Below are 144179 nucleotides of genomic sequence, written 5' to 3'. Positions count from 1 at the left end.
TAATCATCTTTGCAAAAATTTTTGCACATTTTTTTTGACTATAGGGTGTGATTTCCCCACCTGCTGCAATAAGCAGGCCAGGGTTGGGTCAAGCAGGCAATTTTGAGGGCACCTTTTCTAGCCTCTCCCTTATGTCAGGAGGTGAGCAGCATGGTCCTTAAAAAAGGCTATTCAGACACCCCATGGGCTTCCAAATCCCACTGTTGCTTCACTCCAGTGAGAAGGTGCAGGATTAGGACTACAGCTCCCAATATATCCACACTTGCTGCTTTATCACTTGCCTATTGCCACAGGACTTTGAGATAGGTAAAAATGATAAAATGGGATGGGGTACAGGTAACTTTTTTTGACTCACACAAATTTGGATTTAAGTGAGCCAAAGTTACACCAAGTTGTTGGTCTTATTCTCTCTTACAGATTCATCAAAGTCTTATGGCAAGACAACAGTTAAGATGACTGGTGATGTCTCAGGAAGCAGTGGATGACTGACATCTTAGATGTCTAATCAAGCTCTGAGCTCTCCACAGGGCATGCTTCATCCACTTTCATGGAATTTGGAACAAATTTTTCTCATCTGCCCAAAGTACTGGAAGTAAACATTCCCCCAACTCACCAATGGGTTTGAGACCCCTAGGTTACTCTCAACTTGATTTAGCCCTTCTGCCTAAATAGTTTACATCTATAGCTTCCTGCAGCCACAGGTGAGCATTGGATGTATTAAGGTAGATGAGTAACCCTGAAAAGGGTTCAGCAGCCCTCACACCAGAGGTACTAGTCTTCACTGAACACCCTACACCCCAAAAATACTAAAATACAAAAATACTAAAAAAGAAACATTAAGATAACTAAGAAAAGAGCATTAAAGGAAGTTAAATTTTAAGCATCATAATGAGTGAACTAGATCCTTGAAAACAAAAAATAAAATATACCTCCCTTCTGTTGCTAGAGGGGTATGGAGCAGAGTCCTACAAACATTGCTAGTCAACAAGCACTTATTAGTCACTTTCTGTGTGCCAGGCTCTATGCTAAGTGTGGGAGAGTGAGAGGAGGAACAAAAATATCTTTCAGGATGAGAAGTGAGAAAAGTGTGAGGAGTCAAGAGCAGAGCTAGGAAACCAATTAACTGATTTTCTTTTTTAAAAAGGGAGTATATAAACTTTAGGGGTAGGGAAGTAGAGTCCCATATTCAAAAATTAAAAAACAAAAACAACAACCCTATAGTGATATAAAAACAACAATATCAGTAAAGCATTTCATATTAAAATAAAAATTAAGTGAACAAATTCATGTTCAAGCATAAACCATTAGTGCCAAATAAAACTCTACTATACAGAAGAGGAAATAAGGGGCTGCTTAAGGGGTCCCCAAAACAGATGCTGTAGCCCAAAGAGAAATATGCAAAGGTTATTAAGTGTCTAAAACTGTATATATATAATGTGTGTGTTTGTGTGTGTGTGTGCGTGCGTGTGTGTTTGTATATATGTATGTGTGACATACACATGTCTCCAAAGTATACTTTTGTTTGTTCAGATGACTAGTTCTGGACATGGACATGTAGACTTCTTTAAATTTTCATTTTTAAAGGGAAACATTTAGTCAATTTCTTTTCAAAAAAAATGAAAGAGATTTCCACATTATAAGTTTCTGCCATTTGGATCCCAGGTATCAAATTTTTAAGACTGTAAATTTGTGAGATTTTAATGAAAGCTGCATTTTGACATAACAACCAAGAGATAGTAAAGATTTCCTTTTATTTTTCATGGTGACAGAGATCAGGGAGAGAATTTTCCCTTTGTGAGTGGAGCCCAATGATTCTCCCCCACAGCTGAAGGTGAGTTTCAAGGCAATTTGATATAGAGTACAGCCTCTTCATTTTTAAAATAAGGGAACTGAGACTTGATCCACTGAGGCAAAGTAATTTGCCCAACATCACAAAGGTAGTAAACAGCAAAGATGAGATATGTATCAAAATTTCCACAATCTACAAAGGGTGTGAATTTGCATCCATTTCACCCTAAAGTAAGTGTTTAGCTGTCATTCCCAAGCAACTCACCCTACTCACACCATAATTAGGTGAGAACACTTCTCTGTTGAATCAATCAAAAGACTTGACCCAAGTTTTTAAAAGTCCTTTATCAATTTAAATTTTTTGAAAACCACTTGAATGAACCAGAGTGATTTGGCACAAAAATGTATTCAGACTGACTAAGCAAGTTAGTTATCCTCTGTTGGTCATCTATAAAATATCAAGACAGTTTGAAATTGAGGGAGTTAAGTATCTGGCAGTAGAAAGAGATCAACCAGCTATCCTTCTCTGAGAAGAAATTGCTTGGGGGTGCATAGTAGGAAGAACAGTTGCTTGGGGATGGATAGTAGGGAGAAGAGAGCCTAAATTTGAACCTTGGTCTTAGCTTCTTCTACAACACTACCTTCCTCCTCTCCCCACCCTAAACACACACACACACACACACACACATACACATACATACACACACATACATACACACACACACATATACACATGCACACATCTTAAGGAGAACCCCCTGAATTTCAGAGTACTGGAGGATTTACATCTTTTCATTGACATCTTAGTAGTATCCCCATGACAGCAAGAGTTGACAGTAGTGTTCTGCATTAAGAACTGAGGACAGATGGAATGCAATGACGAAAGTCAGAAGGAAGGCTCTAAAAGGAGCCCAAAAGAAAAACTAAAGAAAACAGACTGAGAACTCTCCAGAAATCCTAAAAGGGATTTTCAAAAGCCACATGCTACCTAACCAAGAGCCCACTTCCTCCTAGACTCTTTATGTCCTAATCAGTCAATAGTCAATATACATTTATTAAGTACCTACTACATGGCTGCTAATTGCTAGAGAGACAAATATGAAAAACAAATACAGGGCTTGCCTTCAAGTGATGATGAGCAAAGAGTAGGAGAGTATGTCAGAGATCTTGAGAGGGATGTTTTGTTACAGCCATACCACCAAAGCAAATATCTGCTTCTGAAAATGAATTTGGTCTGAAGGATTAGTTGATTTCAGTTAATAATCATGGGAGAGATTAGTTGGGGTGCATGAGCTACAGTAGTTGAAAAGACAGTCCCAGCCCCTAAAATTTATCCCCAGAAATGTGAGGGGACATAATAGATGTCCTCTGATGACCCACCTTGCCAATGACCATGGGGGTTGGCAGAGTAGCTCTAAAGCATGTCCTATAAACAGAAAGAGCTGAAAAGTTTAAATCTCAATTTGGGGTCCCACCCATTATGACCTCATTAAAGAGTAATTTCTAGAGCAACAGGTTCCCATGTAGAATATGTTATTTCTTTCCCATTTAATTCAAATCTACCTCCGGGTTTCTGAAGTTTTCTATTAAAAAAATCCAGATAACCCAGCAATCACTTCCAAAAACCACAGTTTTCATTAACACCTAGACAAAGTACAGAAGGCATTATTAAGTGTTTTGAAATACACTGCAATTAAAGCATATTGAATTTATTTACAACACATTTTATCCCCCCCAAAAGAATCTACGGAAAGCTTCCACATTTTTAAAATGCCCAGTACTCTGAAATTTCCTGCTGTAGCCTATGCAGTAAATTTAGAACATGAAGCAAAAAAGTCAGTGAAACTTAGCCATTCTGCCAACTTTAGAAATATATCCCCTATCTATAGGAAGGAAAATGAGGGGAAAGTCATATGGAAACATGAAAAGAGAAACTTGACCTTAAAAATCATAAGAGGGAGAAAAAAACCTGAGTCCCTGTTTTGCTTCCCATTCTCTTCCCTACACCTTGATACTTTCATTTGTTTCTCTTTTGTCCATTAGGTATTGTTGGATTTTATGGTTACCTTGTTGGAGTCCCATGTCTCTCTTAAAATTGGAAAATTGTGATGAATAATTTGAATTTTTATTAATCAACTGCACAGGATTATAATGGAAAAGAAACATTTTATATTATTCACTTTATCACCTATCACCATATAAAAACCCATACAAAATGCATACATGTATAAAAGCTTCTGGAAACAATACCAAAACCATTTCTGCCTCCACAGAAATTTGGTAACTTAAATCACAATAGAGGAACACAAATAGACAAAAAGACCTATAGCCATATAATTTTAGAGGCATGTAATATACCAAAAGGGGGGTAGGGGAGGATGGATAGAAATAGGAACTAGTGGAAACGACTTTAATCCCTTTAAAAATATTTTTCAGGGTAGTTGACAGCTTTCCTTAGCTTAAGGGTCAAATTAACTTCATCCAGCAAGTTTGACAAATTGCTATGATACCAGGCCACAAGGTCAAGCTTCCAAGGAGATTTGGACTTCCTGAGAATGGTGATAAGATGTGAGTTTGGAAGAACCAAGTCTAAGGGTGAGACTGAGATAAAGCCCACCTCAGATGCCGTCTTCCCCTCCCAGAATGTCCAGGCTATGCCACTAGTCCTGAAGCAGATGCTCAAAGTTTGATTCTCCGGTTCCCTGAGGGTCAGGCTGGCAAAGGCAGCGTTTCAGGGATAGAAGAGAGGTAGGTGAGAGCTAATTTGATGGAAAATGATCCAAAGCAGGGAAGAAAGGAAGAATTCCATTTTAATTCTTCTATGCAACATGACTAATGTGAAAATGTGTTTAATAAGAATGTATGTATAGAACCCATATAAGATTGCATGCCATCTTGGGCCAGAGGGGACATTTAAGACTTATGGAAGTGATTGTGGAAAACTAAAAACAAATAAGTTAATTAAAAAAAGAAGGAAGAATTCATTTAATGTACTGCATTGAAGAGGAAGAGAGAATGCACTTAGTGGTTAGATTTAATTAGTTATCATTTGGGGATTTTTTTCCTACAGTTTCTAGGTAAGGACCCAGAAACAGCGTCTCATAGCTCATGACTTCCAATGAATTGTGAGAGGTTTTGTGTAAACTTTTTTTAACTTAATAAGCAGTCGTTTTCTACCTAACCTACCAAAAAAAAATGGGAAAGAAAGAAAACAAAATTATTGTAACAAATATCCATAGTCAAACAAAACAAATTCCCTCATAAATCATGTCCAAAAATGTCATTTGACATCTTAAGTCTGTCAGTTCTCTGTCAGGAAGTGGGTAGCGTACTTCATCATTGTTCCTGGAAGTATAGCTGATCACTACAATGATCAAAGTTCTTAAATGATTCAAAACTCTTATTATTGTATAAATTGTTCTCCCAATTCTCTGCTTCATGTTCCATCAATGCATAGAAGTCCTCCCAGGTTTCTCCGAAACCACTCCTTTCATCAGTTCTTACAGTGTAATAATATTCCATTGTAATCATAAACCATAATTTGTTCAGCCATTCCCCAATTGATGAAACCTTAGTTTATTTGTCATTTCAAAGAGAGTTGCTATAAACTTTAAGTGGTTATTTTCTTCTTTCTTTGCTCTCTTTGGGGTATAGGCCTGATAGTGGTATCCCTTGGTCAAAGTTTAGTGATTTGGGGAACATAGTTCAAAATCATTTTCCAGAATGACTAGACCAATTCAGAGCTGCACCAGCAGTACATTAATGTGCAGGTTTTCCCACTGTCTCTCCAACACTTTTTATTTTCCTTTAGGTTATCTATCTTTGCCATTCTGATGGATGTGAGGTGGAATGTCAGAATTGCTTTAATCTTCATATTCACTCTAATGACTGATTTGGAACAATCTTTTGTATATAGCTATTGATAACTTGAGTTTTTCCTTTGAAAATTGCCTATTAATGTCTTTTGAGCATTTGTCAGTTGGGGTACCTGAATTGAAAGGATTGAAGCTTCTGAAATTTTTTTTTTCTGTTCCAAACCACACATGGTTGAGTCACTGTGATGTAACAGAATTGTTACCCACTTTGATTTTATATAGAATTTAAATTCTATATTTTTTAAAATGTGTTCATCTCTATATTTTAGGTATACATTTTGGTTTAACAAAGCAGACAGTTGGGAAAAGCACCCTCCCACAAATACACGTACATATACAAACATAGAGAGAGAGATATACATAAACACACTATTTCTAAAAAACAATTAAACTGTCTAAATAGTTTAATTACACACTAAGTATATACCATTTCAATTTTTGCAATTTACTAATGATAACAAGAAGGATGCCAACTTTGTTTTGTCTTTAATTTTCTATTTGTTCATTTTTATTTCTGTTTTCTAGAACAGAAAAAAGAATTATATATAAAACTGTGCATCTGTTATAACTTGGTTTTTTAAATATATAAAAAATTCATCAAGTAATTTTCAAAGCTGACCTGTTTGGTGATTTCTTCTGGTCTTCTTTCTATTCTATGCTTTTTAAAAAATACTTTAATGACTCTCTTTTGTTTCTTTTCCTTTCTTTTTTTTTTGTCAACCTTATCACTACAACTCTTTTCCCTCTCAACTTCACCTCGCCCTTGGAAAGAAAAAGAAAAAACAAAACTTTTATGACAAATTTATGCATTCTTAAGCAAAACAAATTAATATGTGTCATTCTTCAACTTTATCTATCACCTCTCTGTCAGGAAGTAGGTAGCATGCTTCATTATTGAACCTCTGGAATTTTGGGTGATTGCTGCATTAATAAGTTCTTAAGTCTTTCAAAGTCATTTGTCTTTATAGAATGTTGTTGTTAGTACAGATCTTTTTCTCTTGGTCCTCCTCACTCCACTCTGAATCAGTTCATATAGGTCATCCTAAGTTTCTCTGAAACCATCTCTTTTATCATTTCTTACAGAGCAATAATATTCCATTACAATTATATATATATATATAATTTATTCAACCATCCCCACTATTTGCTATACCAAAAAGAGTTTTTCTAAATATTTTTGTACATAGAGATCTTTTCTTCTTTCTTTGATCTCTTTGGAGTACAAGCCTTGCAGTAGTATTTCTAGAACAGGGGGTATGCACAGTTTAGTGACTTTGGGAGAAGAATGGTCACTATATCTGATAATATAAGTATCAGCCCTGAAAAAACATAATTATCATCAGTTTTGTTGCTTTTAATTGCTTTATTTATTCAGACTGTTGCAATCCTTGTTTATGTTGTTCTTTTAGCTGTTTTCTTTATGCTACATCACCTCATACACTTCTTACTATGCTTCTATGAATTCTTTAGCTGTCATTCCTTGTAGTATATTAATAAACCAAGACTTGTTCAGCTATTTCCAATTACTGGTTACACAAATTGTTTCCATTATGTTATCATTATAAATAGTGCCACTATATTTTTTGTAAATATAGGTCTCTTTCTTTTCTTTTCCTTTTTTTTTTTTTTTTTTTTTTTTTTTGCTGTCATTCTTGGGTTTGATCCCAGTAGTAGGCTCTTTGGCTGATACACATATGAAAAACTTAGTAAGCACTTACATAATTCCAAATTAACAAACTCTCCATATTTATTCATTTCCTTTTCAATTCTTCATATATGGCCTTCTGTGTTGTTGTTTTTTTCCTGATCAATAATAACACTTGAACAGGATGGGTTCATCCTCAAGAGTCTTTTCAAAAATCAACTAACTAAATCCTATAGAGGTTGGGTATTGTACATTTTCCCAAAAATACACTAGGTCTCATTAGTTAGTGATTAAGAAGAACTTTGAAGTCTTAAAGAGGAAGTATTCAAAAGAGTAGAATACAGGAGAAATGTAGATAGGCCTAAATATATGTATTTCTTTAAATTATATGCTCCCTAAAAGGAGGAAGCACAGGTCCTTGCTTTATAACTCAATGGTAATCGAATGATGGTTACAGAAAATAACTGGCAGTCCATTGGACAGCATCATTGTTATTATTTTAAGTTTAAGGAATACATGAAGCATACAATATGATATGAGGATATAACACAAATATCTGTACTATGTGAGTAAATGAATGAAACATTTAGAAAGTGCTTACTATGTGCAAAGCATTATACTTAAAACTAGAGAAACAAAGAAAAAAGCCAGACAGCCCCAGCTTTCAAGTTCATATTCTAATAGAGAAGACAATACGCATGAGAGGTTTTAGCTTCAAGGGTATTGGAAAGGTCCCATGGTCTTTAGGGGACAACAGCAAAACGGATAGTAATATCTCTCATTTAATGTCATTTTTACTGATAAAATTGTATCAGTTTCTGATGTTGAACCATTTAACAATGTCAAGGACTTTCATTTCTGAAACTTCAGCAAATGTAGCAGTAGAACCTGCATGGGGAAGTTTTCAGAATGTATTTCCATAGTGGTTGCTTCCCAGAATTATGGCTAAGGGAACATACTTAGAAGCATTGCTAGCCCCAAGCCTGTTGGACTCACAGTCCTGGCCTATCTCCACTGGATCCTGAGGGGAGATTCGTAGTCAAGATGGTGGTGGTAATGGTGGTTTAACTCTTCTGGTATGTTATGTCAGATAACATGCTATGTGAGATTTTTTAAAAACGGAGAAGGCTATATGGTACCCTATATGGAATACTGGATTTGGCATCAGAGAACCTGGATTTGTATCCTTGTTTTCTTACTAATGTGGGTGTATGACTTTGGAATAGTCAGTTCCTCACTCTGAGTTTTAGTTGTTTCATTTATAAAAATGAAGAGATTGCCTTTCCAGTTCTATCATGGTTCTAAATTAGTACACTGAAATTTTTCTCAGTAAAAGTCCAAAAGCTAAACTAATAAAGAAGAAATTAAAGATAAATAGCAGCAAATATTACCTTAAAGCAAGGCAACAATTTTTATAATCAACTCTGGGTTTTAATAACTAGCAGACAATGCAATAATTTCTTGTTTGAAATTATTTTAAAAGCCTTCAATGATAAAGCCCATTTCAGGCTCCAGTGGCTTTATATCCAAGGAAAAAAATTTAATTGCAACAAACTGTATATAAAAACATCTCCAGGCTTTAGTGTCAAGTTATATATTTACTTTATTTCAGAAGGCACATGGTAGGCATGAGTAATAATAGCTAACATTTTTTTAATTAATTTATTTAACTTTTAACACTTATTTTCACAAAATTTTGGGTTCCATATTTTCCCTCCATTTGTCCCCTCCCCCACTCCAAAACACCGAGCATTCTAATTGCCCCTATGACCAATTTGCTCTCTCTTCTATCATCCCTCTCTGCCCTTGTCTCCATCTTCTCTTTTGTCCTGTAGGGCCAGATAACTTTCTATACCCCTTTACCTGTATTTCTTATTTCCTAGTGGCAAGAACAGTACTCGACAGTTGATCCTAAAACTTTGAGTTCCAACTTCTCTTCATCCCTCCCTCCCCACCCATTGCCTTTGGAAAGCAAGCAGTTCAATATAGGCCATATCTGTGTAGTTTTGCAAATGACTTCCATAATAGTTATGTTGTGTAAAACTAACTATATTTCCCTCCATCCTATCCTGCCCCCCATTGCTTCTATTCTCTCTTTTGACCCGGTCCCTCCGCAAGAGTGTTGACCTCAAATTGCTCCCTCCTCCCCATGCCCTCCCTTCCATCATCCCCGCCACCCTGCTTATCCCCTTATCCCCCACTTTCCTTTATTGTAAGATAGGTTTTCATACCAAAATGAGTGTGCATTTTATTCCTTCCTTTAGTGGACTGTGATGAGAGTAAACTTCATGATTTTCTCTCACCTCCCTTCTTTTTCCCTCCACTAAAAAATCTTTACCTTGCCTCTTTTATGAGAGATAATTTGCCCCATTCCATTTCTCCCTTTCTCCTCCCAATATATTTCTCTCTCACCACTTAATTTCATTTTTTTAAGATATGATCCCATCCTATTCAATTCACTCTGTGCTCTCTGTCTCTGTGTGTGTGTGTGTGTGTGTGTGTGTGTGTGTGTGTGTGTAATCCTACCCACTACCCAGATACTGAAAAGTTTCAAGAGTTACAAATATTGTCTTTCCATGTAGGAATGTAAACAGTTCAACTTTAGTAAGTCCCTTATGACTTCTCTTTGCTGTCTACCTTTTCATGCTTCTCTTCATTCTTGTGTTTGAAAGTCAAATTTTCTTTTCAGCTCTGGTCTTTTCATCAAGAATGCTTGAAAGTCCCCAATTTCATTGAAAGACCATTTATTCCCCTGAAGTATTATACTCAGTTTTTCTGTGTAGGTGATTCTTGGTTTTAGTCCTAGTTCCTCTGACTTCTGGAATATCCTATTCCATGCCCTTCAATCCCTTAATGTAGAAGTTGCTAGATCTTGTGTTATCCTGATTGTATTTCCACAATACTTGAATTGTTTCTTTCTAGCTGCTTGAAATATTTTCTCCTTGACCTGGGAATTCTGGAATTTGGCCACAATGTTCCTAGGAGTTTCTCTTTTTGGATCTCTTTCAAGCAGTGATCTGTGGATTCCTTGAATACTTATTTTGCCCTCTGGTTCTAGAATTTCAGGGCAATTTTCCTTGATAATTTCATGGAAGATGATGTCTAGGCTCTTTTTTTGATCATGGCTTTCACGTAGGCCCATAATTTTTAAATTGTCTCTCCTGGATCTATTTTCCAGGTCAGTTGTTTTTCCAATGAGATATTTCACATGATCTTCCATTTTTTTCATTCTTTTGTTTTCTTTTGTGATTTCTTGGTTTCTCATAAAGTCATGAGCCTCCATCTGTTCCATTCTAATTTTGAAAGAACTATTTTCTTCAGTGAGCTTTTGAACCTCCTTTTCCATTTGGCTAATTCTGCTTTTGAAAGCATTCTTCTCCTCATTGGCTTTTTGGACCTCTTTTGCCAATTGAGTTAGCCTGTTTTTGAAGGTGTTATTTTCTTCAGCATTTTTTTGGGTCTCCTTTAGCAAGGTGTGGACCTGCTTCTCATGCTTTTCTTTCATCTCTCTCATTTCTCTTCCCAGTTTTTCCTCCACCTCTCTTACTTGATTTTCAAAATCCTTTTTGAGCTCTTCCATGGCCTGAGCCCATGGTATATTTATTTTGGATGTGTGGGATACAGAAGCCTTGACTTCTGTGTCTTTCCCTGATGGTAAGCATTATTCTTTCTCATCAGAAAGGAAGGGAGGAGATATCTGTTCACCAAGAAAGTAACCTTCTATAGTCTTATTTTTTTTCCCTTTCCTGGGCATTTTCCCAGCCAGTGACTTGACTTCTGAGTTTTCTTTCCACCCCCACCTTGCCTCCAGATCTGCCCAGCCAGTGCTTGGGGTCTGAGATTCAAATGCTGCTTCTCAGCCTCAGGGCTTTGGGTGGGGGCGGGACTGCTATTCAGTGTGAGATTAAGTTCAGGTGCTCAGGTTGGGGCAGGGCCTCCACACAGGGCTCAGTTCCCTCAGGGAGTTTATGCAGAGACCTTCAACAATGGATCTGGGCTTCTGCCTGCTTGGGAAGCCCTTGTCCACCGCTGCCCCCCCAACCGCTGCTGCCTCCCGAGGGGCCTGAGTTATGGGGACACCCCACTCCCCTCTCAACCAGCCAAAGAGACCCTCTCACCGACCCTTGTCACCTGTGGGTGGAGGAACCTGCGTGGCAGCTGGAGATTCTGTCCCTGAAGCCTGCTGGGACCTTCTCCTCTTGGTGCTGTGTGGCCAAGGTAGGGCTGAGCTCTGCTCCAGCTCTGGTGTGGGACGGACCTTTCACATCAGGTTTTTAGGTCTCTCTGGAACAGAACTCTTGTCCGCTCTGTTGTTCGGTGGCTTGCTGCTCCAGAATTTGTTGGGAGTTCTTCTTTACAGATATTTTATGGGCTGTGGGTTAGGAGCTAGCATATGTGTGTCTTTCTACTCTGCCATCTTGGCTCCTCCAATAGCTAACATTTATATAGCTCCTTAAGGTTTACAAAGCACCTTACAAATATTATCTCATTTGATCCTCACAAGAACCCTGGGTAGTAGGTGTTATTATTATGCTCATTTTGCAGATAAGGAAACTGAGGCTCACAGAGTTTAAGTGACTTGCCCAGGGTCACATAGCTAATAAGTATCTGAGATTGTATTTGACCTCAGGTCTTCCTGATATCAGGTCCAGAGCTCCAACTGCCCCATACATTGTTAATTAAGAACTGAACTGGAGTAGGGAAGAAAGAATGTTATCAAAGAAATGTATAACTGCAAAATAAAGTCTATATCCCATAGACATGCAAGAAAAGGGGAAAAGGATCTATTTGCACAAAAATATTAATAGCAACTCTTTCTGTGGCGGCTAATTGGATAGGATGCCCATCAATGGGGGAATGGCTAAACAAGCTTTGGTGTATGATTGTGATGGAAACTCATAGTGCTATAAGGAATGATAAGCAGGATGATTTCAGAAAAACCTGGAAAGACTTACATGAACTGATGCATAAAGAAGTGAACAGAACTAGTAGAATGTTCTACACAGAAACAGCAGTATTGTTTGATGAAAAACTGTGAGTAACTTAGCTATTTTTAGCAATATAATAAGCCAGGATAATCCCAAAGGACTGATGAGGAAGCATACTATCTGCTGCCAGAGAAAGTGGTATTTTTAGAATACAGACTAAATAATGCTATTTTTACTTTCTTTCGTTTTTAAGTCTTCCTGTACAAAATGACTAATATGAAATGTTTTACATAATTGCACATGTATAACCTATGTCTGTCTGATTGCTTTCTGTCTCAGGGAGGGGTGAGGGTAAGGAGAAAGGGAGGGAGAGATAGAATTTGGAAGTCAAAATTTTAAATAAAAGTGTTAAAAAAAAAAAAGAAGGTGGCCCAGTTACATAGTGAGAGCAAGAGATAACCAATAGAAAGTCTTTTGGGACCACTGGTAATATGCAATGTCAAAAGACAAAGAACTGGGGTTCCTGCAGTCCCTGAATATGCATATATGCATATGTATTTATATAAATATATATATACACACATATGTATGTACACATGTATGTGTATATATAGTATGCATGCATACATATATAGTTTTATTTCAATATAATTGATTTCCTTTGTAATCCTATGCAATTTTTTTGCATTTAAAAACATTGGTTGGAGAGGGGGTCCATAAGCTTCACCAGACTACCAAAGTTACTCATGACACCAGAAAAATGTTAAGAGACCCCAGTCTAAAGCAAAGTCTCCAGCACAGTTTACAGAGCCTGTAGGTATGACATATGGGAGAGAATAGGCAAGGGAAGATCTGACTACATTGAGAGATCCACTATTGAAAAGGAATAACAATGCCAATGAAATCATAGACCCATTAAAGTATCAAAGTAAATCAACTTAGAAAGAGCAATGGGTAAAAGTTGTAGAGAAAGATTTTCATTGGAGATTTGGAAGAACTTTCTAACTACTCAAGCTATCCAAAATTGAAAATGGGAGAGCTGCAGTAGATTACTAGAGGTAGTCAAGCAAAGGCTGGATGACTACTTGCCAGTATGTTGTACAGTTATCCCTTCCACGTAGAGGGAATTAGGGATGCTCCTGTGATCTAGAAAATCCTCATAAGTTTTTGGTCCTCCCTTACTGCCAGAGAAGAATTCTGAATATTATGGTATTAAAAGATAAAATACGTGAGAGTATAAAATACTACACATACATTTTATGCATTTCTGAATTTCTAAACTTGTCTGCTGGCCTTTGTGTGTTGTCTTCCATAAAACTCTCCCCCAAAAGTCCTATTTAATTTCTTATGCTAACTATATGTTAAAGCCATAATGGGGAAAGTTGTGATATAGAGGGATGACTGTGGATAGAAGTGAATCCTTATTCAGGTATGACTTGAACTAGATAACCTTTGAAGTCCCTTACAACATGAGAATTCTATGACTTTATGACCCTGTGATTCTATGATCTGGGTACTCTTTCAATGGTAAGAGTTTTATTACAGGGATTTCTGAGATCTAAAATGGTGGAGTAAGAAGTAAGTTGCCCCCACCCTCCCTTACTGACCTCTAAAAGCCCAGAAAATTTCACCCAAGAAAAATCCTGGAAGAGCTGAACCAGCAGAAAGATGGAGTGCAGCAGTCTTGTGATTCAGAAAAGTTGGGGGATTAATGAAAAAGGTCCCACTCACTCTGGGGAAGAGAGAGCAGTATAGGACAGGAGGTGTCCCAAGAAGCAAGCAGCAAGCCCCAACTCAGCAAACCAGGGGGAAATCCTGAGTCCCAGGGTGGTGGAGCAAACAAGCACCAACACCAGAACCCCCAAGTGGCTCACCATAGGCAGGGGAACCAATTAACACCAGTTCAGAAAACCATCATGTGCTCTTAGGGGCAGGCATCCTCCAGCAGCCAAACTTCCTTGAGCTTCAGTACAACTCCAAGAGGCATGGCTACAGGTAGGCAGGCATCCTCTGGCAGCAAAGCCTTTTAATGTTTCAAAGCAGCCTTGGTGTGCAGGCATCTTCCAGGGGTCAGACCCCCCAGATCACCCCAAGAACTTCAGTCTTGCTGACCCCACCTCAGAACAAGTTAAGCTATCAGACCCCTACAGTCTCCAGGTGCCAGCACCTGAGGCCCCACCACACAAAGCTAGTGACCAAGTCCCACTACCCCAGTACAAGAAGCTCTGGTCAGTGTCTCCTGTGCTCCAGTAGGAGACCTCAAATTTAAAAGTCAGAAAATAGGCAAATACCATGAACAAAAAGCAGAAACAGACAATGACCATTCCTACTATGGGGAAAGGAAAGCTCAAGTCATAAATTCAGAAGAGAACAACACTGTCACTATTTACACATCCAAAACCTCAAAGGGGAATATGAATTGGTCTCAAGTCCCAGAACTCTTCTTGGAAGAGATCAAGAAGGATATTAAAAGTCAAATAAGAGAGGTAGAAGAAAAACTGGGAAAAGAAATGAGAGGTATGCAAAATAGAGTCAACAGCTTAGAAAAGGAGGGACAAAAATAGACTGTAGAAAACAAGTCCTTAAAAAGTAGAATTGGGCAAATGGAAAAGGAGGCACAAAAACTCACTGAATAGAAGAATTCCTTCAAAAGTAAAATGAGCCAAATGGAAAAGGAGGTTCAAAATCTAGTTGAAGAAAACAACTCGTTCAAAATTGGAACTGAGTGATTGAAAGCTAATGACTATGAGACATGAAGAATCAGTCAAACAAAATCAAAAGACTGAAAAAGTAGAAAAAACAAAACATAAAACACCTCACTGGAAAAGACTTGGAAAATAGGTCTAGGAGAGATAATTTAAAAATTATTACTCTACCTGAAAGGCATGATGAAAAAAAAAGGGCATGGACAGCATCTTTCAAGAAATCATCAAGAAAAACTGCACTGAGGTCCTAGAACCAGAGGGTAAAATAGTCATTGAATGAATCCACTGATCACCTCCTGAAAGAGCTCTCAAATTGAAAATTCCAAGAAATATTGTAGCCAAATTCCAAAATTATCAGGCAAAGAGGAAATAATGCAATCAGCCAGAAAGAAACAATTGAAATATCATGCAATCACAATCAAGATTATACAGAACCTTGCAGCTTCTGCATTAAATGATCAGAGAGTTTGGAATATGATATTACATAAGACAAAGGAGCTTGGATTACAACCAAGGATCACTACCTAATGAAATTGAGCATAATCTTTCAGGGGAAGAGATGGACATTCAATGAAATAAGTGACTTCCAAACCTTCCTGATGAAAAGACCAGAACTCAACAAAATTTGATCTTCAAATATAAGACTCAAGAAAGGCATAAAAAGGTAAACAGGAAAGAAAAAAACATGCTATTCTTAAGGGGAAACTTTATATTCCTACTAGGAAAGATGATACTTCTAACTGTTGAGAGCTATAATTTTATTACAACATTTAGAAGGGGTATACATAGATAGCATAGGTGTGAATTGACTTAATGAGATGTTAAAATAATTAAATTAAGTGGTGAAAAGGGATTGTACTGGGAGAAGAGAAAAGGATGAGGCAGAAAATGGTATCATATCGCATAAAGAGGCACAAAGACCTATTACAACAGAAGGAAAGAAGGAGGAAGATGAGCATTGTTTGAACTTTACTCTCATCAGATTTGGTCAAAGAAGGAATAATATAATCAATTAGGTATAGAAATCTAATTTACCCCATAGGAGTAAGTGAGAAAGGGGAAAGAAAAGGTGAATAGAAGGGAGTGAAGAAGTAGTAAGGGAAAAGGGGAAGAAAAGGGGGGGGGGTTAATAGAAGGATGGGCAAATCGAGGCAGGTAGTGATCAAAAGCAAAACTCTTATGAGGAGGGAAGGGGAGAAAAGAGAGAAAGAAGCATAAACAGAGGGGAAAATAGGACAGAAAGACAAAGACAGTAATTAAAACTGTAATGTGAATGGGATAAACTCTCCCATAAAACAGAAATGGATAGCAGAGTGAATTAAAAAACAGAATTCTACAATATGTTTACAAGAAACACATCTGAAGCAGAAGGATATACACAGAGTAAAGGTAAAAGGCTGGAGCAGAATATATTATGATTCAGCTGAGGTTAAAAAAAAAAAAAAAAGCAGGGTTAGCAATCCTGATCTCAGACAAAGTAAAATAGATCTAATTTAAAAAGATAAGGAAGGAAACTATAGCCTGCTAAATGGTACCATAAATAGTGATGTAATGTCATTACTAAACATATATTTATCAAGTGGTATAGCATCCAAATTCTTAGAGGAGAAGTTAAGGGAGTGACAAGAAGAAATAGACAACAAAATTATACTAGTGAGGGACCTCAACCTCCCTCTCTCAAAACTAGATAAATGTAGCCACAAAATAAACAAGAAAGGAGTTAAGGAGTTCAACAGAATTTTAGAAAAGTTAGATATGGTTGACCTCTGGAGAAAATTGAATGGGGACAGAAAGGAATATATCTTTTTCTTGAAGGTACATGGCACCTCCACAAAAAATGACTACATATTGAGACATAAAATCCTCACAATCCAATGCAGAAAGTCAAAAATATCAAATACATCCTTTTCAGATCATGATACTATAAAAATCACATGTAATAAAGGGCCAGGGAAAGACAGACTAAAAATTAATAGTAAACTAAAAAATCTAATCCTAAAGAATGAGTGGTTCAAACAACAAATCACAGAAACAATAATTTCATCCAAGAGAATGACAATAATGAGACAATATACCAAACTTATGGGATGCAGTGAACATGAATCTTAGGGAAAGTTTTACATCTCTAAATGAATGAATAAATGGAGAGATGAATAAAATGGAGAAAGAAGAGATCAATGAATTGGGCATGCAACTAAAAAATCTAGTAAAAGAATAAATTTAAAATCCCCAATTCAATACCCAATTAAAAATTCTGAACACCAAAATAAAGATTAATAAAATTAAAACTGAAAAAACTATTGAACTCATAAAACTACGATCTGGTTTTATGAAAAAAACAATAAAATAAATAAACCTTCAGTTAATTTGATTTTTTAAAAAAAGAAATCAAATTACCAACATCAAAAGTGAAAAGGGTGAATTCACCACCAATTCACCACCAATTATACTCAACTGTATGCAAATAAATTTGATAATCCTAGTGAAATAGATGAATATTTGCAAAAATATAAATTGCCCAGATTAACAAAAGAGGTTAACAAATGGGGTTATTTAACCCCATTTCATAAAAAGAAATTGAACAGTCCATCAATGGACTCCCTAAGAAAAAATCTCCAGGGCAAGATAGATTTACAAGTGATTCTATCAAGCATTTAAAGAACAATTAATTCTAATACTATATAAAATATTTGGGAAAATAGGTGAAAGAGTCCTACTAAATTCTTTTTATGATATGGTGTTGACACATAAACTGGGAAGAGCCAAAACAGAAAGAAAATTATAGAACAATTCCCCTAATGAATGTAGATGCAAAAATTATAAATAAAATATTAGTAAAGAGATTACAACATCTTATCACTATGACCAGGTAGGATTTATGCCAGAAATGCAGGGCTGTTCAGTGTTGGGAAAACTATCAGTTTAATTGGCCATGTCAACAACAAAACTAACAGAAATCACATGATTATCTCAATAGATGCAGAAAAAGCATTTGACAAAATACAACACCCATTTCTGTTAAAAGCACTGGAGAGTATAGGAATAAATGGAGTATTCCTTAAAATGATAACTAGCATATACCTAAAACCTTCAGCAAGCATTCTATGTAATGGGGATAAGCTAGAAGCATTTCCAATAAGATCAGGAGTGAAACAAGGATGTCCATTACCACTACTGTTATTCAGTATGGTACTCAAAATGTTAGCTTTAGCAATAAGAAAAAGCAATAAAATAATTGGAATAGCAAAGAAGAAACAAAGTCATCACCCTTTGCAGATGATATGATGGTATACTTAGAGAATCCTAGAGAATCAAGTGAAAAAGTACTTGAAATAATAAACAACTTTAGCAAAGTTGCAGGATAAAAAATAAACCCATATAAATCACTGGCATTCTGATATATTACTAAGAAAGCCCAACAGCAAGAGATAGAAAGAGAAATTCCATTTAAAATTATAGACATTATAAAACATTTAGGAGTCTACCTGCCAAAAAGACCCTATAAATATATGAAGACAATTACAAAATACTTTTCACACAAATAAAGTCAAATCTAAATAATTAGAAAAATATCAGTTGCTCATAGGCAGACTGAGATAATATAATAAAAATGACAATTCTACTTAAATTAAATTACTTATTAAGTGCCATATCAATTAAACTATCAAAAAGTATTTTATAGACTTACAAAAAAAAACAATAGCAAAATTCATCTAGAAGAAGAAAAGTTCCAGAATATCAAGGGAATTAATGAAAAGAAATGCAAGGGAAGATGCCCTAACTGTACCAGATCTTAAATTGTATTATAAGGCAGTAATCATCAAAACTACTTGGTACTGGCTAAGAAATAGAGTCAATAGATCAATGGAGTATGCAGGACACAATAGTCAATGACTATAGTAATCCACTATTTGATAAATCCAAAGACTCCAGATTCTGGGATAAGAACTCATTATTAAACAAAAACTGCAGGGAAAACTGGAAAATAGTAAAAGCAAAAACTAGGCATAGACCAACATCTTACACTGTCTACCAAGATAAAGTCAAAACAGGTACATGATTTAGATATAAAGGCTGACTCTATAAGCAAACCAGGAGAAAGGAAGGGAAGAATTTATGACTGAACAAGAGATAAAGAACATTACGAAATGCAAAACGGATAATTTTGATTACATTAAATTAAAAAGCTTTTGCACAAAACCAATGCAACCAAGATTAAAAGGAAAGCAGAAAGCTGGAAAACAATTTTTACAGTCAGTGTCTCTGATAAAGTCCTCATTTCTAAAATATAGACAGAACTGAGTTGAATTTACAAGAATACAAGTCATTTCCCAACTGATAGTCAAAGGATATGAACAAGCAGTTTTCAGAGGAAGAAATTAAAGCTATCCATAGTCATATGAAAAAAAATGCTCTAAATCACTATTGATTAGAGACGTGCAAATCAAAACAACTCTGAGGAACCACATCACACCTATCAGATTGACTAACATAACAAAACAGAAAAATGATAAATGTTGGAGAAGATGTAGGAAAATTAAAACATTAATGTATTGTTGGTAGAGTTGTGTAGTGATCCAGCTATTCTGGAGAGCAATTTGGAATTAATCCCAAAGGGCTATAAAAAAGTGCATACCCTTTAACTTAGCAATACCACTTTTAGGTCTGTATCCCAAAGAGATCATAAAAACAGGAAAAGAACCCACATATACAAAAAATATTTATATCAGCTCTTTTTGTGGTGGCTAAGAAATGGAAATTGAGGGGATACCTATCAATTGGAGAATGGCTGAGCAAGTTGTGGTATATGAATTTAATGGAATACTATTGTGCTGAAAGAAAAGATGAGCAGGGGGATTCCAGAAAAACCTGGAAAGACTGATGCTAAGTGAAATGAATAGAACCAGGAGGACATCGTACACAGTAACAGCCACATTGTGCAATGTGGCTCTCAGCAATACAATAATCAAAGACAACTCCAAAATACACATGATGGAAAATGCTGTCCACATTCAGAGAAAGAGCTCTGGAGTCTGAATGCAGATGGATGCATACTATTTGCTTTCTTTCTCTTTTGTTTTGTTTTGTTTCTTCTTTCTTGCAGTTCCTCCCATTAGTTCTAATTCTTCTTTACATCATGACTAATGTGAAAATATGTTTAATATGAATGTAAAAGCAGAGCCTATATCAGATTGCATGCCGTCTTGGAGAGGGAGGAAGGAAGAAAGGAAGAGAAAATTTAAAACTCAAAATCTTATGGAAGTGAATTTTGAAAACTAAAAATAAATTAATTAGTTATAGTAAAAAGAAAAAGAAAAAAGAGTTTTATTACAGCTTTATTACCCTATGTGATTCTTTCCTATATCCTCCCATCCTCCCATAAGTCATCTATAGATGACAGGTTGCCTTACACTAAGTCTTTTTAATAATTTACTGCAGCTTTGGGGCTTATCTTTTTTTTCTCTTGCTCTTCCTATAAGACCAGCTCACCAACTTTTGATATAGTTTGTTTCCTGCACAATATCCTTTGTTTCACATCTCATGTGCAACTCATCCTTGGAAACAGACCATGGCTGACTTACACTCAACATATTGCTCTTTGAACCACCTGTAATCTCTCTTTAAATAGAGCATAGCTCCTTGAAGGCAAGGATTATTTCATTTTCATCTTTGAATCTCCAGTGCCCAGATCAGTGTCAAGTACATGATAAATGCTTAATAACTTATGATTGATTGGCATATGATCCTTTAAAGAGTCTCAGTCAAGAAGCATTTACTTAGTGTCTACTCTGTGCCAAAGTACTGTACTAAGTGCTGAGGATATATAAAGAAAGGCAGAAGACAGTCCCTGATCTCAAAGAGCTCTCGGTCTAATGGGGAAAAGATTATAGGAAAAGATTACACATTGTTCTCACCCAGCTAGCATTATTTCTACCTATATAGCATTACTAGAAGAACATGGATATTTTTGAAAGCCCAGTTTTTACATCACGAATCAATCTAGGATTGTCAAAAGTACTGAGCGATTTCCCAAATGTAGTTATAACCTGCCCTCTTCCTCCAATTAATTCTGTGCCCTGCTCACTGTCCTCTCCTGTGCCTGACCTAGGTATATATACTGAGGAACTAACTCAGTGGGATGCCCATAGTCTAGACACCAGGCATTCTTCAATGATTTTGTTTTTTCCTGGGTGCTGTATTAGGCTCATTTCTTTGAATGCTCATGGATCTCACTGAGCAAGCTCTGTGATGTGTGTTCAGCACTAGGTCATTGGCAAATGGGAGCATCTAGAGGCTCTCATCATGCATCTATCTTCCATTTCTATCCTGTCCAAGATATTCTTAATGACACTGGGGAACTTCCTATTTTATGTCTTACTTGGCATTGATAATTAGAAGTCCTTTGATCAAAGTTATCTTAGTTGTTATATCTAATCAGGGATTCTAGCATGTCTTAACATATTCATAGAACTGGCCTTGTTGGAGGAGAATCTTTAAGGAAAAGGTGCATAACTTGAGTTACATGAATATGTTTTTTAAAAATATTTCAATGACTGCATTTCAATATAATTGGTTTCCTTTGTAATGTGATGTCTTTTATTTTATTGATTTTAAAATGTTATTCTAAAAAAGGGTCCAAAGGGTTCACCAGACTGTCCAAGGGGTCTAGAACACAAAACAGGGTTAGGAGCACCTGATTTAAGAGCATATTTTTGCCACTAAATCAAATTTGTTTAATTAACCAAGAATCACCATGGTAGGAGTTTGTATTCCCTATAACTTTCAGTCCATTTTGTTAAAAGATGCTGACTGTACAAACAGGGCTGGGAAGGGGTAAAGGTGGGAAGAGAGAAGCATCAAAAAATAATGCTAAGGCTTTTATAGTTAATTGTTTTAGTCATTCCACTGTAGAGATAGGAATGAAGGTAAAAGACATTGCCTAGCTATCTTTTATTGATAGAAGCAGTCATAAGGATTATATCTCTCCTACAAACCAGAGAGAGTGAAAAATTAGCCTTAGTGACAGGCAGTTAAGCTTAGAGCTGCTGTAACAGCTGCCATCACTGCCCAACTGCAGCCTTTGCTGAGTGTCCTAACTTGCAGTTGTCACTACTTTTCTCCCTCAACCCCTGGGCCTGTGAGGTCTGAGTGTAAATGAACAATATGCTCTTAATAGCTTTCCTTGTCATATCCTTGTATATAGCTTTGCAAACATTTGTTTGCATGTTATCTCCCCCATTACTGTGGGCTCCTTGAGCGCGGGGACCATCTTTTGCCTCTTTTTGTATCCACAGTGGTTACTACAGTGCTTGATGAATGGTTATTGATTGATTGGCTGATTGATTGATTAGGTACCAAGAAGTGCCAATGCATGGCAGCTCAGGATGCTTTGGGGCTAAACGAGAGGATAAGTGTAAGAGGGTATGTGATTTGGGAGGGGGTGTGTTTGAGAGGAGAATGAATTTGATAGGATAAACTATGCTTTGGTGTAAATCTCTGACAGAAAATCAAATGAGATAAATATGTAAACTACTTTGTTATTCGGTCATGTCTGATTCTACATGATCCCATGAACTTTATCTATGGGGTTTTCTTGGCAAAAATACTAGAATGGTTTGTGTCTCCATTTCACAGATGAGACACTGAGGAAAACAGGGATTAAGTTATCCACGGGCACACAATTAGTAAGTACCTGAGACCATATTTGAACTCAGAAGTTTCTGACTCCAAGCCCAGCACTCTGTGCACTGCACCATCAAACTGGTCTTATGTCATTTAGTCATGTCTAATTCTTTGTGACCCTGTGGACCTCTCTCCATGGGGTTTTCTTAGTAAAGATACTAGAGTGATTTACCACTCCTTCTCTAGTAGTAGAGGTTAAATTTCTTGGCCAAGGTCACACAGCTAGGAAGTTTCTGAGACTGGATGTGAACCTAGATCTTCCTGACTCTAAACCCAATGCTCTATCCACTGGGTCATCTAAATGACTCTAAACCCAAAGCTCTATCCAGTGGGTCATCTAGCTGCCTCTGTGTAAAACACTAGGCAAACCTTAAAGCATTACACAAATGCCAGTTATTGTTATTATTAGCATGTGAATAGAAGTGGGTAGAATTGTCTCAGAAGAGGAAAGAAGCAAGGATTAGGTGGAAGATATGACTCATAAGGACTTTGTTGTAATTTAAATACTGGCAGAGAGAGAGGAGCAAGTCAAGGGACACAGCCATCCAGGCTATTGGTAAAACCTCAGATTGAGTTCCCAGAAGACTTAAGTGTTATTGATATTAACTGATGTGAATTAGGAAGCAGAATCTTCCCAGAGACTCAAGAAAAAATCTGGGTATAGTTCTGCCTGGCGGCTTTAAAAATGTAAAAATGTGCCTGTTGGGATCCCTACCCTAACTTGCTGAGTAAAATGAAAGCAGGTTTAAAAGACTCCAGATCTTTCCATGAGCTGGGGAACATCTAACCATAGATTTAATCTGAACTCATATTAAGTGGAGTACAGTGGGAGAAGTGTTAAGGTTAGAAAAGAAACTGGTTGAAAAGGGACAGGAACTAGACACTGCACTGTGATTTCATTGATATAGCGCAAGTGGTGCCAAATTTATATAGAAAGAGGGGCCACTAAGCCATACATAAGGATCCCTGCAGGGGCACATTGACTTAGACAACTACATATCAGCATTATCCACAACATACTGTATTTTTAATCTATTTTGTAAAATATCTCCCAGTTACATTTTAATCTGGGCACACTCAGAAGTGTTACAGGCCACCCACAGGCTGCCAGTTCAACACCTCTACATAGGGAATTCCTAGGTGAGGAATTTTTCTTTACTAATATAAGTAGGCACCTTCTGTGCAACTTAAATGATTAGGGAGTCCCACAGGGTACTGAGAGATGGGAATATGACTTGATAATTTATAGGTGAATTTAAAAACATGGCCCAAGAAAAATGTGTCAAAAATATATCGGCATACATACAAAAATATATGTGTAATATTGTTTCTAAATGTATTAAATAACTGATTTTAAAAAAAAAAAGAAATTTTGGCTTAGCTTTGTGATTTCATTGGCCTAAAAAATTCCACATGAAGAAACTCCCTCTATTCATATAGATAAGCACCTGCTCTCCAATCTAACGTTGGCACAGAGACAGAAGGGACTTGCTCAGAGACACACAGCCAGAGGAGGAAGTGGAATCCAGACTTTCAGACTCTGAGGCACACTCTATGAACCACTGCAAGGCTGTCTCTTCAATCGCTGAAGCCTGGGTTCAAATCTCAGGTCTGATGCTCAGTACTGATAGGTTTGTACTTAACCTCTCCAGGTTTTCTCATCTATAAATGATCTTGGATTAGATGATCTCCCTCAACTCTAAGGATATAACCCTATGATTCTAAAATCTTTGCTGAAGGCCTGTCAAAGAAAAGACAAAGGCTATAAAATGAAAAGATGAGAGATGGAATGATGAACCTCACCAGTAGGTAACTGAGTTCCTTTGGGACAAAAAATAAATAAATTCCAGTTAATTCAGATTTCCTGAAACAAGCTTCAAAGACAGAAATAATATGACAGTAAATGTTCCAGTCAGAGTGAAATCATCAAGAAAGCCAAATATAGTCCACATTTAGGAGAAATGATGGGGGGCAGGGGGGGAACCAATGCTTAACCTTGTGGCATGGACCTGTATTTTATAACAGAAATTGAGCAAATCCAATCACTATAATCTGGTGATTCATTTAAGTCAAAGAATGCAGAATTATTATCCACAGGTATCTACAGAAGGCATTGTTGTTGTCAAGAATAATAAAGTGATTGAGTATCTCCTGTGGATGAGGCATCCAATTTGCCTTTAGAATTGGCCCCACCTTCCTTGAATTTCCTCATGCTATTATATTTGACCTTTCATCTACATTTACCATATTCTAGATGTAGTTTTTTGTCTTATCCCCTTATGACATTACAAGCTAAGGTTGAGATTGTCATTTTTTTTTCCATCTTTTTACCCCACCCCAGAGATAGTTTAGTGTCCTTCTTAAAGGGGGCACACAATTTAATTTCTGTGCATCATAGACATAAAAACACAATCCTTGAAAGCAAGTTCCTGTGTTGTACTACAGTTTTCCAGTCTGGTACAATGTTCTTATCATGGAAGGCATAAGGTATATTTGAAAGTGTCCAGGCTTGGAAGGAAGGTGGAAAAATAACCACAAGCATTTATCAAGTACCTACTATGTACCAGGCACTGTGCTTAGAACTCCACAAATATTATCTCATTTAACAACCCTTGGAGGTAGGTGCTAACGATAATCTCCATTTTACACTTGAGGAAACTGAGGCCCAGAGAAAGTAAATAATCTGCCCAATGTCACAAAGCTATCTGAAGCAACAAGGTACTTGTATTGAAATACAAATGTCTGATTCCAAATCCATTACTCCATCATGCCTGGGTTTGAACCCTGCCTGATCTACATAAGGCAAGTCACTTTTATGGGTCTCAGTTGTTTCATTTGCAAAATGATGAGTACTAGATATTATCTAAGATGCCTTCCAACTTAAAATCCTACATGAGATTTACTTTACTCTTCTAAGCTGGTTCTGATAAATTGATTAAAATGTATTACTTTCACTAAAAATAATAAATAGATACTTATAGGTTAAAATGTACACTCTGAATTATACCTCTTTTAAATTTTTTATTGAAATCTTTTCTTTATGTCACTTGTGTCTCTATAATAATATTTACAACAATAAATAGCTAACATTTATAAAGCACTTTACACAGGCAACTTCATTTAAAATTCTTACAACTTGTAAAACAGGTGCTATTTTTGTCTCCATTTTATAGGTGAGGAAACAGGCTTCTAAATAGCCTTAGAAGAGGCTAAGTAACTTGCCCAGAACCACACAAATATTAAAGGCCTGAAGCAGGATTTGAGCTCAGGTCTTCCTAAGTCCAAGTCCCAAACTCTTTCTACTGAGTCACTTACCTGACTCAAAAAACAAAAAACCCAAAAAGTTGAGCAAAACTAGCCTCCAATAAAGGCAAGGAAGTATATTCTTCTATTTGAGGGGGTTGAAGTGAGGGAGGAATAAGGTTGTTCATTATCATTTCAAAGCATTCATGTTCAATGTCTTTGGTGTTCTTGTTTGCTCTGATTGCATTGTTTGTAGTCATATATGTTGCTTTCCTTTTATTTCTGTTTACTTCATTTTGTACCATATTAGTTCCAATAAGTCATCTTATGGTTCTCTGTAGACTTCATATTCATTATTTCTTAGAGCACATAAGTATGCCACAACTCATTTAACCATTCCCTCAATCAATGAGCCATTGATTTAAATCAATTTAACCATTCCCAAATCAATGGAAACTTTGTTTCTAGTGCTTTGCTACTACAAAAAAATATTAGAAATATTTTGACATATATAGGGCCTCTCTTTTTGTCATTGACTTCATAGGAATATATGCCCAGCAATGGGACTTGTTGATCAAAAAAATGGACGTTTTTGTCCATTTCTTTGTATAACTCCAAACTGCTTCCCAGAGTGGTTGAATCATTTCACAGATCCAACAGCAACTCAGTGTGCCTGTCTTTCCACAACTCCTCTATGCATTAGGAAGGCTCGGTTCTATTATGTGACCTGAATGACTTTGAGGGAAGAGTCACTTTCCTATTCAGTTTCCTTCTCCTTAAAAGGAGGAAGTTGGGCAAAAAAGGGGGGAGGCTCCCATTTATCAAAGAGATATGGGAAATATTTAGTGAATAACTACATCATCCTATGGAAATAGTTTAGAAACTTTGAATTGACTTCCAATCAATGAAGTTAAAAATATTGGCTATATCCTTAGAGAAGAAAAAATCTATTTTATTTATGTGCACTTTCATGGTAAACTGTGGACTTTATTTCCTTTCATGTTGAATGGGGGTAGAGGAATATTTACCAAAAAGCCAAAGAAAGCTTGACTTCAAGGTAGGGACCTATCTAAGTTTTACACTTTAAAATACAATTTTATGTAAACAGAGCTTTATTTACAACTGCACAACTTTCTTTAAAAATGTAAAAATCATTCTTACCTCTCAGGCCATATAAAAACAAGCAGCACACAATATTTGCCAACTCTTCACCTAGACTAGATGACCTACAAAGTCTCTTTAAGCCCTAACATTCTATTATTAGAAATAGAATAGGATATCCAAGAGAGGAGAAATCACAAGAATAGTAGGAATATTTAGGAAGGATTGAGAAAATAAGCAGCACTTGTATTGAGTCTTAAAGATTTGGGCAAATGAATAAGATTGCAAAGGTATTACAGGTTTAGGCAGACTATGCTACCATAGTCTTTTCAATAGCATAGTCTTTTCAATTTCTCATTTTAAAAATTGTTTTTTTCAGTGGGCTCACAACTGTCCCATACCTTGCTAATCATACACATATCCATTAATCACATGATCTCTCCTTGCCAACGTATATTGGGTATGATAAGCAGTTAAAGAAGAAGGAAAAGTAAACAAACACTTGACATCCTGTAATCATTCATTCTCCACCTGGATCCAGTATACAGCAACAAGCATTATTTTATTCAGGTAGACTGCATTCCAAAACATCATTGGTTATTCTCTTTTGCCATTTAATATTAAGTGTGGCTCATGAGTGAAGCTATTGAAATTGCCCAAGAAGCTTCCCAGGGTAACATATTTAGGTTTTGCAGCCACAAAAAAGGTTGGTTATACACTAAAATTTCTCTGTAAATCGTTACATAGTCCTGGAGTTTAATTCACACTTCTTTGACAGCCAGTTTCCCAAAGATATACATGGGCCTTTTCAATTCACTTTTCATCTTTCTGAGGCACACAAACTATGTGTTAGGTAACAAATTTCAGCGATGCCCTGAAGTATTCCCATGAAAAATCTAGTTAATGGGGTTGGTTTCTCTGGTAGAGCAGAGAACCATAAGATGATTTGTATTGGAACTAATGTGGTACAAAATGAAGTAAACAGAAATAAAAGGAAAGCAATATATATGATGACTACAACAATGCAACATTAAAGAAACTGATAGAAGAATACACCTCCTCACCTTTATTGAAGGTTAGTTTTGCTCAATTTTGGGGTTTTTTTCTTTTTTGAGTCAGCTAAGTGACTCAGTAGAAAAAGTTGGGGACTTGAACTTCTTCTGTAGTGTCTATCTTTAAAACAACTCTGTGTGCTTAGAAATCACAAACTGTGTTTCATCTCCCCTGGGTAGCTCTCCTACTTTGCAGCAGGATAATCAGAAATGAATATAATAGATAGGTTCTTTCCTTGTGACCAGTCAAATAAACAGAGCAAACAAAAACACTGGAAGGTTCTTGTTTCCAGCCCCCTGTTCTTCTGACCATGTTTCATTAAGATATCCTCAGTCATACAATTCAGTCTTATACAGAAAAAAACAGAATTTTAAGAAAAATACCCCCAGTAGATGGTTTCTTGTTGTGTCCTCCTACCCTGTCCTTTGTACAATCTCTGGAAACATTGGTACTTCACTGGAAATAAAAAGGAGCATTTTCAGAGTACAGAGCATACTGTGAAAAACAGAAAGGAAAGATAAAGAAGCAAAGAGGAATAAAAATTGAATAATGCCAAGTGTATCCATATTAGTTTGCTTTTCTTTAGGGAGATAAACAACTCAACTCTGAAGAATGGTTCTGCCATATAAGAAACCTCTGTGATGGAGGTTAGAGGAGAAGGAGGGGGAAAATGGGAATGCAAGGGAGCACAGAAGAGAAAAGCATAAATAAAGGAAGAATCAAATCAAATTTGCCCAAGGGAGGAAGAAAGGCTGTTACCCAACATTCCCTTTTCATGAGGCAGCTATGTAAAGGAACCAGGGCTCTTATTTCATAGAAGACAGTAGCTTCTCTGTGAGAGATTTCCTGAATTTAACCCATGTTGTGAAACTTCAACAAATCTCTCTAAAAGAAATATGATTTGTTATATTTTATAAGATTATATTTGAGCAGCAATTCTACATGTACTGCTTAATATCTATAGGGATGTAAACAACAAAAATACATCCTATACTAAAGAGCGGGCCTTCACTTTAAAAAACAAACAAAATAGGTTGGTCCTTTATCTTATTTCATCAATTCAGTGCTAATGTTAGCCCTTTCATAAATCTTCATTCCTCACAGAAGATGACAGTGAATATACAAGAAGATATAGGAGACAGGTGAAAGATGAATTGTGAAGGATGATGCTGAATGGATGAAGGACGGTTCTGGAGTGATATTTTATGCCAGCAAGCCCAAATTTTGATCTTTTACCTCTCCCTCTTGATATTGTAATAATATCTACAATAGGGATTATCACAAACATATATGCATATGTGCACACATGCACACGCACACACACATACACACACATATACACATAGCAGTCATATCAGAGAGTAGTATACCAACATGTGGCTTCTTTTGAATGGCAGTCCTGATCAGACTGATGCAGAGACCATCACATTTGTGATCATACTTTGTCCCTCCCTCTATCTCATTTTAGTTGTTCCCAATTATCTCTAAGAATTAAGGTCTCTCTCACAGAGTCTCAGTCCCTTGCCATCATCTAGGGCTTCCTCCAGGCCTTTCTGCACACAATCGAGAATGCTTTAAACTAAGACTTCTTGCCCTTTTCTGTATGATAGACCCTGTTGGCAGTCCGGTAAAACCTATGGAACCTTTCTCAGAAAACTGTTTTTAAATGCATAAAACAAAATATGTAGGATTATAAAGCAAGCCAATTATATTGAAATAAAGAAGTAACATTTTTTTCCCATCCGAGTGGACAGATATCTACACTAAGAACCCCAGGATTCAGATGCTGATTCCAGCAGCAGGTTTTCACATACCCTTTCATCTTCTGGACTTTCCTCCAATGAGCATAGCAACCACAGTGTGCAATACATGATTCAGCCCCATGCATCAGAATTAAGTTTAAGCCCTCATTGATCAAACCTTTGGGATGCCCATGGGTACCCAATTAAAAGTTTATTCTGTTGTAATGAAAACCAAGCTTTTGATGCAAGTCAGAAATGATCATTTTGTGGTATGGACCCAGAAGAAAAGAGTTAGTCTCTGTCAGTTTCTTACCTCTTGCCACACCTCCTTAGTTTTCCCCTCTCTTCTCACCTTGACTTTAATTAGAAATTCTTTATTTTTAAAAGCTCCAAATATGGTCACTGTCCTAATTTTTTGTCCAATTCAACAAGCATTTCTTGACTAGCTACAGCCCATAGCCTAGCTCCATCTTCCCACACACAAACAAATGCCTTTGGGCTCACCAAGATTCAGTTCATACCTGAGAACTGATCCCCCCAGAAGGGTCTTATCTCTCTTTGGCTTTTTGCCTTCATGTAGAGTTTCTCTAGGAAAATCTCTAAATATACTTAGTTTTGCCTCATATCTAAGGTTTCCCAAATGTCAATAACAGGGCCTAAGCTCACAGGTACTCAAGGTAGTAATGTAGAGGGGTAGGACAGACTTTCACCCCATAGAAAAAACAGAAAGTGTGAAGGACTCAAATGAGTCTCCACATTCAGAGAAACATATAAAGCACTCAATAGTCCACTGACTCCCCTCATCATTTTGACATTATGATGACCCTTTAGCCCTCTTATGGGATCCTACACACTCTTTGCCCCAATTGCACTGTCACTCTATGGTTTAGATTCCCCAGAAGGCAAACACACTTTAGGATTACTGAATAAGCAATTGCTTTCCTAGAGGAAATTGTTCAGTGCCCTAGCTGCTACCCTCTCATGTGCTGGAAAAGTCCTCTTAAGATCTCTTTTCTCTCAGACCACTTGAAAGCATATCCATCACCCACAGACCCTCTGCAAATAGACAACCATTTCTAGTTCCAGGGGAAAGAAAATGTGTACATTTATGGGCATAAGATCTTACCTTCCCAAACACAGATCAGTTCTGTTGCATGCTAATCTGTCTCCTGAACAGATGAAGGCAAAAAGGAAGTCTAAAAGAGAGAATGAGCTGGTCTATCAGTTCACTTTTATAGATCATATTGAGGGATGACTCCTCAGACAAGGGTCCATTTCTTTGAAGCCTAGGGTATCAATCATCTAAAAGACAGCCCTAGTCACTGGGAACCAAATAGGAATTCTGGGTCTTCTTGACAAAGTGCCACTCCAATCCATCTTCCATTCAGTCACTTAAATGATTGTCCTAAAGTGTAGGCCCAATCATCTCTCTCTCTGTCTCTCTGTCTCTGTCTCTCTCTTTCTGTCTGTCTGTCTGTCTGTCTGTCTGTCTATCTCTCTCTCTCTCTCTCTCTCTCTCACACACACACACACACACACACACACACACACACACACACACCCCACCTCTCCCCACTCAATAAACTCCAGTGCTTTCCTATTGCCTCAAGGAGCAAATACAAAATCCTCTGTTTCCTATTCAAAGTTTTTCATAACCTAGAGCCCTCCTAAATGACACTCCATCTCATGGCTCCAGGCATTTCCTCTGGCTGTCCTCTAAGTCTGGAACACTCTCCCTCCCTTACTCCAAATACTGACCTCTCTGGTTCCCTTTGAGTTCTAATTAAAATCACACCTTCTACAGTAAACTTTCCCCAAACTCCTCTTAATTCCAGTGCCTTCTCTCTTTTATTTCTTAGTTATCCTGCATGTGGCTTGCTTTATATGTATTTATTTGCCTGACATCTCCCCCATTAGATTAGAAGCTCCTTGAGTGTAGGAATTTTCTTTTGTTCTTTTTGTCTGCCTAGTGCTTACCAAAGTGCCTTGCATATAGTTGTTGTTGTTTAGTCATTTCAGTTATATCTGATTCTTCTCAAACCCGTTGCTTTTTGTTTTCTTTGCAAAAATACTGGAGTGGTTTGACATTTTCTTCTCCAACTCATTTAATAGAAGAGAAAACCAGTGTAAACAAGGTTAAGTGACTTGCCCAGTGTTGCCCATCTAAAAGCATTTAAGGCTAGATTTGAACCCAGAACTTTCTGACTCCAGACCCAGCACTCTATCCACTGTGCCACCTAAATATTGACTGATAGTCTTATCAAATGGCTATGGGACTCTCTCATATCTACTATATTTAAGGCACTGTGCTAGGCTCTGGAGATATGGATGAAAAGCCAAAAGAAGAAAAAGTATCCAAAAGAAAGTAGTCAGTAGTGACAAAAAGAAAGGTCAATAAGGGTGCTAACTAAGGAAAGACCTTCAGACTTATCAAATAAGAGGTTTCTGGTGACCTTTCAGAGAGTGATTTCAGAAGAGGGATAGGGTCATCAATCAGACTAAAAGAGGCTGAGGAGGGAAAAAGTGGTAAAAAAAAAAAAAAAGTAGAATAGGTGAATATAGACTGTTCTTTCCAGAAATTTAGCCAGGAAGGGGAGGAAAATTATAGGATTAAAGAGTAACAAACATGGGCAAAGTGACTCAAGGAGAAAGATGCCACGGTTGAGGTAAGGGGTTTTTTTTTAAGAACAGGTGAGACCCGAACACACTTATGAAAACTGAAAAAGAAGCCAGTTGATAAGAATGATGTTGAGTCAAACATTTTTATTATTATTTAACTTTTGATAAAGTCCAAGATGTCATCCTTATCCAACTTGCAGCTGCCACAAAGCTAGAAGGGATTGTTAACATCCTGGATGAAGGAGTCTGGAGCAGGCTAGGGAGACCTCAGCTTGATTACAAGGACATGAAGTGCTATCTTTCAAATCTCAATAGGTAAATTCTGTTCCTATCCTGCCACTACCTGGGGCTAGCACTTACATGCACAATAGAGACCTGTTGGGGGTAAAGTGGTTAATTGTATAACTTCACTGCCAGCTAGCAAGATATAGTCTTATCTTTCCACTTAATTCAAGTGATAAAGTACACTAAAATTAACAGGACTAATGCCACTGTTTTTTCTCCAAAATAATATGGCAACCAATCAATCAATGAGCATTTATTAAGTGTCTACTATATATCAGACATTATGCTAGGTGCTATAAGTACAAATACAAGGAATTAAACCATCCCTAATCTCAAGGAGCTTGTAGACTAATGGAGGAAACAAGTTCCTAAATAAGTATTTAGTGTGCAGAATAAATATAAAAAGAATAAATACAAGGTGGTCAAATACAAGGTAGTTTGGGAAGGAGGCACTAGTAGTGGTGAGGATCAGGAAATGCTCTGTATAGATAGTGGTGCTTGAGCTAAGATTCAGAGAGTTAAAGGCAGAGTAAGAAGAAAGTGCTTTCAAGGAATGAGGAAGGGCCAAGGCAAAGGTATGGAGACTGTGGATTATTGTGAATAAAAAACAGAGACTAGATCACAGAATGTGAGAGGACAAGCAATGGACATTGAGGTAAAATATAGGTGTGACCATACTGTGAAGGGCTTTAAAAGCTATCCTAGTAGCAATAGAAAGACCTAGATGTGATCAAGTTGGGGAATGACATGGTCAGATCTATGTTTATCAGATCATTTAGGCAACTACATGGCAGATGGACTAGAGTTGAGAGAGGCTTGAGATACAGAGAACAATTGAGGGGCTGTTACAATAATCGAGGTAAGAGGTATTGAGTGCCTAAACTAAGGTGGCATTCATGTCAAGAAGATATGGTGTCTATGGCAAGAAGAGGTCCAATGCAAGAGATGTTGTAGAGGTATAAACAGCAACTGATTACATATGCTGTGGAGTGAGGTAGCAAATTACAGAGTCCATAAGACATCAAGTTTCTGGAGTTCTTCCCAGGATCATCTGGAACGCACTTGGGTTCAGTCATCATATAGATCTTGCTTTCAGTGACTTGGATATTTAGGGCTCAAGTAAAAGTTAGCAAAATTGGTATCAAAACTCAGGTTGCTATTTGAAAGTATGTCTCAAAGAGATCACTGAGGTTCTGTGGAGATTAAATAAAAGTTCCAGGACCTATATCAAACACTGAAAGTGGTGACGATTTCCTGGAAGGAAGAATACAAGAACACACTTTGATAGAGAAACCATCATTTTTATTTCAGAACATTATGTTGTTCTTCATATACAAAGAAGAAGCAACTTACTGACCATCAGCTTGACATACACATCTTCTTTTCTAATCATATGTTTGTATGGTAGGGGCAGAATGGTATGAAGTGTTAGGCTTAGAGTCTTGAGTTCAAATCCTGCATTGGACACTTTCAGACACTGGGGAACTTCATACAAGTCACAGAAATTATAGGTCCTAGGTAGGGTTTGAATGCTTGACAGTTCAGCTTGAGAAAGGACCTCATTTTTCTGGTATCTTATCTTTCCAAGTGATCTTCAGAATCTTCCTAAGACAATTCAAATGAAAGTGATTCAATTTCCTGGCATGGTACTGGTATACTGTCTAGGGTTCATGGGGATAGAACAATGAGGTCAGCCCCATTGGCTCTGTAGACCTTCAGTCTGGTAGGCAGCCTAATACTTCTCTCCCACACTTTGCCTTGGAGCCTCCCAAACACTAAGCTAGCTCTGGCAATGTGTACATCAACTTCATCATCTATGTATACAACACTGGAAAGTATACTGCCAACGCAAGTGAATTTATCCACAACATTCAAAATTTTCCATTTGCTGTAACTGATGGTTACAACTATGTGTGGATGGTGTGGTGCTGACTGGTGAAAAATCTGTGTTTTCTTGGTGTTATAAAGCCCAAATTAGCACAAGCAGCAGAGAACTGATCTACACTTTGTTGCCTTAAGCACCGCACTGAATGCACAATCATTTGTGAACAAAATGCACATACCAACTCTCCCTCCACTTTAATCTTGGTGTGTAGCCTTTTCAAGCTAAATAACTTACAATCAGTATGGCAGCTGATCTTGATGTCATTTTCATCCCCATTGAAGATATCTGATAACATCACTGAAAACATCACACTAAAAAACATGAGAGCAAGAAGACAGCGCTGCTTCACTCCACTGATGACTGGGAAAACTTTAGAGCATTTGTTCGTTATCTGAAACATGTTTAAGCATATCATCATGAAACTGGCATACAATACTAATGAACATTTCCAGGAACCAAATTTTGCTATGATTTTTCACAAGCCTTCATGACTGACAATATCAAAGGCCTTAGTCAGACTGACAAACATGTACAGACCTCTGTTCTGCCCCTGGCATTTCTCCTGGGGTTGTCAAGAAGCAAATACCATGTCAACTGTTCCTTGGCCCTTTCTAAAATCACACTGGTTCTTGTGTGGATAAAAATCTTCCAGGTGAAGGATCAGCCTATTAAAGAGGACTCTAGCAAGAATCTTACCAGCAGTAACTAAGATTTCCCCCATGATTGTTACAGGACAATCTATTTCCTTTTTCTTAATAGAGCTGGACAACAGAGACATTCTTGAATTCTTCAGGGATAACCTCCTCTCACCATATAACCTGAAAGACTTCAGTCAACTTTTGTATGCACAGTAGACCCCCTGCCTTATAAATCTCAGCTGGAATAGGATCAGCACCAGGCACTTTGCCACACAAGAGGAGCCAAGTGGCATTCAAAACCTTTTCTTCAGCTGCAAGTTCAGCTAGAGAGGTATACGGTTAATGGCTTCAGCACTGCTTGATGAAGATGAAGAACACTATGGATGTGTCTCAAGAATCATATCCTTATCACTGAGTTTGTGTCTTGGTCTTCCCTGCCATCATAGTAGTTTTTATGATCAAGTTCTTTTTTATTGGTTTTTTTTTTCATTTTTTTCCAGCCTATTCCTCAACTTTGAATGTTATATTAAAGTTGGGCTCTGCTCATCTTAAGAGAGGGAGGCCCTACCGCAAGCTTCAGGTTTTTTTGTAGTACTGTTTTCAGACCTAGTTCTGGGGATCTTTAAGTTTTCTGTATTTCCTAGGTGGTATGATCAGGGGAGAGGTATGGTCACTGTTCTCCTAGTCTATGCTCTGGTCTACCAAGGAAGGGCCCCAGCACCCCTATATACACAAATACTACCACTCCTCCTGGTCCTAAAACTATTATGGACAATAGAGTTGCCAATCAGCACCAGCTGTACTCAGTGCCAACAAAAGGTCCCCTGCAATCTCTTACCGCGCAGTTGCCCAATCCTCTTACTGCCTCTGGAATGAGAGCTCTGGGAGCTGCTATTGTATTTCCCTCCAAGGTCCACTAGTGCTGGTACCGTATGCACTATAATCTGGACCAGCCTCCACCCCAGTGTCACAGACCTCTCCTGTCAACCTCTTAAGTTTTTCTTCCTTTACAGGACAAATTTTTCAGCTTGACATTTTCTTGGCTTTATCACTTCAAAATTTGATTTGAGGCATTATTTTCACGTTGCTTGGAGGAGAATGTTGGGAGAGTTCTGCTGAATTGCTGCTTCTAATTCACCATCTTGCCTCCACCCTATCATGTTTCTTTGAAGTTATATATGGACTCTACTCATAAGACTTGTCATTTTCATGGTCTCAAATTGATGAGATAATAGATAACTTTTGAGTGTATGAGAAAATCTTAAAAGGGAAGACACTAGCAAACTGCGTATGTATTCAAGAGATCTTACAGAATAGAAATGACAAAATTTTACAAACTGGATATGTGGAACAAGTAGAAAAACTTCAGAATGGCATCAAGGTTGTCTTAAATCTAAGTGCTTGGAAGAATGGTGGTACCTCTGGACAGTAACAGAAAAATTGAAAAGAGAGATGAGTTAGAAAGAAAAAAAATGAGTTGTTTTGGACATGTTAAGTTTGAGATGCCGGTGAGACATCTAACTGGAACTGTCCACTAAGATATCAAATTGCTGACCTTGTCCACTAGGATATAAAATTGCTTGCCTTCTCAAGGAGGGGGGAGGGGAGGGAAGAAGAAAATTTGGAACTCAATTTTTTTTTTAACTGTTAAATTTTTTTATAAGTAATTTAACATCAATTTGATATTCATAGCAGCCACAACGAATATGCATGCATATTTCCAGGGTAAATTCACAAAATATAATAAACTCTCTTCCTCAAAGGCAAAACCAAAATATTTAGAATACCATTAGAATACCAGGAGGTAAGATTTAACAGAGTACTTATTACTAATCCAGGTAGTGCCCACATCTTAAACCATCTTTATGTCAGGCCTCCCCACAAAAACAAGTTCCCCTAGACAAATTCCTCCCTCTGACCACTCAGTTTGCTTTTCTTTCTCCCACTCACAGATCACTTCTCTCTGCTCTGCCAGTTCTCACTTTCTACTCCTGTACTCTCTCTCTCACTCTCTCTCTTCTCTCTCTCTCTCTCTCTCTCTCTCTCTCTCTCTCTCTCTCTCTCTCTCTCTCTCTCTCTCTCTCTCTCTCTCTCTCTCTCTCTCTCTTTCTCCTCCTTGGGCAAATTCCTCCCAGTCTGAGCTCCATGTGACCCAGGCTCCATGTGACCACAGGCTTCATGTGTTAGGCCTATTAATGGGCAGGGAAGATCTTCCTATTCTATTAACATTACAGTAACTGAGAAAAAATAAAATAAAAATTAAATAGGAAGGAAGGAAGGAAGGAAGGAAGGAAGGAAGGAAGGAAGGAAGGAAGGAAGGAAGGAAGGAAGGAAGGAAGGAAGGAATCTAGTCAGCAAACCCCAAGTTAACTGGGCAACTTTTAGCCATCAAAATTTACCTTCCTTTGGAAAGTAGGAGAGGGAGATAGAAAAGTTACGGAACTGACTGGGTCCCCTTTCAGGCAGCTCAGACTACTCACAAGTTGTGTTTGTCTTTAATTCTTGAACAATAGTATCCACTAGACACTAACCTCCTGAACCCACAGTCTCTGCTTCTCAACATGGCACTACTGGCCTCACAGTCTCTTCAGTGGGTGCCTTCCCACTTGTCCCCCACCCCAAGAGAATCCTGAGAAATAAGAAATAAAAATGAAATAAGCAGAACCAGGAGAATGATATCCATGCTAACAGCACTGCCAAGACAAACAACCCCAAAAGACTCTGATAAGTTCAATGACCAAGCATGCCCCAAGGGGACCCATGATGAAACATCCTACCTACCTCCTGACAGAGAAGGGACAGACCCAAGACACAGTAAAAGATACACATTTTTTGTCATGACCACTGTGACTGTTTTCTTGAATATACTTATGTAGCCCATGTAAGTTCTGAGGAGCCTTATCCAAACCTCCACTCTCACGGATGAGTCAGGTCTCCCAGATGAAGAGCAAGGCTACAAATGATGAACTTTTGAAACCATTCTGAACACAGGCCACCAAAAAATAATAACAACTTACCTTTGTACAGAACTTCAAGGTTTTCAGACTGCTTCCCTCCTGACAATTTAAGAAAGCAGGCAGACATTGCAGAGGTTGTTATCCCATTTTGCTGATGAAGGAACTGAGGCTCTTAAAGATTAAGTGGCTGTTTGGAAGGTCCCCAAACCAATCAGTGTCAGAACTGGGATTTGATCTTCTATCACCAAACCCAGCACTCTCTTTCTATGCCATAAAAACTATATATAAACTTCTTCAGTTTATAAGTCAGTGAACTTCTTGAGGTGGGATCAAGGATGTAAAATAACATATGTTTCATTTTAATTGTCACAGATGGGTTTGGATTTTTTTTGCGGTAACTTAAAAATTCACACATCATGTTTAATTTTTTAAAATTCTCACTGTAAATAAGACATAGAAGAAGAGTCACTGACTAATTTGTTTTCCTGTAGAAACTCAGCATTCTAGTCTTTTCATAAATAAACTGTCATGACAAATTATAGGATGTTTCTAAAATTGTATGGCAGATCTGGCACATTTATTTTATAATAAATTAACTGTATTTATTAGTCTTGATTCAATACAGGAGCTTCACTAGTCCAAGCTAATGCATCTAATCCATCCTTGCTCGAATTATTTGGCCAATTTCTGCCGATGACATCAAAACCAAATTGCACTGAAGGTCATGTACCATGCCTGGTTTGCCATTCATTTGCATGCACAGGAGTGATTTATTGTGTCTAAGATTTGTTTCTGTGGTGCCACCGCTTGATCCTTACATAATGCAACCTCCTTATCTAAAGACCCCATCAATATTCATTCATTTAATTAAGATGTCCATTTCATAGGGGAAAAAAGGTATCTTTTCTCAAAATTCCATCACCTAATACTCTTCTAACAAGCATGCTGCTGTCCCTCCTAGAGTGATGAGGGTTGCACTTTAAAGGGGAGAAGTATTGATCTTATAGGAAAGGAATGCCATGCAGGGAAAAGAAGTCTGAATATGGAATCAGAGGACATGTATTTGACTCCTGGCTTTGCCACATGTACGACACAAGAAAAGTCATTTCATCTCTACTGGTCGTCAGTATCATCTGTAAAATGGGGGATTAGATGACCTCTGTAATCCTTTCTAATTCTAAAATCCATGATCTAATGATTCAACAGATCTAAAATTTCACCCCTAAAATCGATCATCTCATGGGATTCTGGATGAGGGCAATATAGCCATCTAGGAGGCACCTACAGGAATTCTAACTACCCACAGCAGAGCCAAAACAAGTATCTTGAGGCACAGCACCAATTTGGGTGATTAAAGTAAATGTTAAGGTCATTCTCCATTCCTCTAGCTGCCAATCAGTCACATCTTTTCATAACTCCTAACTAAGACAATCACCATTTTCCTACCTGTTGCTTAAATATAATATATGTGTATGGGAGGATGTGGACAATCAGTCAGTCAGTCACCAAGCATTTAGACAGGATGTTGCAAAGGACAGGCAAACAAGGATGGGTTGCAATCTGCATCGTTGAATGGAACTCTTGAATCCATGAGCAGATTCATGGTATGAGTATCTGAATTGAGTATTTGAATGACTAGAATTGAGTATCTGAATATACAGAATTGAGTCTTTCAATATAAAAGGTAAACTCAGAGGAAAAAGCACAAGAATTAGGGGTAAACAGAAAATGCCTCCTGTAGTAAGTCGCATCTGAACTATGTAGAAGGAAACTTACAGATTCCAAGGGACAGAGATAAGGAAGGAAAGCCATACAAGCATGAGGACATCCAGTACAATGGCTTTAGGGTGACCATGCTCTTTGTTCTAAAGTGATGATAGGCCTTAGTAGGCAAGACTCAGAAGAAACAGGACAGGGAAGCTTTCTACTGGTCCTAGGGGAAAACCTTCTGCCTTTTCTAAAGGAGCTGGGGGGAAAAATCTATATATGTTTTAAGCTAAGAAAGCATGACAACACCCCCTCTTCCTTAAGGAAAACAACCAAGAATTTTAGTTTTAGTTTCATTATAAGCTGGAGAAAATGGAGACTACAGTAGAGCAGTGACTGGCAAAGGCCATACAGCTGGTTGAGCAGCATTCAACACACTGTGAGGTCAGTGGTGCCATGTTGAAAATTAGTGACTATGAGTTCAGTAGAGTAGTGTGTAGGGAAAAACACAGCAGCACAGTGATATGAAAGACATCCGCTGCCCTCAAAAACTGAAAGCATGAAGTGCTACTCTACATATGTGCTATGCCCATATATGACACATGTGCCACTCCATGTATATTCCCTATATGTGTCCACTTTTCTAAATGATGCTGTTTGTAGACATGTATACCCAGTTTTATAGGGCAAATGTTGCTATTTTTCTTATTATGTCATTTAATTAAATGCCTATGCCTGAACTAGTTGTTTCAATTACTAAAGGTGAACACAGTGGTAGAACTTTGAGTTTATGTAGACTTACAGAGTAACTTGAATCTGCAAGTTGGTGGGTTACCACCTCCTACCCCACCCTGTGTGTGTGTGTGTGTCTCTCTCTGTCTCTCTCTCCCTCCCTCCCTCTCAACAGCTATACATATACACATATATTGATTCTAACTCATCTTCATAAAAATACTTTAAAGTAGATAGTACGAGAATTAGCATCATCAATTTAAAAAATAAGACCAGAGGCTCAGAGACCAAAGTTGAGTGACTTTCCCAGTCACACAAATACTAAGTGCTGAAGGCTAGAGTTCAAACTTAGATCTTCAGACTTCATGTTAAGTACTCTTTTCATGACCGCACATGCCTGTTCAAATAAAATAAAATCTCTGCTCATTAATCCAAATAATTAGACAGTATTTTCTTAAATATCACTTTGTAGTAATGTTATATATGTCATACATATATAACTGGCCTGGGTCTATACTTTCAGATCTTTTAGTATGAATTGTCTTTGTTTCTAATTTCTTTCCTCCTTACCCTTCTCATCAGTGAAAATTAAACCATTATTAAAGGTTACTAGAGTATTATCAGAAAAATAAATCTGCTTAATGTTAAATATTATGGTCAAAAATTATAATGTGATAATAATCACCTTATATATGCATATATATGTACATATGCATATACATATATCCACACACACATACAAGTGCTTTGGCTTAAAGTGAATTTGTTATTCAACCATTTCCCTCATGAATAATATTCAACAACTGATTTTTAACATAATTAAATGTAATATTCATGAGAGATAGTCGAGGGTTCTTGAAGACTACCAAGGCCCCTGCCCTGACAAGCTCTGTCCATTTTCAGGAATTACTACTCCAGGCTGTAAGCCACACACAAGCCCATAATATTAGAAAGGACTCCATCAGTCATGTTATCCCTAAGCAGTCACTTTATACTTTTACTCTGTTTTCTTCTTAATTGATTTATTCCTTTATTACTTCTTTCCTTCAAAAAGCACCTACAACAAGGCCTTGTACACAGCAGAAACTAAATAAACAGTTGATAATTGGATGAATGAAGCACCTACTACATGCAAGACACCATGATTCTTACTAGAGTTATGTCATTCTCAATTGTTTATTAGCAGCTATTGAGTTCTACCTCTCCTTTATTCCAAGAAACATGAGTCATTGTCATTAAAATACTTTAAGGAAGCTGTCCAATGTGTTCATAAGTATAATCATATTGACATTCATCCTGTTATATGAATATTAAACTTAGAGAAACTGAATTTGTTCCTATTAAAGCACAGTAGCCTTGTGGAATTTAATGGGAAAGGTGGCAACAAATTATAATAAGCAGATGAGCCACAAGAAAATGTACTTAAATACTGTATTGCTTCCTTGTTACCATATTAGTTTATTCATCCACACAAAAGCATTGATTAAACCTCTTTAGGCTTCTTCTGCCTTTTGGTGGATGCCAAAAGGGGGAAAGAAAATTTTTACACAAGAGCTGTAACATTTCAACAAATATAAATATAGAATTAATAGCCAATCAGAATGAAGTCTAATTCTAAATAGAGTTCTAGATCCAGAGGGAAGGCAACATCTACCTTTTAAAATGTCTACATCAAGAGCTGTATGTAAGGCCAGACAAGTGGGGGCTCAGTTCAGGGTCCTGAAATCTGGAGGGAATGAATAGCCCTTCTGCTTCTTTAGCAGTAGAAGCAAATGAGTTTAGCACTTAGCAAGTTAGTTAAAATAGGAAGCTATGAAATGGACAGTTTCCCCTACCAATCTACTCCGGTAGACAGACATATCCTAAGTGAATTCTTCCCCAGTCTAAGTCTACTCGATTCCCTCCTTCCACAAAAGTTTCCCTAGGAGTAATCTAGTGTCCTAAGGTCTCTACATCCTTCCCTGCAATTGAATTTTTCTTAAAAAGTTGAATTAAGAGCTTGTCTAGTTGGAACTCTGCTTACACCTAAAGATTCCTTATTTTCATCCTGCCAGCACATTCTGGCAGTACCATATAAAATTTAGGTGGAGGCCGCAAAGATTATGTGAGCCCAACTGTCAGAACAAACAAGAACCAAAGATGATAACATGTTTGGACAGCAGGATAAGTGCAAGCCTGTTGAGAATGATAGACCTCACCATTGTAAGGTTGAGGGGGCTGAGTCTCAGAGTTATTGGTTCATCATGCCTCATCATTACGGACCGTTACGTACCTGAAGGCTGATGCTCAATCACCAGGGAGGTCCAAAATGTAAGCCAGGGGATGAGAAACAGAGATAACACATTTAGTTTTCCTGGCTACCTGCATAAGCACCAGGTTAGCAGAAGAAACTGATCCTAGGACAACGGTCTATTACTGGGATTGTACTCAATATTGTTTTAATTTGGCAAGAACTACTAGAATTTGGGATCAGCTGGTACAGCCTTCCAAAATCCAAGGTGATCTGCTCATCATGAGGCATCAAGATAGTACTTAAAAGGAAAATAGTTTTGTTATAATATGGGGTCAAATGAGATTTTGTGGTCTGGCTTGGAAACCTAACCACTCTTTACAACATTATTTCTGTGAGAAAAATTCATAAATTCCAAACAATTAAAGGTTTCAACTTAGTTATAAATTAGGGGTTGCCTGTGGGACCAACTCTCAATAATGCCCTTGGGAAGCAAGATTAAGTTCTTCCACATAATCTCACACTCCTAGCGTGTTCTAAACTCCTTAGCCCCATATCTACCCATTGCTCTACAAGTTGCAGCAAGGAAGAGACAGAGAGATTTAACACTCACAAAATACTTTATGTATACAAAGACCCTATAAGGGAGAAGCTATTATTATTCCCATTTTACAGATAAAGAAATTGAGGTTAAGTGACTTGCTCAGAGTCACACAGATAGTGAGTCTATTTTAGAAAGATTGTATTTAAGAAAGTTTTCCAATTCAAGTTTTCCTCTCCAAGTCCAAGTTCAGAGCCACCTAGCTGCCTTAAGGCACCCTCATTTATCACTGCCACCTTCCCTCAACTCCCAGTCACATTCAAATTCAAGCATCCTAGGTGCTTGATAAGCACCTTTTCATTGCTTTTGGATCACTCCTCACCTCCACCCCAGGCTACCCCATGTGGTACAATACCATGAATGTCATCCTCAGAACAAACTAGGAAATCATGCTTCTCTACGAGAAGTATGTAAACTGACTGTGATAACAAATTAAGTCATTTTTTGCATAAAAAACATTTTGTTATTACTAATCAGTGACAATGATGAAATTTTAAGTTTATTTTCATCTGAAATAATTAAGTCCCATTGAAATATTGTCATGATATCAAGTCTGGAAATCTTGTTACAATGGTTAGACATAGAATAACGTATCTTTGTTAGATGTGAGTTCATTTCTACCCCTAAAGATGTGATCTGAACTAAGGATATACATCCAATAGCAATTTCACAAAATAAAGTTTGGCCCCAGGTCATCAGTGGCCTCAAAACTACAAGAGGGGGTTCAAGGTATCCTCAGAGTAGGCCTGGGTCCCACATTCAATTCCATTCCCTAAGCTGCTTGCCCCTTTGCTTTCCCACACACACAAATACACACATCACTTGTGGGGGAAGGCTTAGGGCCAGAGACATTGGAGGTTTAAATCTAATTCTGAGTGGAAGCTCATCTAACATCTGGTTGGTATGAAGGAACTGTGGATCTTTTTCTTTTTTAAAACATAATGGTATCATTCTCCATGGCAGGTAAAAGCTGATAAACCAAATAGTAAATGCAACAAAATTAACCAACCATAATGGAAACTGAGACTTTTTTTTTTTAAACAGAGTGCTTTTTTCCCAGTAAGCCCTGTAAGATAGGTAGTGCAAATATTCTTATTCCCTCCCCTCCCCCCCCCTTTTTTTTTTTACAGAATTGCAAACTGAGGCCTAAAAAGAACAAATGGGCTCACTCATGATTGCAAAGCTAGAAATAGAAGAAAGAGATCTTCAGTCCAGGATTCTTTGTATTTCTTGAGAGACTTCTTCCAGTTCATTTCCCCCTCATCTCTTTAACTTGCCCTTCCATAAAATGTGGATTAAAAATACCTGTCCCATACATATCCAAGTTAATTTGCAGCATCTATATTAGATTATTAATGCCTCCATTTGACTGTGAGTTCTCTGAGGGGCAAAGACAGTTTCTTGCCTTTCCCTACAACCCCAATTCTTAGCTTAGCGCCTTACAGAGTAGGCGATCAATAAATGCTAGTTGACAAGAGTCACTGATCGCTTGATAGCTCACCTCCAGGGTCTGTGTTTGATAAGTGGAGAATGAGGAGAGAGGGGAGTGATCCAAGGCTGCCTAGGAAAAAGGGATAGAATACAGTACTGCATTCAAGGGGTAAAGCAGCAAATGTCATCAACATGGTCTCTTTAGGACGGAGATATGACAGCATAGCTTAAAATATCAGGTAAGTATTAAAATATCCCGTCCCCCAGGGGACTGTGGTTAACTCCCTGAGGACAAGCACTGTTTAATGTTTTTGGTTTCTGCATCATCTGCACAGTGCCTGTCAAAGAGTAAGCACTCAACAAACGTTCGTCGAATTGATCTGCTCTTAAAAAGGTAATCGAACGCCCTCGAAAAAGGTCTCGATTTCTCGGGGCTGAAAAAGGAGAAGGCTCCGAAGTTCTCGGGGAGAAAACTTGCGTTCCAGTTCCAAGGACGCAGCAAGAAAAAAAAAAGGAAGAAAACAACGTCGTCCGGCTGTGGTCTGGCACAGCGGTGGGCTGGGGTCCTGGGGGTCCTTCACCAGCCTCCCGAGTCCCGTAGGTGCACGCGCGCGGCCCCGCTCGGCAACTCCCCTCCCACCTGCCCACGGCCGGATCGCGATCCCGCCCTTGACCTTCACCGCAGCGATTAGCCGAGCTAGGCTGCGGAGCCTGGCCCCGCCGCGAGCATGCTCAGTGGAGCCCTGACCTACTTCTGCGCCTCTCGGCGTGAGAGACCAAGGCTGCCTCAGGCCACCTGTATTCGTGCGGGTACTCAGAGAGGTGGAGGGGAAAAGTAATCCGCCGTGGAGACGCAGAGCCGCCAGAGAAGCTTCCTGCGTGTCAGCAAACCCTGACCCAGCGACGGAACATGCCCAGTGCGTCCTGGAGGCTCCCAGGAGGAGGAGCGATGGGCAGGGTCTGCTTCTCCGGGTCTTAGCAAAGGCTGAAGGAAATAGAAAAGCGATGAAACCTTTAGTAGGAGTGGGCGGAGAAAGAGGAGGGAATAGGGGGATGGGCTAGCGGGCAGGAGTAGGAGCTTGGGATACAACACCACCCCGCTCATCTTGGCAAGGGCATCCTGTGGGTGTTATTCTGGAGGACTGGTGCACGTGCACATATACGAACCATTCTCACAGCAGAATTTAGGAATGTTTGACTTTTAGAAATGGCAGCAAACCTGGGAACATAGTGAGAAATAAGGTTGCATCTCGTGGGCTGCTGGCACTCAGTGGATGGAGCACTGGAGTCTGGAAGAGCCAAGTTCAAATTCAGACTCAGACTCTATGACCCTAGGCAAGTCATTTAACCAGTTATGCATAAAACAGGAATAAGAATAGTACTTACAGTCTCAGATTTGTTGTAAAGATAAAATGCGATATTAAAGTGCCATATAAATGGTAGCCATTATTATTCTCTGGGAAACACAGTGGAGCAAGCAGGAAGTGCTTTTTGAGAGCCTTATCTTCTGTCTTCCTTAAACCTAGCTCAAATGCATTGTTCATGGAAGGAAAAAAAAGTTGACCTGCTTAAATATTCTCCCAGAATCCATCTGATTTTCCACCCACCCACCACCAAAGCCACCCACCACTTTCCCTTTCTTGGAGTTCTCATTCACCCTAGCAATCAGTCACAAGCCCCTAAAGCCATGTGAAATTGTTTGATTCCCAGCCTGCAGCCTGGAGTCCCCCTCCTCTTGCTTCTGGGTCTGAAGACAAATTCCGTCTGCTTGCAGCTACGGAACCCTTGGGCAAAGGCAATCCTCTAATATCTCCTGTCACCTACCCCAGTGAACTGTTGTGAAGAGATCACAAGAACATAGTTATGGAACTGGAAGAGATCTTGGAGGCCATCTCATTAACCTCCATGTTGTATAAATGGGGAAACTGAGACCCAGAGATGTTAAATGGCTTTTCCACAAGCTATGTAATAGGACTGACATTCGAACCAAAGACGTCTGACTTCAAATGCAGCATTCTTTTCACTGAATTATGCTAATTCAATCCTCTGTTGTTGTGTGTGTCCTTCGTTCTCCAAAAGGACCACGACATCAAGATGATGACATGACTTTTGAGTGAGGGGGGGGGGGGGGGGGGCTGTGCAAGGTCACCAACCTCACTTTCTTCTCCTGAGCCATCTAGGTCCAGTGGCCTGATATTCATCAGGCTGATTCAATCCAGACCACGTATGGGGTACTAGAGCCGGGATGTGACCTGAGGTGCTAGATGCTGTGCTTGAGAACATTCTGAACAACCATAAAACTATGCTATTGTTGATATTAATCAAGACTTAAAATAAGCTAGGCATAAACTCTTTTAAGAGGTTAGAGCCCTACTTTCTAGAACCCTGGAACCTGTTCGGGAACAACTGGTGGCTGCAGATATTTTTCTCCTTGCGCATCCACAGCTCTCCCTCCCCCTCTGCCTTTACTCGCCCCCTCTCCCTTTACTCCTCCTCCTTCCCTTCGCCCCACCCCCTTGGCAGGTTTCGTCTCCTGGGAACTGGGTGGATCCCTCTCTCCTCTTGACCCCACCCCCGGCTACTCTTCCCGTGGCTGCTGCTAAAATCCGGAAGAGTGGAGTTGCCTCTCTGCAACTCCTCCGTGGCTCTGGCAAGCCAGACTGGGCATGCTCAGCAGTCAGGCAGGTTTGGGTTTTTTTTGGGGGGGGGGGGCCGTTTTGACTGCCCGTGGGTAGGCGGCTCTCGCTCTCCCGCAGCCTGCGGCATGCAGCCGGTGCATCCCTGAGGAGGAGGCAGCGGCGCACCGGGGAGGCGATCTGGACGCTGGCCGCTCGCAGTAAGCACTGCTCTGGGGCTCGGGCGCGCTGGCGAGGGAGCCAGCGGGGATGGAGGCGCTCACCCCGGTGTCGCCGGGCTGGTGATGGCGCGTGGCACACGCTGGCTACCTGAGTGGCAACGTTCAGGTTAGCGAGGGCGCCCGCCGAGGGGACGAAGGAGAGGGGTGGGGAGCGAGAGCCGGCGGCGGCAGCGAGTGCCCCAGGCGTGGGGACCTGGAGACGCCGGTCGGGCTGCGGACTAGCAGGGTAGCTAGCGGGTGAGAGTGGGGGGCTGCGCCTGGCGTTGTGCGCCGGCTAACTTTGGGCTGAGCAGCCGGGCGGATGGGGAGGCTGCGCGCTAGAGCGAATACCGGGCAGGGTGACGAGCGAGCGAGCTTCTCCGAGGAGCGCAGAATGCCGCAGAAGCCAATGGAGGGATGACTGGGGAGAGGACCCGGGACCCAGAAGAGGCCGGGCGCCGGGATAGGACAGCCTCGGTCCCACCGTGGGATGGACCATGATTAACCTTCAGTGAGAAGGGGGGGCTCCAGGACCCCGCTTTGCAGTGGGCAGAAGGCGGAGGGAATTTGGATTTCTTGCGACTCCTTGGGTGTGTTGGTTGGCCTCCAGTGCCTCAGTTTCCCACTCCGAAACAGGTGTGTTAGGGGTTTGATGCCTCATTGTGAAGCCCTGGCGCCCGGTGAGGCATGAGTGTGTGGGAGCTGGCCGAGGGCGGGGGGAGGAAAATCTCTGGATCCAGGATGCCGCAGAAGCAGTCGGAGCTGAGCCGTCAGTGACAAGTGGGGAATGACATTACCGAGGGTGGGCTCAAGTTTCTACTAGAAGGTGAAGCTTGGGCAAGTTGGCATCGGATTGTTTCATAGGGTGAAATATGGAAATGTACTTCAACTGCTTTTAAAATAGACCTTTCTCTGATTTAAACAACACAGAGGGTGCTTGTAGAGGAACCTATTTTTTTTTAAAGCTCTTACCCCAAGAAAAGACTATATTGAGTTTACAATTTTTGAAAACAAGCCAACAAGAAAAAAGTTGAAATTTTTCGGTGGCATTATCTGCCCACACTGCAGAATTTAAACTGCTATTAGAGCTAAGTTGTCGATGTATTTAAAGGTGCCTGGAGTGAAGTTATACCATACTTTTGAGGTTTTCTTTTTTCTTAGGTTTGAATTCAAAACTTGCAAATCTAGCTCACTTGTAATGTTTAATGCATAATGAAATGGCAAAGGCAGCTTGCTAGAGTGGAAACAAAAGTGGTCTTGGGGTCCAAAGCCTGCCTTTCCCCCTTGCTTTAAATATGTGACCTGGGCCTACCATTTAAACCTCTGCCCTCATCAGTTTTCCCATCTTCAGAATGAAGGTCATAATGACACTTGTTTTCACTAACCTGCCTGGGTTGTTTTCAGAAAAACACTCTGCTTTAAAGCCAGTAATACATAAATGTGCATTTTTATATAGGGATAGGGACTGGATCTGTGATTTAATTAGTTTTGGAAATTCTACCTAGACAGTAGTACCTTCTCTTCAAACTGTAGTCTTTGAGTGGCCTGGAGCCCCAAGGAGTTAAATGACTTGCCCAGTGCCTCACAGCCAGGTTGTGTCAGAGGTGGGACTCCAATTTAGGTCTTCCTGGCTGCAGGGCCAGCTCTCCATTATACCAATCTACAGTTCACATTATTTTATTATACTATGACATTTTCCAGCTTTTGTCTGTCCATGAAACACAGGGGCATTGTTAAGCAAAGTGGTGTAAGCTAACAAGTAGGTGTTTTATCTTAAACTACTACAGTAGTCTATAATCATCTTGCTTTCTTAATTGTCACCCATTCAGTGGTTGACCCATTGGAAGGTTTCTCCTCTAGTGGCCGCTTTAGTCCTACTCCAAATCAGAATAAATACTTAGGGTCCAAAAAAAAAAAGAAAATACTTAAGGTCATTTAAAACCACTGGAATTATAGACTAAGACTTCAGATAAGCAAGATAAGCAAACCCTTGCCCCAGTAGGAACTAATTAGGCATTCTTTGTGATTTTCAGATTCCTAAAATCTAAATGCTCAAAGTACCAGTAGCACCTTTACAACCATTCTTTCATGCCTGCTGTGTACAGAAGGCCTGTGCCTCTAGATGGGTTTGCCAATTTTACTGCTGTGTTTATGAGAATTGGATTCTTGATTTCTCTGCCCTTCATAAACCATTGCTTTCGAGTAGGCTTACAATTCCATATTTCTGTGGGTCTGATCATCCTTTTTGCTAATAGGGATAAGACAAATCTATATGTCCATGTGTTTTCTGTCCTTCTGCTTGGCAAATAACTTATCCAGAGAAAAGACCCTAGTAACTGAGCAACTAGTTACTTTGCTTCAGGTGGCTTTGGATTTTTTTGAGGATCAATTTGGTAATTGCAAAAAACTTACCATAGCACAGAGAGTTAAACTAAGTTTTATGAAACTGAGAAATAGCTTCTGTGCCATTAACGGACCAACACAAAGGCCTAACTATTCCTTCCAGAGCAGAATTTGGTAAAAAGCAACAGCATCCAGTTGCTAAGAGCGTAAATGGACCTTGTGGCAGTTTCCTTGATTGCTTAAGATCCAACTCCTGTATAAGTATATTTAGTGTTCTTTAAGGCATGTGATTTTTGAAATTCAAAGATTATGCAAATAACACCAGTTTCCAACTCATTTAGTTCTCTCTAGATTGGAAGGGTCAGTGAATGGGATTGTATGGTGAATGACTACACATTTTTCAGAAGGAAATAAACAATCTCTTTAACAGAGGATAGGCCAAGGGAAAATTCAAAATAATTCAGTTTTAGGAATTCTGATAACAGCCCCCTAAAGTTGTCAGAAATTCTCCCTGGCACAGATGGTTGTTAGTTTTTACTAGTTTAATAAGCCCTCAAGTTAAAAATAAGAGAAATTGAGTTGTGAACTAGAAAAAAAAATTCATAATTTAAAACTAATAAACTGCACCAGTCCCCAAGGACACTCCAAAAAAGTTGTCCTCTGAGGTGTTGTCTGATAACTGCCGCTATCTGAAAGATTAAATGGACATCTCCTCTTTAGACTTTGCCTTTAGAGAGATATAGCCTGTGCCTCAATTCCTTCATAGTTTTCAGAAACATCCCATGCAACCAAACCATTCAGAGTTCAAGAAATCACTTCGCTACAATATGAAGAATCTTAGGTTCCAAAGTACATTAAGATTGGCAAGTATATGCCATATTTTATAGATGTCACCTTTTAAAAAGTGAACCCTTTTAAAGACATGTTCTTTGTTCTGGACTCTTTGGATTCCAGAACTAGGGCCTTACTCCAACTGAAGGGGCCATCTGAAAAGTCTGATGTCTCTTAGCTCTTTCTTGCCTATTTATATTAACAGCCCAAGCCAGAGCTATAATTATTAAATTTTTATAATTTTTGCTACCATCAAACCCTGAGGAAGGAAGATGCTTTTGTCTGAATTCTGAATTCTTAAGGTACTAGGTCTATATCTCCATTCTCAAGTGTCAAAGTTAACTTGTTGATCAAGTCAGTCTCTCAGGGATTTAATTCCTCCTCTGCCATGGAGCATGCTGGGCTAGAGGACCTCTCCTACATCCCTTTTAACTGTTAATCTATGATTCAAATGGATTTTCCACTTAATTCTTCTCTTTTTAATATCATTTTCCTCCACTTGTTTCCTGCATTTCCCCTCTGAGAGAACTTTTCTCCCTACGCTTATCTCCTACAAATCCTTCTAGGCCCAATTTGAACACCACACTACTTATTATCAATATTATTCATAAACCACTTACCACAGACTGGTTTGTATCTCACATGTCTAAATTTCTTATCATTGGGTAGAGACCTTGTCTCAGTATCACAGTATTTTTGCACATAGTAAGTTGGTACTTGGCTAAACATTTGTTGAATGAATGAACAAGCAATTGAATAGGATTCTTTTGTCTTTAATATATTCTTTCCTGTTATTCTGAGGCATCAGTATTTGCTCCCCTATTTTCAATTTCCTGCCAATCAGTTACAGCTTTAGTGATCAAAAGTACATACTTCTGCAAAAGCAGAAATACTGCTTTAATAGAAGTTTAAGCCACACTATGCAGGTCATATGATGATTCAGTTTATATGTTAAATAATCAACCTGTTTATATTTATATGGTACTGAAACTGCTCTCTCAAAAGTCTATTTGTAGCATTCTTACTCATGAAATTCTTTGGCCTTTTCACAGGATCATATGTTTAGAGCTTTAAGGGCCCTTAGGGGGCCATTGAGTTCAACCCCTTCATTCTATAGTTGAGGAAACTGAGGTCTAAGAAAGTTAAGGATTAACTTAATGAAGTGAGGTTTGAACTGAGATCCTCCTTACTTCAAGCCCAGTACTCCAACCACTGGTCACACTCCCTTACTCTGCATAAAATTCCATGTCTCTCCTCCTTTAAACCTGTTGCTTCTTTCCTTCTAGAAACTTTACACTCTTGGGTTCTAGGACAATTACCTTTCTAACAGTTCCTTCTTGGGCTAATCAATAATATTTCCTTCTCTTCTTCCCTAGATGCAATCATTTCATCAGAGTTGCACTTAGCCCTCATTTCTCAAGAAAGGTAGTGTAACATAATGGAAATAACTCTGAATTTGAGATCAAAGAACCTGTATTTGAATACTGACTCTGACATTTCTAGGTCTGTGGTCTTAGTCCACACCTAACTCTCTTTGGATTTCAGATTCTTCATCCATGAAATGTAGAGACTGGGATAGATGATCTTGGAGGTTCTTTCCACCTCTAACTCCTATAACTATATTTGTCCTTTGTCCATGAAGATGACTCTCAAATTTATATCTTAAGTTTTTACCTACCTCTGCCCCAAATTCTATATCCATATTTCTGCCTGCTTGCTTTGACATATCCCGTCATTACTTCACTCATTCTGAACAAAATTGATCTCAACATACCTTCCTCATGTAAAAAAACAAACAAAAAAATTAAAATAAGCATAAAACCCCCTCTTCCTCCTGACTTTCCTGTTTCTGTTAATGGCACCCCTATCTCCTAGGTTTAAAATGTCAACATCCATTTTAATTCCTTTCCATTTTTGTGCCTCACTTCCCCTTGTCCCCATACACATATCCAGTTATTACAGCCTACCAATACCATTATATCAGTGTCTTTCCCATCCATCTCATCCTCTCCATCTACTCTACTACCATTTTAGTACAGGTCCTCATTACTTCTTGCCAGGTCATTTACAATAGTTTTTAGTCCATCTCTTAGAGTCTTTTCTCCCTTTCAATCCATCCTACACATGAATAACCAATTGGTCTTCCAATGCATAGCTCTGACTACAGACACCACATAAAAACCTTCAGTGGTTCCCCATCATCAACAGAATAAAGTTCACATTTAGTAGATGTGGTGGCATTCAGGATCCTCCAAAAGTTACCTTTAGCTTATCTGGCAATCTCACCTCTCACTCCATGAATTCACAGCTCCTCTGCCCCAGCCAAACTGGATTTACTTGTTCCCCAAACACTTCCTGCCCTTCTCCATCTTCATATCTTTGTTCTTGCAGCTCATGGTTTAAAATTACTTCTCCTTTTCTTCTGTTCCAAAATACCCTGGCCAGTTTCTCCCCTTATTGTTATATCCTCCCTGAAGCCTTCCTTGGCTACTCAAGTGGGAATTACTTCTTTCTCTTCTCTTTCCTTAGGACTTTTTCCTCACCTTTCTGATTTGACTGTTCCATTATACTTTGTGTGTATAGGTATGTACCTGTTCTTTCCCCACTATCCCACTGTACCCTGCATACATTTTGGGTGATCCTGATGAACATCTGGTCACTGGATCCAGATGGCTCAGGAGGAGAAAGTGAGGCTGGTGACCTTACACAGCCCTCCTCACTCAAACCAAAGTCATGTCATCATTTCTCTGATATCACGGTCTTCTTCAAAAACAAAAGATGAACACAACAACAACAACAACATTTTAGGTAGCATTAAATATTGGTCAAATTGATCAACAAGCATTTCCTTTTTAAAAAAAGATATTTATTTTTAATCTTCAACATTCACTTCCGTAAGATTTTGAAGTTTTAAATTTCCTCCCCTTCTTTTTTGTCCTCCCTCCCCAAGACAACATGGAATCTGATATAGTATCTACATATATATTCATATTAAACATATTTTCACATTAGTCATGATGTAAAGAATAATTAGATCAAGTCAGAGGGACCACCAGAAAAAAGAAACAAAACAATGAAAGAAAAAGAAAGCAAATAGTATGCTTCCATTTTTATTCAGACTCCAAAGTCCTTTTTCTGGATGTGGATAGCATTTTCCATCCTGAGTCTTTTGGAGTTATCTTACCTCCTTGCATTTCTGAGAAGAGCTAAGTTTTTCAAAGTCAGTTATTGCACAAAGTGACTATTACTGTGTATAATGTTCTCCTAGTTCTGCTCACTTCACTCAGCATCAGTTCATATAAGTCTTTTAGGATTTTCTGAAGTCCTCCAGCCCATCGTTTCTTATAGTACAATAATATTCGATTACATCTATATACTACAACTTGTTCAGCCATTCCCCAATTGATGGGTGTCCCCTCAATTTCCAATTCTTTGCCACCACGAAAAGAGCTGCTATAAATATTTTTTTGTATATGTGGGTCCTTTTCCAGTTTTTATGATCTCTTTAGGATACAGACCTAGGAGTGGTATTGCTGGGTCAAAGGTAGGCACAGTTTTGAGCTTAGTTCCAAATTGCTCTCCAGAATGGTTGAATCAGTTCACAACTCCACCAGCAATGCATTAGTGTTCCAATTTTCCCACATATTCTCTAACATTTATCATTTTCCTACAACAAGCATTTCTTAAGCATCTACTATGTATCAAGCACTGGGAACACAAATACAGAGAGTCCCTGCCTTCAAGGCATGTGCATTCTACTCTGGAGAATAACACATGTTCACAGATAAGTAAATACAGGATATATAGAAATGAATTTCAGAGGGAGTAAAGAGGACACTCACAATTGATAGAATTAAGAAAGTCTGTGTATATTGTAGCAGGTGGCATTTGAGCAGAGTCCTTAAGGGATGTGGAAAGGAGAAAGAAGAATATTCCTACCATGGGGGACAGAACCTTGAATTACTTATAGAGAACCGCAGTCAATCTAGTTTGACCAGATGATAGAATGTGTGAGTAGTGATGTAGAACTCACTTAGAATTTGTCTTTTATTTCTAAACAGAAGAATTTATCCTAGAGGCTTTTTTGTAGAGTGGTTACAGTGTGAGCTGAGAGAAGAGAATGATTGGAGGAGATACTATGGAGGTAGATTTGACAAGGTTTGGCAAATGATGGGATATATGGGATGGTGAGTGAGGGGAAAGTGTTAAGGATGACTCCTAATTTACAAATTTGGGGAAATGGAAGAATGTTGGTACCCTTCAACAGGCATAGCAAAGTTATGAAGGTGAAGGAGGAGGGGAGGGGGTAAAGAGAATGAGTTCTGTTGTTGACAGAGTTTGAGATGCCTATGAGACTTCCAGGGGAAATGTCCAACAGGCAGTCATAGATTTAGGACTGGAATGGAAAAGTGAGTACAGCAATCTGCTTTGCATGCTATACTGATATCCACAACAACAGATCACCAGAGATAGAAGTGCAGTACACTTGATCCCCAAGGCCCTCCATAAAATAACAAAGTGAACAGAATTTGTCTCTGACCTTCAACATTCCACAGTTGCATCCTCACTTTCCTTTGTGTCCTTCTCTCCTGCCTCGTGGTGCTTTCTCTTTGATTTGTAAGTAAAAGTTTTCATAATGATTATTAATTTCATTAAAGTATCTTGTGTTTAAAACAGTCATCAAATTTATTGTGAAATAAGGTTATCAAATCATGATCCCAAACACCTTTTGTTCAGTTTTCCATAGATTGCCTCCAGTTACCCTTTTTAGTTATGAATTGTTCTTTAGAACTCCATCTGATATAAATCTGAAACTCTGTGCATTGAGCACAAATTTACAAATTTATATGTGAAAGCATCTTCTTATATAACAAATATCTTTCTCTTTAATAAAAGGTAGTGCTTGTACAGACATGAGGGAAGGGAACTGGACTTGTGATTTCCTTAGTATTAGGAAACTCATAAAAGGAAACTCCTTCTGCCAACGCACTTTGGCACCTTCTCTATAACTTATACTCTGAGAGTACTAATAGATTAAGTGACTTGCTCTGGGTTATAAATCCAGTATTTGTCAAAATCAGAACTTTTAGGGGCAGCTAGATGGTGTAATGGACAGAGCATCAGTCAGCCCTCAAGTCAGGAGAACCTGTTATCAAATCCAGCCTCACATTTACTAGCAGAGTGACCTTAGGCAAGTCCCTTCACCCTGATTGCCTCCAAAAAAAAACCAGAACTTGAATCCAGAACTTCTTGGTCCTGCTTACTATCCTCTAATACACATGAGATATGTCTAAAATTGAGGGGATTGAAAAAACATGATATAGATATATACAAAGGAATAGTGAGGCAGGGGGGAGCAGAGAGCATTTTGTGTAATGGTTTAGAGCCATGTGACCCAGGTTGAAATGCCAGCTCTGCAGCTCCACACCACCCCTCCCCCCCATCTATAACGTGAGGGAGTTGGACTAAATGACCTCTAAGGTCCTTTCCAGGTCTATATCCATGATCCTGCCAATGAGAGACTGAAAGTCATAAGACCTAGGTCTGAGTTCTGCCTTTAACTCATTATGTGACTAGGGGCAAATAAATCACCTCACTGTCCTGGGCCTGTTTCTTCATCCATTAAGTCTTAGAACAATTCAATGGTTCTTAATATTTTCTGTAACAGATCCCTCTGGCAGACCAGTGAAGCCCATGAACCAGTTCTCAAAATAATATTTTTAAACACATAAAATAAAATGCATAGGATTATAAAATGAGCCAATCATATTAAAATATAACTACCAAAGTATCTTTAAAAACAAGTTCACAAGGGACAACTAGGTGGTGAAGTAGATAGAGCACCAACCCTGGAGTTAGGAGGATCTGAGTCCAAATCTAGCCTTAGACATTTGAAAACTGTGTGACCTTGGCAAGTCATGTAACCCTGATAGCCTCAAAAAAACAAACAAACAAAATTTGAGTTCACAGACTTCAGGTTAATATGGAGATCATCTCTTTTATCCCTGTTAGCTATAAGCCTGTGAAACAAGGCATCTTTTAGGTAAAAGTAGGACATGCAATTTTATAATTGATGTTAATTGTACATTTGATCCCCAAGTATTATAGCTTCATAGGTTTAGAGTTAGAAGAGAACCTTAGAAATCATCCAGTCCAAATGACACCCTTGTTTTGTAGCCTTGGAAACTGGGGCCCAGAAAGGTTAAGTGAGTTTTAAGAATCCTAGGATCCCACAGGAATTTAAGAGGTCATTTAACATAAAGCCCTTCATTTTATAGGATGGGGATTTTATAGGTTAAGTGAGCTGGCCAAACTCACAATGGTAGTCACAAGTCTTTGACCTCAGTCTGTGCTGCCTCCTAATGTATCATGCCACCTTTATACAAGGTCAATTAGGTAGTAAGAGATTAATCTAGATTCTAGAATATAAACCCCAGGCCCTCTTACTTTCAACCAACACTCTCTTTATACTCAACCACACACATTTTATAATAGGATCTCTAGGGCTATGTCTCTAGATATCTATCTCTATAGGATCTAGAACATAAGCTTCCCCCCAGCACTTAGCACAAAGCCTGAAAAGGGGTAAGCACTTGAGAAGTGCTTCTTGACTTGACTTGCATCAGTCATTAAGAACAAGAATTCACAGTAACCAGGAATTACTATTGAACAATCTTTGACCAGAATGGAAGATCAAGAGTCATGCATACATACATACATACATACATACATACATATATGTACATCTACACACATCTATCTATACACAGATATAGATATGTATGCAGAGAGAAAGAAAGAAGACCAGAGATGGAAAGGAAAGGATAGAGAAAGAGTTACCTTATCATAGAGGGACACGTGAAGATTGTGAGGAAATAATAAAGGAAAGAGGAACTACAGTGGACTGCTAGCTGCCCAGCTATTTCAGGAGTGAGGAACTTGTGGCTTCAAGGCCACATGTGACCCTCTAGGTCCTCAAGTGAGGCCCTTTGATGGTTAGATTCAGTCAGAGTTCCCCACCCCTGGGGTTTCCACCTTGATTGGGAGAACTTGTTAGAACCTTCTCATTTAAAGCTTATGATCACTAGGACTGAGGGTGGGCTAAAGTATATCTTTGTAGAAAAGAAATGTTTGTTAAACTTGCTGAATAATGCAAACAAGATGGAAATGAAAGTGTACTTAAGCCACTAAAACAGGAGACACCAGGACTCAAAGCTGGCACTGGCTTTGTGATGATGAGCATTTTCTGGACCTCAGTTTCCTCCCCTGTAAAAGGGGATGGTCATTCTTGCACTACTTATCTCAGAGCATTTTTGTGAGAAAAGCATTCAGTACCAGAGTCACGTTTACCCAGACTAATACTTTGATATGCTAATTAAAAGCATTACTTTCTATGACTTCAAGCTGACCTCTAGGTATTTATTCAACTGAGTTGAAATACTTAACAGAAACTGTAAGTACATCAGATAAACTTTCTTCTCTTTTTAGATTCTAGCAGAAAAGTTTTCTTGCCTCCCCTTTATCTTCTCAGAGTACTTTTACATTTGAGACAAAAATGAGTCTTTGAGATTTTTTAAAAAATTATTACAACTGTCAGTTTAGAGCTAACAAAAGAGCATTCTTGGAAATCTGTATTATGAAATATATTTAAATAATTCAGTTGTGTCTGGATTCCCAACCCTGAACTTGGCTTATGCGGTACCTGTAATGTTTTGTAGGGCTTGAAACTGGGTCCCAGAGAAATTAAAAAATTTGCCCCAGGTCCTGCTGGGAATAAGTGACTTAATGTACCTAGCTATAGTTGACTAAGTCCTCAAGTCATGTTCTTCCTCCTCCCAGAACCTATTTCTAAGTCTTCCTGACCATATAGTACAGATTTATCTCTCAGCTTTCCTACTCCCATAGCACCGATTGTGTATTACCCTGCCTTGGATACTTTCTTCATACTATCCCAGCTTGTCTTTGTTATATGTTCTCAAATTGGAAATTCCTTAAAGACAGGGAATGGGCCTTATATTTCTGCATTCTCAAGGCACCTAGCAAAAAGTTCATATTGAGAGGGGCTCAGTATATACCCTTTCAAGTGTAATTGAATTGATATTGAAGCAAGTTCCAACTTCACACAAATAAGCATTTTATTAATAACCATTTACTGCTAAGAAGGTAAGAATAGATTAATCCCTGATATGAATCGAATAGCTTATTCTCGTAGGCATAAATAAACAAAAACAAATATATGCAAAGTAATTTTGTGGGTGGGGAGGTAGCAGGAAATACTAACAGCTGAGATAAAGGCCTCTAAGATTCCTTTGTAAGAAAGGAGAGCATTCCAGACTTGGTGGACAAACCATATCAGCTCATGGAGGCAGAATGTCATGTAGGAGGAATAGAAAGTAGGGTCAGCCCGTTTGTCTGGATTGCATGAATGGGAATAATGTAGACTCAGTTTGGAAAGATAGGTTGGTGGAGACAGAGGATGAAAGTTTTCAAAGCCAAGCAATAGTTTGTATATTATCCTCAAGGCCATAGGGAGAGCCCAGAGTTTCTTGAGCCAGGGGAGTGTCATAGTTAGATTCATGATTTAGGAAAATCTACTTTAGTAGCTGTCTGAAGGATGGATTGGAAAAGGAGGCAGAGAGATCAATGAGGATGCTAATAGGAATAGGCCTGCCAATGAGGGCCTGAGTGTGGTGTGAATAGACATTTGTGAGAGATGCTTTGAAGGTAAAGTTGATGACATGTAGTCTCATTGAATATGGAAAATGATGGAGAGGGGGGAGTTAAAGAGGATTCCTAAGTTATGAATCTAGCTAACTGGAAACATTGTGCTGCCTTTTTCTATAAATAGAGAAATTGCACCAGCCCTGAAGTCAGGAGAACCTGAGTTCAAATCCAGCCTCAGATACTTACTAGCTGTGTGACCCTGGGCAAGTCATTTAAGCCGAATTACCTCCAAAAAACCCCAGAGAAATTAGGAAGATTCTTACAAAATTAAGAAGATTCTTAACAAAATTTAGGGGGTAAAAGATATTGAGTTAAGGTTTGCATGAGTTAAGTTTGAGATGTATATGGGACATCCAAATTGATATGTCTAGGAGGCAGTTATAGAGGTGGAACTGGAACTCAGGGGAGAGGGGTGCTGGATTTCTTAGCTTTTAAAATGCTAAGTGCTTAGGGAAAATACAAAGTTTAGACTAGACATAGTTCCTTCTCGGAAGTGCTAACTGGCTAGTAGGGGGATAATATTTATTAAGCACCTACTATATGCCAGGTACTGTGCTAAGAGCTAGGGAATATAAAAAAAAAAAAGGGAAAAAACAGTTCCTGCACTCCAGGAGTACACAATCTAATGGGGGAGATAATAAGCAAACAAATATGTACAAACAAGCAATTTACAGGAAAGATAGGAAATTTTTTTTTTTAAGGCACTAGAATTAAGAGGGGTTGGGAAAGGCTTCCTGTACAAGGTGAGATTTTAGTTGTGACATGAAGGAAACCAGGGAAGCCAAGACGTAGAGATGAGGAGGGAGACCATTCCAGGCATGGTGGACAGCCAGGGAAAGTGCCAGAAGTATTTTGTTCAAGGAATAGCAAGAACGTTTATGTCACTGGTTCAAAGACAGAGCAAGATGTAAGAGGACTGGAAAAGTAGGGGGAAACTAGGTTATGAAGGCCTCTCGATGCTAAACAGAATTTTTGTATTAGATCCTAGAGCAATAGGGAGCCATTGAAATTTGTTGAGTAGAGGTGACACAGTTGGACTTCTAGGTTGAACCTGAGGGACTGGGAGAAAGGTGTTACTCTTGACACTAATGGGAAAGATTGGAGTGGTAGAATTTAAGAGGAAAGATCATGGATTCAGTTTTGGACATGTTGAGTTTAAGATGTCTACTAGACATTCAGTTTGAGGTGTCTGAAAAGGCAGTTGGGGATTCAAGATTAGACTTCAACAGAGAGCTTGGGACAGAACAGATAGATGTGATTGTCATTAGCATAGAGATTATAATTAAATTCATGGCAGCTGATGAGGTCACCAAGTGAAATCATATAGAGGACCTATATCAGAACCCTGAGGGACAGTTACAGCTACAGCAGCCCTGTATAACCTGCCACAAGAGACCCATGGGCCACTTGGCCTGCAGCTACAGCTTGTGCCGACCTGGGAATTGATGTGTTACCCTAACCTGGGATAGAGGAATGAGGATCTAAGGAGATTGAGAAGGAGAGGTCTGATAGGTAGAAAGAGAACCAGGAGAGGGTAGTGTCCTGAAAACCTAGAGAGAAGAAAGTATCAAGGAGGAGAGAGTGATCAAAAGTGTCACAGGCTAGTATTCTTATTTGAATGTAAATAAGACATCAACATCAATAGTTATAATACAATACATAACATTTCATGATGACTCTAATGGATAAAAGATCTCCTCATCAATGATCTCCCTCCAGTGATACATATCACAACCTATCTATGCTTTTGGAAGATTTTTCAGGTGAGGGGCAGAGGAATCTTTTGGAAGAAGGTGATATTGTATTTGGTAAGTATTGTATTTGGTAAGTAAGATAGTAAGTAGTTGAGCAGATTTTAATAGAAAGAGAAACTATCCCAGGCACAGGCAGAGAGAACTTCAAGTGAGAAGAGCATCGACTCTGAAGTCAGAAAACCTGAATTCAGATCCTCTCAGACACATTGCCTTATGACCTTGGGCAAGTCTCTTCATTTCCCTGGGCTTTAGTTTCCTTATCTGTAAAATAAGGGTATTGGGCTAGATGACTCTGGAGTCCCTTCTAGTTCTAGATCTGGGCTCCTTTAATCAATCTGAGCAAAGGCACCATATCATGTTTATGTTCAAAGGGGCGGCAAGTTGTGTATTTTGACTGGACCATGAAGTGTGAAGGGGAGAAATCTGGAAATGTAAAATGGCAGCTGTTTAGAAAGGGCCTTGGTTGCAAGGCAGCAGAATTTGAACTTTGCTCAGAACGGAATAGGGCTGGATGACCCAAAGGATAATATAAAGATGACCAAAACTTACAAATTATTGACAGCTTGCTCTTGAAGGGTGCTGTAAAATGCATCACTGGAAACATGAGCTGAAAAGGCTATGGGCTGGTTATGTATTTCTAGGGAGGGATAAGAGATGGTAGGCTAGGATCTGAATTAGTCTCTTTGAAATGTTAAAACACAAAAAGATCTCCTGATCAGAGGGTAGGTATTATGGAGGACTTACAGAAAGACATGGACAAGGATAGCTAAAAATAAAGACTGTTTGCAGTTTTCATGGACTTCAGTATTGGTTGGTTGGTTGGATGGTTGTTGTCCTTTGTTCTCAAAGAGGACCACAATGACATCACTATAAGTTTCAGTGTGTGCAACTGTGGTTCATCAGACTAATAGAATCTCGGAATGCTGTACCACAGGTCAGGCACAAATAGTCCATATGAACATTTGGACTGTATTCTCTAAATTTGCGCATCCTTCATTTCCTTTGAGCTGTTTCAATTCTGCTTTGCTCATAGAACACAGCACCTTCTCTGAAATGGGCACACTATGATGAGGGGCCCTGTGTTAGTATTTCCCATGTCACACAATCAATTCCAAAGTTCTTAAGAGAGACTTTGAGAGTGTCCTTGTATCGTTTCTTCTGACCACCATGTGAAAACTTGTTCTCCATAACAGTCTTTTTGGCAAGCTCACTTTTTGCATTCAAACAATGTGGCCAACCCATTGGAGCTGCACTCCCTGAAGCAGAGTTTGAATGGTTGACAGTTTAGTTCAAGAAAGCATCCTGCCAGGTGATCTTCAGAGTCTCCCTAAGACAATTCAAAATGGAAGCAATTCAGTTTCCTGGCATGCCGCTGTTATACTGTCCAGGTTTCACAGGCATACAACAATGAGGTTAGCACAATGACTCTGTAGACCCTTCAGTTTGGTAGTCAGCCTAATATCTCTTCTCTCCCATACTTTCCTTCCGACCCTCCCAAACACTGAGCTAGCTCTGGCAATGCATATGTCAACCTTGTTATCAATGTGTACACCCTGGAAAGTACACTGTATCAATATCATGGATCCATTGGAAGAAGTCTAATAGAATCAACTAAAAATGTATCATTAGAATCCCAAAAATTAAACAACTAGAGATGGATGAATGTCCATGCTTTTCCCACCCCAGAAAACAAATGCAGTCATTTTTTTTCTAAGTTGTCAATTTAGAAAATGGTTAATCACAGTGGTCTCTACCTTTCTCCTAATAAAATACAAAAATTAAGTTAACTTTTAATCTCCTATCATTTTTTAAAATGTGTTTATTTATTTTTAGTTTTCAACATTCACTTCCATAAGATTTTGAGTTTTAAATTTTCTCCCTCTTTCTTCTCTCCTCCCTCCTCAAGACAGCATGCAATCTGATATATATATATATATATATATATATATATATATATATATATATATATATATATATATATATATATATATATATATATATACACACACACATATACATTCATATTAAACATATTTTCACCTTAGTCACATTATAGAGAAGAATTAGAACCAATGGGAGGAACTACAAGAAAGAAAGAACAAAACAAAACAACAAAAACAAAAAAAAACAGAGCAAATAGTATGCTTCCATCTTCATTCACACTCCATAGTTCTTTCTCTGAATGTGGATAGCATTTTCCATTCTGAATCTTTTGGAGTCATCTTAGATCCTTGCATTGCTGAGAAGAGCTAAGTCTGTTGAAGTCAGTCATTGCACAATATGTATATTACTGTGTACAGTGTCCTCCTGGTTCTGCTCATTTCACTCAAGCAGCAGTTCAATATGTCTTTCCAGGTTTTTCTGAAGTCCATCTGCTCATCATTTCTTATTCCATTACATTCATAGACCATAACTTGTTCAGCCATTCCCCAATTGATGGACGTCCCTTCAATTTCCAGTTCTTTGGTACCATAAAAAAAACTGCTATAAATATTTGTTGTACATGTGGGTTCTTTTCCTATTTTTATGATCTCTTTAGGATACAGAACTAGAACTGATATTGCTGAGTCAAAGGTTAACACAGTTTTACAGTCTTTTGTGCATAGTTTCAAATTACTCTCCAGAATGGTTGAATCAATTCAGAATTCCACCAACAATGAATTAGTGTTCCAATTTTCCCACATCTCCAACATTTATCATTTTCCCATTTTGTCATGTTAGCCAATCTGATAGATGTGATGTGGTACCTCAGAGCTGTTTTGATTTGCATTTTTCTATATCAAATGTATAATCAATCAAATATAATCAAGTGATACATTTTTTCAGATGACTATAGATAGCTTTAATTTCTTGCTGTCATTTTTGAAAAACTTTAGCTTTAGTTTATCTTAAGTAGATATTAGATTAACTGAAATATAGAGGAAGAAGTCATCTACCTTTCTTGAAATTAATGCTTTTGTTTTAAAGTGACAGTCACCCAAATATTAAAATAAATTGATCATGTAAATGTAGCCAACTTATCCACAAAGGCTCAGTCATTCATCATCATAATAGAGATGGTGGAAAGGATGTGGGTACCAAAACTAATATGGACTATTTGTACCTGAACTGTGATAGAGCCTGACTAGTTCATAGTGATCTGATTAGTTACACACACTGTACCTTGATCCCAGGATGGTGATGTCATTTTGGTTTTCTTCCAGAACAAAAGACAACAACCATACAACCATCCAAAGAGTTAATGTGACTACACTTTGAATTTTTTAACTTTCCTTCTGCCTTTTTGTTTTTTACTATTTGGAGAAGATCAAATATTTATCATTTTCCTGTGACAAAAAGTCCCTACAAGTTTTCACTTAAGGCTCAGAAAAATGTTCGTGATACAGTATTTACTTATGGTAATGGCCTTGTAAAGACGAAGAAAAGAAAAGAAGTAGTTCAGATATTAGACATATTTTTTACAAATACTGAGATATTTCTCAGATGAAGGGTGAAGCAGTTCCTATTCAGTGTGTCTGAATGGCCTTAATCAAATTCTCACGGTAAAATTCTTCTTACAATGGTTTGGGTTTTTTGGGGGGTGGGGCCGGTCTAAGGATAGAGGTATGGGCTGAAATTTTTATAAATCTTAGAAAAGGGTAAGCTGAAGGAAAACAAAAGATTTGGGCAATTGCTTTTTGTTAAGATCAATGTTAAAAACAAAGCAATTGTTGAAGTTGAATTAGGTACCAAGTGAAGTGGTCATTATAGACATCATCATTGCCAAGCAACCATTCCTCTGGAGAGGCAATTTTCCTACTGTTCAATGTTAACCTAAGCATCAGCCCAGGAGTTATAGAGTCATAGAATGTAAATACTTAAGAGATACTCTAATTCAACTCCTTCATTTTTATAGAAGGGGAAACTGAGGCCCAGAGTTGAAGAAACTTTCCCAGTGTCACTTACTTAGTGCCAGAGGGCTCTCTAAAGATGTTAAGCATTTAGTAACATTTCATTAGAGGGTCTCCATGTTTGGCATGATTGTGGGAAAACTGAAAAAGTGGTTCATGAACCTCCATGTAGCCCCAATAGGGCTAATTCCATGGAAGCCATCTCTGTGAATTCATCAAATATTTCTGAAAAGTGGGTAGAAGTTACAGAAAATGTTAGAAAAATGTGCTAGAATTCAACTTATTAAAACTGTCTGATATTTAAAAAAAAGGAGTATGATGCAAATGGCAGAAATTTAAGGGATCTTAACTGTTGTATTTAATTGCTCTTAGAGGTACATCAGTAGTTCTGTAATCTCATATATGTGGGTATTGTAGTTGCAATTTGACCATAGATTGTCATCCCATAGGATGATTATCCATGTTTCCCCATATATTTTCCACCCTACATTCTAGGAGCCTTCCTCTATGTCTCTTAACATTAGATAATTAGCAATTAAGTACACAGATTATCTATCCATTATCCTTCACTCTAACTATTTAGTTGGCCCATGTCCTTTGCCAGTCACACATGGCATTCTTTAAGACTTTCTTGCACTGGTGACATATTATAAGAGTGCTTCTACCCTCCACATACCTCTCTTGGGTAACTTATAATTTTCTTTGGTAACTATGTAGTCAAGTCAAGTTCAACAAGTTTTTCTTAAGCACTTACAAAGTGTTAGGTAGGCTAGACACTTACTATGTTCTAAGCACAGAGTATACAAAGAAAGCATCCTTCAAGGAGCTCACAGTCTGACAGGGGAAACAAACATGCCAACCATGTACAAACAAGATATATGCAGGATAATTTGGATAATTGTTGTTGATCTTGTTCATCCCATGGCATTACAAGGGTGATGTCTTAAGACCTGAGTGTGAATTTGAAGGTAATATCAGTCAGAAAGCAACAGTATTAAGAGGGACAGGGAAAGGCTTCTTGCAGATGGTGGGATCTAGTTCTGACTCAAGCCAGGAAAGCCAGTGGGCAGAGATGACGAAAAACATTCCTGGCATGGAAATAGCCAATAAAAATGTCCAAAGTTGGGAGATGGAATGTGAGGAACATCAAGGAAGCCAGTGTCATTGAATCATGGGTTGTGGAGACAGGAACAAAAATTATAAGAGTCTGGAAAGTGACTGTTGTGACCTCTCACAAGCTACTTAATTTCTTTGGCTTCCTCACCCATAAAGTGAAGGGTTGAACTTAACGATCTCTAAGGTCCCTTCAAGGTGGACCAACCATCTATCAAGGAATCTTCACAGGTCTAAAGATAGAAGGGATCACAAGTCCATCTAGTCCAATACCCTTATTTTACAAATAAGAAAGTTGAGGCCAAAAGGCACTGGTCCAAATTCATACATCTACTACATGGCTAAATCAGAATTTGAATTCAGTTGCTCTGGCTCCCAAGGGTTGCCTGCCCTCTTCTGTATATATTTGATGTGGGATTAAATAGATTCTGTGACATGTGGTTTAACTCTAGACCCCAAGGAGAAAAATCTGCTTATCCTTTATTAAGTACTGAATATAAAGAAACCACTACCCCCAAATTCTGGAGATGTTCCTGTTGCCTCTTCTCTGATAGCCATCTCTTCTGGCTAATAGAAGACCATCAAATTGAAACAATCAGAAATTCAGAAAGATGCCTAACTACTTTTTTCAAAAAATAATGGTAATGATTTTATCCAAATGACAAACTTCAATATAAACTCACTTTTCTCTCCGGCAGGGATGGAGAAGAAGGAGGAAGGATGAGAGGGAAGGAATGTCACGTCATTTTCTTTAATGAAATATAGCAACAGTAACTCATCTAAATAAGTCTCTCCTAATTCTCAAGGTTACCTGGCCCTTATACTTAGTAACAGATAAACAGTGTGAAGCCTTTGTCTGGGGTGATTGCCAATTAAAATCGTCTTTTGGGTCTGTCCTTGATGGAAGGGCAAAAAACTGCTTCTTTGAGCACCATCTCTTAATAGAATGTATATATAAAATGAACATTGAAATCTGGGAAACTGACCAGACAGAAGAACAAGATGAATAACTTAAGGACAGCTAGGTGACACCACAATGCACGGAGTGCTGGACCTATATTTGAACCTGAGTTCAAATTCAGCCTCCACTACCTGCTGGTTGTGTGAACCTGGGCAAGTAGCTTAACTTCTGTTTGCCTCAGTTCCCTCATCTGTAAAATAGGGATAATAATAGCACCTGCCTCCCAGGGTAACTTGTTGTGAGGATCAAATTTGTAAAGTCCTTAGTAGAGGCCCTGGCACATAATAAGTACTATATAAGGTTTAGCTATTATTATAATTAACAACTGAGAAATTGTCCCAGCTGTGTTTCACTGGGTAAAAATTAATTTCAGTCTTTTAAGGTGAGGCTGTTGAACCCTAACTTTGACTGGTTCTTCATTTCAGAGATAGCTAGGTAGTACAGTGGATAGAGTGCTAGAGCTGAGTTCAAATTCTGCCTTGGATACTAACTAGCTGTATGGCCCTGGACAAGTAGATTAACTTCAGCTTCAGTTTGCTCAGTTTACTCATAAAATGGGAATAAAAATAGCACCTACCTGATAGGCTTGTTGTGAGGATCAAATGAAATATGTAAGATGCTTTGCAAACCTTAAAATAGATGTTAGTCATAGTATGTTTGAAAAACAAAACAGCTTATTTTAAGAAAATGTATTTTTCCTCCTGATACACCCACTGTTGCTAGGCCTTGTCTCTCTGTCTCACCCATTAATGCTGAATGAGGGCCACTCATGGTTACAGCAAGAATGGAAAGGGCTGGATCAGTGACTACCAGTAGCTCCTATGGGCCACTATGAGCTAGAAGTAGAAAGCACAGTCTGCCTGGTCAGTAATGAATAAATAGGTCAAATTGTTGCATGAGTGAATTATTAACTGACATGGGTATCTTAGCCTCCATTAATTCCAATGCTTCATTGAGGCATGGAGGTGACTCTTGACTCCCAAAAGGTTATGCCAATAAAGAATAAACTCTTGGTAGAGCCTATCAAGAGTGAAAGTGTTGATAGAGACCTAGCAACACATTGTGTATCTGTCAGAGAAGCTTATCACCAGAAGCCCAGCTGATGGTTAGATGATGATAATTTTTTTTTTCCATCATGACAACTCACAGAGACCATCTATCTAAAAAGAGTAGAGAGATCTCTCAGTGAAAAAAAAAAATCATAGTTCCTTGAAGTAGTGAAATTAGTGACATATGGGAGAGGGCATAGCAAAGTAGAAAGAACTCTAACTCTAGAATCAGACAATCAGACGATTTGGGTTAAAATCCCACTCTTGGTTATTCCTAGGCATACATCCTTATGCAAGTCATTTAACACCTCCCTGGGCTTCAGTTTTCTCACCTCTGAAAGTATCAGCCTATTAGAAGGCCTCTTGGGTGCTTTCAGCTCTAAATCTATAATCTCATGATCTTAACTCTTTTGGAGGGATACAGAGATTACTTTAACCCACTGCCTACCATGAGCAGAAGCCATTAAATCACTCTAATCCCTTCACACAGCACCCCAAAAGAAACCTGTGTACACAGACAAGCTCTTCAGAACCTGAAAAAAAGATGAGTGGAAAAGACCATGTGTGCCAAACCTCTTGGATACTGAGTTATAAGCCTATCTAATTTGGAAGCAAATGGTTGGATGACTTTGTTTCTGGAGGCTAGAGTAACGTCTGTGGGAACATGCTTGTTCTGCAAATTACCCTGGCCAGTGGATTTGCGTTTCATTGTCCTTGCTCAGAACTGACTATAAGTATTTAAAACTGAGCATACATGTATGGAAAAGAGAGCAGGAGGGAGAAGACTAAACCCATGGGATTGATTCTATTTGTGTCTCTGGCAAAGAGTTATAGACTGTAAATGTTCCCTTAACTCGGATCAATCTGTGATTTTATAGTTTGCATAATTCTCTCCACTTTTGTAGTTTACAATCCCCTCTGGGTCTTACCCCATGCAGTTCTTATTCATGTTTAAACCCATGCCTCTTATCAATGGGGTGTGGGGATGGAGTAGGAATTTGCCCATTTAAAAATTATTTGATATTTTCCTGATTTTTTTCTGTTACTAATCAACTAATCCATCAATAGGCATTTAAGTATTTAAGCATCTACCAGATGCTAGTATGTATTTAAGACAAAATAACACAAATAGGGATACAAAATCAAAATAATAATAGCTAGATACAGTGGGGGTTTTTTTAAGTTTATAGGTTGTTTTGCATGTTATCTCATTTGGTTCTCACAAGTCTGTGAGGTAGATACTATTATTATCACCACTTTACAGATGAGGAAACTGAAACTAAAAGAGATTAAGTGATTGGCCCAGGACCATATAGCTAGTAAGTATTGGAGCAGAATTTGAACTCAGGTCTTCTTGAACCTGAAGTCCAATGCTTTATCCACTCTGCCTTTTAACTGCCAAAAAAATGAAACCATCCCTACTCTGATAGAACTTGGAGTCAAACTGAAATGAGAGGTAACATGAGAGCTGGTCTTAGAGTCAGAAAGAACTGGATTCAGAGCTGCCCTCTGACACTGTGTGACAGTGGACAAGTAGACTAATCCACTTGGAGGCAGATTTGAGACAGGGTGACTAACTTGCAGGCTATTGTAGTAGTCCAGGAGAGAAGCAATGAGAACCAATACTAGGGTATTGGTAGTATTAGAGGTGGGGGAAGGGGCACATATGCAAGAGCTATTAGGAAGATGAAATCCACAGGATTTGACAATAGATTAGCTGGGGGCAGACTAAGGAGTTGAGGATGACACCTAGGTCATGATCCTGTGTGACTGGGAAGATGGTGGTGCCCTCTACTGTAAAAGCAAAGATAGGAGGAAGAGAAGATTAGAGGGGAGGATAATGACTTCAGTTTTAGAGGTGTTGAGTTTAAGATGTCTCATACATTCATCCAATAGGCAGTTAGAGATTTGAATCTGGAGATCAGGAGAGACATTAGGGCTGGATAAGAAAATCTGAGAATCATCATCATAAAGATGATAATTGAATTCAAGGTGGGAGATGAGATCACCATGCAAAATGGTATAGAGAGAGAAGAGGACCCAGAACAGTCATAGGGGACATGCATGGTTCATGGGCATGATGTGAATGAAAATTTGTATTTAATCATAGAAGTATTACTGGGAGCACCAGGCTTGCATATAGTAGCTATAGCCACCATGTAAGTCAAAGCATTTTCCTTTTAGTCGTGCTCATGCATACACAAAGGTAGCAGCAGTCATTCTGAGTATAAAGAATAAAACAGAAGAGAACACACAATTTTAGGTAACTTCTAGAATTAGTATTGTGGACAGAGGAAAAACTCAAGAGTCAGTGTGGCCAAAAAAGAAAAAGACGGTAATGTATATTCATACAGTTCTAAACATTCTAAAAGAGGCTTCCTGCCCCCCTCCCACTGCCTCATTCCTCTTCCCTCCTGAGCTCGAGACAATATAGGTCAGACAACTGTTATGTTTACTCATAGGTGCAGGAAAAGAATATTCATTGAACCCTATCTCTTAATGAAATTTTTATATAAAATCATACCACTGAAATGTGCAGGGCCATGTGATAGAAGGAACACCAGGTGCTTGCTAAATCTTTTCATTTCAGTACTTCTTGTAGAAATAAACTAATCTCAAGAAGTTTTCCCAGAGGCTACAAGCAGTCATATGAAGTTTAACAATTTACTTATTGTACTTCCTGATAAACCCTGGTTTTGGCAGGGTTTGGCATCCATGTTCTTTGTTTTTATGCTTTGTTGAGCTTTATTTTAAGCAGCTAGATCATTTGTACTCGTGGTATATTTTCTTAAGTCTTGAAACTTTATCCACAGTGGCATGGTACAATTCCCTGAACTGGCCATGTGGCTTTCTCTAAGGTAATAGATCATGAACTGACATACAAAACAACTTTTATTTCATTTGTGTAGTATTTTTTCTACTGTCTGAATGCATTCTGGGGAGGTGGTGCTTCCTGGAGGGTGAAAAGTCAACTCTCTATGAACCCTAAATGTTTTCCTCTTTGGGGGAAGCTGCTGTTGCTGAGTAGCACTGAGACCATGTACCTTTCTGGATAGAAGTGGGGCTCATTGAAGAGGGAAGGACATTTGTCTAAACTGTTTTAGATTTAGGCTTAAGTCCTGTGTGTATTGCCTTTTCTGTAGGCTTTTGTATATGTAGTCACTGGATTGTCAGCTTGAATGTTTGCATGGGAACTGAGGACTCCTTTCACTTTTTCTCTAGAGACAATACGAGCTATATTCTTATATGACTGTGTATGTGTGTGTGTGTGTGTGTGTGTGTGTGTGTGTATGTGTGTGTGTGTGAATATGAAAACAAACCTAGTTTCCTGTAAAACCAGGGCTTGGAGTTTCAAGCCTTAGGACTCATACCTTGCTTCTCCAAAGCCTTTCATCCCTTGTTTGGTCACTTTGATCTAGCTCAGCCTAAAACAATTTTCATTAATTGATGGTTTCTGTATCATTGCAGTTCCTTCAATTTAAGTACAATCATTGAAATTCATTGAATTAAAAAAAAACCTTAGAGATCACTTAATCCTTGGAGTAATTTTAGAAGGGAATGCAATGGAAAAATGAAAACTTTTTTTTTTTTTTAAACTTCACTTCACAGGTATGTCCTACGGCAATTCCTGAAGTCTGGGACTAGGCAATCTTAAAACTTGATATTCCTAGAGTCTAGCCCTACAGTACTTTGCACATATTAAGCACTTAGTAAAGTTTGATAATTGAATTGTACTTAATGACTGTCAATCTATTTTGGAACTTGAATAGAATATTTCTTTAATTGTTTCATAACAACAATAACAGTAATAATAGCTAGAATGTATTTAATTTTGAGGCTTGTAAAGTACTTTATAATATTATCTCAGAACAGCCCTGGAAGCTAGGTGCTGTTACATTGTACAAAGGAAAAAAATGAGACTGAGAGAGGTTAAGAGACCAGGGTCACATAACTGGTGAGTATCTGGGGTCACATTTGATCTCAGGTCTATCCTGACTCTAAGTCCACTACTTTATCCACTATGCCACCTACACCTGCCTTTCTGTTTCATGTGTAAATCTATTCTTTGCAGATGGATTTCCTTGAGGGTCTCTATCATGTACTTCTGTATCACCAGAGTGTTATCACAGAGTTAGGCACACATTTGTCCAGACTGTCACTAGTTTAGTAACATACTCTCCATATTTAGTAATATGCTCTTTCAGCCATAGTTTCTTTCTGTGTCAAATGAGGAATTTAGACTGTGTTCACCGCAGTTGACACCATAAAATCAGCAGGACTTCACAGTTGACTAGATATGGGAAAAGTTGAGTGTGAAGAATTGATGATTAACTCCAAGGTTGTGAACCTAGCTGGCTGACAGGGTTGGGGTACCCTCAACAGAACTAAGGAACCTGGGATGAGAGAAGGGGTTAAAAGGAAATATAATAAGTTCTGTTTAGGTCATGTTGAGTTCAAGGTGTCCATAGGACATTCAGTACCAAATGTCCAAAGGCAATTGATGATACCACTTTGATTCAGGCCCTCATCACCTCATGGTTGGACCTCAAGCCTGCTGGTTGGTCTCTCTGCCTCAAGTGTTTCTACACTCCAATCCATCCTTCACTCATCTATCAAATTGATCTTTACAGGTCTGACCCCACCACCCCTCTATTCAGTAAACTCCAGTGACTTCCCATTATTTCCAGGATCAAATATAAAATCATCTGTCTGGTTTTTAAAGCCCTTCCTAAATAGGTCCCTGCCCAGCTTCCCAGTCTTCTTATACCTAGCTCCCCATCATCTATGATCAGTGATACTGACCTTCTTTCTGTTCACATCTAACATTCTGTTTCTCAGCTGTGCATTTTCACTGGCTGTTCTCCATAACTGGAACTCTCTCCTTCCTCAGCTCTAGCTCCTGGATTCCCCAGCTTCCTATAAATCTCAGCTAAAGTTCTACATTCTACAAGAAGTGGGGACAACACGTGTAGACAGCTTTTTCTAGATGTTTGGCTGTGAAAGAGGAGACAGAGATATAGTGTGATAGCTTAAAGGGATATAAGTAGGATCAAGTAAAAGTTTATTATAGATGTTAGGATGGATATGTAGGCAACAAGGAAAGAGCCAGTAGAGAGAAAGATTAAAGATACAGAGGGGATGAGAGGAGCATGATTGCAAGTGTAAGCTGTTAGAAGCGAGGGAAGGGGACAGGAATGAATGCCTAAGCAGGGGATTAGTCAGGCTTGATGAAGAGAGTACCTACCTCTTAGTCAGAGACTACAGGGAAGGTGGAGAAAATTGAGGATGATGTCAGGGGATCTTGAGATATAGAATTAGGGAGATGTTTCTTAGTAAAGTAGGTCCTTTACTGAGTGGGAAGAGAGAGGAATGATGTGTGAGATTTGAGGAGGAAGAAGAGATTTGGAAAAAAACACTGTATGATAGAGAATAAATTAGGGAAGAATAAAGGGGTCACCTCATTAGGGCCCTACTTTTTAGTGACACTAGACGGCATTCTAGTGTTGAATGCCTTCTGCATTGGTTAGCAGCACATGAATAAGACCAGAGAAGGCAGATGATAGGGATAATCCATATTTGGGGTTTGGCAAGGTACAAATGGATAAGACAAGGGACTTGGGGAATTGATAACAAATACTTAAATGGGTGAGCTCTAGGGTCAAAATTGGGAAGTGAGGACAATGAATCTAGAGCAAAGTGACTGCCTAGGAACCAATTAGGGTCAAGGTGAGAATGAAGGACAGATTTAGGAAGAATGAGGAACAGTGTGAGATGGAAAGAGCAGATTATGGTCAGATACAGGGGTGGTTCTGTAGAAAGAGTGATGAATTTAGGGCTAAAGAGCATGGATTAAAATCCTGCCTCTCTTACTTACTCCCTAGAACCCTGGGCAAATTACTCAACCTCTCTGAGCCTCAATTTCCTCTTCCGCAAAATGAAGAGAATTACTAGATGACCTCTGAGGTTCCTTCAAACTTTAAAACTATGATCCTGTGCTTCTGTCTTCCCATGTTCATCACTAGATAGAAAATTTCAGAGTTCTTGATCATGGAAATAGAACATGTATGGGTAATGGTGAGATTAAGGGTATGAACATCCATACAACAGTCTGAGTTGGAGTGAAGGTGTAAATCATGGAGGTTTAGGAGATTGATGAATTGGGAGGCCAGGCTCCTTAAGAAGGTGGTAGTGGCAGATATTCTGTAGTCCTCAAATATAAAGGGCAGGAGTTGGAATAGACAGAGACTTCAAAACACATTCTGAACTCTTTGGCAAAGGAGAAGGAATAACCCGAGATGTTGGGGTGGTGTATTAGGTAACTGCTGGATGGTTAGATATCCAGTTGGTGTGACATACAGAGGAGGAAAAGTTGCTGAGTTGGTGGAGACAGAAAGAACATCAGTAAGTGGGAAGGACCTACCTACCTGCTAGTGTATCAGAGGGCCTGAAAGATAGCGGGGCTAGTCCTAAGTGGGGTATCTGGGTATGGACAGCATATATTGTCCCTCGTGGAACAGGTGCAGATGTCCCCCTGAGGGTATGTGACCAGATACAAAGCATATTAAAACTTGAAATGTGCAATAAGTACATTTCTGGTATATTAAACTCTGGACCATCTTATTGATCCAGAACCAGCATCCTTCAATATCTTTCCTTAATGATCATTGGGCTTACCCTGGCTTAGTTTCTGGCACCACCCTTCTAACATTCCTTATACTCTGGTTTATCTGGTTGGCACCTTCTTAAGAATGACTTGGTTGCTTAATTCCTGCGGGCTTTGGTGTGTAACCGAAAAGTAATGGACTGATCATAAGCAATTCAAGAGACAAGAAAATGTGGCACTTAAGAAACTTCCCATGTGTATGTGCAAATATAAACAGTACTTATATACATCTAAATCATGATTTTATTTTTTCATATTCCAGCCATTTGGTGACAAATCTACTGCAGCATAAAGCAACAATAGCAATAAAGTTGTTATGTAGAGCATAACAGTACATTCGCAACTCACTAAATCTACAAGCTGCTTTATTTTTAATCAGTTCAATACTTAGTTTGAATCATAAATTAGCACCGGCAGAGTATTCACAGTCAAGGCATTCTTTGTTGCAAATAACCTGTGAATTAAACAATCTGTTTCACGTGTGCCATTTGAAAACCAAAGCTCTTTTTCTCCTTATGACGGGAACAATCAGCTTACCCAAGGAAATCATGGCATTGAGATGAAAATCACATCATAAAGTCTCTGAAGAGATGGCAAGTTGCTGCAGAGCAATAACTGTGTTCTTGGCTCAAAGCAACTGCAGACATTACTAGAACATAATAGGAGAATTGTACCCTTCCCATGATTTTGTTATTGTTTAGTTGGATTTTTTGCAAGTATAAAGAATTTTCTTTTTTTTATTTATTTTGTTAAATATTTCCCAAAAATATCTTACCATTCATTTTTCAAAATTCTGAGTTCCAAATTCTCTCCTTTTCACCCCGCCCCTTGAGAAGGCAAACAATAAAGCATAAAAAAATTAATCATGAAAAATACATTCAGCTTTTAGTAGCTACATACTCTTGAAATATTTCTCTTCTTCCACTGAATAACTTCCTCAGTTAGTTAGACCCTCATCATCACTCATTTCCTATTTTTGATGTCCATGTTTGTCAGAGAAACATGATAGTGTAGTGTAGCGAATGGAGAACTGGGCTTGGTGTCAGAAAAAAACCTGGGTTCAGGTTTTATCTCAGACATCCTTAATGAATGCTTATGGATTGATTTCATGGAGACTTTCAGACTTTGCCTTCTCCCTCCACCCTTCCAGCCCCCTTCTCCCACTTGAGGATTCCTCCCAGAACGTCTATTTGGAGGAAAGACCTAGAGAAGACTTTATGTGTTGTCTTTCCCCATTAGAGGGAGGAAGCTCCCTTTTGCTTGTACGTGTATCCCCAGATCTTAGCATGGAGTTTGGTACACAGTAAGTGCTTATTAAATGCTTACTGACTAACAAACTGCTTGTCAGTGCCTTAGGAAACTGTCAAGACCATTAAGAGTAGTTGCAAACTTCATGGCTAGAGAGATTTCTCTCCCACCCCCTCCCCCATAGAAGTTCACCACACTAATGAAATAAGAAGTGTGGTACACACACACACACACACACACACACACACACACACACACATATACACACGCACACACACACACACATTATCCGGAAGAAAATCTTCACAGAATATCACAGTTGACAGGAATTTCAGAAGCCGTCTACTCCACACTTCTATACCTGCCCTTTATAATGTAGCCAGTAGTTATCAAACACAGGTCACCTGGTTGTTGTTGTGTTTGTCCTTCATTCTTGAAGAGGACCATGACATCAAAATGATGACATGACTTGCAGTTGACTTTGATTTGGGTGAGGGAGGGCTGTGCAAGGTCACCAGCCTCACTTCTCCTCCAGAGCCATCTGGGTCCAGTGGCCTGATTCATCAGGACGATTGGAGATGGCCCAGGATGCAATGTGAGACTCTGGCCCTTTTAGGCTAAGGTCTTACAGCATTCTCACTTTAAGTGAGATAAACCCATTCAATGAATAGTCCTCTTTAGGTAGTTGCTCAAGGGATGGCTCTTTAATAAAAATAAAAAAATAAAAAAAAAATCAGACTGGGAGGAGGAGACCCTCAAGGTTCCTGGGTAAAAGAGAAACTCTAATAACACAGAAATGACTACTCTTTGAGACAGTTCATTCCATTGTAGAACAGCTGTAATTGTTAGGACGTTTCCTTACACTGACCTGAAATCTGCCTCTCTGAACCTCCTCCCTGCCATCACTACCTCCCTCTCCTCATGTCCCTAGTTCACCCTAGTTTATTAGATTTTTGTTCTTCTCAGATTAGGTGCTCTGACCATGGCGTGTATTTTAGCTTTAGGGTCACTGAAGGAGGACCAAATTCTTAAATTTCCTCTTGTATCTCTCCTTTTCCCCCTCCCAGAAGACCATCTCAAAGCATATTTTTTAAAAAAGAGAAAAGAAACAAAAAAAGCTTTGTTTGATCTAATTTTACTCATTTCAAGTGTACATGTTAATAAGGATATTTTGAGCAAAAATGGGGAAGAAAGCACTCATTTAGCAGTTTCATGACTTCTAAATGAAAAACTGATAGGGAAGCATATCTAATTTAGTAAACTATTTTGAGGTTGGAAAGCTGTTTTATGCTTTTTACTGCGGGAAAGGCACAATTCAGTGCCAAGTGAGGGAGGGTAGAAAAGCCTGCAAGGTCATCGTAAATAATCAAGCCTTTTTAAGCCTTTCCTATCACCCTTAGACACACAACAGTAGTGCATTGGGATTAGCCTCACTAGAGACAGGAATGCCCAAGTGGATAGAACATGGAAGTCTGAAAGTCATGAGATGGTGAGCCTGATGTTTTCTTCCCTACTGAGTGAATTAGGAATCTGAAACTAACATTATCCCTTTGGGGTTCCTCATGTATAACAGTGGAGAAATAGTGATGATGCCCACCTGTGTTGGGAGATCTTGTGATTCTAAATGAGACTCAAAAGTCTAAATCTATTTGGAAGCCAGGGAGACACTATCAAAACATAATATAAGAACTGGAAAGGGAGGGAGAATACATTTTAAAGTATCATCCAGTCAAGAAACATTTGTTAAGCATCTGCCAGGTACTGTGCACATTCTGGGGGTGCAAACACCAAAATTTTTAAGTGTTCTTGGCCTCAAGGATCTTATAATCTAGCTTCGTGGATTTGTGATTTCACCAGCAAGGGTATTCCCTCCACCAAAGCAGAGAGCAATTTATCCACTTATCAAGAGCCTTGGAGAGTTGCTGTTTGTAGAGCTAAAAAATTTATTACCCTGTACAGACAAGCTGGTGACAAGTATTTCATTTAACTAGGCTTATCCTTAAACAGCAGTCATATAAGGTATCACTAGTCCCTTCCTCACAGTCTTTCTGAGACCCCTTAAAAAGTCTAGATTCCTATAAAGTTCAACTCAAGAATCAATGAGACCTTCCCCTATTCTCTAGCTTCTAATAATACTTTCCCCTAGACATTATATAACATATGTATATGTGCATATGCCCACATGTGCCTGTGTGCACATGTCTCTGTGTGTGTGTAGGAAGGTATTTCTCATGTTTTATGTACACATATGTACACATGGGTTTGTGTAAATGCAGCTGTAGTGGAAACTTGAGTCTTGTCTAAAAGGGAGCAAAGAGAAGGGACCATGAGGCTGGCCTCTCTGCTTTTCCTCAGAGAGGGAATGCTAGACTAGAATGATCTCTGTCTGTGCATACACACACACACACAAACACACACACACACACACAAATATATCTGTCATAGAATATAAACTCCTTGAAGACAAGTGATGTTTCAAGTTTTGTCTATGAATGCTCATTGCCTAGAACATTTGGTTTTTGGTAAACACATGATTTCATCATTGTATAGATCTACAAGGAAGAAGTTCCCTTTACCAATATTAATCAGAACCTGCTCTTCAGCTACCTTGAGAGGTACCTGGGTAAACTGAGAGTTAATGACTTGCCCAATGTCACTCTGCTAATATGTGTTGGATACAGGCCTTGAACTTTGATCTTCCTGATGCTGAGGCTAACTGTCTATTCATTATGCCACATTGCCTCTACCTGGCATACAGTAGATGCTTAATGGAGGCTTACTAATTGTGAACTAGAACCCGCTGGAACTTGCTATATTTTGACCTAGTTTTTGAAAGCCTAGTGTCAACAGCACACCAAGATGTGGCCTTGTAGTAGGACCTTTGGTGAAGTTTTAAAGAATGTTGTCTGAAAAACTGGGCTGCTATTTTTAAAACAAAAACCAATGCCCCATATCTTTAAAAATAAAAAAAGTGAAAGGACTTTGCATGTCATCAGAGCTCTTGTTTGAAGTTTAACTTACAATCCATGGAATTTGGATTTGTAGGTAAGCTCTATATGGTCAGAAGTGTGAAGAGTTATCTTTTAGCAATACATAATATAATATTATTGTATGTAAGTATATAAAATATTATATAATAGTACTTTTACAATAATAAAGTATTTTTTTGTTCCATAATCTTTTATAGACTTGTTTAATCAAGGAGCAGCTCCATGGATCAGGGGTAAGTGTTTCCTGTGGTCTGCTCTGGACAGTGTCCAGCCAAATAGAAGATTCCACCAGCCAACCATCTCTCTGTGGCCTTACAGAGCAAAGAAAGAAAAATGAATCGACTAGAGAGCAGCATGAGAGCGTGCTTCTTGCCTCCTGCGCCCTTCCTACTAAGCCTCTTGGCGACTTTTGCTGCAGCTAAGAGTATAACTAACAGCACTTTAAACAGCACAGATGTGACCTTGGGATCCATGCCTGCCATTATTGCCAGAGTGGACCATGTGATTGTCAAAGAAGGGAAAAGTGCCTTGATCAACTGTAACATTCACGGCATCCCTGACCCCCATTTCAAGTGGTATAATTCCAATGGCCACTTACTGAAGGAAGAGGAAGACCAGGAGGGCACAGGAGGAGGTAGGACCAAATGTTGTGTTAAATTTGATGCAGCCCAAATGAGGCCTTGGGAGCCAAAACATTGCGTGAAAGCTGTATTTATACTGTCTTCTTGTTTTATGTTTTCTTATGAGCCAGAAAATAAGTGGGGAGAGGGAGAAACAGCACTGACCATACATAATGGTGAGAGGGGCAGAGGCACTTTTTGTACAGAGGTTTGTCAGATGATCCCTAAAATTGCTCTCAGCTCCATAAAACTATGACTAGCCTGTGTTTGAAAGCAGCAATCACTTTATCATTCATTTCTCATTTAAAATGACAGTGTGGATTGCATGCACATGAACGCGCCCCCCCCCCTTTTCATCCCCAATTTCCTTATCTGTAAAATGGGGAAAATAATAACACCTACCACACAGGATCAGAAGAGCCCACTGCAAACAGAAAAGCCCTGTGCAAACTTTAGAGCACCATATGAATTTGAGCTGCTTCTGTTTTTTATCACAGCACATCCGTAGATGCTATCCTTAGCTATCACATAGGATCCTTTCCATTCTGTGCTATTTGAGAACTGGCTTAAGTTTCCAGACAGCTTCTTCTAGATGAAGGGAAGATGTAATAGCCAGAAAGACAGCAGAGGAAAGAATGTTTCTTAATGAGATAGATTTATTTAGAGCATTTTGTGGCAGAGTTAATACAAGTCCCTTAGCACCCAGGTTGCTTCAAGAGTGTGACTAAGGCACTCCAGAGAATTTAGCTCATCAAGCAGGGTTCTTCTGCTTTTGTGTGGCTAAATCTTGCTTAGGGTGTAAGAGGTAAGTGATCAATAATAATAGCCAGCATTTAGATAGCTCTTTCAGATTTACAAAGTGCTTTGTATCTATTGCCTCAATTTATCCATACAACCTGTGAGGGAAGTGCTATTATTCTCCCCATTTTACAGATGAGTTAATTGAGGCCCGAAGTAGTTAAGTAACTTTTCCAAGACCACACAGGTCCATTAGTTAAGTGACAAAGGCAAGATTATTCCAGAGAAAGACAGTATAAAGGAAATAGACCATTGTAGTGGAAAGGACACTGGACTACTAGACTGAAGAACTGGGGTAAGCCTGTTAGACACTTTGAACCTTTTTTCTTCATCTGTAAAATGGGGAAAATAATATTTGTACTGTCACCTCACAAGACTTTTGTAAGGGTCAAAGGAGTTGATTACACATGAAAGAGTTTCACAGGGCTATACATTGTTCTTATACTATCTCCACCTCCTTTTTATTCATGTACACACACCCCTTAGGCATCCTTTCAATGTAAAGGTGGGAGATAATGAACTTCTCAAGTCTGCCAATTATCAGCTCTCTTTCCAATGACCAAGGGCAATATTAATGCCCAGAGGCACCAAGATGGCACCATAATGCATAAGTTAAACACTGAGTTCAAATTCAGCCTCAGACACTTACTAGTTGTGTGACTTTGAGCAAGTCACTTAACCTTTGCCTCAATTTCCTCAACTTAAAAATGAGAATAATAAAAGTATGCTTCTCAGGGTTGTTAGGATAAAATGAGATGATGTTTGTAAAGTGCTTAGCACAGTGCCTGGAACATCATAGTTGCTAGTTATCATCATCATATCACAGTGAAGCTGAAAATATTGACAATGAACATCACTACATATCTTTAACTTTTTTTCCTCTACTTTAGATAGATAACAATTTCACGCTTGAACTCTGATGGAAAGGGCTTTTGGAAACAAATAAGAAAATTTCAGCCAGCTAGCATTTATTAGGCACCTGTTGCATGCCAGATACTGTGCTAAGAGTTGGGGTTACAAAGAAACCATAAATCAGTCTGCTCTCAAGGAGCTTACAATCTAAATGGGAGAAGTAACACGTGAACAATGATGTACAAATGAGCTGTACACAGCAGCTAGGGTTTTGACCTAGTAAGACCTTGAGCAAGTCAGTCATCATTTGTAAAAAGAGATTTTTGGTCTTTAAGTTTGTCTCCCAAGGTTCTCTTCCTGTTCCCTAGTATAATGAATTGCAATTTTTGTTTGTTTGGGTTTTTTTTTTTATTTTTCTGGGGTGAATTCAGCGGTGTTGTCAGGGGGATGTTGAGATTTGTATGATATGTAGGATTGTTTGACCCAGCAATAAATAGCCTCTCTTTACTTTGCTTCTCTAGTTGATAATTTTTCTGCCTTCTCTCTTGTAATTATTGCTTATCACACCTAATAAATTTCTCTTCCCTACTACCTACAACCAGCTTGTAAACTTGTGTGGGAGACAGCATAGTATGGTAGAAAGATTACTGGTTTTGGAATCACAGGGCCTGGTTTCAAATCCTGACTCTATCACTTATTTCCCCTTATTCGTCTTGACCTCAGCTTCCTTATCTGCAAAATGAAGGCATTGAAATCAATGACCACTAAGGTCCTTTCTAGTTGTAAGTCTAGGGAGTACAATGATTATAGCACTGGGCCTGGAGTCAGGAACACCTGAGTTCAAATTTGGCCTCAGACACTTACTAACAAGCCATTTAACCCTGTTTGTCTCAGTTTTGTCATCTGTAAAATGAGCTGGAGAAGAAAATGGCAAATCACTCCAGTATCTTTGTAAGAAAACCCCAAAAAGGGTCACAAAAAGTCAGCCATGACTGAAAAATAGCAGCAGTACCTGGCATAGGGCCTTGCACACAGCAATTAATAATATTTGTTGTTAAAATGAATTCCCTACTTAAAGATTTTACCTTAAATATGGACACACCCTGTACTGATATAGATTGTAATTCTTATGAAACTTAATAAAAAGTCTTTTAATAGGAAGTATTTTCTGTGGCCAAAAAATCCATCACAGCCAACCTGGTGATGAGTATCTCTGTTAGTTTGATCCATCCTCTGTGGGCGGACACAGTCTACTACTCAACCTGCTACCAGCTTTTCCAACTTGGTAGAACCCTTCCAGAGTTCACGATTGGTCAGCCTCACCTTTAAAAACCCAAGGTCATCTCCTCTGTAGGGTGAGTTATCAGAGACTTTGAATGATATATACAAACAGTTCTGTAGTGGGGCTTTGGGCCAGGTCCAGGCTAAGTTCCTGTTGTACTTCTGGGTGATCTAGTAAGCCTGGTTGCTCTCACTCTGGGTTACCTTCACCTCCACTGACCTCCACCAGAACACTGGTTCTTTAGGGGCCTTATATGGTGTCTCAGGACAATGGTAGAGCTGGAAAGTACCTTAGGCATCATCTGGCTCATCCCCCTCATGTTATAAAAATAGAGTCTTGCTTAATGTCAGTCAGAAACAGAGAAAGAACTGTAGTATCCTTGGAGAAGATTGAAGTTAAAGCTTTTCTAGCTCCCAACAAATTTATCCCCTTAACCTAACCTTCACAGCCCTCCCCCTAAGTAAGAGCCAGCAGGAAATGACATCACACATGTCTAGTGACCATAGTGACTGGGAGTTCTTCCCAGACACCCACAGCCTCTTACACACTCTGGCCCCTGTTCTTCTCCAGGTCTGCTTTGGGGCTGGGTCACTGCTGGGGCCACTGCCCTCATTGGAATCATGGGAATGGAATTCCAACCTGGATTTACCACCCACATGGATCCTACAGTCAAGGTTATCCCTGGGCACTGGGAATTGTGGGGACAGTGGGGTCCAACACCTCTGTCTAAGGAAGGAAAACGGTATCAGCTACCAGAGCTTTCCTCAGACTAATGAGTCTACCACAAAATTATAAATTTGCCCCAGATTACTTTTCTGTATCATTTCTTTTTTTTTAAATTAAATTTATTTATTTAACTTTTAACATTCATTTTCACAAAATTTTGGGTTACAAATTTTCTCCCCTTTTATCCCCTCCCCCCCCCAAACACCAAGCATTCTAATTGCCCCTATCACCAATCTGCTCTCTCTTCTATCATCCCTCTCTGCCCTTGTCTCCGTCTTCTCTTTTGTCCTGTAGGGCCAGATAGCTTTCTATACCCCTTTACCTGTATTTCTTATTTCCTGGTGGCAAGAACATTACTCGACAGTTGATCCTAACACTTTGAGTTCCAACTTCTTTACCTCCCTCCCTCTCCACCCCTTCCCTTTGGAAGGCAAGCAATTCAATATAGGCCAAATCTGTGTAGTTTTGCAAATGACTTCCATAATAGTTGTGTTGTATAGGACTAACTATATTTCCCTCCATCCTATCCTGTCCCCCATTACTTCTATTCTCTTTTGATCCTATCCCTCCCCATGAGTGTCGACCTCAAATTGCACTCTCCTCCCCATGCCCTCCCTTCTATCATCCCCCCTACCCTGCTTATTCCCTTATCCCCCACTTTCCTGTATTGTAAGATAGGTTTTCATACCAAAATGAGTGTGCATTTTATTCTTTCCTTTAGTGGAATGTGATGAGAGTAGACTTCATGTTTTTCTCTCACCTCCCCTCTTTATCCCTCCACTAATGAGTCTTTTGCTTGCCTCTTTTATGAGAGATAATTTGCCCCATTCAGTTTCTCCCTTTCTCCTCCCAATATCTTTCTCTCTCGCTGCTTGATTTCATTTTTTTTTAAGATATGGTCCCATCCTCTTCAATTCACTCTGTGCACTCTGTCTCTATGTATGTGTGCGTGTGTGCATGTGTGTGTGTAATCCCACCCAGTACCCAGATACTGAAATGTTTCAAGAGTTACAAATATTGTCTTTCCATGTAGGAATGTAAACAGTTCAACTTTAGTAAGTCCCTTATGACTTCTCTTTGCTGTCTACCTTTTCATGGTTCTCTTCATTCTTGTGTTTGAAAGTCAAATTTTCTTTTCAGCTCTGGTCTTTTCATCAAGAATGCTTGAAAGTCCCCAATTTCATTGAAAGACCATTTATTCCCCTGAAGTATTATACTCAGTTTTGCTGGGTAGGTGATTCTTGATTTTAGTCCTAGTTCCTCTGACTTCTGGAATATCCTATTCCAGGCCCTTCAATCCCTTAATGTAGAAGCTGTTAGATCTTGTGTTATCCTGATTGTATTTCCACAATACTTGAATTGTTTCTTTTTAGCTGCTTGCAATATTTTCTCCTTGACCTGGGAACTCTGGAATTTGGCCACAATGTTCCTAGGAGTTTCTCTTTTTGGATCTCTTTCAGGCGGTGTTCTGTGGATTCCTTGAATATTTATTTTGCCCTCTGGTTCTAGAATCTCAGGGCAGTTTTCCTTGATAATTTCATGAAAGATGATGTCTAGGCTCTTCTTTTGATCATGGCTTTAAGGTAGTCCCATAATTTTTAAATTGTCTCTCCTGGATCTATTTTCCAGGTCGGTTGTTTTTCCAATGAGATATTTCACATTATCTTCCATTTTTCCATTCTTCTGGCTTTGTTCTGTGATTTCTTGGTTTCTCATAAAGTCCTTAGCCTCCATCTGTGCCATTCTAATTTTGAAAGAACTATTTTCTTCAGTGAGCTTTTGAATCTCCTTTTCCATTTGGCTAATTCTGCTTTTGAAAGCATTCTTCTCCTCCTTGGCTTTTTGAACCTCTTTTGCCAATTGAGTTAGGCTAGTTTTCAAGGTGTTATTTTCTTCAACATTTTTTTGGGTCTCCTTTAGCAGGGAGCTGATCTGCTGTTCATGCTTTGACTTCATGTCTCTCATTTCTCTTCCCAGCTTTTCCTCCACCTCTCTAACTTGATTTTCAAAATTCTTTTTGAGCTCTTCCATGGCCTGAGCCCATTGGGTGGGCTGGGACACAGAAGCCTTGATTTCTGTGTCTTTGCCTGATGGTAAGCATTGTTCTTCCTCATCAGAAAGGAAGGGAGGAAATGCCTGTTCACCAAGAAAGTAACCTTCTATAGTCTTATTTCTTTTCCGTTTTCTGGGCATTTTCCCAGCCAGTGACTTGACCTCTGAATATTTTCCTCACACCCACCTCGCCTCCTGATCCTCCCAGCCAGCGTTTGGGGTCTGAGATTCAAATGCTGCTTCCAGCCTCAGGGCTTTGGGTGGGGGCGGGGCTGCTAGTCAGTGTGAGATTAAGTTCAGGTGGTCAGGTCGGGGTAGGGCCGCCTCTCAGGCTCAGTTCCCTCAGGGAGTTTATGCACAGACCTTCAACAATGGATCCAGGCTCCTGCCTGCTTGGGGAGCCCCGGTCTGCCGCCGCCCCTCAGCTTCTACCTCCCGGGGGGGGCCTGAGTTATGGGGGCACCCCACTCCGCCCTCGACCCACCAAAGAGACTCTCTCACCAACCCCCGTCACCTGTGGGTGGAGGGACTTGTACGGCCACTGCAGATCCCGTCCCTGAAGCCTGCTTGGATCTATTCCTCTCGGTGCTGCGGCTGCGGCAGGTCTGGGCTGGGCTCCGCGTCTGCAGCGCGACGGACCTTTTGCGAGAGGTTTGCAGGTCCCTCTGTGGGTGGAGGGACCCGCGTGGCCGCTGGAGATCCCATCCCTGAAGCCCGCTCGGATCTTTTCCTCTCGGTGCCGCGGCCGCAGCAGGGCTGTACTCAGCTCCCAGTCCCGGCACCCAGTCCGCAGCACGAAGGACCTTTTGCGAGAGGTTTGCAGGTCTCTCCGGAACAGAAATCTCCCTCGCTCCAATGTTCTGTGGCCTCTGGGTGCAGAATTCGCTGTGAGTTACTTCTTTGTAGTTGTTCTATGGGTTGTGGGTTCGGAGCTATGTGTATGTGCGTCTTTCTACTCCGCCGTCTTGGCTCCGCCCCCTGTATCATTTCATATATATGTGAAGTGGTAAAAGAGCAGGAGACTTAGAATAGAAAGACCACCTTGGTTTCCTCACCTGTACAGTGTAAACTAGCCTTCCAAAAGCCTTCATTGCTCTGGAATTCCATGATCCTATGTATAGGAAGGTTCCCTCTATATGAGGAATGCATTTTTGTAGCAATGACATTTAAGTACAGTAACCTTCCCCTGGCTAGTTTTAATTTGTAAACCAATCAGGTAGTTAATCAATGGTGGTCTTGTTTCAGGGTTGGCAAGCTATCTGTCTGACTGTTCATGGGTGAAAACAGACCGCCTATATGTGGTCATTCTTTACCTTGCTTATCACAACAAAGGTAGACCCAACAAGAATTAACTTCACTTTGCCTTCGTGAACTTCTAAGTCTATGCTGACCTGCTTTGGGCACAAAGTTATTCTGTCAGAACTCACTGTTATTATGACTTGTGTACCCACTTCTCATACCACTGAGTCAAACAACTATCACATCCCTAGGGGCATGCCAGGAATGCCTGAGGTGGCAAAGTAGGAAAGGCAGTGTCTCTGGATTTGAAGTCACAGGACCTGGGTTAAAATTCTGGATCTGCTCTCTGAGTTCTGTGTAACTTTGGGTTAATCATTTGAACTTTCTGGGTGGAGGCCAGAGAAATAAGTTTTACTTATTTCCTCATAAGTAAAAATGGAAGAGATTAGATTAGATGACCTGCCTGAAGCCCCTTCCAGCTCTAAATCTATTGCCCTGTGGGTATGATCATGTATCTGATGCCTTAGTTAGCTTTTGTAATTGCATGTGATTATGTAAGTAATATGAAAAAGTAAAACGTGTGTGTGTGTGTGTGTGTGTGTATATATAGATATATACACATATATGTATAGATACATACATATATAGGTAAACATAGATATTTTACAGGGGCAGTACAAAAGGTAGTTCATGTGTATATGTGTGTATGTGTGTGTGTCTAAATATATGCATATATCAAAAATATATATATTAAAATCTATAACATATACACACACATATATTAATCCAGCTTTCCCCTCCCTCAGGGGCAGCACAAAAGGTTCTGCATGTATATATGTGTGTATTTAAAGAATATTGTTATTGTCCATAGAAATTCAGCTAAATTTGGGACCGAGCCCTGAATTTATAGTTGCTTTGAACAAAAGACAAATGGAAGAACAGAGCAGAAAAATCAGACTAGCATCACAGACCACAGCATGTCTTTCACAGTGCTGCTGTAAGGCTCCACTGAGAGCACGTGGGAAAGAGAGTGGTCATAGGGCTTGTTATGGCTGTGTGCCTGCAGTCCTCTCATTTTCTAAGTGAGCAAACGGAGGTTCCCAGGGGTAAGTGATGATGAGTGGATGCAGGTTTCAATTTTAAGGCAAAATGGGAGACAGAAAATTAATATTTGGCAGCATTCAGATGCAAGTCATGTCATCATTTCTCTGATGTCATGGTCCTCTTCATAAATGAAGAATGAACATAAACTGTGAGCAGACCGAGCTGCCTGAATACTGAGGTCATCCTCTCTCACTGTCTCTCTGTCTCTGTCTCTCTCTGTCTCTATCTCTTTGTCTCTCTCTCTATCTCTCTCTTTATCTCTCTCTGTCTTTCCCTCTGTCTCTCTCTCTCTCTGTCTCTCTCTCTCTCTCTTTCCCTAAAACCTTAGTTCCAGTGAGCCCTGAAGCCCATGGATTCAGCAACAATGTGTCCCTTTTGGACCCTCCTGGTTTACAGTCAGTGACAGTACTAACAGTTTTATCTTCAAAACAACAACCCTGAGGCTCCTGCCCCTCTCAGAGTGATTTATCTATTTAACTACTTTTTTTTTCTCTTAAAAGGGCCATTCATTCCTGACTACTTTTTAAAGAGACCTATTCACAGAATGGGTACTGCCTCACTTTAAGTGAGTATCTGAAAAGGCCTTAGCCTAAAAGACCAACGTTTCCCATTGCATCCTGGGCTGTCTTCAGTCATCCTGATGAATATCTGGTCACTGGATCCAGATGGCTCAGGAGGAGAAATTGAGGCTGGTGACCTTGCACAGCCCTCCCTCACTCAAAACAAAGTCAAGTGCAAGTCATGTCATCATTTCTCTGATGTCATGGTCCTCTTCAGAAACAAAGGATGAACTCAATTTGGCAGCATTCTACAGAGGTATACCTAAGGTGAGGGAAGCAAGGATCCAGGACTTTGTCTGTGATCTAGTCTGGAAGCTGCTTATTCCTATGTCCTAATACTTCTGAGTTTTTTGTTAACCCACACTTAAGTTATTGTTATAATTTGAGATTGTTATAAAATTATTCATATAATAATATTGATCTAAATTATTGATGTAATTTAAGTATTTAGCTGATGTGATTTTATTTGGGACATATACATGACAGACACATAAGCACACAGACTAAAAGCCTTCTGATACTTCCTGGTGGTAGGGGAGTGACCCCTGGGTTGACAGTTGCTGTGTCAGCAGAGTCTGGCAGATTGGAACAAGCTGGAAAAGTCTTCAGATATGGCCTCATTGAAAGACAGCCTGTTACCTGAGAGCTGGGCTAGCCAAGTTCCAAGAGGGCTCTTCACCCAGAAAGTTGACCACTGGGTGAGCAATGTTTTTGGCCTCATCAAATCATGAAACCATCTGTGAAGTCATGGAGAGGTTTATATTCTTCATGAGTAGAAATGGCACAGCCCCCATGCTAATGAAATCCTGCATCTTTGGGGAATACTATGGGGAACTATGATACAGGATAGGAATAGCCTCACATAGTTGTTATTCAGTTTAGCTCTTTAATACATAGAATATAAACTCTTTGAGGGCAAGCATACTTTCATTCTTTGATACCCCCGTTTCCAGCTAGTACCTGGTACATAGGAACTGGTGCTTTACAAATGTTTGTTTGATTTATTGATTAATCTGATAAGCATTTTTGTGAGTGATCTTTTTTTCCTTCTAAGTTCTCTCAAAGGCTATGTCCATAGTTAACTACAAAATATATTGCCAAAAACCACCAAACTTTAATGATGTTCTTCAGTGCTCTTTTTCACAGAGGGTAAAATAAAAGAGAAGTTTCAGGGTCTTAGGGTGTTTCATGGAACCTAGCACACAGTAGGCATGTAATACTTATTATGTCATAAGAACGGCTCCCAGCTATTTCAGGGACTGTTTGTCCATCGTATTCCTGCTTCCCCACCTTCATCCTCCTGCCTGACTTTCTTTTTTTTCATTATTTAAGTTTTACTTTTTTTTGTTTATAATTTACGAAATAAAACAAGCATTTCTGTAACACAGTAGAAGAAAAAAAAGATGACTCTTGCCTGCCTTTCACCCATTTTGCTTAATGCTAGCACTCCCTTCAGATGGCAAGCAAAGGGAGAAGTCAAGGAAATATAATTAAAGTGGCACTATAGAGAGGAAAGAACATTTGTTTTGGAACAGAGACATGGTGCCTGGGGCAAACAGCAATAAAGCATTCAGGGCTAGCAGCATGAATTGTACCTTCAGGTCAACTTTATAATTTATAATAGGAAAGTAATAACAGATGTAGTTAAAGACAGTGTGTTGGTTGGGAAGTAGGAATTAGTTACTAACATAACATGTCTTCTACATTGAAGAGGAAAAGGGAGGGAGGAAAGAAGAAAGAAGGGGAAAGGAAGGAAGGAAGGAAAAAAGAGAAAAACAAGGAACAAAAAACAAGAGAAAGAAAAATGGAAGGGAGGCAGGGGGGAAGAAAAGAAGGAGGGACAGAGGGAAGGAGAGAGGCAGAAAGAATGAATATATTAGGTGCTTACTATGTGCACAGTACTGTGCTAATGTTGGAGATACAAGCAGAACAGTTCCTGCTCTCCAGAAGCTCACATTCTGTTGGGGGGAGAAATAACACATAGAGGTTTCTTCTGTAAGTCTGATGGAAAGGTCCCATAGTCCTTAGTGTGCAGCTGCAAAACAGATGCTGAGCCATCTTCTTTAACATTATTTCTACAGATAAAAATATATCACTTTCTGATGTTGAACCTTTTGGTGGTGTGAAGGACTTTGTTGGTAAGAATGTCCTTTCCCAGGTGTCCAGTAGTCTATTTAGTTGTTGTAGAAACAATGGAACAGGTTGTATCTCCACAGGCTTTGAGGCAGGACCCACAATGGTTTAGGGTGTGCTGACACTTTTGGGGCTGTCATTGGCCACAGTTCATCAGAGTTGTTGATTTGTAATGATAAAGTAGTGAACTCTTTGTCTATAAATTGCTGCCTTCAATGAAAGATGGAAGCAGGGCCAGTGGCAGGAGGGTTAGAGTTATAGTTGGAGGAAGGGGAGGAAACATTGCTATTTCCAAGGCTTTGGGGTTCAGGGGTCTGGGTTGTCTTCATCAGGGTATAAGAGAGGGTAGTGTTGGTGATGTGACGCATGTCACATTCTGTCTCCCTCTGGCTACCTTGCAATGCTTCAGCTAAAATAGTTTGTCTGCCTTGTAGGTAACAGTCAGAATGCAAAAAGTATGTGTGTGCCCTCTAAATTTTGTCATTACTCATAACACTGCTCAAGTTAGAAACTTGATTTGGAGTCAGGAGCCTTGACTTTGAGTCCTGGCTGTGCCATTTTCATAATTTTGTGACTTTTTGCTCTCTGTAAAATGGTGATAATAAATACTTGCACAATCTATCTCAAACTCAAATAGTTATTTAGAGGAGTAAAAGAGATCAAGTCCATTTAACAAGCATTTACTAAGTGTCTTTTACATGCCAGGCACTAAGCTAGGTGAAAGGAACACGTTGGCAAAAAATGAAACCATCCCTATTCTCAAGCTCACATTATGTAATTATTTATTTACTTTATATTTCTGTTTATTCTGTGTGTGTGTATTTGTGTGTATGTCTCCCTATATGGAATGTGACTGAAAGGAGAAAAGAAATTTTCTCATGAAGTGGAGGGGAGCAAGGAGAACCATGGGGGACAACTGGTACAAAGGCAGTAAGATTATGGATAAGAAGGGCTTTGTAACTAAAAAGTTAAATGTAAATGTGAGTTGTTAAAGGATATTGGCACTCAGTAGGGAGAAGGAAAGGGAATAAGCATTGCTATATCATGCCTACTATGTGCCAGGCACTGAGCTAAGTTCTTTACATCTACTATCTCACTTGATCTCATGAGATCCTCTGATTAAAGTAGGCATTCTTAACCTTTTTTGGTATCATAGATCCCCTCTTAGAATGTTTTAAAATGCATGAAATAAAATAATTGGGTTTACAAAAGAAACCAATGACATTGAAATGCAGTTATCATTACCAAAATATTTTTTTAAATTCACAGACTTCAAAATAAGAACCTCTAGTTTAAAGACTGCTGAATGAAATGATGAAATGATTATTTTAAAGGGTAGTTTGGGGATTACTTATACAGTTCCATTACCCAGGCATAGACCTCACTACTGTCACTGATTATGAATAATTAAGAATTGGCTTCCATAGTAAGCATGCCAATGGACAAATAAAATTACAGCTACTTAAAGAGAGTAAAATAACTGCTACATATGCCACTTTGATGAGGCTGTGATCTCAGTGATATGAGTATTTCCTTCTCCGATATAGATTGCAGCATATCTGGGCAATTCCCTAAATTCTCTGTAGGAGATTACAGAAGTATTATAGCAGTATTTCTGGGATTTCATTAGCATAGCTCTTCCTTCTCTTCCTCTTACTGATCCATCCCTGCCATGCTTGATTCCAGTGGTTCTCAAACTTTTTGATCTTGACACCTTTCCACTCTTAAAAAATTAAGTTTTGTTATTGTTCATTATATCTATTGATTCTGTACTAAAAATTAAGATGTCTTGGTTTTATTTTGAAAAGAGTTTTGACCTCATAGACCCCCTGAAAGGTCTCAAGGGCCTCCATGGATCCCTGGACCACATTTTGAGAACCATTGCCTTAGTGAATTGTTGTGATTGTTGAGTCATTTCAGTCGTGTTCGATTCTCCGTGACCCCATATGAGATTTTTTTGGCAAAGACATTGGAGTGGTTTGCCACTTCATTTTTCATCTTATTTTACAGATGAGGAAACTGAGGCAAAGAAGGTTAAATGATTTTCCCAGGGTCACACAGTAAGTATCTGAGGTCAGATTTGAACTCCGGTCCTCCTGACTCCAGAGCTCTATATCCACTGGGGCTCTATATCCACAGGCTGTCTATCCCCTAAGCCAACCTAACTGCCTTAGTGAATGAATGGTCTTTGTTAACTGCTATTATCAAAAATTTGATTGCCGTGCAGCCAACCTGGTGATGAAGCCCTGAATTTCAGACACACAAGTTGTGGCTGGCTTCACACTAGAAGCTGCCATCTGAGTCAGACTTTCATGAGTTTGCATTCTAGCCTAGCATCCATACCATAATTAGGTATCAGATATGGTAGCTCTTCATAATGAATAATTATGAATTTACTTGACATTCCTACCTTATTTTTCACATTTCTATTTCTTCATTTACTTGGGTCTGAAAAGTTATACCTGTGTAGCTATTAAATTAATTGCTTCAGGAAAATAATACTTTATGCCAGGGAAGTATTAAGATTACTAGCAACAGTTATCTTTTAAGGAGATTAGCAAGGGGGGCAAGAAGAAGGGGTCCATCTTCACTGATAAGACTAATATTCACAAAGTTAATTGTTTTTGGAAAAATGTATTCCATCAGGCAAAGCCAGATGCAAAAACAATCTATATATACTAGCATTAAAAACTGATTGTCCTTTACTTCTAATCATCAGCATGAAACCAGACCAAATCTAAGAGAAGTAACATACATTTCCTCTTCTAAGATATTATTTCCTAAAGTGATTCATATAGGCACTGAGCAAATTTCAAGGAATTATTGATGCATCATGGAGAATTCAACAGGATCTCACCACATAAAAGATAAAGTAAAATATTCTGGGTGATTCTCTAACCCCAAATGGGATAGCTAGGTGGGTCAATGGATAGAGTTCAGATTTTACCTCAGACACTTATTAGCTGTGTGATCCTGGGCAAGTCACTTAACCCTGTTTGCCTCAGTTCCTGAAAAATGGGTTAGAGAAATGAATGGTCAACCACTCCAGTATTTTTGCTAAGAAAACCCCAAATGGGATCAGGAAGAGTCAGACATGACTGAAACAACTTAACAACAACAAGAAGTAACCTAAAATATTTTATGAAAAAAGCTTCCTCTTCACTTCTGATGGAATATCACTTTCACTTAATTCAGTAAACTTTTATTAAACACTGACCTGCAAGGCCTGGGGATACAAACAAAATGAAAAACAGTTACCTACCCTTACTGCTGGGAGTGGAGAGGACACAATGTTTTAATGGAAACACATTTTTTTAATGACATTGAAAAATCCTAGAGGCTTTAATCTAATGGGGAGATGTTCATGATGTTTGGCTTAAGTGTAGCAGTGTTTCAATTCTGAATCTTCTGACTATGGGATTTACATACTGTTGCTTTTGACGGATAGGCAAATCAGCAGTTTAGTTTTGAAAGAAAGAAAAACTCTCTCCCCTTACCCTTTCTTTAAAAAATAAAGAGAAAATTGAACCATTTACACTCTCTCTCTCTCTCTCTCTCTCTCTCTTTCTGTCTCTCTCTCTCTCTCTCTCTCTTTCTCTCTCCCCCTTTCTCTCCCCCTCTCTCTCTCCCCGTCTCTCTCTCCCTCCCTCCCTCCCTGTCTCTCTCTCTGTCTTTCTCCCCATTTAAGAACAAAACACTTTGCCCTACAAAAGGGTAATAATCCTCCTTTGAATATTTAAAATTTAATTTAATTTACACAGATTTGTTATACTTGACTTCTCAGGAATAAATCTGTTAGGTAGTATAAGGGTAGTCACCCAACATTTTCTTTTTTTTTGCAAGACACTGTCTTGAACCTATGGGATACAAATGTGGTTCCCTGACCACCAGAGAGACTTTCAGGCCCAGTGGAAAGACAAGATATAAACACATGAAAAAGGTTAAATAATATGAGGTAACAATAATAAAACAATGCAAGGAATTGCCATAGAAAATAAGTGCTTTGAGTTCTCAGAGACAGACATTGAGGCCACATTTCAAGTGGAAAAAGGGAAAAGAAAATATCATTTTACATATACATGGGTGTATATATATATACATATATATATTATATATACATATATGTGTGTATGTATATATACATATATTTGTGTATGTATATATTTGTATGTGCATATATACATAAACATAAAACATATACATGTGTGTGTATATTATGTGTAGTTTACTTAGATTCAGTCTGAGGACCTGGTTGTGAAACTCTTTTGCTTAGTACAATAATTGTGATCTTAGGCAAGTCACTTAGACCTCCCTGTACCTCAGTTTCCTCAACTGAAAATTGAGAGAATTAGACTAAATGATATGTAAGCCCTTTACAACTTTAAATCTATAATCTCTGTTGCTTACTTTTAGATAAGTAAATACAATATAATTGACAAAGGGAGGAAGCGTTAAGAACTAGGGGAAATCAAGAAAGCCTTCCTGTAGGAAGTGGCAGTTTTGAAATAGAGTCCTGAAGAAAGCCAAGGAAACTTTTCATGAGCAAAGGACCTGTTGATTTCCAGTGAAATCAAACAAGGCCATGGAGTGAAATGAAAGTATCAGACTCATAAGATGGAGCCTCCATGGTTGACTCTCTCCACACAATAATTCTATGTGAAGACAGTGTGATTTTTTTTTTTAGTATTGCTACCTACCCATCAGCCACAGAATATAGCATCCCTGCCCTTAAGGATCTTAACAATATGTAGTAGAGTCCTCAGCTAACACTTTTACTTATGATATAATGTAATATATACCATATACTAATATGCTGAGGATGCAACTATTATTTTCAACTAAATTATGGGAGGCACCATAGTAAGATGTAAATAATGTTGTATTTGAGGTCAAAGAACATGGGTTCAAAACCTGACTGTGACACTTAGGGACTAAGCACGACCTCAAACAAGTCACTGACCATGTTTCTTCAACTGTAAAATTTAGCTTGGGCTAAATGACCTCAAAAGACCTTTTAATCGTTAAATCTTTACTGTGGAAGTAAAGACTTTGTAAGCTATTCTAGGAAACTCACCATAATTTATGATTTATTGCTCATTTGACAGGAATTAGCATCTGGGAAAGGTATTGGCAGGAATTGTGGAAAGAAAATGGTACCAGAACTTTTGTGCTCTTTTAACTTGAGATGCAAACAAATGCCATGGTCGATAGTTCCAAATTGCCTTCTTGCTTATCAATAGCTTAAATGTGTTCCTAGTTCTAACTTGCTACTTGAACTATGCCAGAAATGTTTCTCTCTTCTCCCCTGGCTGCTCCTCTAGAGATGTAAAAAGGGATTCTTTTACCTTCTCTGGTGGAACCAGGGAATTCCCATCCGATATTTGCAAGTTGGTGGTTTGTATCTCAGGGATGATTTTGGACCTACTTGCCAAAAGGACTATGACAAAACAAAGGTCAATTTAGCTAGCCAACAAGGCATTTCATATAGACCTCACCCTTTGCAAGAAAGCTTACTACCAAGTTGAAATGAATATTAGGCAAGTGGGGGGAGGAAATGATATCAGGAAATAGAATACTAGTGTAGACATCTTCCTCAAATCTATATTGTACCCTTGAAAAGAGATGTAAGGAACTTCAAAGTTGGAAGGGAAAACAGAGACCATCTATATTTACTCCTATGTATATCTGTTTTATCACCCTCTTAGAATATAAGCTCACAGAGGTCAGGGACCCTTCATTTTTAGTCTTTGCATACCCAGTGCCTTGCCCAAGTATATTATGTACATAGTATCAATATATGTGTAACTGAATGAATGAGTGAATTTAATTGAATTACCCAAAAACTCTTTGTATCACATCTGCAGCCAGTGGTCATCCTGCCCTTGCTTGAAGATCTTGGGGATGGGGAACTTACTTACTTTGTTCCTCTGTCTGTGTTCATCCTTCATTTTCAAAGAAGACCATGACATCAGAGAAATGGTGACATGACTTGCCCTTGACTTTGAGTGAGGAAGGGCTGTGCAAGGTCACCAGCCTCACTTTTTCCTCCTGAGCCATCTGGGTCCAGTGACCAGAGTGACCAGACCAGATATTCATCAGAATGACTGGAGATGGCCCAGGATACAATGGGAGACCTTGGCCTTTTTAGGGCAAAAGGTCAATTATGAAGGGGCTGAAATGCCCAGGAGTAACTCAGCTTGGACTGTTGAGGCCCTGTGCTGGGGAAAGGACCCTAAAGTCACAGCATCATAGGGACATAGAACCCATCAAGCCCAACAGCTTAATTGCACAGATGAAGCAATATAGGCAGAGGTTAAATGACTTGCCTAGGGTCACACAGCTAGAAAATATCTGAGGCGGGATTGGAACTCAGGGACTGGGGTCAGAAATATTTTGAGGGAAGAATTGGCAGAACTTGGTCAGTCAGTTCCGTGAAAAGGAAGAAAGTCAAATCATTTTTTTCACCTGAGTAAGAGGAGCAAATGATGAAACAGGAGATTTCAATTTGTTAGATAACTATAGAAAAATTCACTTGAAGATTTATTCTTAAGTAGGAAACTTTCCACTTGTCTGCCCTGCCCTTCACCCACTCTCCTCCTTCCATTTGTTTGTCTGATCTGGTGACCTTGGCTATTTCTTTGTTCTCCCTTTCATGCCTCAAATACAGGTTATTGGAGGATTAGGAGTAGGTAATAGATAGGAAAAGAAATCCATAAAAGATTATGTGAAATGTAGTCAATTTAATTCTAAATTTGTAAACATTTACAATTTGTGATATGATTTTTTCAAATTATACAAACACAAGTGTGTGTGTGTTTGCATGCATGTGCATGCGTGTTCCTGTGAACCTGTCACTTTCTATAGTTTACCCATAGACCCATTCAACAAACTTCATGAGTTTTTATTAATACACTCATCCAACAAACATTAAGCAATGCGGAAGTAAACAAACATTCCTTGCCCTCAATGAGTTTATAATCTATTGGGAGTGTGTATATACATGCATATACACATATCTGTTAAATACAAAGTAGTGTATAGTAAATGAGAAGAGCATGGCTCACTGAGGAAGGGGGCAGTTGAGCTGAACTTTGAAGGTGCTGAGTATGTATTTGTGTAGGGATTTCTTTGAGGCAAAACAGAAGGGGCAGTACATGCTGAGCAGAGTGAACATTTGCCGCAGAAGCATAGAAAGAGAAGATGGCATGATGAGGAACAGAAAGGATGGCTGAGACTTGGACATGTTTGCAAGGATGCAGCCAATAGGCAGGGAGAGGTTGAAGGTAAATGTGATAGTAGCTGGTGGAGGGAGGCATATGTTGGAGAAGATGGAAGGGAATTTGGAAGTTCTTAAATTTTTTTCTGACAAGCCTGAATTTGCTTCTTTGCAACCTCTACTCTTTGCCCTTGGTTCTTTCATCAGGATCCAGAGATCAAGTGGGGGATGATAGAGGGACAATCTACTGGAAAATATGGGATGAAATGGGATCAATTCTGCATTTAGAGGGTTAGAAGGGCCTCTTCTCCTTGTGAGACAGACAGAGATGAAGGCATCTGGGAGATAGAAGATGAAGACTAGGGATAAAAAGCCATTGTGTTAGCGGGGGGATGGTAAGTATTGCCCTACATGTATCTGACTGAACTCAGTGGCACAATAGATGGAGTGCTGAACTTCAAGTAAAGCAAAGGCGTTTGAACATTTACTCAGACCCTCACTAGCCATGTGATCTTGGGCAAGTCACTAAAATGTTAATTGACCGACTGACTCCCTTGGCTTCAGTTTCCTCATCTGTAAAATGAAGAAAATATGTGAGTCTCTATCTCATAGCATTGTCATAAAGATCAAATGTGATACAGTGCTTTGTGCTTTATATAAATGATATAAAATGGCACATAAACTATTTAAAATGTTACCCATTCATTCTCAAGTAGCTCTACTTATTAGGAAGTTTTTTTTTCATATCAAGTCCAAGTTTGCCCCTCTGTGTCTCCTACCTATTACCGCTGCTTCTATCTTATAGAACCACACCTAATTTAAACAATTCCTTTTTCCCCTGGCCAGCCTTCAATCCTTGAAGATGATTATCTTGTCACTCCTGTCTCCTCTTCTCCAGGATAAACAATTCTCATTTCTTCCAGTTGATCCTCTTATAGTGTGATCTAGAAACCCTCCACTCTCCTTTTTCCTAGACTCTTCACCTCATCGATGTCAATCTTCAAAATGTGGCTTCTAGAACTGACCACTATCCTCCATATGTGGTCGCATTCTGGATGCTTTCCTTTTCTTAGTGCTGTCTCAGATTATATCAGCTTTCTTCTTTTTTGACAGGTACAGTGGGATGAATACAGGTTTTAGACTCAGAAGACTTGATTTCAAATCCTGGCTCTGGGAAGCTGCTTAGCCTCACGGGGACTCAGTTTCCTCAACTCCAAAAAAAGCCCCTGCAGTTAGATTAAATGACCTCAGAGGTTGCTTCCAGCTGCAAATCTGTGATCTCATGACCTGATGCTATTGGTTCACATTTAATTTATAGGCCACTAAAGTCCCTAGATCTCTGAGATTAGTTACAAACTACTCAGTGAACATCCCCCATTTTGTACTTATGAAAAATTTAAACTGCTTGACTTGAACACTCAAATCTGGGACATTTATCTCTATCAAACTCCATCTTCTCAGACTCATAGGATCATAGATTTAAAGCTGGATGGGACTGAGATATTCAGCCCAGTATTCTGCCCTGCAAAGATCATTTTGGATCATGATTCCATCACTCAGATATCATCAATCCTGCTTTGTGCCATCTGGAAATTTGATAAGCATGTGAACTATACTTTTATCCAAATCATTTATTAAAATGTTAAACAGCTCCCTGGAACATTCATCTATCTGACTACACTTTGGATCTGGTCATCCAGCTAATCTTGAATCCACCATTTTCTAGCCTACATATCTCTTTATCTTGGCCACAACAATAGTATTTAGAGATTATGCCAATTGTTTTGCTAAAAATCTACATAAACTTTACTGGCAGCTCTCCTCTAATCTATCAGTCCTTTAATGTTGCCAGAAGAGGAAATGTGGTTATTTTGGAATGACCAAATGAACTTAAACTTCTTGATGCACTTAAAATTTGGCCTAGCACATTTTTTTGTTGTTCAGTCATTTTAAGTTGTGTCCAGGTCTTTATGACCCCATTTGGGGTTTTCATGGTAGAGATACTGGAGTATTTTGCCATTTCCTTCTCTACCTCATTTTACAGCTGAGGAAATTGAAGCAGAGTTAAGTGACTTGCCCAGGGTCACACAGCTAATAAGTGTCTAAGGACAGATTTAAACTCAGGTATTCCTGACTCCAGGGCTAGTACTCAATCCATGTGCCACCTAACTGCTTAGCACATAGTAGGTGCTTAATTAAGTGCTTAGTGATTTGACTTGGGACTGTGTTAACTCTGTGATCATTGCTTCCTTTTGTAGATGTTCACAAACCATCCTTTTAATAAGTCCTAGCATTTTTCACAGAATAAAAGCCAGACCCACTAGTTTGAAGACTCCACTCAAAATTTACTCCCCTTTAAAAGAAAAAATCAGAATATTCATCCTTTATTCCTACAGTACTTTTTCTTTTTCATAATCTTTTAGTTTCATAATCTTTTAAAGTTCTTCAAAATTTTTCAAACATGACTATGACCAGGGTTTAGCAGTCATATTCACCAACTGGTAGATTTTAGTACTGGAGGGGACTTTAAGGTCATCTAGCTGAACACCTTCATTTTACAGATGAGGAAACTGAATCCCAGAGAAGCTGATTGCCTAAGATCACATCGATTGTAAATGGCAGATATAGGATTCAAACCCAGGTCCAAAATAACAGTTTCTCTTCTCTCTTTACCTTTTGAAGGATGAAATCATTCAATTATTAAGCTAAAAGTATCATCTCCTTGAAAGGAAAAATATATAGAAACATCCTGAAAAAGTGACTCAAAAATATTGGATTAAAATTACACATTTACTATGAATAATTTTTCATATTTGAATTAAAATGTTTTATTCATTTTTGTTGTCAGTGTTCTCTGTCTTCATCACTTTCCTCTTTACCCCCCTGCTAAAAAGTATAATTATAGGCTGCAGTTAGGTTTTGAACAAGCCAGATTTGAAGAATAAATGAAGCCTATATTTTTTACCAATATTATATTATTATGAAAGAACCCACCTTCTGCCACCAGCTCCTCTTTTTGGGAAACCTTATGAGAATGAAGAACAACTGCATTTCACAGAAAATTCTGCTGACCACACACATACACACACACACACCTTTCTGTATTATTATCTAAATGTTATGCTAAACCATTTTTGCTGGTTATGATATGAGAAATAGCTACCCTGATATTCTCAAGAGACTTTGTAGGAAGCTTAGGGGAGAGGTGGCTAGAGATACGTGGCACCAGTCACACAGCAGGTGGTTTTTATGTCTAGATTCCTATAGAATGTGTCATCAACCATGAAGGCTCCTTAGCAGGTGCAGTCATGAAATTATAGATTTGTTTTTAATTCTTTTTCTTTTTCACCAAGGAGTGCATGCTTTGCTCAGTAACCAACAAAAGTTCTTTAAATATATTATATGCAAATACCAGAAGGATTTATGATTTCCTCAGTATCTGAGACTCCCAGGGTGGAAACTCTCTCTACTAATACATTTCAACCAGTTTGAAATTTAGATAATTTCTCAGAATTTTGGTAAAGGTCTAGTTCTGTCTAGAACTTTAGATAAATTCTTCCTGAAATTTAGATTATTTCAGTTGCCTGAAATACATAAAGCTTAAATAACTTGCCCACATAGCAAGTGTCAAAAGCAAAATTTGAATGTGGATCTCCTTCGCTATAAGTCTGTCATTCTATTATTCTGCTCTGCCTCTGTATATTTTTGTGTGTGTATGTAAAAAGTATCCTAAGGGCACACAATATGTATGTCTGTAATTCAGTATTTCCTGAATGAGGACCATTGCATATATAAATGTGTGTGAACATCTATGTGTGTATACTCTGAAAGCACAGTATTAATTAATTAGGATTTATTAACCTCCTATTATGTGTCAGGCACTGTGCTAAACACTGAAGATACAAAGAAAGGCAAAAGACTATACCTGTCCTCAAGAAGCTCACAATGTAATGGGAGAAACATGTAAACAACATATAAACAAGTTATATACAGGATAAACTGGAGCTAGTTCTAATATTATGTGTGTACATATATATGTATGCATGCATATATGTATATATATTCTATAAGCAGGAATGTAATAATATATAGATGCATATAATTTTGTTACACATGTTTACAGAAGGTTGTAGAATTCAAATTCTGAAGAATCATCACAATGTCACTTCAATGAAACCACTTCTTACTTGGGTGGACCAAGCTCTCCTCTTGCAACAATATACACATATGACTGAGAAGCCTAAATCCAGACTTAGGAATCATGAATTGAGGTATGGACTTCATTTGGCCCCCTAATATTCTGTACTTGCTGCCTCTCAGTTTCATCCTGTTGGAGAGGCTGAAAGGGAAGCACCAAGCACCAAGGGAGACTGCCTCTTAAGGAAACTCCTAGTTGGCCTATAGTAATTTGAGAGGCATTCTTTACAGCTCAGTAGTGTTTGTACCCTTATGTTTAGGTCCTTAAATAGAGTAGGCCCTTCTGCTCTGTTCTCATGGTTTCAGCTCTGCCTCCAAGCATCAGTCAGTACAGTGATGATTCTCTCTCTAATAGCTAGATGGTCCAACTGAAAACATCCATGTTGACATCAAATTATGCTTCAGCATATCTTGGGTGTGTGGTTTCCATCCTGTGTGCATTAGTCAATCTTTAATTTATGCAATGGGGATAACTTTGCCAGTGTAGTATAATAATCATCTGTGATGTGATATTAGTAACAAAGTCAATAAACATTTATTAAGTACCAAGTATGTGCCCAGCAAGGAGCTTGTTATCTAATGGGGGAAACAACACATAAAAAGAAGCTAAAAGGGTGGGGGAAGAAAAGAAACTGAGAAGGAGAAAGTTCCCCTTTTGGGGTATGAAATGATGAATTACAAAGCCAGGGTTGGGAGGGGAACTGAGGAAGTAGAGTATCAGAGTTGATTTCATCTCAAAGAATGATGAATTTCTGGAGGTGATAAAGTCCAGAAAAGTAGCCAGGTGAGAAATAATACAGAGAATTCCCTGGGTGCTCTCCTTAAATGGCAGAGGATCAGGGATGAGCTCCCAGATGATTTCCCCTCCACCCTCTCCTATAAGATTGAGGAAGGGGCCCTAAAGGGGGAGGAGTGATGAAAAGGAAGAAGTTTCAGAGTTGATTTTATCTTCCAGAATGTTGAGTTTCTGGAGATGATAGAGTCCAGAAAAGCAGCTCCTTGGAAAATAAGGAGAATTCCTCCAGGATTATGTAATAGGTATAGGAACTAGACCTTTAATTTTATTAATAGAAGGAACTCTCAGCTAAGGGAACCAGCAACTTCTCTACAACTAAGTCTTAGAGAATTGCCTAGGGCAGTAAGAGGTTAAATGGGATCAGAGCTGAGATTTATAATCAGGTCTTTCTAGCTCCAAGACAAGCTATTTCTCCACTGTACCAAACTGCCTTGATATATTATAACTCAGAGGCAGAACATGCATGCTATAATATAACAACAGCAATAAGTAGTAGTATTAATAATAACAGTAGACCTTACATTTAGATAACATTTTAAGGCTTCGCAAACATTATCTCATTGAGTCTCATATAACCCTGGCAAGCAGGTACTATAGTTTCTCTCCCCCTTTTACGGATGAGAAAACTGCCTTGGTGATTTGCCCAGGGCCACACAGCTAATAAATGCCTTACATGGGATTGAACCCAGGTCTATTTTAATTCAAGTCTATCACTTAAACACTATGCCATGTAAGCTCCTCTTGACGTTTTAAAAATAAAAACCTGTAAGTTAGAATAGAAAAACTCTGGGCCAGGAACAACCAGTTCTTCTCACCTATAGCTTCCTGTGCTATAATCTTAAACTGGTCTTAATATTATTCTCGATCACCTTTGTTTTATATGGTGTAACAAATAGCTGGCCAGAAACAACCAATTCGTCTTACTTCTATCTTCTCCTGTGCTATAATTGTAAACTGGGCTTATATTATCCTCTATCACCTTTGTTTCATATGATATAGCAAAAATCTTGTTAGAGATGCCCTAAGATTATTTGGCTGGCTAGTTTAATAATGTTTGCATTGACAGTAGCTTTTTTGAAATGTAGTAGAGAGTCCCTGAGTTTATAAATATATAATACTCTCATGCAGCTGCAGCTATGGGGAACTCTCTGCTCTTACTATATGGAAAGGCTGGAGGAGCTCCTTCTTGGTGCCAGCCCTCTGTGAGTCTGAGGAAGAAAGCAAAGTATCCAAAACTCAAAAGGTCCAACTCTCAATCATACAAATATGATGAATGAGGAAAGAGGTACGGAGAAGGTAAAGTCACTATAGGGGAAAACCTTTTCTGAACTTGAATTTAAAAAAAAAAATAAAACATACCTTGATTCTCCCATACAGGTGGTAACTTATTTTTATATAGACATTTAAAAAGTATTTTACAAAACGCTTTTCTCAACAACTATATTAGTTGTCAGTATTCTCATTTTACACATGAGGAAATTGATATTCAAAGAGATGGTAACTTGGCTGTGGCATTCATGACTTCATAAGTGTCAGAGCCAACCCCTGTCTTCTTAACTCTGAAGTACCTTGCTGTTTCCACCACATCATTTCAACTGTCATGCTTTTGATGGTCCTTTGGTACACTCAGTCCCTGAAAATTCAACTTGTCTAGCTTGAAGAGATAATTTATCCTCCCAAAACTTCTAAGATGAGCAGTTTCTTACTCCTGCATCTTTCTGTTAATCTTTAAAAAGCCAGATACATGAAGCAATTATTGTCTTTTAATTTCAACTCTTCAGGCTTATATTAACATGTAGGAATGTGACTCATTCAGCCTTTGGGCCCATTAAGAAGTTGGCCGCAGCTGCTGGGTGACTAGGAGAAGGCTCGACGTAACCAGTTGTTATCCATGTGGCCATGCAGAGGACCAGAGGCCCTCCGAGAAGTCTTGGTCTGGTTGGGCATTCCAGAGAGGGCAGGAGTAAATCTTTCTTGAGAAACCATCTGAACAATGTTCCATTTGGAATGCAGGGTTCACTTGAACAACCAAATCAAAGAAAAAGAGTCCTGCCAAAATCATCAAAAGCACTGCTTCTGTTAATATTTAATCTGCAGTACCTGTGAGAAGGGTAACATATTAAGGATATTAACATGTTATGTATGTGTATTTATTACTCATTAACAAGTTAATATGAATGTCTTATAGGATCCTAACTGACCATCCACTTGATCCTGTCCTGTGTCAGAGACACAAGTTAGAGAAGTTTTGAAAGGGGGGGGGGGGGGGAGGTAGCATGTAAGAACAGAGTCCAGAGCCCAGTGTACCACTTTAAGAAGTTAGATCTGCTTGGGTGCCATGGTAACAGGGGGTCTTTGGTCAACCAGGAGACTTAACCTGAAGCCATGAATACATGGCCTTTCCATTGTTTCTGCCTATTGTGTGCATGCTCTGAGTAATGAGCCAAACTGCCTATCATCAGGCGCTTGGAGAAGTAGGCTAACCCAATGCACATGGCACCCAAGACTCCATGTGAGAGGCTTGCTCCATCATATCTTCTAGGAGGCACTGGTGTGAGATTGACAGAAGGACCCAAAATACCCCTCATAGCTCTAAATACTGGGCATCATGTAAGAAAGATCTGAGTTCAAATTCCTCTTCTTACACTTATTAGATGTATAACCCTAGATTATACTCAACCTCCATGCCACAGGGGCAGCTAGGTGGCATGATAGATAAAGCATGGGGCCTGGAGTCAGCAAAACCTGAATTCAAATGTAGCCTCAGACATTTTACTAGCTATGAAACCCTGGGCAAGTCACTTAACTTCTGCTTGTCTCAGTTTCCTCAACTGTAAAACAGAGATTAAAATACCTCTCAGGGTTGTTGTGAGAATCAAAAGAGATAATGTTTGTACAGTCCTAAACACTGTGTCTGCAATATAATATGTGCTTCATAAATACTCATTTTCTTCCTTCCTAAATGATAATATTACTATAACTGAATAATAACAATCTATCACTATAGGATAATATAGGAATAGTGGCATATTACTATACTATCGCAATTGTACTATAGTATTTATAGTAGTTATACTATAATAATTATATTACACTGTAATAACAGTAGACAGTATAATATAGTAATTATAGTACAATATAGTAACATATAGTAATATTGTACTATAGTATAATAATAGTATGGTAGTATAATACCAGTAATAGAAATATAATTTGTAATAGTAATATTAATATCACAGTAGTAATATATAATAGTATAATATTGTAGTAGAAATATATTTTATAGTATAGTTACAAAATATAGTATTATCATATATTATAGTATAAAAACAATAATATCCATTTTAAAAAGTTTTATTGATAAAATATGTACTTGTATCATGGTCATAATTGAGGATATTACCTGGGCTGGCCAAACACCTACCCAGAACCCCTCCAAAAATCTGTCCTTTCTTATAATAATGAAGGGAAGCTATGTAGTGCAGTAGATAGAATGCCAGGCTAGAATCAGGAAAAGTCACCTTCCTGAGTTCAACTCTGGCTTCAGACACTAACTCTGTGATCCCGGGCAAGTCACTTGGCTCTGTTTGCCTCAGTTTTCTCATTTGTAAAATGAACTGAAGAAGGAAATGGAAAACCAATCCAGTATCTTTGCCAAGAAAACTCCAAATGGGGTCACAGAAAAATGAAAGAAGAAAAGAAAAACAATGAAGCAAAATTTATTGATAGAATAATGTTTTGGGGATGTATATTTGGTTTCTCCTTTCTTCTTCAGGGCCAATATTGGTCATTACAATTGCTCAGTGTCTGGCCTCACTTTAGTATTCTTTTCATAATTCATATTCTTAATAGCTCACTGTTTTTCCCTTGATGTCTGCAGATGTCATTTAATTAGACATTACTTATTTGATTTGCAATTTGTGCACTCCTTTCACTATACATAAGGGGCATTGTGGAAGCCTACCAAGAAGTTATCCCTGATTAAAGGTCATCATCATTCTAGGAAGGGTTAAGTGTAATCTCTTCCTGCTGGGCGATAACTCCAACTGTGCATTTCTGTCTTTCAAAAGGGCATTTGTTCCAGTGAAACATTGGTATGTTGTAATTAGGATACATTTCAGGATTACCAATTCCACAACAGTGGCATGAGTACAATTATCACTATTGAAACTGTAACTTTTGATAGGACAATTGCTCTGTGCCCTTGGCACCATCTTCCTCTGCAGCCTTTCCTGTCCCACCCTCTTAATGCTCTCATTGCTCCCTATCTTCATCCACACAGACTGTTCCTCAAGAACAGAGGAAACAAACTTGACAAGCAGACCCATTTTTCCAGGGTCCTAGCAGAGGTATGAGTGGTATGCAATCTATACCCAGAGAAGCTAATCCAATGCTCTCCTTCTGGAGGGAAAGGAAGAGGGAGGGGAGAAAAGCATATAGGGCAAAATCTGAGTTGTCAGTGAGCTAAAATGAGATCTTTCCTAGGCATCCTGGAGAAGATCAAGGACCAGACCACAATCCAGTATCAGGGGCAGCAGAGTACGGAACAGCACCTGAGTTCAAATCCTACTTTTGATACTTATACTTTGGTCAAGTCACTTAACCCTCTTGGGCCTCAGTTTCCTTAGCTGTAGAGTGAGGGGCTTGGACTAGATGGCCTCTGATGTCTCTCCTGGCTCTCAATCTATAATCTCACAGTTTATTCAAATGAGCAATATCTGTCTCATTGAAGTTAGTACATATTCAAACAAATGCACTTTTGCTCTGATTATTCCATGATCATTTATGTCCTGAGAAGGATGAGGATGGACCAGCCAGATGGCCCTTTGAGCAGAACAGACTTGCCCAGACTCTCTCTGGCAGATTATTTCATTCATTAGTATTTATGAATTTATTAGTATTTATTACAGTTTTTTTATTAATACTTATTAGTAGCATTTAAAGGATTATAGGACTGTAGATTTAGAACGGAGAGGGACCTAAGAAATCATCTAATTCAGCCTCTTTATTTTCCAGGAAACTGAGGCCAAGAGAATTTAAGTGACTTTTTCAAGACTCAGGTCGTGTGACTCCCATTTAGGCCTCCTTACACTGCACCAGGTTGTACCCAATCTCATCTCACCCATATTAGCTACCCATGCAGCTTACCTCCCATATCTTCCACAAACCTCATACTCATTTCTAGGCCCACCTCCTGAGAGGTATCATAGTAGACAGCCCAACCTCCTACAATTTTGAAACTTGTCAAACCTCAGTGACCTAGAGGTATCCTCTCTCAAAAAGTAAAGGTCACTGAAAAATGCCTCCCAGGTCTCAAAGATATCCCCTTAAAAGGAGAAGCCAGGAAGAAAGGCAGGATAGAGAGAAGTCTTGCTGAGATATGATTATCAGGCCAGCCCCCATAGTTGTGATTACAGGATTCCATGACTCAACTAACCATTGACTTCCATCCACGACCACTGCCACCAACATCATTAATACATTGCAACTGAATGCCATGTTAGTGTAAACCCAAAAGAAATATGATTCACTGCCTGGCCCATTTTAATACTGTATTTATGAAATTTACCAACAAAAGGGGTACAAAGACCTTTTCCCATAGTTCCATGTAACCTGTCAGTCCCCTGTGCCACTGAAAAGGAAAAGGGACCTCCCAAAATGTGAAACTTCCTTGAATTCCACAATTGGGACACAAAAGAGCATAATCAAGGAAAGAATGGTTAGAAATTACAAAACAGCAGAGGAAATAGTTAAAGTGGCCTGTATAGTAGAGAACCACACTGTTAAATGAGCTTACTCCTAGCTTCCCCCTAAGTGGAAGTTAATGTTTACCAACTCTGCCCCAAGGTGACCAGCACATACTCAGAATATTCCTGATTTCTGAAGTATCCCAAAGAAGTTCATCTGCATCCCTTTATGGGCCTTCTGGCTGAGAATGCTTCAGATATCAAAGTTTTTCTGGGTCTCACCTGGATTCCCTGTTAAGATCCTCTACAAATGGGATTCGTAACCTTTATCGTGTGATGGATGTCCTTAGCAGTCTGCTGAAACCCACAAATCTTTTCTCACAATAATGTTTTTAAAAGCATAAAATATGTAAAATTACAAAGGAAACCAAAGGTTAGTGAAAATAAAGATGTAATTTTTTTCTCATCCAAGTTAATGGACCCCTTCAAAATTAGAATCTCTGAACCTTAGGTTATGAATCCCTACTCTACAAGGTAGATAGAGGAAGGTGGTAGCACAGTGGATAGAGAGTTGACCTCGGCAGAAAGATCTGAATTCCCAACCAGCTCAGACACTCAACTATCTGTATGACACTGGGCAAGTCACTTAATCTCTGTCAGCTTCAATTTCCTTAACTGTAAAATGAACATAATAATACCACCTATCTCACCAGGTTGTTGTGAGAATCAAATGAGATATTTGTTACTTTAAAAAAAAAAGGCATGTAACAGTGCCTGAAATAAATTCTTGTTCTCTTTTCTTCTCCCTTCCCAAATAAGGACTCAGAATCAGACCAAACTTCCAAGTTCAGATTCAGAACCATGGAATCACTTATCAAGCCTCTGCCCTTGAGAGAGGCACAAACCTAGCCATGACCTATTCTAAATCCAAGAAGATCCCCAACATACAGCCTGGACCAACCAACATAATCGTAGAGTTAGACTGGGACCAAACTGCTCCATTTGGGGAGAGGAGGAAAGGGGGGGAAGGGAAGGGATGGAGAGAGAAAAGAAGAGAGGAGAAAAAGAGTTCATTCAGTGGGGTGTTGTAGGGTAGGGAAAGGAAAGGAAAAATATTCTTTTCAGATTTAGTAAAGACTTTCTGAGATCCTAATGTATTTGCACAGCTAGATTCAATAGAAAAAAATTAATACCAGTCTTCAAACTCCTACATTGGTAACAGCTTACATAAAAGCAACCAAGGAATTTCAGGTTGTTTCAAATAATGTAGAGATTTGTGTGATATAAGTTATATAAGTGGAACCTACAAGATAAATAAAAATTCTGGATTGTAAGAAATTGAAAAATCAGCTCTGGTTCTAAGGAACAGATAAGGAAATGTGTTTCCTTCCCAGGGCTGTGCTTGAGCCAGCTCTTAAAAGTTCTCAAGAGATAATTGTTAAATTTTCAGTGGGAACATTTACCCCTGAAAAATCAACAAGGACTACAAACTGGGGTTTGACTTGTTTTGTTGAATGGATAGACTTAAATAAGTGATAGAGAAAATACTAATAAGAGCAAATTAAGCTCAAAAGTGTGTTGTGTACATTTTTTTCCCCAGAGAACTAATTGCTAAACTCCCTCAACTCTCCTCTCAACAGAACATTGTCAGATGCTGTCAGTGTTTTGGGTAGTTTTGCTTAGCTTCCCTTTCTGATAAAGGAGAGTTCAGCTCTGAGTAGGGGAAGGGGAAGGACAAATAATAGAGGAGGAACAGCTTTGCTGAAATGACTGATGCAAAACCAAAATCAGTAAAAGTTTTTCTTTCTTTTAAAATGTTTCTGTTATTTTATACTTGACAAAAAAACTTTAAAAATTCCATTTTACATTACATTACATTTACATTACAAGTTACTGTATTTTAATTAATTTTCTGGACTCTCTCAAAACAAGGGTCTATGAACCCCAGGGTTAAAGTCCCTGTACTATTAAGACAGTCATATGGGAAATCTAAATTTAAAAAAAATTCTGAATCATTCTAGATTTTAAATTGACCCTCCAACACACATCTCTCAGATCCTCTAAATCAGGGATCCTAACCTGTTTTGTGTCATTGGAAAAGTCTAGTTAAGCCTGTGAACCCCTTTTTAGAGGAGTGTCTTTAAAACAAAATTCATGGAATTACAAAGGAAATCAAAGGTTACCTCTGACAAATTTTAAACTTCCTCAAACCTGAGAAAAAAATTCTTTGACATCTCCAGTTAAACATGTATGAGGAACAGAATTACTTTCCTAAGTGCTTATTTCTGGCCTAAACATTCTGTCTTTGACTTGAGAATGTCTTTTCAGGAATATATTAGCTAGTCTTGCTCAGAAAGTGCTAAAACATACTAATTGTGCATCCTTGACTGAATTTTTTTTCTTCCTTCTCAATAGGAAAATGGTGGATTCAAGACAGTGGACTACTGAACATTACCCAGGTGTCATTTTCAGACCGAGGTAAATACACATGTGTCGCTTCTAATATCTATGGCACTGTGAACAATACAGTGACATTGAGAGTCATCTTTACCTCTGGGGACATGGGCATCTACTACATGATTGTCTGCCTGGTGGCTTTTACCATCGTCATGGTCTTGAACATCACCAGACTCTGCATGATGAGCAGCCACCTGAAGAAAACAGAGAAAGCAATTAATGAATTCTTTAGGACAGAAGGAGCAGAGAAATTGCAAAAGGCCTTTGAGATTGCTAAGCGTATCCCAATCATCACCTCAGCCAAAACCCTCGAGCTTGCCAAAGTCACCCAGTTCAAAACCATGGAGTTTGCCCGCTATATTGAGGAACTGGCCAGGAGTGTCCCTCTGCCTCCCCTCATTATGAACTGTAGAACAATAATGGAAGAAATCATGGAAGTGGTGGGGCTGGAAGAGCAGGGCCAGAACTTTGTAAGGCACACTCCTGAGGGTCAGGAGGCCACCGATGGGGAGGAGGTCTATACTATCCCCAATGCTCTCAAGCGGAGTGACTCACCCACTGGCGACTCAGATGCCTCATCCCTTCATGAGCAGCCTCAGCAGATTGCCATCAAAGTATCTGTTCACCCGCTGTCCAAAAAGGACCACATGGAAGACCACGAAGGAGTACAGGTGGAGATCAAGGATGAGGAGGTGCTAGAGGCAACTGTAGTACCAGAGAGGCCAGAATCACCCATTGAGCCTTCGGCAGAAACTGACACTTCTGGGGAGGTAGCGCCTTCAGAGTCAATACCCCCTTCGGAACCTGTGCCGTCTGTAGGACAGCTGGCACCTGCTTATCTGAAGCCTACTGAGCCAGCTATGACAAATGTAACGAATACTTGTATTATTTATGAAAGCCATGTATAATACTTAACTCTGAAAAAACTATGCATATCGAGAATATCAGGGGCTGCTCCTTGTAACACAGATATAGTATGTACTTGCCGCTAAAGCCTTACCAGTAGACTTCTCATAACATACATAGGAGTGATGCTCTTTTAAAAGAGAAAAGATATCAATGCAGTGTGTGTGTGTGTGTGTGTGTGTGTGTGTGTGTGTGTGTGTGTGTGACTGGAACTCCAACCTCCTGCCTTTGTCTACTAGCAAAGTGCACCACAGATGTCAATGTGTGGAACAGATGGTATTGGATGGACTCTGGCCTATCAAGTGGTGGGCACAGATGATTTAGGCCACGTTCTCTTCTGGGCTGCTTAACCTGGTGGCAGAAGGCACCCCTATGGTATGTCATTCTGAGTTTGAGAGCTCCTCCTGCTCTCTACTGCCAGAAAGCCCCTTCCCCTCCCCTAGTAATTTGTACACTGCATTTCTTTTCCCTTCTAAAAAGCTTATCCATGGATTATTTGGCACTTTCTCCCCCATTTCAATGCTGTTTGGTTATGATGGAGTAATTGTTATTATATTAATACTAATTGCTCTTTCTGGTTTAGTTGTCTTTGCCCTTTTTGTCTCTCTATATACATATATTATTTTTTCCCCTTGAAACATTTACCTCAGAGACTTTTTGTATCAGCCCCTTGTTCCAGGGCTGACATCTAGTAGCCGTTTGTAGTGCTGCAAAGAGTGACCAGACTTCCCAGAGAAGTCGTTTCTCTTTCTTTCCCTACCCCTTCCCTACTTTGCCCTGTTGAATTTTGTACAATGAAGTTGCTGTTGTGAACATGAGGCTCCTGCCCAGGAAGCAGCACTTTAAGAGCCAAATAAAAACCTGTTTACCAATTGGATTCTGAGGACCTTTGGCGAGTCACCCTGACATGTGGACGGAAATTTTTGAAGGTTAAATGTATCCATTCCCTGACACCCCACACCCTAATCCAGTTTTGTTCACAATTAAACGATTTCATCCCCATAAACTAAGATCCTAGGAACAGACATGTCTTCAGAAGAGAAAAGTGTCAGGCATAATTTCTGAGTCATTTTGGAGAAACTCACTGGAAATTGCCAGTAGGTGACTCAGACAGAAGATGAGATTGAGTAGCATGAGACTGTGAGGGTGTAGGACTAGGTGTGTTGAAAGGAACATGTAGCCAACTCCTGATCCAAGAGATGAGATAGGAGCCTTCTATTCAACAGAACACTCATGCCAGATCTCCTACCAAAACTGTTGTTAGAGTCTGTAGGAGGAAAACAGGCACTTGAGGGGCAGAGTAGTTTAGTGTCCAAAACGAAAAGCTAGAGGCCTTGTCTCTGGTCCTGCTTCTGCCACTACCAGCTTAAAGTAAGTGACCCTGAGTAAGGCACTTAACTTCTTAGCCTTGGTTTTCTTATCTGTAAAATGAGGGGGTTAAACAAAGTCTCTTAAGGTACTTTCTAGCTCTAAATCTGTGATCATATGATGCTCTCTTGGTGAAAAAGTTGAATTAATTCATCTCTAAAGGTACTTTCAGTTCTAAAAAAAAATTCTGTGATGGGATTACTAGCAAAAAAAAAAAATGCGTAGTGGAAGGAAGGAAATAAGCATTCAGCACCTATCATATGCCAAGCACTACAATAATCAAGGGTTTCTTTGAGTTTCCTCCTTGGAATCCTAACATTTAAAACCAAAAACACTAAAATCAAAACCAACAACAAGAAGGAAATCAGCCTTTTTCTCATACTTTGGAAAGTTCTTTGAAAAGGAACTCATTGTTTTAACGTGACCTGTGTTGTTTTGCTTTAAGAATGAGTAATGCTATTGACTTTCCCCTTTCTGAGCAGTAGATTACCACCTTCTCCAAAATGCTCAGTGTCCAAATTTCACCAAATAATGAGTTGGGTGTGACTAGAAAACTAAAAATGGGTGGATTTCAGTAGTCTAATCTCCAGAATAGAGTATTTCACCATACAGCCCTACAGCCACATTGGGGCAAAAACAGAACACACACACAACAACAATAGCCCACCTCTGTGATTCCTAGATATTTCTTGTTACTTGGTATGTCAGTGTGTCACTGTAGAAAGTGACTGATTCTGATTCTGGTATCCAATGACCTGAGTTCAAATCTGTTTACTAACCGAGTGACAATTAGAAATTATTCAACCTCCATCTTCATTTTCTTCATCTGGAAAATGAGGATGTCTGACTAGATGGCTTCAGATGACCCTTCCTGCTCTTGTTCTATGATGCATTTTTAGCCAAGGTAACTCAGTATCCTTGGTTTGTGAAAGACCATAGCCTTTGGTTTAGGGGCCATGTAGAAAGCTATAGGGTATCTTCAGAAGGCATGAGAGGCTTATTGGTAAGAGAGTGCCGACATCATTCCACTGAGTGAGCATTATAACATCTGCAATAAAAGAGGTTATTTGTCTGAGCACACAAAATTATGTCCACTATGGATTTATCCACTATTTTTAGTACCATGAATTACACTAGTTATGCTGAGCCACTATTTGACTTGATAAAAGTGGAAGAGGGAGTCTAACTCTCCCTCTGCAGAATTACAAAATGTCTAATAGGTATGAATTTCCTGCCATGAGCAGTGAGCAAGTGGTATTCCTCCCTGGGTGGGCAGAACCATGATCCCATCAATGTGGACACTACCTTCATTGGTGCAGATCCCATCCACAATTTCTCATCCTGTACTAGTCCTGTCCCATGTCATATCTGATAAATCCTCCCAAGGAAACATTGCCCAGTATCAACTCACCATACTGGAGGCCTTCCTAGGTCTTTTAACATTTCATGGTGATGTAAGATCCCTAAGAATTAAGATGTGTATATTGGCTAATAGATAAATTTAATAAGTACACATTATCTACATATGAACAGATAAATATAACAAGTAGACATTATCTACATAAGAACATTGGTGTGGAGTCAGAGAGTCTAGGTTCTAATCCAACCTCTGATATGTATCACCTGTGTGACCTTAGGCAGGTTCTTTAACCTCTCTGGGTCTCAGTTCTCTCATCCATAAAATGAAGGGGGCTAGAGTAGATTGCATCTGAGGTACCATCCAGTTGTAGATCAATGATCTTGTAATCCTGTGAATTAAAATGTTCTCTTTCAGATTCTGAGCTTCTCAACCCTTGTGTCTCACAACTGTGTGTGGATTTCTCTTCAGAGGCATCTTACTCCACATTGGTTCTTATTTAGTGACAGGTAGCTAAATAGAGATTTCCCATGAAGTAGGAATAGAGGTGGGTACTTGGAAGAGTGGTTTTCATTGCTTCAGGCTAACAGAGATAACTTCATTTTCCTAACCCGCTAACTCCGTAAAACATCTATAATGCTCCTTTGTAAAGTAAGGTAAGAGGAGTCCTCCAATTCATTGATACTACCTACTTATTTCCCATCCTGGCAGCTTGATCTGGGCCCTGTGGAGCTTCTCCTGCTGGAGCCTGAGATCTGAAAAAACCTCCTGTTTCTTGGCTGAATTTTCAAAAATGTCAGGAAAAAAAAGTAGTACAGAAATTTAGAGCAATCCAACTGAAGTGCAACCAGTGTGTGTATTTTTTTAAAGCTTAACAGCAAATTAATTCCAAGCCATGTCCTTTGGATCTTAGGCAGTCATCCTAAAATCAGGCAGATGCTCAAGTTTCTGAGTGATGCTTGTCTTACCTATAAAGACCCTTTGTTTGTGTGCTTCTTAAAAGACTATAGAAGCCTCAGAAATGTGTGTATATTTGATCCATTTAAATGACCTGGTTGACCTTTATTGGGTTCTCTAAGTGGAAAATACAGAATTTTATATTGAAAATATATGTAATTTATAATAGTTCTGTTTTATATATTATATTTTCATATGCTTAGGGCACATATGCTACTGTCCACGTCCTTTTGTATATCATAATGAACAGAAATAAATACCAATACTTGATTCAACTTTCTAGGAACCAAATGTGGTACAAAGTGTATCAAAATCTCAAATATCTGAATGTTCTTCATCATCCCAAGTACTCTTGTCCTGTGACTTTTAACATCTCTAGGGATGTGTATAGGATGCTTATGAACATCCTATTCAGGGCAAAAGTGGAAGGGCCTGATATCCTATACAAAGAGGTGGAGCCTTAAAGAGGAAAGAACATCGGCTCAGGAATCAGAGGACGTTGGTTCAAATTCCACCTCTGATACTTACTACCTGTGACTTTGGGCATCAGTTCTACCCTCTAAGCCTCAGTTTCCTCAAATGTAAAATGAGGTTAGACTATAAAGCCTCTGAGGTCTCTTCCAGCTCTGGATCTTTGATCCTTTCCTCTATTGGAAATAAGTTTTGTTTCTTGGTAGAAGTTCAGATACTTTTCACTTGGGAAAATGAGCGATTATAGGTATACAAATTTATGTCTATTTCTGTTATGTAGATGTTTCAATGGAACAATGATATGTCTTAAGTGAGTGCTTCAAATGTTATTTCATGATCAGCACAGGCTTCCTATTTCTAGTGATCAAGATGAGGTGCCAAAAATATTTGAGGGGTATTGATTAGGCAAGAGAAACAGTGAGGTGCAATGGAAAGAACTCTGACCTGGTAGCCAAGGTACTTGAGTTGTTGTAATGGTCCTTCTATCAATTTGTGTAACTGTGAGCATCTCATTGGGCCTCACTGCCTCATCAGTAAATTGAAGGGAACGGGATTAACTCAGAAATAGCTTCTAATTTTAACATGTTATGAATGAAAATCTAGACCAACATCAACTAACTCATATGTAGAAGCTCCAACCTAAATCAGTGAAGAAACCTGATTAGAAATGGAATTCAGACACCTTTTTTTTAACTTTAAACATATGTCAGACTAGAAAACAGGACTGAATCAGTGCTCACACTTTGAAGTTATGGTCTGTGATTGACTGAATACCTATGGAGGTTTCATATTTTTCACCCCAGCATTTCATTAATGGAAAAAAATAATGTTGTTTTGGACCCATCTTTCAGAAAATCTACTTTCTGAATGTAGTTTAGCTATCATTTGATGCAGTCTTCAGACAGACTTTTGCTAGTGTTTGGAAACTTTAATTCCCCTATCTCTGGCCCAGCTTCTATGCTCACTGATAAGTTGCCTTTTAAAACTTTATCTTATCTCATTGTTCATTCAATAATTATTTACTGAGCACCTATTCGCTTTGGGATACTCACTATTTTTACAATGATATATTAACTTTAAAATCAACAGAAAACATTTTGTTGTTGCTGCTGTTAATGCTGATGAAAGGTAGGGGTAGTGTAATAGGTAAAGAGCTGCCCTTGGAGTCAGAAGGACCAAGGTTGAAATCCTGCCTCTGACATATACTGGTTGTATGACCCTGAGGGAGTTAATTTTTTAGTACCAGGTAACTCTAAAGACTTAAGTTGTTGCTGAGTTTCAGCTCTGCAAAGGTCAAGAGGGTTTCTACACTGGGAGTTCTCATTGTTATCACAGGGTCAGTACATCTCCCAATACCCACCCCACTCCTGAAAAAAGTGTGTATGGAATTAGGTTTGGATTAAACAAAGCATTGGTGGGGAGAGAGATTTAGATTTTAGTGAAGCTATTTTTTATCTTACCCGAAGGCATAAGTGTCCTGAATATTATACAAGTAAATGCTGTGTAACGGCAATAATGAACAATGAGCATTTAATTGAAACTTTTAAAGGCCGAGACTTAAATGGTCAAGTCCCAGAGGGTATTGCTATACTCAAAAAATGAATAGAGAGCATAAAAAGCTCTAAAGCAGCATTTCTCCTTAAATGCTATTGTGATTGCCTTCCATCTAAACAAAAAATCAGAAGCTTTCAAGGTATGTCTCAAACATCACAGAGTGGTCAAAAGCTCATTAGGCTCAAAGAGAATGACCACACTGGTATTTGTTATATTTCAGTCATTCTGGGAGTCCTTTGTTGCCATGTAATGGATATATAAGTAAAAGAAAAAGGGGTTTCTTTGAGCAGAAATATCATAAAATTGTCTGGTGATTTTGTGAACTGTAAATGTTCATTTTTGAAGTTCGCAGATGTAAACAAATGGCAGCATCTAAGTGGATGTAACAACAGCCCAAAGAAAGTGTGATCCATCCTGTACACTGATTGTTGCTTCAATAAAGAATTTGCACAGGGTTTGTTGAATGTGTACATGTCCCTCCTGAAGGGCAGTTTTTCAGAAATCAGGTGCAAGTCTATGTGGATTTTTCCATACTTTCCCCAACTTGTGAATCTGTACTCAATTAGTTCTGGGAACACATTCTACATTTGTGCAGGCTTTTAGAGGAAATAGTAAATTGGAATCACTTTTATGACAACTTTTATATTTCTGTCTGAGTTAGGAAGTCTTAACTCTCCTTTTGACATGATTTGTAGACTTCATCTACCTTAGAATTTAATTTTGGGAAAAAAAGCCTACAGACAGCAGCCTCGATCCTCTATTACCACCACTACCTCACCTCACCCCACCCCACTAAGGTTGATTCTGTCAAGTTTAATATATAGAGTCCTCTTTTTTCCAGAAAACTAAAATAACTGAAATATTTCGCTGTCATAGAGAGCTGTTGCTACCAAGAAGCCCTAAAATGAAAGCAGATTTCAAGGCAATGCTGTGATTGGTCAATTAGTCAAACCAGAGACTCTAGTAACTGAATGCTAGTAGACCAAGAAGGAAGATGATAGGGAAATGAGCATGAACCAAGGAACAAGGAAAGCAGTAAAGGGAAGAAATGGAAAACGAATCGAAGTAGAAGAGAAAAATCAAAGTTATTGTGGTAGTGCCCAATACACAAGCAACAGAAGAAAATAGCTATAACTTGAGTCCCACAAGCAACAGTAGTGTAGTATTTTAAGGTTATAGGTTCAAATCTTGGCTCTACTATTTAGGATCTACCTTTAGGATCCTGGATTAAGCTCTCTAGGCTTAAGTTTTTTCATCTGTTAAATGAGGAGGTTACACTAAATGACCTCTAAAGTCCCTTAGAGCTCTTCAATCTGTGATCTTAAGGTAAAGCTAGGTTCATCTGAAGAAAGCAGAATGTTAGTTCATAATACTAAATACTATTACAGAAAAGATTTCATGGGAAAACTGGTCCATCATGTAATCCATTTTTGTAATTTTTAAAAGTTTCTCATGCCTGTAGTTCTATGAAAAGTGAAACATTAGGAGGAGCATCAGTGTCCTAAGGCTAACAGTTTGTCTCAGTTTTGTCATCTGTAAAATGAAGGTAACGATATCACCTTCCAAAGTGGTTGTGAGGATAAGATGAAATAATATTTATAAAACACTTTTGCAAAACTTAAAGCACTAAATAAATGCTGTCTATTAAAAAGAAGCTATTATTAGTATTAACACTGTAGACACATAAATGTTTGTTGACTGATTTATTTCCACTTCTCCCAGTTTGCCTTGGGCATTCCCAGAATCCATCCCACAGAAAAGGAAGTTGAAGAGCACCAGGTATTAAGAGCACCTGGGCTCCCTAAAAGATGAATTTGGCTGGTTTCCTACCTCCGATTTCTCAGGAGGATAGATAGCAATTAGGCAAGAAGTTGAAAATTTCTGGCCAGATATCAAGAGGGAGAAAGTCCAGAGAAAGGACAGAACCAGAATATCAAGGAGGTGTACCAGGGAGTACCCAGGGGTGGGTATATTTAAAGCAGACCTTTGTCTGCATTACCACAGGCACCTATTACAAGTTATGGGCCTTATTCTTAAAGAGATCACAATCTACGCCCATGTGACATACCAGGAATTCAGTTCAAAGAATCAAACTTGTAGCCTAGTGCTTATCAAACTACTCTAGATTCATGTTTGAAAAATTTCCAGAGTTTCACAAAAGCCTTTATTGATGGTAATAAACTGACTTCTCAAGAATTTTTAGATAATCTTGTAATTAAAAGTTGTAGTAAGTAAAATCTCTCCATTTCTCTGCCTTGTATTGCCCCACTATTCACTGGTCACGGACTCATAGATTTAGAGTTGGAAAGAATGTCAAAATTCATCAAGTCTAACACCTTAATTTTATAGATGAGGAAACTGAGACCCAGAGAGGTAAAGCAACTTTGACACTAGTAAGTATATGAGGTGGGATTGGAGTCCATATCTTCAGTTCTAACACTTTATCCACTGTAAGCCTTAAACTATATACCATTGTTTAGCCTTTGGAACTTCCTGCTCTGATTCAGAAGAAACTACTCAGTACACCTGGCTTAAATAATGTTGGAGATGGCATACATGGTTAAACTTCAGGATGCAGGAAAAAATGGGTGAGTACCCTGGAATCATCCCTTATCCCTCTGAGTTGAATTCTGAAATTAAAACCTAAAGGGAAACTCTGTCTTCTTAATGTGTTTCTAGATCCTAGTAAGCAAAATTTGTAGGAAGTCAATTTTGTTTGGGTAGCATCTTCACTTCTGAGATCAAAACATTCACCATATTGGTGTTTGCTTGCTATATACCATTTTACTGTTATATAAATGGAGGGAGCTGACTGGCATTGAGTAAACTGCCAAGTCACAAAGCAAGTAAGAATCAGGACCCAATGACATAGTTTCCAGACTTTGTGTTTTGATATTCTTTTTCGTTTTTGTAGAAGGATGAGTTGGGGGATGGGGAAAGATTAGAAGAACAGAAATTAATTCTGTGGCTTAGAAGTTGATATGGAAAAATGTGTCATAGACCCCTTCTCAGAATATTATTAAATGCCTAAAATAAAATACATAGCATCACAAAGTATACCAATCATATTGAAATACTTATCAGAAACTCATCAGAATATTTTTTAAAGTCAAGTTTGTGGCCCACAGATTGAGAACCTTTTGCTCTAGATGAAGCATCCCTAATAAGTCATCAGTTGATCCTGATCCACTGCTTAGAAATTGCTTCTACTATAAGATCAAGACCTAATCTGGTTTGGTATCAGACTCAAGATGTCTTTGGAAGCTAAAAGGCAGAGATCACAGGGCAAAGTGGTAACATGTCTTCCATGCTCTTTATTCTCAAAGAGTCAGGAAACGGCGTTCTTTATCACCCAAACCTTCCAAGTGGTGTCTCTGGTCCTTCTCAGAAAGGAAACCAAGTCAGACTCTAATATTAATTTCCATCTCAAAACAAGGGAGTATTCAATACCCACAGCCTAACAAAGCATGGAACCAACTTTGATGCTGTTTTAAATCTGTTGTAGGGGGGCATAGCCAAGATGGCGGTAGAAAGACGCACATAAGCTACCTCTGAACCCACTGCCCATAAAATATCTGTAAAAAAAGAACCACCGGTGAATTCTGGAGGAGCAGAAGCCACAGAACAATGGAGCAGATGAGATTTCTGCTCCAGAGAGCCTGAAAACCTCTCGCAAAAGGTCCCTCGCACCCCGGACCCGAAGCAGAGCCCAACCCTGCCTCGGCAGCACAGCATGGAAAGGAGCAGATCCGAGCAGGCTTCAGGGACGGAATCTCCAGCGCCCGCGCGGGTCCCCCACCCACAGGTGACAAGGGTCAGTGAGAGGGTCTCTTCGGCGGGTCGAGAGGGGTGTGGGGTGCCCCCATAACTCAGGCCCCCTCAGGAGGCAGCAGCGGAGGCGGGGGCAGACCAGGGCTCCCCAAGCAGACAGGAGCCTGGATCCATTGTTGAAGGTCTCTGCATAAACCCCCTGAGGTAACTGAGCCCAGTGTGGCTGCCCTGCCCCCACCTGAGCACCTGAACTTAATCTCACACTGAATAGCAGCCCTGCCCCCGCCCAAAGCCCTGAGGCTGGGAAGCAGCATTTGAATCTCAGACCCCAAGTGCTGGCTGGGCGGATCTGGAGGCGAGGTGGGCGTGGAGAGGACACTCAGAAGTCAAGTCACTGGCTGGGAAAATGCCTAGAAAAGGGGAAAAAAAATAAGACTATAGAAGGTTACTTTCTTGGTGAACAGGCATTTCCTCCCTTCCTTTCTGATGAGGAAGAACAATGCTTACCATCAGGGAAAGACACAGAAGTCAAGGCTTCTGTATCCAAGCCCACTCAATGGGCTCAGGCCATGGAAGAGCTCAAAAAGGATTTTGAAAATCAAGTTAGAGAGGTGAAGGAAAAACTGGGAAGAGAAATGAGTGACATGCAAGCAAAGCATGAAAAACAAGTAAACACCCTGCTAAAGGAGACCCAAAAAAATGCTGAAGAAAATAACACCTTGAAAAATAGGCTAACTCAATTGGCAAAAGAGGTTCAAAAAGCCAATGAGGAGAAGAATGCTTTCAAAAGCAGAATTAGCCAAATGGAAAAGGAGGTTCAAAAGCTCACTGAAGAAAATAGTTCATTCAAAATTAGAATGGAACAGATGGAGGCTAATGACTTTATGAGAAACCAAGAAATCACAAAAGAAAACCAAAAGAATGAAAAAATGGAAGATAATGTGAAATATCTCATTGGAAAAACAACTGGCCTGGAGAATAGATCCAGGAGAGACAATTTAAAAATTATGGGCCTACCTGAAAGCCATGATCAAAAGAAGAGCCTAGACATCATCTTTCATGAAATTATCAAGGAAAACTGCCCTGAGATTCTAGAACCAGAGGGTAAAATAAGTATTCAAGGAATCCACAGATCACCACCTGAAAGAGATCCAAAAAGAGAAACTCCTAGGAACATTGTGGCCAAATTCCAGAATTCCCAGGTGAAGGAGAAAATATTGCAAGCAGCTAGAAAGAAACAATTCAAGTATTGTGGAAATACAATCAGGATAACACAAGATCTAACAGCTTCTACATTAAGGGATCGAAGGGCCTGGAATAGGATATTCCAGAAGTCAAAGGAACTAGGACTAAAACCAAGAATCACCTACCCAGAAAAACTCAGTATAATACTTCAGGGGAAAAATTGGTCTTTCAATGAATTAGAGGACTTTCAAGCATTCTTGATGAAAAGACCAGAGCTGAAAAGAAAATTTGACTTTCAAACACAAGAATGAAGAGAAGCATGAAAAAGTCAATAGCAAAGAGAAGTCATAAGGGACTTTACTAAAGTTGAACTGTTTACATTCCTACATGGAAAGACAATATTTGTAACTCTTGAAACTATTCAGTATCTGGGTACTGGGTGGGATTACACACACATACATGCACACGCACACGCACATGCACACACACATAGAGACAGAGTGCACAGAGTGAATTGAAGAGGATGGGATCATATCTTAAAAAAATGAAATCAAGCAGTGAGAGAGAAATATATTGGGAGGAGAAAGGGAGAAATGGAATGGGGCAAATTATCTCTCATAAAAGAGGCAAGCAAAAGACTTATTAGTGGAGGGATAAAGAGGGGAGGTGAGAGAAAAACATGAAGTTTACTCTCATCACATTCCACTAAAGGAAGGAATAAAATGCACACTCATTTTGGTATGAAAACCTATCTTACAATACAGGAAAGTGGGGGATAAGGGGATAAGCAGGGTGGGGGGGATGATGGAAGGGAGGGCATGGGGAGGAGGGAGCAATTTGAGGTCAACACTCATGGGGAGGGACAGGATCAAAAGAGAGAACAGAAGTAATAGGGGACAGGATAGGATGGAGGGAAATATAATTAGTTCTTACACAACACTACTATTATGGAAGTCATTTGCAAAACTACACAGATTTGGCCTATATTGAATTGCTTGCCTTCCAAAGGGAGGGGGTGGGGAGGGAGGGAGGAAGAGAAGTTGGAACTCAAAGTTTTAGGAACAACTGTCGAGTAATGTTCTTGCCACTAGGAAATAAGAAATACAGGTAAAGGGGTATAGGGTGGAGACAAGGGCAGAGAGGGATGATAGAAGAGAGGGCAGATTGGCAGACAGGGGCAATTAGAATGCTCGGTGTTTTGGGGTGGGGGGAGGGGACACAAGGGGAGAAAATTTGGAACCCAAAATTTTGTGAAAATGAATGTTAAAAGTTAAATAAATAAATAAAGAAGAAACAAAAAAAAATCTGTTGTAGAAGGGAAAAGGTGAGATCTACAGGATTAGCACCATTTATCCTCTAGCCTTTTGGAGAAAGAGGGAAGAGGAGAGGGAATAAGCATTTATTAAGTGCCTACTATGTTCCAGACACTGTGCTAAGCACCTTATAAATATTATCTCATTTGATCCTTACAACCCCAGGAGATGCTATGATCCCCATTTTACAGTTGAGGAAACTGAGGCAGATAAAAGCTAAGTGACTTGCCCAGGGTCATACAGATGGTAAGCTAGATTTGAACTCAATTCTTTCTAACTACAGGGCCAGTGACAACTATGCCAACAACTACCTCCAGTCAAGGAGGTAGTATTTGAGCCCAGGTCTTTCTGCCTCTTAGAGGAGCATCTCCCCAACTGTGCTGAGAGAACAGGGTACCATCCACAGGCGAGTTTCTATTGGGAATGAAATATAATTTTGGAGATGAGCACTTTTTAGGGAGGGCAAGCCTAGGTGAGATGTTCTAATGGGAGGCTCAAAGAAACACTGAAGGTCAAGGGAGTGGTGTAAGAGATGCCCATTAAGGTATATGTGAGTACACTAAAACTAAAATTCTCCACAATATTGCTCATGCCCAACAGTATTCCTGAGATTAGTGAATTTTTGATGTGTAACTAAAATAGTGCATGTGTGTATTAGTAAATCAATAATTCAAACCACAAAGAAATGTATTAAGTGAACTGCACCTATGCATGAAAATTTTTAATTAGTAAAAGAGATATCTGGACCAACAGTCAGGTTTCTCTTTGCTGAGGGCCAGTCACTGGGTCCTTCTACCCTATTCTTTCATGAGCTAGATGTGAACTATAGAGGTCAGAGGTCCTTCCCAGTGATAGGATGACCAGGATGAAGAAAAGGTCTTTTCTACTGAGTTTACCCAGCTCCCAGGTCCACTTTTTATGCCATGAACTCTAGGTCCAGAATCTCTCCAGAGTTTTGTGTCAGCATCTGAGGAACAGTCTGGAACCATGAGCCCTGCCTCCTTTAGAAACTGTGTTGTTTGCACTCTCTTATCTGCTCACAAGTACCACTGCTATAGGGGAAATAAACAAACTCATACTATGGATTTCCTAGGACTCCAAGGTCCAGATCAATCATATGTTTAGAGGGAGATTTTGCAATCTGGGTTCATGTCAGGTTCAAATCATTTGGTAGATTTTTTAAAATTATTATATGAACATTGTTGTAATATGTGGTAGTATAATGGAAAAGTCATGAAATTTTGAGTCAGAAGAACTAGATCTGAATCTCAACTCTGACTAGAGATAGTCACGTCAGTGCTCTAGGCTTCAATTTCCCTATTTGTAAAATGAGAGGATTGGACTTGATTTCTAAGATCCCCTTCCACCTCTAAATGTAGGAGCCCAGTATAAGAATAGAGTAAAAGTGACCCACCTTCCTTAGACCTAATATGTTTGGTAAGTGAGAACACATCTCATTTACTGGCTGAAATTTAATTCTGTTAATCTCACCTACTTCCAAGAGAATTTTGTCCAATTAAAAACAGTTTCACAAATTAAAAAAGTAAAGGTGATCTCAAGTGAAAGATGGAAGTGGAGAGATAAATACAAAGACAGTCAGTGGGATTAGCGACAGTATATTGAGACTCAAAAATCAAAAGCATTATTACAGCTGAACAGAAGAGACAAATGAGGTAGGAGTGAAAGAGGCCCCCTTGTTTTGACTTACTCTCCATTTACTTATTGGTTGTCATTCTAGCACATACTATGTATTCAAGCCTTTGTATCTGTTTCTGTGGAGATACAACTCCATTATTGAAAGTCACTTCACTAGGGCTCATTTAAAGATAGCAAGTTTAGAAATGGCAGAGGGTATGGGGCATCAGAGTTAACTCTTTCCATGTTTCTCTAAATTACTCCTATTCACCAATTCTTATAGCACAACAACATTACATTACTTTCATATATTACTGTTTGTTTAACTATCTCCTTATTGATAAACATCTACCTTGTTTCTATTTCTTTCCTGCCACAAGTATTGGAGTGAATATTCTGGTAAATACATGGGATCTTTCTTTTCTGTTTTTGATATTGGGATATAGAAGAAGCAGTGGGATTTGTGGGGGAGAGGAGGGAGGATTTTTTGTTTTCTTTTTGTATCTCCTTCACCTAGCACATAAAATGCCTTGCACGTAGCCAGAGCTTAATGGATGCTTGTTGGATTAGATTGGATTGGATTGATCCAACAGTAAATATCCAAGTTAATGTTCTCTGGTATAAAACCTAGGCTGGTAAAAATCTCAAAATTTCAAAGAAAATATACCCTCTCCCTTCAATGAAACCAGATGGCAACCTCTGAAAAAAAAAGAATCCCTACTCTTTCTATGAAAGCTCAGACCAAGATTCTAGTTAAACAGAGCTACTGACCACAAACACGGGCTGGGAGGATCAGGAGGTGAGGTGGGTGTGAGGAAAATATTCAGAGGTCAAGTCACTGGCTGGGAAAATGCCCAGAAAAGGGAAAAGAAATAAGATTATAGAAGGTTACTTTCTTGGCGAACAGGCATTTCCTCCCTTCCTTTCTGATGAGGAAGAACAATGCTTACCATCAGGCAAAGACACAGAAATCAAGGCTTCTGTGTCCCAGCCCACCCAATGGGCTCAGGCCATGGAAGAGCTCAAAAAGAATTTTGAAAATCAAGTTAGAGAGGTGGAGGAAAAGCTGGGAAGAGAAATGAGAGACATGAAGTCAAAGCATGAACAGCAGATCAGCTCCCTGCTAAGGGAGACCCAAAAAAATGTTGAAGAAATTAACACCTTGAAAACTAGCCTAACTCAATTGGCAAAAGAGGTTCAAAAAGCCAATGAGGAGAAGAATGCTTTCAAAAGCAGAATTAGCCAAATGGAAAAGGAGATTCAAAAGCTCACTGAAGAAAATAGTTCTTTCAAAATTAGAATGGCACAGATGGAGGCTAATGACTTTATGCAAAACCAAGAAATCACAGAACAAAGAGAGAAGAATGGAAAAATGGAAGATAATGTGAAATATCTCATTGGAAAAACAACCGACCTGGAAAATAGATCCAGGAGAGACAATTTAAAAATTATGGGACTACCTGAAAGCCATGATCAAAAGAAGAGCCTAGACATCATCTTTCATGAAATTATCAAGGAAAACTGCCCTGAGATTCTAGAACCAGAGGGCAAAATAAATATTCAAGGAATCCACAGAACACCGCCTGAAAGAGATCCAAAAAGAGAAACTCCTAGGAACATTGTGGCCAAATTCCAGAGTTCCCAGGTCAAGGAGAAAATACTGCAGGCAGCTAGAAAGAAACAATTCAAGTATTGTGGAAATACAATCAGGATAACACAAGATCTAGCAGCCTCTACATTAAGGGATCGAAGGGCATGGAACAGTATATTCCAGAAGTCAAAGGAACTAGGACTGAAACCAAGAATCACCTACCCAGCAAAACTGACTATAATACTTCAGGGGAAAAAATGGTCTTTCAATGAAATAGAGGATTTTCAAGTATTCTTGATGAAAAGACCAGAGCTGAAAAGAAAATTTGACTTTCAAACACAAGAATGAAGAGAACCATGAAAAGGTGAACAGCAAATAGAAGTCATAAGGGACTTACTAAAGCTGAACTGTTTACATTCCTACATGGAAAGACAATATTTGTAACTCTTGAAACATTTCATTATCTGGGTACTGGGTGGGATTACACATGCACACACGCTCACATACATAGAGACAGAGTGCACAGAGTGAATTGAATAGGATGGGATCATATCTTTAAAACAAAATGAAATCAAGCAGTGAGAGAGAAATATATTGGGAGGAGAAAGGGAGAAATTGAATGGGGCAGGTTATCTCATAAAAGAGGCAATCAAAAGACTCATTAGTGGAGGGATAAAGAGGGGAGGTGAGAGAAAAACATGAAGTCTACTCTCATCACATTCCACTAAAGAAAAGAATAAAGTGCACACTCATTTTGGTAGGAAAACCTATCTCACAATACAGGAAAGTGGGGGATAAGGGGACAAGCAGGGTGGGGGGGATGATAGAAGGGAAGGCATGAGGAGGAGAGTGCAATTAGAGATCGACACTCATGGGGAGGGATAGGATCAAAAGAGAACAGAAGTAATGGGGGACAGGATAGGATGGAGGGAAATATAGTTAGTCCTATACAACACAACTATTATGGAAGTCATTTGCAAAACTACACAGATATGGCCTATATTGAATTGCTTGCCTTCCAAAGGGAAGGGGTGGGGAGGGAGGGAGGAAGAGAAGTTGGAACTCAAAGTGTTAGGATCAACTGTCGAGTAATGTTCTTGCCACTAGGAAATAAGAAAAACAGGTAAAGGGGTATAGAAAGCTATCTGCCCCTACAGGACAAAAGAGAAGATGGAGACAAGGGCAGTGAGGGATGATAGAAGAGAGAGCAAATTGGTCATAGGGGCAATTAGAATGCTTGGTGTTTGGGGGGGGAGGGGATAAAAGGGGAGAAAATTTGTAACCCAAAATTTTGTGAAAATGAATGTTAAAAGTTAAATAAATAAATTAAAAAAAAAAACAGAGCTACTAAAGCATCTTAAAATGCTTCTTTGTTCATTAAGGGTGGCACATTAAAACAACCCATTATGATCAAGTTCTTTTTACTCTCTCGAAGTGTCATTTCCCCTCAGAGCTATGCCAGTTCTAATACTCATGTTATTTATATACACACTCCAGCGTTGATTTTCCACTTACCTGAAAGTTCAACCCAAGCTCTGTCAAATTGCCTTGGAATGAAAATGATCTACTTCTCAGCCTTAGAGAATGGCGCTGCTTTGTTTGGAATAGGGTCTTAACAGGTTTCCTCTGAATTGAAGTTCCCTAATCTTGTCTAAAGGTATTTTAATAGGACTTATTCTTCCATTCTTGAAGCATCTGTGATTTCTTCCACTGTTCCTCCCTCTATCAACAGCCAAACCCCTCCACTGCTCTTCAGAAAGTGTCTTGGAGTGTTTCCCTGGCTGAAGAACTAAGCACTCTTTAGCCAACCTAGTTATGAGTCTCTGGTCTCGGTTAGGTTGGCCTCAGACAATAGATATATACATCTATCTGAAGTTTGAAGCCTTCCCAAATTGGCAGGACCTGGGAAAGTTTATATTCTGATATGTGTACTGTTGTGAGGATCAGAAGAGATAATATTGTAGCGATCTTAGCACAGTGTCCAGCACAAAATAGGGGCTTAATAGATGCTTGTTTCCTTCCTTCCTTTTTGAGAACCATAGACATTCACAAGAATTTTGAGCTTTGGATTTTTATAACTCCCATCTGTCTCATCTCCAGGTTATTGTTATTGTTTGCCTACATAAATTCCTTCTTTAAATAATGGAGTTGAATTCTTTTACAGTTTTCTTCTCTTTTTGAGGGGCCACTTTCATCCACTAATTGAAAAGACGTTTGTTCATTTTTAGGTTCTCATTGTCAGGCAATTTTGAGTATTTTCAAATCAGTACAAAATCCAAAGGAAAGAATTTATGATGTTGAAATGACTTTGGTAGGATTACACTGTCATGTTCTCTGCACATATCTGAATTTGGATAGAGGAGTAGAAATGTCCCCTTGCCTGAACACAATATCTGCAGCCCCAGCAAATGGATTACAGATAGTCATTGCTTTAGTGAATTATTTTGGCCAAAATGCTTTGGCTTTGGTTCAGATTTATTTTTCCTCTGGAAAATAAAAATAAAACTAGTAAAAAGCAGGGACACAGAAGTCAGCTCCTGTAAGCCACAATTCCCTCCCTAGATAGGGTAAGACTGAACTATAATTTACACTATATAGCTGGCTTCACTCAGCCTAAGTCTCATGATCCTGTGAGAATTGTTTCAGATTTTGGCAAAGATGGTCGCTGCTTAAACCCAACTCCCTCTAAATCAAAGCTTCCTAATCTGAGGCCCAACAACTCCCAAAAGGCCCATAAATCGATTTTAGGGGATCCATGAATGTGTATGGGAAATAAAAATTTCATCTTTATTTCAATATGATTGTTTTTCTTTGTGATCAAATTTATTTTATTTTATGCATTTAGAAACATTATTCTGAGATGGGGTTCATAGTCTTTACCAGATTGCCCAGAAGGTCTGTGGTACACAAAACTGTTAGCAACTCTTGTTCTGAAGCCAACTCCAGAACTGCAATCAAATGCCAAGTGAAGCAAAAGGTTTAGGAATGAAAATGATGAAAATGAAGAATCCTCCCATGAGGTTATCTCCCAACAAAGTAAATATTGCTATTATGGAAAGTCAATCCATAGTTTCTTACGACGTATTCTCTAATTATCCTACCTCTTCCTTTCATTAATTTTACTCCCCAGATTTTCTTGTTATCCTTTTCAGGGCACAAATGAGGTGGGGTATAACTAAAATGCCACTTTTATACCATTGGCATGAAAAAGTATTTGGGAGCTTTAGTGAGCTGCTCTGCTGGTTGGAATGATTCAAATGGACAATCACCTGGACCCAAATTAGAACAAGAGGAAAGTGAGGTAAAATGCCTTTGGGAAACTGTGAAACTCCTTTAATGACCCCAACTCAAATGCTCAACTTTTTAATACCACTGTCCTTGCAATGTTGTTGTATGGCTGTTGTATGAGTAACAAGACCCTATAGAGTATGATGAATTGAAGCTTGAGATAATCTAAAGGGCAATGGAGGGGTATAAAGTGTGCATGATCAGGCTACAATTCCTTACAAGCAAGCATACCATCAAATATAAACAGTGGCATCAGGGAAATATAAGTGAAAAACATATGGTCAGTCAGTCAAAAAGCATTCAAGAGCTTACCATGTAGCCAGCATTCTGCTATACACTTCAAAGAAAGGAGAAAAGCAGTCCCTGACCTCAAGAAGCTTGTCCAACTCTAATAGAAGAGACCACATGGAAGTAACAGCAGTGAACAAAATGTCATCCAAGAAACAAATGAGAAAATAAAAGAGGTGGGCTGTCCATGTGGTGAGAATGAAGGATAATTCATGGATAACTTGGCATCCTCCATTTAGTATCCTAATTTCAAGAAAAAGTGAGGAAGGGCAGTATGTTGGGCGGATATGCAATAGCTAACATATGGGATATCACTGATAAGAACCATACATAAAAGGCTGGAGTATTCATGGAGGACTAGCACTTCTGGTGTGAGGGTTTCCTGAGCCCTTTTTAGGGATGCTTATTCACCTTTGGTGTCCACTTGGCACTCAGCTTTCACCAGTAACTCCAAGAAGTTGTAGCACATGCAAGGGCCACATCCCAGTAAAGCCATTTTATCAGAAAGACTAAACTAGACTGAGGATAATCAATAGCCTTGAACCTTTTGGTAAGTTAGAGAGATGTCTACCCTAAGCATGAGAAGACTTTTCCTGGCAGGGTGGATGAATGAGAGCAATTTGCTCCAATGGCCATGAAGATAGTTGAAGAAGGCTCTATGGAGTACCTAAAGCTTAGTTAAACATTAAGATGCCAAGGTTATCCACTGCATCCCTGACCATAGCCAGTCTTCCTGACTTTTTGTCTTGTCACTAAACTTCATTAACTCTGGAAGAGAGAGTGCGACTTTGTGCAACTTTGCCTCACTTAAATCCAATTTATGCATGAGTCAAGACATCATCCCATGATTTCATTGATTCTCTTTGAAACAAAGAACAAACACCTTAATAGGCAGGGATAGATGGCTTGTGATCCACAGACCTGGAAAGAATGCCCACATTGCTGGGATCACAGATTCATCTGAGTAATAAATATTCCAGGGTACTTCAATATGAGTTAGGAGTGTGACCCAGACAAAAATGGTTAGTTCATCATACTTTGCCCCAGTCAGACCACATCTATAATATTGTATTTGTCCTAGAGCCAGGAAGACGAGTTCAAATCTCACCTTAGACATTTATTATCTATATAGAAGTTATAGCTTTTCAGTTCAAATTCCTTAAGACCAGAAAAGCTTCTGCTCCTCTAGTTTCTTTTCTTTCTTTTTTTGGGGGAGGGGAGAAGTGGGAAGAGGAGGCAATTGGAGTTAAGTGACTTGCCCGGGATCACACAGCTAGTGTCTGAAGCGGAATTTGAACTCAGGTCCTCCTGACTTCAGGGCCAGTGCTGTATCCCCTGCACCACCTAACTGACCTTGATGACATGTTCATTCTATTTGAAAGCATTTAACAACATGACCAAAAACATCATGCTAAATAGCATGGGAGCAAGCACACAAGCCCTGTTTCACTTCATTGGTGACTGGGAGGGCACCCAAATAGTCACACGGACTATCTGTGCCCAACTTGTGGTAGAGCATTCTGAGCTTGTATTGATCTGATCAGCCACAGTTGGATACACTGAAATTTCACTTTATCATGGTGATATCATTTTGGTTCTCTTTGAAAATGAAGGACAACAACCAATCCATATACATTGGGCAAGTTGTTTATCATCTGACTGTTTCAGTTTCATCAGGTAGAAAATGGGATAATAATAGCACTTACCTCTCAGAACTGTTGTGAGAATAAAATGAGATAATATTTGTAAAGCACAGTTCCTGGCAGAGAGTAGACTTTATATAAATGCTAGCAATTATTGTCTAATTACCAATGCAGATACAAGATACATATATACCCTGTCCTTCCTCCTTCCCTCTTTAGCAATATACTCTTGACTCCCCACTATGACCACCTTCCCTTATGTCCTGCCCTCCATCCTCACCATCAATTAACACACTATACCAATGACCTGGGCTGGCAAAGAGAAGGAAGTACTGATAGGGTTGTGGTCATTTCCATAAATGGATAGACAAGAAAAAAAATTAGTACTGGGGAAAGGCACTGTTCATGAAGGCAGAAAATCTGAGCTCAAATCATACCTCTGGTATTTACTTGCATTATGAGGATGGAAAAGTCAGCCTTTCTGAGAGGGCTTCACTTTATTCACCTACAAAATGATGTGACCTCTAACGTCCTCTTTTCAACTAAATCCTGTAATCTTGGATTCCATGTTGTTGATAGCAAACCAAAACCTCAAACATGAATGTTGCATGAGTAGTATTTGACATCATGAAACTATGGTCCTTTGTTCACACTTCATACCAACTGCTACCCTGAATACCTTAACCCTCCAACTGATCTATCCTCCTGAGCATGTACATTTAATTAATACTCTTAGTGGGGAAGATGGAGATGTATTTAGAGCCAAGATGTAAATGATTAAGCTTCCTCCTGAGCCATCTTAAAACACCTTCCTGAGCTGTTGAGTTTAAGTTACTTTCAACAAGAAGCTGGGCTATTCTGGAAAGCAATTTGGAATTATTATGAAAGTAACTGAAATGCCCATGCTCTTTGATACCGAGGTTCCAATGATAAGCATATATGTCCCAAAGCATAATAACAATAAAAAAGGGCCCATATCCACCACAATATTTATGGTAGAAATTTTTGTGGTAGTAAAGAACTGAAAACAAAAAGCATGGCCATTGACTGGGGAATGTCTAAACAAGTTGTGATACCTGGATGTGATAGAATGATGGAATGTTATAGAAATGATGAACATAGTAAATACAGAGAAGCATGGAAAGACTCATGAACTGATGCAAAGTGAAATAAACAGGATCAGAAAGGCTTAATAATAATGATAATGAATGCAATAACGTAAATGGAAATAACTACAACCAAATAATTATAAAGAATGCTGGTAAAGTGGAAAGGCCAAGCCTGACTCCAAAGAAGACCGACGAGAAAGCATCTTGCCCTGACTTCTTTGCAGAAGTTAAACACTATAGGTAGTTTCTTCACCTATGATGTCAATTTTACATATATATATATTCATTAGTTTTACTGAATTGTTTCTTTACTTTCTTTACTCTTTATAGGCTTCCTAGGGGGAAAGAGGAAAGTAATAGGGAAATGTAGGTGATATAAAAGCAAGGGACAACAATAAAAAATTTATTTAAAAAAAACTCAGGAGACTTTATTTAATTGAGATTAGCCTTCAAGGATTAGTTGGACAAGATGGTTTCTGAGGTCTCTTCCAAATCCAATCCTGTAATTCTTGGCAATCAGAGCTCTCCATCAGTCTGGTGCTGAATCTGGTTCCCATTTCCTTAATCGACAATAGCCCTGATCAGTCTGTAGGTGAGTCATTTTTGTCCTATTTGTAGATCGGAAGGGATCTACAGCCACCATTTAAAAAAAAAAAAAAAGGTAGGCATGATTTGTAACTTCCTTTCATAAATTAGTCCCAGTTCCACTCTATTGTTGTCTGAGCTTTCTTTAGATTATAGGAGCCAGGACAAGACATTTATCCTCTCTGAGCCTCAGTTTCTTCATCTGTAAAATGAAAGCTTGGACTTGATGTCCTCCAAGTTCTCTTCCAGCTCTAAATCTATGATCCTATAATCCTATTACATTGAGCTATTGGATCCAGATGCCCATGTTATTTTTTCTTCCAGGGGAATGTGGTATATATTTAAAGTTCATTGTTTCTATTAATTCTCCTAGAATTCAATTTTATTAATTATACAAGTGATTGCAACATAACCTGCCCTTCCCATTTGCTTAGAAAAAAATCATATTCATTGAGTTCCTTTGCCTGCCTTGCCAATAATCATGTACATCTGTGGACTCTTAATCATGACTCAGATTTCTATAGCACTTTGAAGTTTGCAAAGCAGTTTCCTCACAGTGAAACTGTGGAGTAGGTGGGAAAAACATCTCGATGCCTATTTTACAGATAAGGATACTGAGTCTCAGAGAGGTTTATTGATTTGCCCAGAGCCACACAGCCAGTAAGTATGACTTTCAGAATTGAAGTCAGATGCTTCTAATTCCAAATACTTTTCATTGGGGGTAAATGTCTATGAATCAAGGAATAGTTTGATCTTGGAAGAATCAAAATGACAGGCAACCCAAAGAGCTATGGAGAGATGATGGGGGTGTCATAAGTAGACTATAGCATTACTATTGATGATTTGTGTGAAAGAACTTCCATAGAAAATGTTATGTAGGACATGTAGTGTAAAGAATGTGCCACAGGAGATGAAGATGCTGCCCTGCATAAGAGACAGAAGTAGTCAAGAAGGGAAAACTTCAGTTCTCACGTAGTCACCCTTTGGGGACTCATCATTACAGCATTTCTATATTCCAGCTATAACAGAGAATATGGAAGAGTCGATCCTACTTCAGATTGCCGAAGGAAAAGACTCTGGGAAGACTTAAGAGGAGTGGGTAGTCTCCATCATGTCCAGATTCCCTGCTTGGTACTCTAGAAACATCAAGGAGTTTCCTCTTGGTTAAAATCCAGAACCCTCTCTCTTTGTTGAACTGAGTTACCTCACTCTCAATTTTAGTTTTTGTTTTGCTACTGATTTGAATAAACAGGCAAAAGAAAGAGAGAGACAGAGACACACAGAGAGAGACAGAGAGAGAGAGAGACAGAGACAGAGACAGAGACAGAGAGAGATGGAGAAAGGAAGAGAGAGAGGGAGGAAAAGGAAAGGAAAGAGTAAAGGGAAGGAAAGGAAAGGAAAGGAAAGGAAAGGAAAGGAAAGGAAAGGAAAGGAAAGGAAAGGAAAGGAAAGGAAAGGAAAGGAAAGGAAAGGAAAGGAAAGGAAAGGAAAGGAAAGGAAAGGAAAGGAAAGGAAAGGAAAGGAAAAAAAGAAAATAAGCCACGGGCTCTGAAGGAAAATAACACCTGGACTACCTGTTTCACAGAGTTGTTGTGAGGCTCAATAGAAATAATATGCTTTGACAACTTGAACTGGATCTATAACTTCCTTGTTACAGGGAACTCCCAGATGAAGAAACTCCCTCTACTAATTCAGATTGGTTCCTTTTCTACACTGAGAGATTAAGTGACTTGCCCTGGGTCACATAGTCACTATGTATCAGAGATGGAATTTGAACCTAGATCTCCCTTGCTTCAACTCCAACCCACAAGCCACTATGACATACTGACTATCAAACTTTAAAGGATTACATCAGTATGTTATTATTGGCATATATATGTGTATGTGTTGTGTGTATATATGTACATATATGTATAGATATATGTATATATATGTTACCATTTTCCTTTATGCTTCAAATTTAAATTATGTAGGAGACATGAAGGTAAGAGAGCATAAAGGGAAATCTCTGATTTGCTCCAAGGTCAGGTCATATTCTTATTATAGATTCTCCCATATGTTTGCAACATTGCTTATATTTGGATCCCTGAAGTTCCCCATTGCCTCCCTCATAATAATTGTTCCAGTTGTTAATGGGGTAATTATGCATCTCACCATGACATATGTAAATGAACCACAGTATACTATACATGATCAACAGAGAAGGAAGTATTTCCAACACAGGAAAGAGGCAGATTTCTCAGTTCTCAAAAAAATCTTTGTCATTCTGCTAAACAATTACATGTAATGCTCTCTGTCTTCTACAGACAAGGATATTCCCTGGACCAAAAAAAAAAAAAAAAAAAGTCTTTTGTGAAGATGAAGGATGAACTCAAATAGGTCAGAGGTCAGAACGTAGACAGAGTCATGTCCTGGAATTTTTTGCACCCAAAAGAAATTTAAGAGAGCAGGAGAGGAGTTTTGGGGGAACTTGCAAAAATGAATGGACCATCCCAAATATAATTGCTTTACGAGAGGAGGAAGCCTATAATCCAAAGAGTCTGGCTCAGAACCTTGTGGCACAGTCAAAGATCCTAGATGCCTTCATCCTCCAAAGGAGGCTGGGGGGCAGGGTAGAACAAAGAGGGATGATGGGGCCACAAAGAAGCACACCACAGAATTGGGCCCTGGGTATATGGGCTCCAGGCCAGGCAAATAGCAGAGGCTGTAGCCCTGGTAGAACAACAGAAGACTGAAAAGCATAGTACAGTAAGCTGGAAAATTGTATTAGGGATAAACAACCCCTCTAGAATGTCAGCACATTGAAGTAAAGTCTCATTCATTCTGACCTATTTATATCTCTTTAATCGGAAGACCTAGAGGATAAATTCTGGGGCATAGCCATCATTCAAATTCTCCTTCAGATTTGGAACAATTCCATAGTCCTCCCTGATAATATTTGATTTATTCTGTAGGTGACAGTTTCTAAACAAATATCTCAAATCCCTTCCCCATGTGTCATTACAACATAATTGTAAACTTTTTTTTTTAAATCTCTAATTTTTTAAAATATCCTCTCCATTTTGTCAAATTTTGCATGGTAAGAGCCTTCCAAGTTTGGGCTTCAAACTGGGGCCATAAATGCAGGCAATGATGTGATAGATAGGTCCAAACTAAAACTGATGGGTAGGAAACACTCAAAGGTTTAACTTGGTGCAACATGGATAAGACAAAAATCACTGCTCATATTTTTCTTCCTGTATCACAGAAGCTAACAGAGATGTCTCGTTGTCAAGACACTTGCTCTCTCATGGCAGGACCTTTCAAAAGAGCCTGATGGGAAATGGAAATGATATGACACTTTATATCCTCAAGATGAAGACAGATATAAGCTTAGCAGTCTCTACAGTTTAGAGCCGTGAAGCAGCACTTCGTTCTCCATCAGATACAGTGGCTCTTTGAATTTGATTTAGGGTTGTGGTGTCACCAAAGCACTTTCCTGTATGTATAGCACAAATTACCAGCTGTGGAGTGGAACAAGTGCTATGTCAAGACATACTCTGCAAACTAAGAGAAAATGATACTTCAGTCACCCTGTCAGGCTGATGTTCTTCATTTTTCAGCTGTCACAAGGGACCACAAATGACAAGAGAGCAAACTTTTCAACTTTCTATCTCACACAATTAAGAAACTGAGAAAATCAGCCCCTTTTAGCCCTGGCTGATTCAGAAGGAGTTTTGTAGTCATAGAAACTGGGACTGATCAGAATAAAGTTCTTGGCCACTCTAAGCACAATCCTCAATTGGAAAGAACTTGAAGTTGCCAGAGATCTGAAATGTATTCTTTGGGGACTATGAAAGGAAAGTCTTCCCAGACTGCCAAGCTGGGAGGAATTTGGCTCTGCCTGTTCTTTTGCGGATGAACAGTACATAATAAACAAGTACAGAGAGAAAGTTTAAATTGTAAATACCCTCTTGAGGAAAACCAAAAAGTAGTTCCTAGGAACAATGCACAAAGGCTGTCATAAAAAGTGAAGTCATTGGTTTCTTTCATGAATGACTTATGATCATTACAGTGTGGTTAGAATAGAGATTCAGCTTTCACTGCCTAAAGAATTGCTAGGATTGTTTCCTATGAGGTTCCATTTATACTCATTTGATAAAGGCATCCCTATAAATTAGACCATCTCTGGTTTGTTTAAAGCTCTCATTTTCAGGCTCATGAAAGTATTTACCCATGAATTCCATGTCCATTTATCTGTGCCTTTGGAACTTTGCTCACTCTTTTAGGAAAGTATGATGCATGTTGAAGGTTTGGGGTAAGATAAACATTGTGTATTGCTCATCTTTGGATATTTTCATGTCAATACATGTGATGCACTAGGCATGCAAAACAAAGACTTCTGTGCACTTTCTAGATGCATGAAAGCCTTGAAGTAATCCACAGCACTCCAAGTGCATCCCAGTCCAGGTGACTGGCAATCAGACCCTGGCACTGAATGTTCAAGGGAGTTTGCAGGCTAAAACATCCAGGATATCAAGCTTATACTTGTCTAACAAGACCAGAGTTGGTGAACCTAAATCATCCAAAGCAAGTGAAGAGATGGGCCATATTCCATTGTCTCCTAATCATATTTCACACCAAAATAAATGTAAGTTCATCTGTAAAATTCAAAATTAAATATTTTTAAAAATTAAACATTAAATTTTAAAATTAAACATTAAATATTATTACCATGAGCAATGATAATATAGGACCTTCCCAAACTCATAGGAAGTGCTACAAAATAAATTTTATAATATAATTATAATAGCTAACATTTATTTAGTGCCCACTATATATAGGTCACACAATGTGCTAAGAACTTTATAAATATCACCTAATTTGATTTTCACAATAACTGTAGTAGATAGATGTCATTAATAGCTCCATTTTATAGTTGATAAAAGCTGAGGCAATGAACACACTGAAATGTACTATGCCTCCTCATCCACATCTTTTCAAAGTCTGAGAAGGTCAAGGCCAATGCTTTGGTTCATAATAATGACCTGTTTTGGGTCTTATTGAGTTACTATCAATCACTCAATAAACATTTATTAAGCACCTACTTTGAGCCAGGCACTTACTACTACTACTACTACTACTACTACTACTACTACTACTACTGCTGCTGCTGCTGTTGCTGCTGCTGCTGCTGCTCCTACTACTATACTACTATTACTACTACTACTACTGCTACTGCTGCTACTGCTACTACTGGTACTACTACTACTGCTAACACTACTGCTACTACTTCTAGTACTACTACCACTACTACTACTACTACTACTACTACTACTACTACTACACTACTACTTCATGAGAAGAGAGTCCACATCTTGTCTTCTCCCACCCTCCACTGAAGTCCTACCCTGATTCCTCATTGTGGTATTCATGTTTTCAAAGTTTATGATAGAAGGACGCAAGCTTTAATAGGGTCTATCATGCTGAAAAGGGTTCCATTTTGGGCCCAGTGATGAAATGTATGCCTGCTGTCCAAGAACCAGCCTCATTAAATCTGGAGAGGGTCATCATCAGGCTGGCCACAGGTTGGCAAATTTTTTAGCCAAAGCAATCCTTCAACACTATTTACTAAGTCATAGAGAAGTTGTAACATCTGCCAACAGGACATACAATAACAACAGCTCACAGTCCAAAAACATTTTGCAAAGCACTGTGCATGCCACCCAGCTTTCAAACTAATTTTCCCAAAGTATACATCTGACCATGTCACTTCCCTGTTCAAGGAACACGATTAATTCCTTGTCACCCCTAGGAGAAAACATTTAAAGCCTTCCCTGGTTGGGTTCCAGGCGTCCTTTCAGGATGATGGTAGTTTTTTCTCCTAATCATCATCCCCTCTATGTATGCTCCAGCCAGCTGTGCCTCTTTGTTGTTCCTCATCATTGACATTCCTCAACCTGTTCAAAATGCTCTCCTGTTCTTGTATCCTCTAGATCCCTTCAAAGCTCAAGTCAGGATATATAAAGAGTTTTGTATTTGGAGTCTGAGGGCATGGGTTTGATTCCCAGAACTGCCACTTAATTTTGATTTTTTGTTGTTGTTTGTTTTTGGAGGCAATCAGGGTTAAGTGACTTGCCCAGGGTCACACAGCTAATAAGTATCTGAGACCAGATTTGAACTCAAGTACTTCTGACTCCTGTGCTCTATCCACGGAATCATCTAGCTCCTCCAAGTCACTTAATTTCTATAGATCTTGGCTCCACATCTGAAAATGTAAATGCTTTGTGGTATGGCCTCAGAGATCCCTTCCAAATCTAAATTTAATCTAATCTAAAAACACTAGGATTAAGGTACTAACAACTAGGGGATCAAGAAAGGTCTCTTGAAGGAGGTAATATTTGAGCTAAACCTTTATATGCATATATGCATACATATGTTTTTTATATATGTGCGTGTGTGTGTTATATAAAACATACATATGCATGCATATGTGTGCATGCATGGTGTTTTCACATGTATGTATCTATTGTATACAAACACACGTATATACTTTTTTCCCCTAGTTCTGTGATTTCTTAGATATAGATGGGTGACTCCTAGTGTGGAAACTCCTTCTACCAGCATAGGTCAGCAACTCATCTATAACTCATAATCTTACAGAGTTGCTTTAAGACACTGAGAAGCTATGACTTGCTTAGGGTCACATCTTTAGCTTAAAATCTAAGTCTTCCTGGTTCTGAGACTGCCCTTTTATCTGGTACCTCATGCTTACACACACACACACACACACACACACACACACACACACATTAAATATATGAATGCATGAATATGTACACATACATATACAAATATATGTACATGTGTGTAATACGTGTAATGACTGTGGCTGTTATTAATCCATGATGCTAAAAAGTACTTTATCCCACACTACGTGAAATGTTTGAAAATCAAAAACTGGATTTATGAATTCGAAATATTCCAAGAGCTGAGAAATATACCCATTCTTTGTAGAAAAAAAAAACTACATTAGGCTTAATAGTTTTTACTAATTCAATCATTGGAATTTGTGCCTCATCATACAACCAGACAGGTTAACAGTTTTCAATCTTAATATGACCTAAATCCATTTCTTCTCTTGTTCAGAAGGTAGGAGTTGGTTGTGTCAATTGGAGACAACAATCAGCATTTGCCTGGACTAGTAGCTCAGGTTCTATGTGAGTTGTTTGAACAACTCACCCTTAATTAGGAAGAATCTCTTAGTGAAATTGAGGCTGAGAATAACTTTCTGTGTACACTAATGGAAACCATACCAGTAAACCAAATGTCTGGAGATTTATGAATTTCCATTAAGTAAACCCTTAACTTTTGTGGAATAACATAACTGCATTCTGCTTTTCAGAATGAGAAAGTCTTTGAGGCCTCTCAAGGCACTTTGGGGCAAAAAATGCAAATGGAAGGGTTGGGCAAACTTGTCTTATTACCTTGCCGCCACCTCCATATTCAGCCTCCACTAAGCCTATCAAAAGTGATTAAGTAAACATAGTTGGTGTTATGGCAAAGTGGGTTCATATTTGTCTTTGAGCTGTCCTTGATACTCTTGACACTCCTCTTTCCCAGCTGGCCCTGTTTTCAAATCTTTTAATTTAGTCAGCTATCAGCTATCCTCAGTTAATTGTTCTCTGCTAATATTTGTATAATACCTCAGTATGGTGGGAAGCTAAGTGGTGCAGTGAATACAGCACCAGTGTAGGAGTCAGGAGGACCTGAGTTCAAATCTCACCTCAGACACTTGATACTCACTAGCTGTGTGATCTTGGGCAAGTCACTTAACCCCAATTGCCTCATCCTGGGTCATCTCCAGTCATCCTGATGAATATTTGGTCACTGGATTCAGATGGCTCAGGAGAAGTGAAGCTGGTGACCTGCACAACCCTCCCTCACTAAAAAAAAAAAAAAAAAAAAAAACTAAGTTCAAGTCATGTCATTATTTCTCTGATAGCATGGTCTTCTTTAGCAATGAAGGACAAACACACACCTTGGTATGGTGATGCAACAGGAAGAGTTCTAGACTTTGAAGTTAGAAGAGCTGGATTTGAGACCAATATGATCTTGGGAAAGTCACTTAACCCCTTAATCCCTTAAGCTTCTAATCCTCAGATATAAAATGAGGAGAGTGGACAAGCTGGTCTCTAAGATCTGTGTCTGAATAACTGAACAACCTTCAGCTATTAAGCATCTTAGGGGTATTTTCATTTTTAAGAGGTGACTCTTGAAGTCTATAAATACATTTAAGACCAAAAAGCATTGGTGTCTATTCTAAGCAGGGGGTGCTGGTTAGTGGAAGAGCTTGTCTGGATTGGGTCACTGCCCAGAATCCCTCAATTCATAGCAGTAGGTGTACCTCTACAATTCTTGTTCCTAAGGTCAGACCTTCCCAGCCCTGAGGCTGGAAAAATCAGGGATCAAGAATGCTGAAAGTATGAGAGGGAGGTAAAGGGGAGGGAGGAAGGGAGAAGGCAAGAAGGAAGCAGGGGAAGGGAGACAGAGGGGGGAAGGATGTAGAGATAGCAAGAAGAAGACAAGAGAGAGAGATTGGGGAGAGAGAAAAAAAGAGGTAGAGAGAGGGACAGAGAGAACCAGAGTAAGGGAGAGACAGAGAAAGAGGGAGAGAGACAGAGAGACAGACAGAGACAGGGAGCCACAGAGAAAGAGACCTGACATTCTAATTTTTCCCTGTCACAGGTTCTTCCTTTAGAACTCCCAGACAGAGTTTTGAAAACGGGCAAGCCTTAGACCTAGGCATCACTTTGACCATTCTCCCTCTTCCAATAAAAATATTTTTAAAACTATAAATATCATGGGAAACAGTTGCTTGAAAATTAGTTCCATTTTACAAGGCAGAGATAAAAGCAACTATTTAAAATCAGATCACATTGAAGCATTGACCAAAGCTGGTAGAATGTTTCTAAGCAACAGGGATGGAGAGATGATCAACAGAACTGATATCAACAAAGAATAAAAAGTAATTCAAGAATAGCCTGGATTTTTTCATTTACAAAGGATTCACTTTAATAGTTAACTTGAATCCATTTCATATAGTTGAGGATTGAATAATAATCTCTTCCTAGCCCCTTCCTTCCCCAACAATAGTTTCAGCCTGGAATCTCCATGATTATCAACATTTTTTCAATCCAATATAGACTCCTTACTTTAGAATATCTACACTGAAGCCTATCTGGTGTCAGAAAAAAAAATGGCATGAATTTGAGTCGTTTGTCAATGCTGTACACCAGTCACTCAGCCTTTGATGTCAATATAACTGATAATTAGTTTCAACTCAGTTTTTTAAGGATCTACTAAGGGCACATTACTGTGCTAAGCCCTAGGGATTCAAAGATGAGATGACACAATCCTGCCTTTATGTGTCTTGCAGTCTAATGTAATATACACAAGTAGGTATCATACAAGGTCAAATGTGATTAGGGCAAAGGATAAATTGATTTAAAATACTTTAAGTAACTAAGGAAGGAAAGAACACTTTCATGTGGGAGAATAAGTGAAAACTCCACATGAGTCAATCCTAAAAGGAAAGGAAAGAATTTATGGAGATCAGAGAGGGCAGGATGTGATCAGGGAAGCAATGATATAGTAGGATAGAGAATTGATTTCTTTTAATCTATCAAGACATTGGGAGACACGCTGTTTTACTGATCTAAAGCCCAGCAAGCAATCTATGCCTTGAGCTTGGCATAACAACAATCCTTTGCACCCATCATCTGCAAGATCACTGGCAAAATCACATAATTATTGTATTGCTTTGACCAGCACTGGATGCCCTTTGAGCTCAGACAAGCAGCAGATAAACTCGGACAAGTTTTGGTCATGAAGCCCTGCTAAGAATCAAACTTATCACATTATTGCTGTTACCCCTCATTGTCAGGACTACAGCTCACTAAGCGACCATTGCTATAAGTATTGAGATCTCTCCACACTGCCTTAGTCCCCCCCACTAGGGATGAGCCCTTGGTACATAACATAAAATGTTGTTTCCCTCACTTCGAAATTAAACTTCTGTTTGACTTTTCTCGTGTCATCATTTCTCTGACGTCATGGTCTTCTTTGGCAGTGAAGGACGAGCACACATGTTTCTCTTGACTCTAGCCTGCTCTGTTTGGTCCTGACTAGCCACAGGTTAGAGACCAC

The 144179-nt window shown here is 39.0% G+C and overlaps 1 protein-coding gene across 6 annotated transcripts; it reads left to right on the top strand.

The window, feature by feature from the left end:
• The first annotated feature begins 47461 nt into the window (after window positions 1–47461).
• Window positions 47462–112753, top strand: MFAP3L (microfibril associated protein 3 like). 6 transcript variants are annotated; one of them, XM_072623920.1, is made up of 4 exons: window positions 47484–47684; window positions 79449–79885; window positions 92628–92677; window positions 110929–112753. In XM_072623920.1, exons 3-4 carry the CDS (start codon window positions 92656–92658, stop codon window positions 111876–111878), a joined length of 972 nt encoding a protein of 323 aa, XP_072480021.1. In that variant the 5' UTR covers window positions 47484–47684; window positions 79449–79885; window positions 92628–92655; the 3' UTR covers window positions 111879–112753. The 6 variants fall into 6 exon arrangements, with proteins under 6 accessions (XP_072480017.1, XP_072480021.1, XP_072480018.1 ...); XM_072623919.1 differs by having other exon boundaries at window positions 47504–47811; XM_072623916.1 differs by lacking the exon at window positions 92628–92677 and having other exon boundaries at window positions 47462–47811.
• Window positions 112754–144179: the final 31426 nt, after the last annotated feature.

The sequence above is a fragment of the Notamacropus eugenii genome, chromosome 7 (assembly GCF_028372415.1).
Source record: "Notamacropus eugenii isolate mMacEug1 chromosome 7, mMacEug1.pri_v2, whole genome shotgun sequence".
Taxonomy (NCBI): Eukaryota; Metazoa; Chordata; class Mammalia; order Diprotodontia; family Macropodidae; genus Notamacropus; species Notamacropus eugenii.
Note: the sequence above shows the minus strand (reverse complement) of the source record. Positions and strands in the feature narration are given on the sequence as shown.

What these genes read in the sequence shown, in the direction of transcription:
- MFAP3L (XM_072623916.1), top strand. Translation starts at nt 79,585, where the DNA reads ATGAATCGACTAGAGAGCAGCATGAGAGCGTGCTTCTTGCCTCCTGCG. An exon ending in CCAGGAGGGCACAGGAGGAG is followed by an intron (nt 79,886 to 110,928) that starts GTAGGACCAAAT and finishes CCTTCTCAATAG; the next exon opens with GAAAATGGTGGATTCAAGAC.